The sequence below is a fragment of the Corythoichthys intestinalis genome, chromosome 16 (assembly GCF_030265065.1).
Source record: "Corythoichthys intestinalis isolate RoL2023-P3 chromosome 16, ASM3026506v1, whole genome shotgun sequence".
NCBI classification, from domain to species: domain Eukaryota; kingdom Metazoa; phylum Chordata; class Actinopteri; order Syngnathiformes; family Syngnathidae; genus Corythoichthys; species Corythoichthys intestinalis.
In genome coordinates, this window is record NC_080410.1 from 37,111,529 (window position 1) to 37,233,424 (window position 121,896).

At 38.9% G+C, this 121,896-nt stretch overlaps 2 protein-coding genes across 4 annotated transcripts; one reads left to right on the forward strand and one right to left on the reverse strand.

Moving 5' to 3' along the window:
* The first annotated feature begins 11,086 nt into the window (after positions 1-11,086).
* Positions 11,087-110,299, forward strand: pitpnc1a (phosphatidylinositol transfer protein cytoplasmic 1a). Its single transcript, XM_057861338.1, has 9 exons — positions 11,087-11,454; positions 76,940-77,088; positions 90,487-90,575; positions 90,716-90,723; positions 95,877-95,948; positions 97,772-97,867; positions 100,110-100,265; positions 100,360-100,423; positions 106,984-110,299. Exons 1-9 carry the CDS (start codon positions 11,407-11,409, stop codon positions 107,295-107,297), a joined length of 996 nt encoding a protein of 331 aa, XP_057717321.1. The 5' UTR covers positions 11,087-11,406; the 3' UTR covers positions 107,298-110,299.
* Positions 103,190-120,401, reverse strand: slc25a19 (solute carrier family 25 member 19). Of its 3 annotated transcripts, none has more exons than XR_009067341.1 (8): positions 120,281-120,401; positions 118,461-118,607; positions 115,484-115,639; positions 115,207-115,377; positions 114,960-115,140; positions 114,738-114,868; positions 114,361-114,457; positions 111,577-111,702 (listed from the first exon to the last, which is right to left on the reverse strand). XR_009067341.1 is itself a non-coding variant. In XM_057861337.1 (8 exons), the coding sequence occupies exons 2-7, from the start codon at positions 118,590-118,592 to the stop codon at positions 114,437-114,439; spliced, it is 792 nt and encodes a 263-aa protein (XP_057717320.1). In that variant the 5' UTR covers positions 118,593-118,607; positions 120,281-120,401; the 3' UTR covers positions 111,628-111,702; positions 114,400-114,436. The 3 variants fall into 3 exon arrangements, 2 of the variants coding, with proteins under 2 accessions (XP_057717319.1, XP_057717320.1); XM_057861337.1 differs by having other exon boundaries at positions 111,628-111,702; positions 114,400-114,457; XM_057861336.1 differs by lacking the exon at positions 114,361-114,457 and having other exon boundaries at positions 103,190-111,702.
* Positions 120,402-121,896: the final 1,495 nt, after the last annotated feature.

Consider the following 121,896-nt stretch of genomic DNA (forward strand, 5'->3'; position numbering starts at 1 on the left):
ATGTTTCCTGACTGTAGCCGACAGCCTACAATCTAAACCTAGATATCAAATGTTTATAGAACTACATGCGAAATGATAGACGGCGGCGTTAATAAACAGCACATTTTAAAGCAGTAGACTTCTCAGAAAGGCTCTGTTGTAGTGAACCTTTCTAGCGAATTTAAGTAATGTTTTATCTAAAATACTCCTAAATCCACAAAATCTTGACTTAAATCTATCTTTAAATGATGAAACAGTTTTAAAATTTTAACATGTCGAAAGTAGACAGAAGGGAATTAATGCAAAAACGGTAGCAATTTTAACAACTTTAACAGTTGATTCACAACATTAAATGATTTCCAAACATAGCAAAGGTTACTTTGATTTTTTTTCTTTTTTTAAATGAAAAAAAAAAACATGAAAGGCAACACCAGTTACTTTGCCAACTAAGTAATTACTCTTACCTTCAGGCAGGGCCGGAGTGGGACTCATTTTCGGCCCTGGAATTTCATGCCTCAGACCGGCCCACTCATTTAAAATTATGTCATTATGCATACACGTGTTCAGTGTTCTCTAAAGCCGTGTACTGTAATTCTGTGTATTCCAATTCAGTGCAGGTAATGGTTGTTTAACAAGGTGGCTTTATTTTAACAAGTGCAACACAACATATTTTGAACAAATTTAAAAATGGATTTTAAAAAAAACTATATTAAATGATACATTTGAAAAATAAATTAGGGCTGTCAAACGATTAAAATTTTTGATCGAGTTAATTACAGCTTAAAAATTAATCGTAATTAGTCGCAATTCAAATCATCTATAAAATATGCCATATTTTTCTGTAAATTATTGTTGGAATGGAAAGATAAGACACAAGATGGATACATACATCCAACATACGGTACATAAGGACTGTATTTGTTTATTATAACAATAAATCAACAAGATGGCATTAACATTATTAACATTCTGTTAAAGCGCTCCATGGATAGAAAGACTTGTAGTTCTTCAAAGATAAATGTTAGTACCGCTTATAGAAATTTTATATTAAAACCCCTTTGAATGTTTTCGTTTTAATAAAATTTGTAAAATTTTCAATCAAAAAATAAACTATTAGCCCGCCATTGTTGATGTCAATAATTACTTACACAATGCTCATGGCTGCTGAAGCCTATAAAATCAGTCGCACCCAAGCGCCAGCGGAGGGCGGCAAAACTCCATAAAACACAATAAGTGGGCATGTCATTGTACTGTCATTTAAATCTGTCTGAGCAGGGCATGTGCGTTAATTGCGTCAAATATTTTAACGTGATTCATTAAAAAAATTAATTACCGCCCTAAAATAAATGAATAAATAAGACCTTTTCTGCAACATCAACTATTAACAAAATGAGTGCTTACAGATAAAACAAACATAGCAACATAACAATATGAAAAATAAAGAATACGTATTGCACATTGTAACAACTTCTAATGATACTATTATCCATTTTCCATTTCCACTTTAAAAACGCCACGTAATTGATTATATTAATTCTAATGTTCACTCGCTGAACGACATGGCAATCCTACCTTCCAGCTCTGCACCTGTGGTGTGTTCATTATGGCTAATGCTTGCTGCTACATATCCCTTGTGAGGTGCTACAAGAAGCCAAAGTTTCCACAATTACATATTGTCGTATCACACGGTGCAAGTTGCATTTTATTCGCCATCTGGCCTTACCACTTTCGTTGTAATCCTCTGTAGTTTGAGGCAGCAAGGTCGTTGCATGAAAAAAATTAGCTATTTTCGCGCATTTTGCCGATTCTTTCACGAGTGCTTTTCTCTTTTTAATTCTTATTTTTCAGCGCCACCCTTGCTCTTTTTATCCATCCGAGCACCGAGATAGCAGCTAATTTGGCTCAATACAGACTACAATTAGGGGGCGGAGCTGCATGCTGTATTTTTCGTCTGCACACGTGAGGATGAGTCTGGAAAAAAATAATACTGTTTTTTTTTTTAAGACGGCCCACAGGGACAGCGGTAACAGAATGTAAGTTATACTCAGTGACACTGTCATAAATAAATACCAAACAAAAAATTATTACAGTGTAATTTTTTTTTTTTTTTTTAATAAAACCCGGACCGGCCCTTCTGGCCGGCCGGCCCTTCTGGAATCGTCCAGAAGCTCCCGATTAGTCACTCCGGGCCTGCCTTCAGGTAACTGAGTTACTAACTCAATTACTTTTTGGGAGAAGTAATTTTTAACTAATCAATTACTTTTTTATGGAGGAAGATCAACAACACTGGTCATAAAGATGAAGTATGTAGAATGAAAAGTGACGAAAGCGGAGATTTCATACTGCCAATTTGTTGCCGAACACAATTTGCCCCCAACTATTGCTGATCACTTCTCAGAATTAGCAAAAGAAATGTTCCCTGACTCAAAGATTGCATCGGTAAGTTAATTTTATCAATTGACCTTTTTAATTTATAAGTGGACACACTTATGAACTACCTTCAAGTCAAACTGAATTGCGAGCTGAAGTGCCATGAAGTGCAGCCATCAAGACATGATTCAGTTCAAATCAATTCAATTTTATTTGTATAGCCCTAAATCACAACAAGGTTGTCTCAAAGGGCTTTGCAGAGGCAATATGATACACAATCAGAAACAGCAAATGAAGCAACAAAGATGAATAAATAACGTCCAAGTCCTGGGCATCCCCCATCCTTAGACCCTCCATGCCGGCAAGGAAAAACTCCAGAGTCTTTGGGAGAAAATGAGAAACCTTGGGGAGTACCACAGTCAGGAGAGATCCACTCCCAGGACGGATAGACAGGAAGCACCAGGACTGCTAATGGGAATTAGCAGGCGAAGTTACAGTTCGTAAAGATGCAGTGGAGTAAAGGAACAAGAAGAGGTCCATCTAGCCAGATGAGACGGGGGTAGCAACGAGGACGTTCATCCAGCCAGGGGTCCGGACAGTCAGGAGGCTGCAGCTGAAAAATAGCCCCTCCCCAGAGGGGAGGGGGGAAAGGGGACACCGGGTGACTAGTGATGAAGAGACTAGACAACTAGATATTAACATTGGAAAATAGAAATAAAGTAAGACAAGTGGTAGGTAGAGTGAGAAAAAAGAGATAGAACTCAATGGCTGTACTTCCCCCAGCATTATAGCTTCTAGTGCAGCTTAGACTAAACTGTGAGTCTACTCCGACTTCAACTAGCCTGACCATAAACTTTGTCGAATAGGAACGTTTTTAATCTAATCTTAAATGTGCAGACTGTCTCGGCTTCTTTAATATTAGCTGGAAGCTGATTCCATAAAACAGGGGCTTGGTGGCTAAAGGCTCTAGCTCCGACAGTACTTTTAGAAACCCTGGGAACTACCAGTAGACCTGCATTCTGAGAGCGGAGTGTTCTGTTGGGGCGGTATGGAACCAGAGCATCGGTGAGATAAGATGGCCCCAACCCATTAATGGTCTTAAATGTTAGAAGGAGGATTTTAAATTTAATTCTAAACTCGACTGGAAGCCAGGGAAGGGACTGGAGCACAGGGGTGATGTGCTCTCTTCTATTGGTTCCTGTTAAAAGTCTTGCTGCTGTGTTTTGGACTAGCTGAAGACCTTTTAAAGAACTTTTAGGACAAGCTGCAAGTAGGGAGTTTCAGTAATCCAATCTCGATGTAACGAACGCGTGAATTAATTTTTCTGCATCGTTTTTAGATAAAATATTTCTAATTTTGGCTATGTTGCGCAGGTGAAAGAAGGCCGTTCTGCAGGTTTGTTTAATGTGAGCTTTAAACAATAAGTCACGGTCGAATAGAACTCCTAGGTTTTTAACTGCGGTGCTGGAGGCTACACTTACATTGTCCAGAGTGACTATCTGGGCAGCTAAAGAGTCTCTCACAGTTTTCGGGCCTATTCTAAGGACTTCTGTCTTTCTGTCTTGATAGAAATTGCCAAAAGTGCTACATACAATTATAACAAAAGTCACTGTTAAATTTTTGTAATCATGATGTAGCTGAAGATATTGATTGTTCTTTAATTGCTCCAGGTTATATGTTACAATATTACCAATAAATTCATATTTTTTTTTAAAATTGAGTTTTATTTTTGTTTTATATTGCACGCTATATACAATGTTGTAATATTAGTCACCAATTTTTAAGGGCATACGTCACTATTTGTAAGATTGCCAATGGCCTCGGGTTGACAGGTATGTTTTCGTTTGTCATATAGATTTTGCGATGAACTACCACTTGTGACTAGTGACAGAAAATATTTCCGTGCAAAGATGTTGTAATGTACGGGTAATAACGCCTCTGTTCAGGCTAAATTTACGTTGAAGAAATGTAATGCCCCGCTGTAATTTCTTTTTGCAGCCGGGTCTGTTATGGTGGAAGATTTTGGTAACAACTTGTTGGTTAATTTTTATTAATTTTTTTAGACATTGATACCTTTTTAAAACGTTATCTCGATTCTTGGCAGGAGCATATTGATAACCTTTTGGGATACAAAGTATCATGATACTGTATATCACCATTTCAATATTTTGTCACATCCCTAGTGCCCACTGTTTTGAACATGAATAGAAAAAGAGGCGCTTCTCGCCCAGTAACAGAGCAGAGCGACGGCCGCTAAAGGCCAGCTAATGATGTGGAGAGGCGAGGAAGCCGCGTCTCTTAGCAACAGCTTCCACGTTGGAACACACATTATTTGTTTGCGAGAGCCGATGGGAATCCGGCCGCCAAAGTGTGGCAGGTATCGCAGGTACCACAAGTGAGAGAGGGAAGGCAGAAAACAGAGAAATCCAATTAGAGATGTTGTATTGTGCTATGCAGTGCAACATTTCTATTTGTCACACTTTGATTTGCCAACAATGTAGGAGGCAAATGATCAAGAGGAGCAATTAAAGCTACTCTAGCGATAACCTTAATTGGGTTTTAGGCAACAAATGCTCACACAGCTGCACGCTAATTCTTAAAGTGGGATTCAGGTGGCTTTTTGGGGGAAATGCACGATAGACGTCCAATCCATTTGACCTGGTTCGATATTTTGTAATTGTATTTATTTATTTATTTTTTATTGTGTTTATAACAAATAGTTGATGTGAGCTTTGCAAGGCAAAGCCTATCTAATGAAATTCCTCAACTTTATAGGAAATCACATTTCTTGTTATAATAATACTCTAAATTTGTCACTGCCACTGACATGTAATCCACATGAACTGATTTAATATTTGAATATTAACTGTTTTGATTTTGTTATTAACATAGTCATTAGAAATATTATATTGAGAAAAACATGAGATAAAGCAGCAAGAATATAAACCTAAACAGTGCAGACGTATGTAGACACATAATATAACAATGCACATGATCATATAATTTTCATGCTCCATAAAAAAATACATATTACTACAATTTATTGAGTCACTTAGCGTAGTTGGTCAACATACATATCGGACGTCATAATTGTGTTACACTGCCTCTTGGTGGCCAATTGTCATTCTCCTGGAGCAACTGCGATTTGTCATTCTTCCAATTTTTGATGATTATTTACATTCTTTTTTTATTCCGTTTTAATGGATGATGCGTTTTAATGTGATGTGATTAAGTATTGACTGTTTTCCCGTTCATTTGAATGAGGAAGGAAAATTTGAGCGTGAAATTATTTCTAAGTATTTTTCTCTACTTCTGATAATTCAGTACAGGAGACATTGTCTTAAAAACAACTAAAAATGTTATGTCAGTCTGCAAATACTTCATAATATTTACAAACCGTCCATTAGTAACAGTAGAACATTTGCTGTATAGTGGTGCCCTCTTGTGTTCAAAATTAGTTCATCGTAGTTGGTAGGAATTTTAGAATAAATAAAAAAAAAAATTAAAAAAAAGAATACAAATCTGGGGGGAGGGGGGGAGGTTATCACGAGAACTGTAAAACAAAACAAAACAAATCACATTAGGTGAGACTGAAGTCATCGCCATTATGTGAGCAAATCTGCGACAACCCCCAAATTACAACTGAAGTCCAAATTCCATTTCGAAAAAAATTAATAAATAAAATGAAGTCCAATTGTATTAAATACGTTTAACAAATTTGTAGCCTGGCGGGCCTCCAGATTTTTTTGCTGAATAACCTCCCCCCCCCCAATAACATTAATAGTTATATTTTCACAATTCCTGTCACCCAAAAAAAAAAAAAAAAAATCAATGAATAAAATACTAAAAGAATAAACTTGATGAGTCGCCTTTTGGCTTCTCTGCTACCAGACTTTAAATATTTCAGAGGTACTGTACTTCTCTTACGTGCCACTAGATGGAGCTCAACTACCACTGTCCACACTTAGACAATTATTGTTTCCGGTACATAGAAAGCTTGCTCACGGAACAAATTTAACTCGTAAGTCAAAGCAGAACTGTATTTTCATTCTACTTTCATCTTGCTAATTAAAATATGGACATAAATACATACAGTCGTGTGAAAAAATTAGAAAACACACAGGCTTCCATAGAGTGTCCTAACAAATTTGGTCTTATGGATATTTAATATCAAGTTTAACAATCTTGAGAGATTCAAGTAATAGAACTAAACAATTAAAACTGAAAAAAATAATTTTTTTTGTATAACTTTCTGTAAAATGACATTTTAAATAAATGCAATTTATGTTGAGGAATAAGTTAGGACACCCCCACATTCAATCCCACTGAAAATGGCTAAAATCACACACAGTTCTATCACATCAGGTGCACATGATTAGAACATCATTACCCAGTGTTTTGAAGGAGGCTTGCTCTATTTAAACGTCACATTTAGTTTGGTGTGCCCCTGACTGTTAAAGTGAGAGAAAACACCATGGTGAGATCAATGGAGCTGTCTGAGGCCTTCAAAAAGAATATTGTAGATGCTTATGACTCTGGTAAGGGATTTCAAAAGATTCAAAAGAATATAAAATCAGCCATTCCACTGTTCGGAAAATAGTCTACAAGTGGAGGACATTCAAAAAAACTGCCAGCATGCCCAGGTCTGGCCATCCGAGCAGACCGCAAGATGCTAAAAGAAGTCTCCAAAAACCCTCAAATGTAATCACAGGACCTACAGCAGGCTCTTGCAACTGTTTATGTGAAAGTGCATGCCTCTACAATCAGAAAGAGACTTCACAAGTTTAACTTTCATGGGAGGTGTGCAAGGAGGAAACCTTTGCTCTCCAAGAAGAACATGAAGGCCAGACTGAAGTTTGCCAGAGTGAACGTAGACAAAGACCATGCAGGACTTCTGAAACAATGTTATTTGGACAGATGAATTTAAAATTGAATTATTTGGACACCAGAACAGAGGACATATTTGGCGAAAACCCAGTACAGCACTCAAGGAAAAGAACCTCATACCAACTGTGAATGATGGAGATGAAAGTGTCATTTTTTGGGGATGCTTTGCTGCAGCAACACCTGGCCAGCTCACCATCATCGAATCCACAATGAATTCAATCGTGTATCAGAGGGTGCTTGAGGAACATGTGAAATCATCTGTGAAAAAATTAAAGCTGAAGCGAAACTGGACCCAGCAACATGACAATGACCCAAAAATACCAGTAAATCCACCAAGGACTGACTGAAAAGGAAGAAATGGAGAGTCCTGGAATGGAGTCAAAACCCGTAACTTGAAACGGGCTGTACATGCAAAAAAAAAACCTCAAACATCTCACAGCTGAAAGTATTCTGCGTTGAAGAGTGGGGTGATGTCAAAGACTGGTAGATGGCTGCAAAAAGCGTCTCACTGAAGTTATTTCAGCCGAACGGGTAACACCAGCTATCAGGTGGTAGGGTTTCTCAACATTTTCCTCAGTTAGAATATGCATTTTTGTTGATATACTTGGTTTAATGAGTCAAACAATGTTAATTTTTGTTGTTTACCTGCAATTAAATCACTTTCTTTTCCAGAGATACAGATAAACGAGATCAGACATTGATATGTGAATATTTCTTAATAGAGAACTGAATATTTAATGGAGTGTCCTACTTTTTTCACATGACTGTATATATTTGTATTACTTTATTTTGTGGTGTTTACGGTACACTGATTATTTTGAGACCAGTAGAACTGCATACGTGCAGAATTGCATATGGCGGAAAACACTCAGGTGTCTTGAATTCCCCCTCTGAGACCCCCAATTTGGCCAAATTTCCAAATTGTCCTATATGCATTTGTGATACATCATTGGAAAGCTTAAATTCTCAATTTCCTGGGGGAAGAAAAATTTTGAACAGGAGGGCATTTTAAAACAAACAAAACAATTTTAAACAGCAAAACCCTAATTGGAGGTGGGAGCACGCGAGAGCACAGTTAAAGGCGCCATGTTTTTAGCAAGATATTATCGCGGACTTACCTCTTTTCGATCCAAAACCCCATGTAGCATGTATCACCGAGTGTCAAGACACAGCTGTGAATGGCCACAGCCGGCTTTTTGGGGGATTTTATGGGTGAAACATGGTAATATAACAAGGGTCACGATGCAGAAATCGAGGACATCAGGGAGTGGTCGAGATTTTCTTTTTAACATATTTACCCTTTTAAACGTTTTTTTTTTTTTTTTTTTTTTTTTTTTTTTTTTTTAATTTTTCTTTGTTTGGATCAGTTATTTATCATCTAAAACAGGGGTCCCCAAACTACAGCCCGCACCTCCACATTTGGTCCGGCCCCCTGAACAATTTATTTATTTATTTTTTTTTTTCAATAGTGTTATTTATTTCCTGGCTTTTTTCTGGGAAGAACCCGGAGAGGGTTATTTGGTTATTATCTATTATATGATATGATATGATATGATATGATATGATATGATATGATATGATATGATATGATATGATATGATATGATATGATATGATTGATATGATATGATATGATATGATATGATATGATATGATATGATATGATATGATATGATATTATATTTAGCGCCGTCGAAATTATCGCATTAACGGGCGGTAATTTATTTTTTAAATTAATCACGTTAAAATATTTGACGCAATTAACGCACATGCCTCGCTCAGATTAAAATGACAGCAGTGTAATGTCCGCTTGTTACTTGTTACCTGTTTTTTGGCGCCCTCTGCTGGCGCTTGGGTCCAAATAATTTTATGGGTTTGGGGAGTGAGCATGGTGTAATGACATCACCAATGGCGAGCTAGTAGTTTATTTTTTGATTGAAAATTTTACAAATTCTAATAAAACGAAAACATTGAGGGGTTTTATTTTTTTTTTAAATCTATAACTTGTACTAACATTTATCTTTTAAGAAGTTTTTCTATCCATGGATCGCTTTAAGAGGATGTTAATAATGTTAATGGCATCTTGTTGATTTATTGTTGTAGTAAACAAATACAGTACTTATGTACCATATGTTGAATGTATATATCCGTCTTGTGTCTTATCTTTTCATTCTAACAATAATTTACAGAAAAATATGGCATATTTTATAGATGTTTTGAATTGCGATTAATTACGATTAATTAATTTTTAAGCTGTAATTAACTTGATTAAAAAATTTTATCGTTTGACAGCCCTAATTATATTATATTATATTATATTATATTATATTATATTATATTATATTATATTATATTATATTATATTATATTATATTATTTATTTTTGTTCTGTGAAGAATCCAGAAAGGTTTATTTGATTGTGGCTTTGTGAAAAACAATACATTTTTACATTTAGGTACTCCTGCAAACGTCACACTTTTTCTGTTACAAACTGACCCGGCCCCTCATCAGAGAAGGGAAAAGTTATGTGGCCCTCACAGGAAAAAGTTTGGGGACCCCTGTTCTAAAATATTGGGTAAAGTGCGACACTAACGAAAAAAAAATACAATTAAGCGATAGTTATGAGGTGACTTATTTACAGACGCTAATTTTTTCATTGTGACGTAATTTATTTTATTTAAAAGTTTAAAATATGCGAGTGAATAATTTTTTAAAGTTTTTATTTTTCCAAACGAAATATGAGACATCAATTAATGATTCTAAGATAAAAATGACAGACATTTCAAATAATAAATACAATTACTTACCTTCTTTTAATGGCTAGGTTGAAACAAAAGTGGTTGCACAACGTCTGTAAACGGGGGTTTCCCGGGTAAAACGGACAAATTAAAAATAGTTTGGGGGCTTAATGCGCCATGAATCTGCTATGGCAGCATATAGACTTACTGTCCAATCAAACACAACAGTTCTTTTGGCTTAAAATACAGCAGTTTATTTTAAACAAAGTTATTTATTTATTTACTCATTTACCAAACTATTATGAGTATGAATTAGCATTCAAATCTAATTCTTGCTACAAACGATATTTTTGACCTTCAGTGTAAGAGCTAAGGAAGATGTAGAATTGGATTACTATTTAAAAGGAAGTGAAACCTTGAAGGTCATTGCAGTCTAGGTTCATACTTCAATGGACGACATAGATATGAGCAGTTAATTTTAAGATTCAGTCCTACTTGTGTTTCGTAATAAAACTAATTAGGAGGACATTTCAGGACCAAGGTCAGCTCTTTCTTTGGATTCATTTATACCGGCGACGGCAGACCCAGTGAGAATGAAAGGAGTTGTTATATTGTACATGAGTTCGTCGGTGTTAACATTTTCAAATCCAGCCCAAAAAGTACCATAAATGATGAAACATCAACGTCCTGTCTTTGTGTAATCTTACATTCAAGTTTCAGCTGTTGTGGAATATGATGTATATTTCGTCAAAGTGTCTAATATGTCATTTATTGCGGTTTCACTTTTGAATGACTGAGGTCATGAAGCCCCATCCGACTGTTCCTGATATAATGCAAGGAGTGTCAGAACGTCCTTTTTATACTTTCAAAGTAAAAGCAGAATGATCGCTTCACGCAACCACCCTTACATTCCAAACAAGGATCTACAAACGCCCGCAGGTTAAATATTCTCATTTGAAACGAAATTTTTCCCTACAATGAGGTACATTTTTTTCAAATGACGTTTAACAGCACAATGACGATTTTATAGCGAAGCCCTGATTTTTTCGCTTTCCAGTCTGACGCCGCATTAGCTCTAACTTGACTGCATAGCTTTTACTCAGATCTCCTTGTTCTTCTTTCCCTGCTCGTAGCTGCAAGGACTCAATTGACGAGTGGAGTTTGCAGATCCCGCTTGGGTTCTACGACTCTACTCTTCTTTTTTGGAACCTATTAGCCTGACTTTGAAACTTCCCACTCGGTGATTGTGAAGCGAAAGGACAAATCGGTTGAGAGTCTGTAGGTGGCAACTTTGCAGCATCTCGCAGTGCAGGTGCGGAGGAGGCGATTCGATGGCTGGCGTTTCGCTCAATGAATGACTTGAACGGAAAGACTCACCTGAACATAGAAAGTGTGTTTTGAAACGAGAAGAATAGCATTCGTGGGGCGAGAATATGTTAATGAAGGAGTACCGCATCTGCATGCCTCTCACCGTGGAGGAGGTAAGTCGGATTTTGCTTGTTTATTATAATTATTATTATCAGCCTGTCACAAACGGTTATTCGGATTAATCACTGAGCCGATTAATCGTCTATTATATGAATCACGTGATTTATTGTGATACAACTGGGAATCACGTAAATGTGCATTGGAACTAAAAACGATGCATTTAAAAAAGTTGGACGAGGAATATTATGGAACTTTATGGGTGTTTTCTAAGGCAAGACCAGATGTTTGCAAATATCTCATGACAAAGATAATCATGTTTTCATTGAGGACCTCAGAAATCAGATTTTCTGTATTTTTCCTTTGTGTTAAAAAATATAATATAAAAATATATATATCTTTTTTGTAGGGCTGTCAAACGATTAAAAATTTTTTATCGAGTTAATCACAGCTTAGAATTAATTAATCGTAATTAATCGCAATTAGAACCATCTCCAAAATATGCCATATTTTTTGTAAATTATTGTTGGAATGGAAAGACAAGACACAAGACGGATATATACTTGGGCTGTCAAACGATTACAATTTTTAATCGTTAATCACAGCTTAAAAATTAATTAATCGTAATTAATCACAATTCAAACCACCTCTAAAATATGCCATATTTTTCTGTAAATTATTGTTGGAATGGAACGATAATACAAGACGAATATATACATTCAACATACAGTGCATAAGTACTGTATTTGTTTATTCTGACAATAAATCCACAAGATGGCATTTACATTATTAACATTCTTTCTGTGAGAGGGATCCACGGATAGAAAGACTTGTGACTTTGTATATTGTGACTAACAATTGCCATCTAGTGTATTTATTGAGCTTTCAGTAAATGATACTGTAGCAATTTAACTATTCTGCCCAAATGTATGATGGGAAGTGCAACCATGACTGTGCGTGGTGGCACCAATTGATATCTCTTCTCTGTGTTGGGAGTAACATAAGGTGTTAAATAAAAGATCAACTACTGCCATTCTTCTGCACGTTGCTTTCCCGCAACATTTATAATTGTTGTGAACTTGTGGGAGGAATTTTAAAGTTTTAGCCATTTCCAAGCATGGCTCCAAAGACTAATAGGATCCACTCATTAGATGCTGCCATTTAGGTCTGTATATAGGTTAAGCGGCACCATTATAGGTTAAATGCGACAATGCGTCTGTGGTTCGTGCTGCGCATGCTTTAATTTAAACGTGATTAATTAAAAGAAATAATTACCGCCCGTTAACGTGATAAATTTGACAGCCCTACTTTTTTTTTTTTTTTTAAAGAAAATGGAACGAAATAAGTATTTAAAAAGAATGTTTACATCAAGGGCTTTACTGGGGGGGAGGGCACTGGATGCAGTACTAACAGCAGTCTGGGCACTGCGTATGGTATCCCATTCATATAGTACTGGTGTGTTCTAAGTTTTAACCTTTGCTTTGTTACCTCCTCTTTCACCTTATTAGTTTCTTTTTTAATGAAATGAACTGTTGGTTTTGTCCCTAGGGGGCGCTACACACATTTACGCATATTTATTTATTTATTTTTTACAATTTATCAAAGTTTTCACCAGTGTTCACCTGGCTGATGAGTTTGGTGAGTTTTGAAGCATTCTGAAGGGGTCAAAGTAGGGCGCAAAGCGTCAGCGGGACAAAGAATGACTGCTAGGGGGCGCTACATAGTGTATTTGGAATTTGTCTTTACACGGTATCAAAGATTGCATCTATTTTGACTTGCCAGCCGATTTTGGTGCATTTTGAAGCATTCTAAGCGGGTCAAATTGAGCTCAAATCGGCTGCGGAACAAAGAATAACTATAATAATAATAATAATAATAATAATAATAATAAAACCAAAGAACCGCAATAGGTTTCCTAAAAAACATTGTCACCTGCATGTCCATACTGTTCAGTTATGGATGTGTTCTAAGTCAAATAAAAGCAAATAAACTTTTATTTGTTTAGACCAAATCACAACAACAGTTATCTCAAGGAGAAAAAAAAACATGTTTTAAGGTGCAGTAGCCCTACGCTGCCTTGACCCCCCCCCCCCAGGTAAGACTAATGCCCAAACACACCTGGCATCCTGGTAACACCACTGGTTTACATTTTTTTCCCCATTTTTTTTGTTGGTTTTTTTTTCCCATTTGCTTTCATCGGGGATTAGAGAAATAAGACAGCCTTTACTCGGTTTCAAGGTATACCGTAGTATAAAAACGTCAAGGTTTCAAAGCCGCAAAAATTTTCCGTCAACTGCGAGTCACGAAATGTTTGCGGAAGTGCAAGTGCAGTCACGTGTTTGGAAGAAGCAGACGCTAAGCTCAACGCACAATTCTCGCGAGCAAACGGCTACAGACTAATTCGGTGCATTGTCTTGTTGCCGAAACGATGAGAAAATCCGAATGGAGAAAAAAAAAATATAATGCACGACAAACGTACAGATTTTAAAAGTACGGCGTACACATTTGAAAAAGAGTGCTCACTTGTACAAATTACGCAGAAACCGTACAACTTCACAGGTATGCAATACCGCCAATATCATTTCGCATTTAGACAAAATTAAAGGTTAATAAACACTATGGTTAACATTTTCCTCCAACTCCAGCGTGTTTAGTGTGTCTAGCAGTAGTAAAACATGTTTTTTTTTCCCTCTGGCAACTGGCTGTATTGTGAAAGAGAGTGTGTGTATAATATAAGCATGATACGAATCGTACACACGTTCTTTTTATGGAAAATAATTCAATTCTTTTTGTTTGGATGGTAATAATGTTGAGCTGTGGCTGAGGGTTTAGGCTCACCTAAAGGACTGCATTTATTTTAATTTTATTTAATTTTTTATTTTATTTTATTTTAACTTAACATTATACTTATGTTCGAATTTGCTAATATGTTTTGAAAAAACAAAACCCTGTTCAATGGATTGTTTTTTTAAACCCAGATACCTCAAAGTAAAAGTTTATGTAATTGCCGTGAAATCGTAATATTTTGTCCTAAGGCTATCATACCATCAGAATATCATACATACCGGTACATGCTCACTAGATTTATTTTTTCCAATTTGATTAAAAATGTGAAAATAATAAATAAATACATTTGCTTGAATCGGCTTCACAGCCTTGAGTTTGACGTCATTACTTAAAATAGTTGCCAAAGTTATTATTTTATTTAACAAAAAAAAACAATTTAAATTGTTAGAAAATATAAAAAATTCAACAGCAAAAACATTTTTTCATTCATAACTCATTCACAGCGAGGGTGTTTTTAACGCATTTTCATAAATCTTTCAAGAGCCACTGAATATTGATCGGCGTAGACTGTCTTCTTTCATTAGACACAAAATGCAGGTTTCTATTTTTTTCCCGTTCTTTTGTAATCAGCAATGAAACACAACTTTTCTTCCCCCCCAAAAAGAAAAAATGAGCTTTTTACAAAATCCTTATGTAGTGATTAAGAACTCCCCATTACCTCTACAAGTGTTTTATTGAGTGCAGTACTGGCCTCAAGGTTTGAACGTTTTATGGTGCGAGTCGACCTTCCACCTTACGGGATCATTCCATCTATAAAAGCCTGTGTTGCCATAGTGGCTCATAGAGAGCTCAGCTTCAAATGCCATCGTTGCCGTGCTATTTGAGGCTGTGGAAGACGTGTTTCAGTGCCATTGACGGCGAAAGATGTCCATCGAACAATCGCTTACGGCCCTTACCAATCCAAATGAATTGGGCGTCTATCACCATCACTGGCAGCAAATTAACTATTAAAACAGTCATTGCCTACTAGTGTAAATGTATTGTTTTCACAGAGTATGTGTTGTGGTTAGGGCTGTCAAACGATTAAGATTTTTAATCTAGTTAATTACAGCTTAAGAATGAATTAATCGTGATTAATTGCAATTCAAACCATCTATAAATTATGCCATATTTTTCTGTAAATTATTGTTGGAATGAAAAGATAAGACACAAGACGGATATACAGTATACATTCAACATACTGTACATAAGTACTGTATTTGTTTATTATAACAATAAATCAACAAGATGGCAGTAACATTATTAACATTCTGTTAAAGATCCATGGATAGAAAGACTTGTTGTTCTTAAAAGATAAATTTTAGTCCAAGTTATAGAAATTTTATATTGAAACCCCTCTTAATGTTTTCGTTTTGATGAAATTTGTAAAATTTTAAATAAAAAAATAAACTAGTAGCTCGTCATTGTTGTCAATAATTACACAATGCTCATGCTGCTGAAACCTATAAAATCAGTCGCACCCAAGCGCCAGCAGAGGGCGACAAAACACCAAAAAACACAAGTAACAAGTGGACATTACACTGTGCTGTCATTTTAATCTGTTTGAGCGGGGCATGTGCGTTAAATGCGCCAAATATATTAACGTGATTAATTTTAAAAAATATTTACTGCTCGTTAACGCGATAATTTTGACAGCCCTAGTTGTGGTAGATAGTAAAAAAGGAAGAAAATATGTTAATAAGATGAGCGAACAGGGGCGTACTGGGGGGGCAGGAGTGCCCACCCACGAACACGCTCTGCCCACCCAAATAAAACTGGATGAAGCACTAACGGTAGCCTGGGCACCGCGTATGGTATCCCAATTATATAGTACGGATGTGTTCTAAGTTTTAACCTTTGCGTTGTTACCTCCTCTTTCACCTTAAAAAAAAAAACAAATGAAATGAAATGTTGGTTTTGTTCCTAGGGGCCGCTATTTTGATTGATAAAATGTAAAAAAAAAACAAAAAGTTTTCACCAGTGTTCACCTGGCTGTTGAGTTTGGTGAGTTTTGTAGCATTCTGAGGGGGTCAAAGTAGGGCTCAAAGTGTCAGCGGGACAAAGAGAGAATGACTGCTAGGGGACGCTACATTGTGTATTTGAAATTTGTCTTGACACGGTATCAAAGACTGCACCTGTCTTGACGTGCCTGCCGATTTTGGTGCATTCTGAAGCATTCTAAGGGGGTCAAATTGAGCTCAAAGGGGCTGCGGAACCAAGAATAACTATAATAACAATAATAAAACCGAGGAACCACAATAGGTTACCTAAAAAAACATTGTCACCTGCATGTCCATACTGTTCAGTTATGGATGTGTATTAAGTCAAATAAAATCAAATAAACTTTTATTTGTTTAGACCAAATCACAACAACAGTTATCTCAAGGAGAAAACAAAACATGTTTTAAGGTGCAGTAGCCCTACGCTGGATTTCGACCTACTTGAACATTGCAGTTTTTTGTTTTTTTTGCCCCCCCCTCCCCCCAGGTAAGACTAATGCCCACCCACACGTGGCATCCTGTATTGTATGTGATAATCCATCAGTTTGATTAATTTAACACTATCAAAAGTTAGTCTAATCAACATAAAATACATTTTCGATGTTCTTGTACGCTTTTCCTGAAAATTTGTTTAAAAACTTACAACTTCTTTTGGTGTTACAGTCATGATATGGTTCATGTTATGGTAAATGGTGTTATACTTGTATTGTGCTTTTGCATCTTTTAAGGCCCTCAAAGTGCTTTACTTTACATCACATCACCATCCACCTAGCAGCACCGGGATTCAGTAGCTTGCTCAAGGATACTTAGACGAGTTTATCAAGGCAGAGTATCGAACTCACAGTTCTCACTCTTTCTACCACTGAGCCACGCCACCCCAGTGATATTATGGATAGTTTGTATCCCAAAAGTTATTGATATGCTCCTATTGTTTAAAAAAAGGAACCAACAAGTTGCTACCAAAATAGGAAAAAAAAAGTAGAATGGTGTCCGTGTTAACTCGATGTCTGCCATTGACGGCACTAGACGACCAATCCAATCCATTTAGCTATCGATAGCAACTGCTGTTCAAACTCATTTGAACTGAGAGGGCTGGGAGTAAATACTTATGTTTCAGTGCAATTGACGGCAATAGACGTCCACTCAAGTTTTGAATTCATTTTCCCATTAATGATTGCAAGTTGTCCAGGCCCTGAGGTAGCGAAACAGCCCCAACTCATGATACTCTCACCACCATGCTTCACGGAGCGGATGGCATTATGTGTTACTCCCAAACAATTCAAATTTGGTTTCATCAGTCCACAAAATATTTTGTCAAAGCGTCTGTGGAGTGTCCAAGTGCTTTTATGGAACATTAAACGAGCAACTATGTTTTTTTTAGACAGCAGTGGCTTCCTCTATGGAGTCCTCCCATGAACAGCATGTGCACAGAGATATTGGACTGTGCCAGTGATTTCTGTCAGTCTTTTGCAGATACTCTAGGGTTCTTTTTTACCTCTCTGAGTATTCTGCGCTGAACTCTTGGCGTCATCTTTGGTGGACAGCCACTCCTTTGGAGAGAAGCAACAGTGCCAAACTCTCTCCATTTGTAGACAACTTCTCTGACTGCCGATTGATGAGCATTCAGACTTTTAGAGATGGTTTTGTATCCTTTCCCAGCTTTATACGAATCAACAATCCTTGATCGCAGGTCTTCAGACAAACCTTTAGACCAAGCCAAGATGCACATCAGACAATGCTTCTCATCAAGACAATTCTTACCAGGTGTGTATTTTATAGTGGGGAGGGCAGCTTTAAACCCCTCATCAGTGATTAGGCACACACCTGACTTGAATTGTTTGGTAAAAATTGGTTTCAATTGCTCTTTAAGTCTCCTTAGGCAGACGATTCACTTACTTATTTTTCCCCCTTCTGTCATTGTATGCATGCTATCATCATTAAAATATGAAAACCTATAAACGTTTGGTTGGTTCTAGTTAAAGCAGACACTGTTCATACATTTGTGGTATTTTGACAAAGATCAGATCACATTTGATGGCGATTTTATGCAGAAATGTGAGAAATTCCAAAAGGTTCAGATACTTTTTCATACCACTGTACAATAAAGTACAGTTTAAAAACACGACTGGAGGCAAAATGGTGGACGAGTACGTCGTAACCCGGGGACTACCTGTAATTGGCTGCTATTGACTGCTATGACCTCCAATCCATTTTAAGTGGGAGGGATTCGTCCTAGTTCAAATGAATTGAATGTCTACTAGTAATAAACTCAATTAAATTCACAGCAGAAGGATGTTTACTAATATTACACAGTGGGGCAAATAAGTATTTACTCAACCACCAATTGTGCAAGTTTTCTTACTTGAAAAGATTAGAGAGGCCTGTAATTGTCAACATGGGTAAACCTCAACCATGAGAGACAGAATGTGGGGAAAAAAAACAGAAAATCACATTGTTTGATTTTTGAAGAATTTATTTTCAAATTAGAGTGGAAAATAAGTATTTGGTCACCTACAAACAAACAAGATTTCTGGCTGGCAAAGAGGTCTAACTTCTTCTAACGAGGTCTAACGAGGCTCCACTCGTTACCTGTATTAATGGCACCTGTTTTAAGTCATTATCGGTATAAAAGACACCTGTCCACAACTTCAGTCAGTCACACTCCAAACTCCACTATGGTCAAGACCAAAGAGCTGTCGAAGGACACCAGAGACAAAATTGTAGACCTGCACCAGGCTGGGAAGACTGAATCTGCAGTAGGTAAAACGCTTGGTGTAAAGAAATCAACTGTTGGAGCAATTCTTAGAAAATGGAAGACATACAAGACCACTGATAATCTCCCTCGATCTGGGGCTCGATGCAAGATCTCACCCCGTAGCGTCAGAATGATAACAAGAACGGTGAGCAAAAATCCCAGAACCCCACGGGGGGACCTCGTGAATGACCTACAGAGAGCTGGGACCACAGTATCAAAGGCCACTATCAGTAACACAATGCACCGCCAGGGACTCAAATCCTGCACTGCCAGACATATCCCCCTGCTGAAGAAAGTACACGTCCAGGCCGTCTGCGGTTCGCTAGAGAGCATTTGGATGATCCAGAAGAGGACTGGGGGAATGTGTGATGGTCAGATGAAACCAAAATAGAGGTTTTTGGTAGAAACACAGGTTCTAGTGTTTGGAGGAGAAAGAATACTGAATTGCATCCGAAGAACACCATACCCACTGTGAAGCATGGGGGTGGAAACAGCACGCTTTGGGGCTGTTTTTCTGCAAAGGGACCAGGACGACTGATCTGTGTAAAGGAAAGAATGAATGGGGCCATGTATCGAGAAATTTTGAGTGAAAATGTCCTTCCATCAGCAAGGGCATTGAAGATGAGACGTGGCTGGGTCTTTCAGCATGACAATGATCCCAAACACACAGCCAGGGCAACAAACGACATGCTTCGTAAGAAGCATTTCAAGGTGCTGGAGTGGCCTAGCCAGTCATCTTAACACCATAGAAAATCTGTGGAGGGAGTTGAAAAGTCCGTGTTGCCCAACGACAGCCCCAAAACATCACTGCTCTAGAGGAGATCTGCATGGAGGAATGGGCCAAAATACCAGCAACAGTGTGTGAAAAGCTTGTGAAGAGTTACAGAAAATGTTTGGCCTCCGTTATTGCCAACAAAGGGTACATAACAAAGAATTGAGATGAACTTTTGGTATTGACCAAATACTTATTTTCCACCATGATTTGCAAATAAACTCTTTAAAAATCGAACAATGTGATTTTCTGTTTTTTTTTTTTTTCTCCACAATGGTTGAGGTTTACCTGTCAAGGAAAACGCGGGTAGGCAGGTGGTGTGGACCCAATTGCAGGGAAACAAAATGCAGCAAGGCAGGTGGCGGTGAACTCAAAACACGTTTTAATAACAACTAACCAAAAGCACAAAGTACAACCAAAAGGACTGGGAATCAAAAAGGCAATGTTCAAACCAAAACTTACTTAAACGGAGGGACTGGTACATGAGGGCTTGGACAGGACTTGAAAGTGACGTTGACATAGACAATGACGCAACAAGAAGTGAAAAGAAACTGGGAGTTTATATACACACACACAGACAAGGGGTAACGACACAACAAGGAACAGGTGAGCACAGGAGTATGCAAGTTGGAGGATACACTAGGAGGTACAACAGGTGAAATCAATGGGCAATCACAGGGACAAGTCACACTAGAAGAAAACCAACACAAAATCTAACATTACCCATGTTGACAATTACAGGCCTCTCTAATATTTTCATGTGGGAGAACTTGCACAATTAGTGGTTGACTAAATACTTATTACCCCACTGTAGTAAAATATTATAGAATTATAGTATTTCCTGACCGATGGATGAATAACTTATATCACCAGCCACTGTGAGATAATCATTATCGTGAGCCATGTATCGCAAATCGTATCATATCGTATACCTCTATACTTGTTCTGATTGACATTGTGTAACAGCAGGTGACATCATTTTGTTGCTTAAGATCCGTTTTGTTTCAATTTATGTTGCATGTGTATATCCATATGTAGATGTTCCATGTCTGGGCTGCGACCCAAAAGATTGCTTTACTGCTTCCCGCTGCTTTTGGCTCCGAGGTCTGACTAATGGGAGTTGTACTCTCTCATTCTCCCCGTAGGGGGTCGCGTCGCTCGCTCGCACTCACTCACACACATGAATTGGTCACACGCAGCAGATGGAAACACAGTTGATGGGCCAGATGTCACAGAATGAGAAGATAGGCGCGTGTCAGTAAGGTGCTGGAAGATTCAGGTGACTCAAGTCGGCACAAAATTTCCACTCTCGTTTGAGCATCAAGGCGTTTTCAAACACCCTGGAGCTTCCTGTGTAATTAAGTGGGAATGCTTGTGTGATTCTCGCTTGTGAAAAGAGGAGCAAATGAGCTGTTTTTATTTAAGACTGTAAAATTGCAGTTCAATAAATAACAAAACAATCCAGAAAGATATTATTCATCATTTAACAGGTTTGACACATTTTTAGGTTATATCGTGATTATTAAAACAGACACAACCATGTTGTAAAGCCATTTTTTTTTTTTTTTTGCTAATAGAATTGACTACCATTTTTTAGTGGCTGAGCCTAAGAGTTAACCAAATGTTTCCTGAAAATAACATTTAACAAGAATAAATAACAGCAAACGAGTACAGTGATCCCTCGTTTTTAGCGGTTAATGGGGACAAGAACCCGCCACGATAAGTGAAAAACCGCGAAGAAGCGCCCCCCACCCTTACACGTCCTTCTTACTAAAGTTGTTTTTTACAACAGAAAAGGTAACAACAGTGGAAGTCAGATACCATTTTAATTTTTTTTAAGGTCATTCATTGTCAGGCAGAAGCAGCACGGCAAAACGCCATGCTGAAAAATACGTAAAAATATCAAAATGGCATACCTGTTCGTCCTCTCTAGGACCATTGCCCCCGAAAAAATGTTTACTGCATATGAAGGTAAATGGCTTCACTTTGCTGGCGTTAGACTGATCTTTTGACGTCCGCACAAGTTGATTCATTCTTCACAATTTTTCCTCCGAGTTTTTGGCTTAGGGAAACATACGAAGAAAACATCCTTCATATGTCGTATATGTCTAGAGTCGTTTCTACAAGTTCCATAGCAGCAGTGTTTACTCGGCATGTTCTTTTTTGAAAGATTACCGGCAGAAAAAAGGAGTAATAACATGAGTTGAATGAGATGGCTGGATGGATGGATTGATGGACAGACAGACGGATGGGGATGGACGGATGGGGATGGATGGATGGATGGATGGATGGATGGATGGATGGATGGATGGATGGATGGATGGATGGATGGATGGATGGATGGATGGATGATGGATGGATGGATGGATGGATGGATGGATGGATGGATGGATGGATGGATGGATGGATGGATGGATTTCATCTCCTATGATCTCTAACTGGAGCACGTCCGAGCCAACTAGTCACAAGTAGAATCTTCTACACTTTCATTATTATTACCGTATTGGCCCGAATATAAGACAGTGTTTTTTCCATTGAAATAAGACGTCTTATATTCGGGGTCTAGACATTATACCCATTCACGACGCTAGATGGCGCCAGATATCATTGAAGCGAATGTTGAACTTGAGGAGCAATGTTTTGTCATGACAGATCTCAGCTACTTTCAAGTTTGACCAGTTTGCATTATTTTATTGCAATTTTTTCCTTATTCAGATTTGTTTCAAGACTATAGTTAGTTTGACCTCACTTTGACTGTTAATGCAGTTATTGCAATTTTGTTGTTTTATCACAATGGATTGGTTTATTTACATGTTGAAGGGAAAAGGTACCGTTCTCGCACACATGATATTATTGTTTGCATTAGTCTAACACATTCATCTAACTATAGTTTAGGCAGACTTCACTCAGTGCCCTTGACACAGTAAAGTTAATCACCCCTTGACACAGTAAAGGTAGTCACCTTATCGGGGCTCCTGAGGGGGAAAAGGAAAAATTGTACCATTTCTCTTAGGCACCGTCCAACTGTTTGCATTACTCGAACACACGTAATATAATTAACCAGGGAATAGTATCATTTCTCATATTTACTGTAGGACTGCACCTAATATAAAATAAATAGCACACCATAGTTTAATGAAAAGCAGCATAGATACACGACGACATATTATCATAGAAGCCCAACATATGCGTCACGAGCAAGATTGACGCACCAAAACTTGCAAATCAGTTCTGCAAGGACAAAGCGCTCTTTGTCCTAAAACAAGTAGAGCCAGCCCGGATAACAAAGTTGATAGCGGGCGCTTGTGACGTCAAGACCAGCGTCGGTCGCTGTGGCAACCACATCCCATCCACGCACGAACCTAAACAGCCCGAAACTGGCCAGAGAGGGATGATCCCAAAGCAACGCCCGGACACACCTTCGGCCGGCCCACGGACTTAAAAAACACTGGACACTGAGATAAGACAGATTTGCTGCCTGGAAACATTTTCTATGTAGCCTTGCTTTGGATCCAGAATGGTCCCTCCGTCGTCTGTTTTTGCGTTGTTTTTGACCATTGTCAACAAATAAATTGTCAACCTGTTTTCGGTGAGTCTTCTTCAAACTTTTGAAACATGGAGTCAGTACAAAGGGTTAAAATAAAAAGAGAACGCACGAAGTTCCGCCTTCCCGGTTGGCGCGCGCGGAGGCAGCATCGGCAGAGCGGCACTTTGTTCAGCTGTCGCTGTTTCCGTGCGGCTTGTCTTGGGAGGCGAATTTCAACAATTTCAAAAACCAGAAGCCATTCATTTAGAAATGTAATTGCACTTTAGTTTACATATTTAAATGTTCAGATATTAAGATTTGAATGAGGCAAAATAACATGCTTTTTCTCTCAAACATATTGTTATAATCATTTGTTTCAGATGTACTGTAATTATTTTCATTATAAAAATTAATTTGGTGTTCAAAAAGTCTTTTTTCAAACTTGAGTCTTGAAAAAGAGGGGGGTCGTCTTATAATCAGGGCCATCTTATATTCGGGCCAATAGGGTAATTGTTGTGATGTTAAATTAATATTCCCTTGCACATATTTATTGTTGTGCACTTTCAACCGGTTTGATAGCGTTAATAAATGTAACATTCTTAACAAATACTGTGTTTTGGTTGTGCTGAGTACACTTCATAAGCAGTAATTTGTGGGTCAACCATTGCTGGTTTTTGGCGATGGGCTCACTTTAAAAAATTTTTTTTATTTTTCATTTTTTGGGGGGGCAAAGGGTCTTTTTGCCCAGGGCATTATTTAGGCTAGGTATGTTACTGCTACCTACTAAATGTCATTCTGATCCATCAATGAGTAAAGGAGGAGTAGCAATTTCAGTTAGTATACTCCCCAAGACGAAGTACAAGTACAAAGTGAGTCTTTGAGATTTCCCCCCGTGCGGTCTAAATGTATCACCGTTACTGGGAACCAATATATTTACGGCGCACACATTTGTGATTTTACCCTCTGTATTGAAGCCCACCAGTGGTTCCTGCCAAAAGCAATCAGTCGGTTTTAAACATTACATAATTTGACTCCCATCTATTTTTCATGGGCTTTGATCAAAATGTGTTTTTCTTCCTCGCGCTCACATAAATCAGAACACTTTTCATTTCTCCTCATTGAAAATCAGCTGTTCTGGCATCACTTTAATCCCCGAATTAAATGGCGGGCAGCGGCTCACTTCTTTTTTGGAGGAACAACAAGTGATTTATACGGGACAATTTGTCTCCCGGCGCTGGAATGATTCATTTTAATGCTGTTTTTGTGTTATTGGACACTCCCTTTTTCACTCTCTCGGATCGTTGCATTATTACATATGCATTTTTTTTCAAATAAGGGCATCTATCCTGCATTTACTTTCTGTGTTAATATAGTTAAAATTCCTGGAAAAACAACATTACACAATTCATGTTTTCCTCACCTGTTGTTGTGAATAATTGCAGATTGAAAAGAAATAATTCAAGATACCACGATGAATTATCAGCTTGCGAGAATGGGTGTTAGCTGACTGGCTACCATTGACACTAATAAATGTACCAGAGTTACTTTAAAAATGAACAAACATGAAGAAATGCCATTGGAAATGAATGGGAAGTTTGGACGTCCATGAACGTCAATGGCATCACCCTCCATAAGCGGCAATGCAATCAGGGACATTTGGGGGACACGTCCTAATGATATCTAGTAATTTTCTGTTGATTTGGGAAAAAAACAAAAATCCCATTGAAAATGAATGGGAAAAATTTTGGACGTCCATGGACGTCAATGGTATCAACTTACATAAGCGTCAATGGAATCCAAGTACATTGGCATCAATAGAATGAACAAACACGAAGAAATGGCTTTGGAAATGATTGGGAAGTTTGGACGTCCATGGACGTCAATGGCATCACCCCCCATAAGCGGAAATGCAATCGGGGACATTTGGGGGACAAGTCCTAATGATATCTAGTCATTTTCTGTTGATTTGGGGAAAAAAAAAAAATTCCCATTGAAAATGAATGGGAAAAATTTTGGACGTCCATGGACGTCAATGGTATCAATTTACATAAGCGTCAATGGAATCCAAGTACATTGGCATCAATAAAATGAACAAACATGAAGAAATGCCATTGGAAATGAATGGGAAGTTTGGACGTCCCTGGACGTCAATGGCATCACCCTCCATAAGCAGCAATGCAATCGGGGACATTTGGGGGCCACGTCCTATTGATATCTAGTCATTTTCTGTTGATTTGGGGAAAAAAAAAAATTTCCCATTGAAAATGAATGGGAAAAATTTTGGACGTCCATGGACGTCAATGGCAGCACCCCCCATAAGCGTCAATGGAGTTGGAGACGTTTGGGGTATACGTCCTATTGATATCTGGTCATTTTCTGTTGATTTGGAGAAATTTAGTTTTTTCCCCATTGAAAATGATTGGGAAAAATTTTGGACGTCCATGGAAGTCAATGGCGGCACCCTTCATAAGCGTCAATGGAATTGGGGAAGTTTGGGGGACACGTCCTATTGATATCTGGTCATTTTCTGTTGATTTGGGGAAATTTTGTTTTTTCCCCATTGAAAATGAATGGGAAAAATTTTGGACGTCCATGGCAGTCAATGGCATCGACATCCATATAGTCAATAGAATCCAAGTACATTGGCATCAATAGATTTGACATGCATGGCCGTCAATGGCATCAATGCAATGTAAATTCCATTGAAATCCCATTGTAAGTGAATGGGAACTTTTCCCATTAGAAATGAATGGGAGAGTTTTTGGCCAATTTCCGGGGAACCGTAAAGTTTTGCCAAATTCTGTATACAACTTTTATGCCCCTCACCGTCCCGGAATTTTTGATACCCAAATTATGTGATTTGGTCAAAAATTGTAGGACTAGATACATTTTGAAACTTTTTTTTTTTTCCGGAAAATTGCCGTTTACGGGCGAAGGGAAAATTTTTCGGGTCCGTTTGAAAAATTCCCATCGTTGCGTGAAAATTCCGGTCGTGCCGATATTTGAACGGTGCCGATCGGTCAAACGGTTCGGGCTGTGCAGCGTGCGTTTTTTTTTCATTCAAAATGAATAGGAAAGTTTTTGGCAAATTTCCGGGGAACCGTAAATTTTTGCCAAATTCTGTATACAACTTTTATGCCCCTCATCGTCCCGGAATTTTTGATACCCAAATTATGTGATTTGGTCAAAAATTGTAGGACTAGATACATTTTGAAAAAAAAAAAAAATTCTGGAAAATTGCCGTTTGCGGGAAAACGGAAAATTTTTCGGGGCCGTTTTTAAAAAAGCCATCGTCGCGCAAAAATTCCGGACGTTTCGATATTTGAACGGTGCCGATCGGTGCAGCGGTTCGGGCTGTGCGGCGCGCCGAAAAAACGCGGAGAATAAGATGAATAATAATAATAAAAACTAGAAACTGCAATTTCGGGAGAAATTACACACCTTGGTCTTTCCTCTGTGGAGATACAAATCTTAGCCCCACTCAGGTCTATCAATAGAATGGACCATAATGCCAGTCATTGGCACTAAACAAAGTTAAAGCCATTAGAAAAGATTGGGAGAATTGGACGTCCATGAACGTCAATGGCATCACCCTCCATAAGCGGCAATGCAATCGGGGACATTTGGGGGACACGTCCTAATGATATCTAGTCATTTTCTGTTGATTTGGGAAAAAAAAAAAAAAATCCCATTGAAAATGAATGGGAAAAATTTTGGACGTCCATGGACGTCAATGGTATCAACTTACATAAGCGTCAATGGAATCCAAGTACATTGGCATCAATAGAATGAACAAACATGAAGAAATGCCTTTGGAAATGAATGGGAAGTTTGGACGTCCGTGGACGTCAATGGCATCACCCTCCATAAGCAGCAATGCAATCGGGCACATTTGGGGGAAACGTCCTATTGATATCTAGTCATTTTCTGTTGATTTGGGGGGAAAAAAAAAAAATTCCCATTGAAAATGAATGGGAAAAATTTTGGACGTCCATGGACGTCAATGGTATCAACTTACATAAGCGTCAATGGAATCCAAGTACATTGGCATCAAAAGAATGAACAAACATGAAGAAATGCCATTGGAAATGAATGGGAAGTTTGGACGTCCCTGGACGTCAATGGCATCACCCTCCATAAGCAGCAATGCAATCGGAGACATTTGGGGGACAGGTCCTATTGATATCTAGTCATTTTCTGTTGATTTGGGGGAAAAAAAAAAATTCCCATTGAAAATGAATGGGTAAAATTTTGGACGTCCATGGACGTCAATGGCAGCACCCCCCATAAGCGTCAATGGAATTGGGGACGTTTGGGATATACGTCCTATTGATATCTGGTCATTTTCTGTTGATTTGGAGAAATTTAGTTTTTTCCCCATTGAAAATGAATGGGAAAAATTTTGGACGTCCATGGACGTCAGTGGCAGCACCCTCTATAAGCGTCAATTGAGTTGGGGACGTTTGGGGGACACGTCCTATTGATATCTGGTCATTTTCTGTTTATTTGGGGAAATGTAGTTTTTTCCCCATTGAAAATGAATGGGAAAAATTTTGGACGTCCATGGCAGTCAATGGCATCGACATCCATATAGTCAATTGAATCCAAGTACATTGGCATCAATAGATTCGACATGCATGGCCGTCAATGGCATCAATGCAATGTAAATTCCATTGAAATCCCATTGTAAGTGAATGGGAACTTTTCCCATTAGAAATGAATGGGAGAGTTTTTTGCAAATTTCCAGGGAACCGTAAATTTTTTCCAAATTCTGTATACAACTTTTATGCCCCTCACCGTCCCGGAATTTTTGATACCCAAATTATGTGATTTGGTCAAAAATTGTAGGACTAGATACATTTTGAAAAAAAAAAAAAAAATCTGGAAAATTGCCGTTTGCGGGAAAACGGAAAATTTTTCGGGGCCCTTTTTAAAAAAGCCATCGTCGCGCAAAAATTCCGGACGTTTCGATATCCGAACGGTGCCGATCGGTGCAGCGGTTCGGGCTGTGCGGCGCGCCGAAAAAACGCGGAGAATAAGATGAATAATAATAATAATAACTAGAAACTGCAATTTCGGGAGAAATTACACCTTGGTCTTTCCTCTGTGGAGATACAAATCTTAGCCCCACTCAGGTCTATCAATAGAATGGACCATAATGCCAGTCAATGGCACTAAACAAAGTAAAAGCCATTAGAAAAGATTGGGAGAATTGGACGTCCATGGCCGTCAATGGCGGCACCCTTCATAAGCGTCAATGGAATTGGAGAAGTTTGGGGGACACGTCCTATTGATATCTGGTCATTTTTTGTTGATTTGGGGAAAAAAAAAAAATTCCCATTGAAAATGAATGGGAAAAATTTTGGACGTCCATGGACGTCAATGGTATCAACTTACATAAGCGTCAATGGAATCCAAGTACATTGGCATCAATAGAATGAACAAACATGAAGAAATGCCATTGGAAATGAATGGGAAGTTTGGACGTCCATGGACGTCAATGGCATCACCCTCCATAAGCGCCAATCCAATCGGGGACATTTGGGGGACACGTCCTATTGATATCTGGTCATTTTTTGTTGATTTGGGGAAAAAAAAAAAATTCCCATTGAAAATGAATGGGAAAAATTTTGGACGTCCATGGACGTCAAAGGTATCAACTTACATAAGCGTCAATGGAATCCAAGTACATTGGCATCAATAGAATGAACAAACATGAAGAAATGCCATTGGAAATGAATGGGAAGTTTGGACGTCCATGAACGTCAATGGCATCACCCTCCATAAGCAGCAATGCAATCGGGGACATTTGGGGGACACGTCCTAATGATGTCTAGTCATTTTCTGTTGATTTGGGGAAAAAAAAAAATTTCCCATTGAAAATGAATGGGAAAAATTTTGGACGTCCATGGACGTCAATGGCAGCACCCCCCATAAGCGTCAATGGAGTTGGGGACGTTTGGGGTATACGTCCTATTAATATCTGGTCATTTTCTGTTGATTTGGGGAAATGTAGTTTTTTCCCCATTGAAAATGAATGGGAAAAATTTTGGACGTCCATGGCCGTCAATGGCATCGACATCCATATAGTCAAATGAATCCAAGTACATTGGCATCAATAGATTCGACATGCATGGCCGTCAATGGCATCAATGCAATGTAAAGTCCATTGGAAATACTATTGAAAGTGAATGGGAACTTTTCCCATTGGAAATGAATGGGATAGTTTTTGGCAAATATCCGGAGAACCGTAAATTTTTTCCAAATTCTGTATACAATCTTTATGCCCCCCACCGTCCCGGAATTTTTGATGTCCAAATTATGTGATTTGGTCAAAAATTGTAGGACAAGTAGCGTTTTGAAAAAGTTGTAAAAAATCGGAAAATCGCCGTTTACGGGCGAACGAAAAATTTTTCGGGGTCGTTTGAAAAATTCCCATCGTCGCGCGAAAATTCCGGTCGTGTCGATACTTGAACGGTGCCGATCGGTGGTACGGTTCGGGCTGCGCGGCGCGCCGAAAAAACGCGGAGAAACCATTGCATAATAATAATAATAAAGTTGTAGAATAACATAACCTTGTTCTTTCTTTCAGAACCTGTGTTTCTACCAAAAAGTTCTATTTTGGTTTCATCTGACCATAACACATTCTCCCAGTCCTCTTCTGGATCATCCAAATGCTCTCTAGCAAACCGCAGACGGGCCTGGACATGTACTTTCTTCAGCAGGGGGACACGTCTGGCAGTGCAGGATTTGAGTCCCTGGCAGCACATTGTGTTACTGTGGTCCCAGCTCTCTGTAGGTCATTCACTAGGTCCCCCCGTGTGGTTCTAGGATTTTTGCTCACCGTTCTTATTATCATTTTGACACCACGTGGTGAGATCTTGCATGGAGCACCAGATCGAGGGAGATTATCAGTGGTGTTGTATGTCTTCCATTTTCTAATAATTGCTCCCACAGTTAAATTTCTTTCCACCAAGCGTTTTACCTATTGCAGATTCAGTCTACCGAGCCTGGTGTAGGTCTACAATTTTGTCTCTGGTGTCCTTCGACAGCTCTTTGGTCTTGGCCATAGTGGAGTTTGGAGTGTGACTGACTGAGGTTGTGGACAGGTGTCTTTTATACCGATAATGAATTAAAGCAGGTGCCATTAATACAGGTAATGTGTGGAGCCTCGTTAGACCTCGTTAGAAGAAGTTAGACCTCTTTGACAGCCAGAAATCTTGCTTGTTTGTAGGTGACCAAATACTTATTTTCCACTCTAATTTGGAAATAAAATTCTTTAAAAATCAAACAATTTTATTTTCTGTTTTTTTTTTTTTTCCCCCACGTTCTGTCTCTCACGATTGAGGTTTACCCATGTTGACAATTGCAGGCCTCTCTAATCTTTTCAAGTAGGAGAACTTGCACAATTGGTGATTGACTAAATACTTATTTGCCCCACTGTATATTTAAATCTCTTGGAAAAACAACATTACATAATTCATGTTTTCCTCACCTGTTAATAATTGTAGAATAATTGTTGAATAGTTGTAGATTGAAAAGAAATAATTCAACATACTATGAATTATCAAGCTAGCGAGAATGGGAGTTAGCTCACTGGCTACCATTGACGGTAATAAATGAACCAGTTACTGTAAAAATGAACTGTATTTACATTATGTACACAGTAACCTTGTGGTATATTACCACATACAGGGTGACCCCAAAAAAAAGTTTACACTGCCATAATACAACTCAAATGCCATGTTTATTCATCTTAGAATTAGAATTGAACCACAAATTATACATTATTGTAAAGAACATGTACAGTACACTATTTTTCAATGTGTCCTCCCTTAAGTGTCACAACAGCCTCCGGGCGCCTGCGGAACGCTTCTTTATGTAGGATGCTGTCATCTTTTCCCAAGATCTAACAATGGACCTCTCCAAGGCTGCCACAGAAGTTTGTGGCTTCTTACAGGCACTGTCCTCCACAGTTGCCCATATGCTATAATCCAGGGAATTGAGATCTGGACTCTGGGGTGGCCACATATCACCTTGTCAATCAACTTTTTGGTCCGCACAGATCTTCACTTCCAGACCCAGGTTTTCGTGAGGCTGTTCCAGTATCTTTCAGCTTCTTTTTAACTTTGTAGACTGCACATCTGGATATTCTCAGATTTGCTGCAATCTCAGTAGGTGTCAGACCGGCACGCAGCAACTCAGGTACAGCTAAAGTTTTCTTCATTTTCAGCAGAAGCACAGGAATTGTAGAGACGAGAGATTACCAGCTGCATTGAGTGACCTTAATGTATCACTTAAGCATGACAACCTATTTAGATATGTTTCAATGGCTTTTAAACAAGCAGTCAACTGAGTGTAAACTTTTTTTTGGGTCACCCTGTACAACACGCAAACTAATGAAATGTCAACGAATGAGTCAAAGGATTACAACATTATGACTTCACAATGTTATTTTTGTAGCCCGTCTATAATGTTTTGCAGTCTTTGTTAACATTAAAGTAAATTTATAAAGAGCTATATGCATGTTTTCAATTGCTATTGGTGTTTTACGTTAACAGTAGTTTGACAGTAATCTTCAACTAGGAAGTTAATTGTTGGAGCAAAGACTTGAGTGCTACAATAGTATTGTGAATGTCGGGGCGAACGCAAAGGGTCAAGCATCTTCTATTAATAGCCGTATGCTAAATTTAAAGCGGGGACATTCGGTCAACTGACCCAAACAAAAACGGCTGAGTCACCGTGACACATGCAAAGCATTTTAACAAGTACACTCTTGAACAATCACGTGAACTCCCGTGTGTGTGCGTGTAGATTTCTGTTATTGGTCAGTTTCATTTGGTGTTTCAAGGAAGATGTCAGTAGCAATTGGTCAGTTAACGTGTGTGCTTGATCCAGAAATATATGTTTTAAAGTTAAAAAATGAATACAAAATGCCGCAAAAAAATAAAACAATGTTGACTTAAAAGTTGTCAAAATTCTTTCTCAGCCTCCTGGTTGTTATGTGTTTTGTTTTTTGAAATTTCAAATTAAAATAACACCAATCAAGATAAAATAGTAAATATTTTATTTATTTAAAAATATATCTTTAATTAACTCATTCACTCTCAGCCATTTTCACCGATGCAACCTTCTTTGCTCCGGTCGTTTTACTGGATTTTGACTGATTTTGCAAGGCCCACAGAAAATTCTGTTCTATTGCTATATAAACATGGAACCCACCAAAAGAAAGATTAGACTCTCTTCTTTCAGCAGGAAAAAAAGTTAGTTCATATCTTTTTCCATTCTTTAGAAATCAGCATTAGAAAATAGCTTAGTTTGAGCAATTTATTTACACATAACTAAACTATTGAACTGAGAGATGATGCTGTTGTGGCCGCGACAACCGGGGTAAACTTTTCCCTCATCGCTGCCTGTCTCATCAAGATGGATTTTTTTGAGTCTTTCTTTTGTGGTGACCACTGCCTCGTGGCAGAGTTCGCCTGGGGAACTTGTGTGGGGCATTTTGTGTTCCTGGGGGGGAAATGGTTTGGCCGTGTGCGTTTCCGGCTAAGTCGCGAGACACTGGAGGGTCGTGGGGGACGCGAGTGGCCGAGCACGGCGGCGCGGGCTCTGCTCGGCGAGCAGCACGGACTCAACGGCATCATCCGCTGCAGTGGTGGTCCCAGTCATTCTGTTCGGTCGTCCAGCGCCTGGCATCCCGGGCATCCTCCCGGTTGTTCTGCTCGGTTGTCCGCTGCCTGGCATCCTGGATGTCCTCCTGGTCGTCACACTTGGTTGTTCGTCGCCTAGCGTCCCGGACGTCCTCCCGGTCGTCCTGCTCGGACTTCCAGTGCCTGGCGTCCTTGACGTCCTCCTGATCGTCCAGTCGGTCGTCTTCTGCCAATGCCCCGGCCGTGCGGCCCGGCCTTTCGTTCCGTTGAATCGGGTTGTGGGTCTTACCAAATGTCTTACTGCCCTCCAGTGGCCAGTTTTATTGCTTTAAAATGCATTTTCAGCATTGTGCTTTGGTGCGAAGTTATATCAGAACCTAGAGATGTCTCTTGTGAAAAAAAACGTAAAAGACGTATAAATACGTTTTTGGGACACTGAAACAATTAAAAATAGAACGTATTTATACATTTTTGGGAGCAAGGTTTAAGATACATTTAAAGAAACACTAGGTAACTTTTCAACCTTTAGAAAATGTTTTCATAACATTTGTTATGATATGTTGAATGACACCTCTTTTATATCTTGAGAGGGCCTGTATCAATTTCACTGGCACTAATTAACTTTGAGGAGGTTGGCAGGAACCCTGCCACACAAAAAAACTACAAATGTGCTGACTGCTTTGCGGCATACATCACTCCCCCTTTCCCCATTCATTATAAAGGCGAAAGTCGATGCGAACGCTTTCGTGCGAAATCTGCAAAGATGGCAGAGCAACAAAAGAGACAAAAAGTTTTATCTGAGGAGGAAAAAAAAGGATAAAAGGACATTCGAAAATAAACATTGGCCCGATTTTCACTCGCTGACGTGACACTTTGCTAAGCGTCATATGCTATTGTTTAGCCACAACTGGATTCATTTCCTCATTACTATTCATCCTTCACACAGCACCTGAAAACAGAAATGTCATTTAATCCATCTGGAGGCAACTGGTAGATTAGGATTTTACGACACTGTTAGAACGTGCTTCAAGTTACTTGGCTTGGTTGTTTTACAACACACAGTAAGATTTGTTTTCTTGGCAAGAGAGAATATGCAATATTGCTTTCGCCTTTAAAGGTCCTGTGCTGAGTGATCATCACACAAATCACGGCGTTAGCATAGCACTCAGGATAGCGATTAGCATTTAACAAGGCGTGCGTCGTCTTAAATTCTCGGACAACTTTTTTTTCTTACATACGGTTTGTGGCGTCAATTTGGGTTTAATTAATTGAAAATAGAAGTGGGAACCTCTTGGTACCTCACGATACGATTTGTGTTACAGAGCTCATGATAACGATGATCTGATGATATGGCGATACAAGGATTATCAATACATTGGTCAGGAAATCATTCTAGGATATTCTAAAAATAACTAATTAACAGAAAAACAAGCTTCTAGTGTGAATTGGAATTAGTTTATCACTAATAGACGTCCAATCCATTTGAACTGGGAGGGTGGCAGCGAATGAACATTCGTTCATTCGCTGCCATCCCTCCCACTTCAAACGGATTGAACGTCTATGGCTGTCAGTGGCAATCAATGCTAGGCAATTAGGTAATTTGGGGCCATTTAAGGTCTCACTGCAACAGCACCAAACAAAAGTTTCAGCATCATCACCTTGTCCAATGCGATTTTTGACTCTTGACACCTTGTCCAATGCAGATTCTTGACTCTTGACAAGGTGATGATGTTGGAACTTTTGTTTGGTGCCGTTCCAGTGAGATTTACAGATGATTACAAGATGATTGCCTGAAGAAGACATCAAAATTCCCCCAGTCCTTGATGATATGGGGCTGCATGTCAGGCAAAGGCACTGGGGAGAGGGTTGTGGTTATATCTTCAATAAATGCACAAGTTTACATTGAAATTTTAGACAGCTTTCTTATGCCTTCAATTGAAAATATGTTTGTCATTTTCCAAGTTGACAATGCATTATGCCACAGAGCTAAAACTGTTAAAGCATTCCTTGGAGAAGGACTCATCCAGTCAATGTCATGGCCTGCAAATAGTCCAGATCTCAACCCTATTGGAAACCTGTGGTGGAAATTGAAAAAAATGGTCTACAGCAAGGCTGCGACCTGCAAGGATGATTGGCAACTGCAATCAAAGAGGGTTGGCACCAAATTGATGAAGAATACTCATCAAGTCCATGCCTCAGAGACTGCAAGCTGTCATAAAAGCCAGAGGTGGTGCTACTAAATACTAGAGATGTGTTTTGATTGTTATTTCTTTGTTTGTTTCTCATGAGTCCATATTTTTTTCCTCAACATGGAGTGATTCCATAAAGATTTCCCTGCACTTGCTCTATAAAAATAACATTTACTGACCACCACAATGTTTTGTATTCATTTCTTTTAGTGTTTCTGAATGCTAAAGAGTTGCACTTTTAAACCAATTCATTATTTTTTCAAGGTTTTTATCTGAGTTTGTTCTACGTGATAAAATGTCTGAGTGAGTGCTCATCCGAGACTGGTGATTGCATACTTTTTGCTAGGGGTTGTATTATGGTGGAAGATTTTGACAACAACTGGTTGGTTCCTTTTTGTTTTTTTAAATTATTATTATTATTTTTTTAACATTGACACCTTTTTAAAACAATATCTCGATTCTTGGCAGGAGCATATCGATAACCTTTTGGGATACAAAGTATCACAATATATCACCATTTCGATATTTTGTCACACCCCTAATTGAAAATAATGTACTGTTTCCCTGCTGAGTGTGTATTATCATCACAGAGTTGCTGTTGTCCTTGTAGACGCTATAATATATGCTCGTCTGTCAATGTTCATTCGAAATTATTGGAAATATTAACTTATTTATTTCTGGACTAAAACTTTTGAATTTTACAGACAAAACCATTTGTAGTTTTCGTCAACTAGAATTATACGAAGATGAACACATTTTGAAATGACTAAAATATAACAAAGACGAGAAAGTATTTTCGTCCAAAAGACTAAGACGAAAATTTAAAATAAAAAAAAAAAACTTAACACTGATTCATTTAACAAATATTTTAAAGAAAATAAGGATTAAAAAATTTATAGTCCAACTTTTTTACGGTTCAAATGAACATTTACAGCTAAATTGTTCATCCTGGGTAATTCACTGTACGCATAAACAAACAATTTATGATTTATAGGTGAACCAACGCGCGGCAAAAGTACCGAAAATAATCATTTGTTGTAGCCGTAGAGTTCACGTCCTTGGCTAGTCAAAAATTGTAAGCTTCAATCAAGCTTTCAATCTACTTCAATTATCTGGTACAATTGATTAGAACATTAAGATGGATTTGGGAAGTTCAAGCCAGTCAGACATATTGAGTGGAGGCAGGATGTAATTTAGGGGTATAAAAAGAAACGTAACATCAATTTCATCAAATTTTCTGCTTGAAATTATTTTTGTTGTTGAGGACAATGACTAACAAGACTTTTAACAAGATTGGCCAATTCAGCCTTATTGTTCTCAAATGGTGTGTTCAACCGCTGTGTTCAGCATTTGGTAGACAGCTTGGCTATTTTTCCATGCAAATGATTTATTTATTTATTTATTTTTTAAATTTTTTTTTTGCATTTTCAAATGCATTCACGCTTTGATTCATTTCCCCGCGGCGGGTGCAATCAGGATTGATATTCCATTTAACACATTAAAAGCAACCCTCGCTGCCAACGTGTCTAAGCAAGTTGGACACCTGTTGGGTTGTCACTCGTGGTTGCCTTTATAACTCATTGCCTGCTGTTGATGGCGATAGACTATAGATGGGAACCTCTGGGTACCTCACGATACAAGATCTTTTCATCCTGCTGTGAACTGAATTGAGTTTTTTACTAGTAGACGTCCAGGTCATTTGAACTGGGAGGGTGGCCGTCACCCGCTCTCATCTCTGGTTCTCACCTGTCCGCCAAGGTTCGCCATTTTCGGATTGGGAGCGTCATGACACGCACCCTCACCTCCGGTTCTCACCTGGCCGCCGACAATAGGCTGTTTTTCTGGCTGGGAATGTTCGTTCGCCGTCATCCCTCCCACTTCAAATTAAGCCTGAACGATATATCGTTTAAACATCGCCATAGCGATGTGCGCATGCGCGATAGTCCCATCGCAAGGACGTCTGATAGTTGTTTTTTTTTCCAATCCACAAACCTTTGTTCTGTTTTATTCGCTTGCACAGCCTCTCTCACCCCTTTCCCCAGCTCTCAGTCACTGCGGCACTTGCTTATTAATGTTAACGATGGCTTTGATCTGGCCAAAGAAGCCGGGCAGCAATCTGTCAATCATCGTTTAACTTGTTAAACATTTTCTGCAAGGAAGCGCGGGCTGGAATGAATGTGTGTGTCTGTGGGGGGAGAATGTGGAGACGTTCGAGACATAGAAAATAAACGCCAGAAGTGATTATGAGGAGTTTGTAATTTCTACATGTCACTCCAAGAGTCACAGCCATGTTAGGTAAACAGAAGCATTTAATAAAGCCAAGCATTTTTCTACTACAGTACTTTATTCTTGTTTAAAAATGATTCAGTGGGACAGTTATGTTTAAAACTGATCATAATTATTACATTTGAAGTGCTTAAAAAGCATTTATTAAAATATATATACAGTGGGGAGAACAAGTATTTGATACATTGCCAATCGGTTTTCCCATTGGCAGTGTATCAAATACTTGTTCTCCCCACTGTATTAGGGTTGTTCCGATCATGTTTTTTTGCTCCCGATCCGATCCCGATCGTTTTAGTTTGAGTATCTGCCGATCCCGATATTTCCCGATCCGATTGCTTTTTTTTTGCTCCCGATTCAATTTCAATCATTCCCGATAATTTTTCCCGATCGTATACATTTTGGCAATGCATTAAGAAAAAAATGAATAAAACTCGGACGATTATATACATTCAACATACAGTACATAAGTACTGTATTTGTTTATTATGACAATAAATCCTCAAGATGGCATTTACATTATTAACATTCTTTCTGTGAGAGGGATCCACGAATAGAAAGACTTGTAATTCTTCAAGGATAAATGTGACTTTGTATATTGTGACTAAATAGTGCAACCATCACTGTGCGTAGTGGCACAATTGATATATCTTCTCTGCGTTGGGAAATAACATAGGGTGTTAAGAAAAAGATCAACTACTACCTTTCTTCCCCACATTGCTTCCCACGATGTTTCTAATTGTTGAGAGAGGGATTGTAAGGCTTTAGCCAATCAAAAAAAGGCTCCAAAGACTGTCAAAATTCACTCTACTCAGTTTACGCTGCCTTGTAGCTCTATATATAGGTAAAACGCGATATATATAGATTGAACGCGACAATGCGTGAGTGGGTCGTGCAGCGCTTGCGTTAAATATTTTAACATGATTAATTTTTTAAAAAATTAATTTCAGCCGTTAACGTGATAAATTTGATAGTCCTACTTTAAGCCAAAACTAAAGACGCTGGATGAGCGTAAGACATTTTGTCTGATATTTTTTTGCGATACTTTGAAAATGACGTGATCGGACCCGCTCGATCGGGATCTTTAATATATATATATATTTATATACTAGAGCTGTCCCGACTAGTCGACATAGTCGACGTCATCGATGATGCAAATCGAGCACAACATCCTGTCAACGGTTAATGAAGGGTTAAAAAAATATATGTGTGGAAAGTCCAGAATGTTGGATGCTCTGTATGCAAGCGGGGAAAGCGGCACAAAGCCAAAAAAAGCGCACCAGAGTGTCCAAAACATTGACCTATTTCAAAGAAACAAAGGAGGGTACACTCTTCTGTCCTGTCTTTTCAATGCCAAGCTTGGCTGCACGTCGGCCGTGAATAAACACAAAGCGCCGTAACCCCGTTTGTAATTTTTTTTTTGTACACCCGAGAGTGCTGTCGCCTTACTAAATAATGATGTTTCATTGACAATGGGCCTATAAGTGCTATTAGTATTGTTCTTAATGCTAATTGAAAGGTTTATTTCATGTTATGGTTTACTTTATGGTATAGAAAATTGTATAAGGTTAAAAGGTCATAAATATATACAGTATATACAGTGATTGCCCTCAAGGGAGAGATTGTCAATGATAAGGTAATAATTTCAAAGTCAAAGTCAAAGTTTGCTTTATTGTCAATTCTACCACATGTGCTAGGACAGACAGAGAATTGAAATTGCGTGACTCTCTAACCTCAGTGGCAGTAAAGATGAAATAAAAGAAATAAATATATATAAAAATAGACAACTGTCTTATTAATTTAAGGTAAAGGCAATTCATATAGGCAATTCATTGATATATAAATAAGGTTTCAAAGGAAAAAGGTGAAAAGTTTTTGTTAATTTTTAATTGTGTTGTTTTATTTGTGTGCACCGTAGCTCTTACAGTGTGTTTACATCAAGGATGGAATAAAAGTTGTAAACCATCAGTTTAAGAGACCATCCTTCCAACGGGATGCTACACTAGTTAATTCTATCAGCATTTGAACTCATTGTTTATTTGTGATTTATTATTGTTATTTACGTGTTTATTTGTACTTTAATAAATAATTTAAGTGTTCCAATATATTTTTTGTGAATTGATAAGCGTCAACAAAAATTTCATTGCTAACTTGGTAAAAAAAATTATTATTATTTTTCAAACCGATTGGACGTCTAAGGCGGTCAATGGCAACCAATAAGTTTAATTTGCGGACATTTCACATCATTTTCTGAGTGATTTTCAGTCACTTCCTGTTGATTTTGGGTTACAAAATAGGAAGCGACGCTGGAATCTCCCCAAATGAATAGGCAGCGACTCAAAACTCAACAGAAAGTGACCTGTAAATGCCCTCTTCCCAGTCGAAATGGATTGGGGTTCTAGTAGGCCTGTCACGATAACAAGTTTTAGTAGGCAATATATTGTCTCATAAATTATTGCTGATATGTAATATTGTACATTTTTTAAAACCAATTCAACCACGAATGTAGTGACAATTGAAGGTGTGTGAAATTTCCGATTCTTAGCTTATTCGCGATTCGGCCGCTGAAGATTCGAGAACGATTCACAAACAATAATATTCCGATAATTTAAATATGTATATAAGTAAAGCAGAACTAAAACACAGTCTGCGCAGTCTTCGGGACGCAATGAGGAACGGACCGAGAGTAAACATCATGCTCAACTTATGCCGCGGGATAAAAAACCAATAATACCTGACTGCGGCCGATAGCCGCTATAAACTACGCCCGTATAATGCTACGGTAGATATCACATGTATATAGAACTAGATGCAAAATGACAGACTCGCTGGCGTTAGTAAACAGCCGCTATCTTAAAGCAGTAGACTTTTCAGGAAGGCTCTGTTGTTGCGAAACTTCAGAGCGAACTTAATTAATTTTTTATATAAAATACTCTTTAATGGGCAAAAACTTGACTTGAATCTATCTATAAATAATGAAACAGTTTTAAAACTTTCACATGTCGAAAGTAGACGGAAGGGAATTTTTAATTTTAATCTATTTTAATAACTAACGGTTGATGCACAACATTAAATTAATTGAATGTCGTTTCAAGCTGCTGATAGAGAATGGGGACTTGAGTATTTTGTTTACTGTTTTGAACTGTTAACTATATACTGAAATAGTAGTTTATTTAAGCCTGAAGGAATCTGACCTTCCACCCAGACCGCCGGAATCACATCGGCCAAACTGCCGGACCCGCGCTGGCGGAGATCCAATGAGCCGGGCCGGCGGGAACCCTGCAATCTGGCCAGAAGGCCAAACTCCGCGCGTTCACCTTAGTCTTAACACTTTGTACTGACTCCATTTTGATAGCTTCAAAGAAGGCTTACCGAGAACAAGTTGACAATTTATTCGGGTATCAAACAGAAAGGCGAAACATACACAGACTCAGGCGAGGAGGCAAACTCGTTCCAAGGTCACCAAATCACACGTCAACAAAAGGTTCCCGAGAAAAATGACAACGCTTAGTTAAACATTCTGTCTTTTGAAAGCTCTCGCGTGGCGGGCCGTGGGCAGGAATAAGGGTGTGTTTTGTACTATTTTTTTAGCTAATGTACGAAACATTAAAAGCAGCTAAAACGGGATGCGCATCAATAATCGATTCATAATGGAATCATAGCATCTGAATCGTAATCGAATCGTGAGGTGCCCCAAGATTCCCACCTATAGTGACAATACAAAACATACAATAATGAATCACCTATTCAAATGCAAATTGTTATTCTTCAATAAAACACAAACTATATTTAAAATGGTAAATATTTTTAAAAACACACACACACAATGCATAATGAGTCATTTTAAAGCTAGTTAAGTGCAGAATATGAAATAGGTGAGAAACCCAATGTCACTTTTATGTCTGTCAATTAGAGCCAATTAAAAGTGTTGATTTGATTCAAAATTACTGTCATCTTGTCCTGCAAAGTGTGCATGTTCAAAGCCAAATTGTTATCATTTATTACATCATATTATCATGGCCAAACAGACTTTTCATAACGGGCATCATTTTAAATCTATTTTTAGTGTGGAATCTGAGGTATGTGAGATTACCTTCAGAAATCCTAACATGACATGCTTTTATTTTGAAATGTTCACCGGAGGTACGTTTGCTAAGCTGCTATCTGTAAGCGTTACACTCTGTAAAAAAGGAAAAACAAAGTGCTTTTCGCTTTTCGTCATACATGTTTTTTCAGTAGTAGTAATACATTTTTTTTCCTTTTGTTCGCATCTTTTGCAAAAGCTGTAATCCAGCGAGTTTTCAGGTTTAAAGTGTCACTTTTTAACCGCAATTTTGCATTGTTGAGAAGACTGCCAGTGTTTTATAGCAGGCTAATGTGGTTAGTACATTCTTTTTTCCATTAGCCACAATGTAGCAATGCTAACGTTTTACAATGTTCAATATAGATGTGTTTCCATATTTTGTGTGTCTGAATTTTAATTCTACGGTGTATTGATGGCCAATAAACATCCGTGAAAGGAACTGGAGTCTCATATGCAATCAACACACACGTGTGCCGAGTGCACGCAACACACGCACGTGCAAATGTATGCACGAACGCATGCACGCGGCAATAAATCGCAGCCGGGAAAATTACCGCGCTCATTTTTATTTATTGTGCGATAATTTGACTTATTGCATATCGCGACAGGCTTAGCACTGTCAATGGCAGCCAATGAGTTAACAGAGACACTATTCTAGTGGAAAATTTTGGTAGCAACCTGTTGGTTCGTTTTTTTTTTTTTTTTTTTCAAAACGATGTATTGATTCTTGGCAGGAGCATATCGATAACCTTATGGGACACAAAGAATCATGATAAATCGCCATTTCGATATTTTGTCACACTCCTACGATAGACATTATTTTTTTGTAACATGGACTTACATCTTGCCAGTTCAACCTGAAATTTTATAAAATGTGTACTGTTTGGGTATTACACATTAGAGGAGCTCCAAAAAATCGATTATTACATGCATCGCGATTTGACGCGTAACGATTAGATTACGATTCATAAATGTTCAAAAACAATTATTTTTCCCATATAACTTTATGACAGCCGCTCGTAGCGGAACGACATTCAAGACACGTCTGCCGCCCGGACACCTTTATCGGACGCATGCTCAACGTTATAATGGATGCTGCGAGTAACTGAGTAAGAGATTTACTCCTTTTCTAAAGACTGGAAAATAAATTTGTGTATGAGACAGGCAGGTCTCACTTCTGTACGACCGCAGTTATTTTTTTAGAGCGAGAAGGGAAGAGAAGATAGTTCGTTGCTCATTGTCTTTCAGATGTCCAGCTGTAGTTTCAAGTCATGTCAATTGAAAAATGTCTTGAGTGTGTTGCTAAGACCCATGTGTGTCTATAAGAGGTGAGTACACGAACCCTCTTGTACTGTTTAGCCTTTATTGTTGTTTTTGAGGTATTAATCGTTAGCGCTGAGCGCTAAGCTCATTACCTCATTCGTGACCGTGTATTTCATATGCAGAACGTGTAAAACCATGATTAAGTACAGCGGTAACACTAAAAACATGCAAAATAGTACAGAAATGTGTGAAAACAAAGTATATTGGTTAAAAGAAGTCTTATTTCTAAGACACTTTGTTTCTGGAAAATGTGGAATTCATTCCACCTGTGTAAATGTTAATGTATTGTTGAGAGAAATAAGTGCTCCCTTTAAAATGGTTAATGTTTTTGCACTTTGTTGTAAAAATAAATTAATAAAAAAGCAGCTTAACTCATTCACTCCCAGCCATTTTCACCGGTGCAACCCCCTTCGCTCCCGGCCATTTTACTGGATTTTCACTGATTTTGCGAGGCCCACAGAAAATTCTGTTGTATTGCTATTGAAACATGGAACCCACCAAAACAAAGATTAGACTCTCTTCTTTCAGCAGGAAAAAAAAGTAAGTTCATATCTTTTTCCATTCTTTAGAAATCAGCTTTAGAAAATAGCTTAGTTTAAGCAATTTTCCAATTTCTGATGAAAAAAACAGAGAAATTGAGCTTTTTGTGAAATCATACATTTCAAACATAAGTTTGACTTTAACACAGCTATTTTTTTGCTTTAGTTACATTCCAAACATCTGAATAATGTTTTCCTTTTACAAAATAACATAAACAACAGGACAAACAGAGCTTTTGATTGCAAAGTAACAATTTATTTACACATAACTAACTGAGAGATGACGCTGTTGTGGCCACGACAGCCGGGTAAACTTTTCCCTCATCGCCGCCTGTCTCATAAAGATGGATTTTTTTTAGTCTCTGTGGGGTCTGTTCGACGAGCTGCACAGACTTAATGGCATTGTCTGCTCCACTGGTGGTCCCGGTCGTTCTGCTTGGTCGTCCAGCGCCTGGCATCCCGGACATCCTCTAGGTTGTTCTGCTCGGTCGTCCGCCTCCTTGACGTCCATTTGGTCATCTTCCGCCGGTGCCCCGGCCGTGCGGCCCGGCCTTCCGTTGCCTTTGAATCGGGTTGCGGATCTTACCAAATGCACTACCGCCCTTCAGTGGCCAGTTTTATTGCTTTAAAATGGATTTTCAGCTTTGTGCTTTGGAGCTAAATTAAATCAGAACCCAGAGATTGTTAAAAAAAAAAAAAAAAAAACGTAAAAGACATATAAATACTAGGGCTGTCAAAATGATCGCGTTAACGGGCGTTAATTAATTTTTAAAAAATTAATCACGTTAAAATATTTAACGCATTTAACGCACATGCATGCAACAGATTAAAACAGTTCTTCTCAAACAGTGGGGCACGCCCCCCCAGGGGGGCGCAGAGCGATGCCAGGGGTGGCGCCTGTGACCTCGGGGAACATGCTTTTCTTTTTTTTGCCGTACTAGAATAAAGTGTACTTGCACATCCACTCAGTGAGTGGCAGTGGCGCTCTCATTTTCAAAGTGCGCGCAGTATTTTTGAAGTAAGCAAGAGCACACAGAAGAGATATATGAAGAGCTGTGCGCCGTTTTCGATAGCCGTTTTCCGGCCGGACTCACGCAGCGACCCACTGTCTTCTCCGGTTCTCACGTGTCCGCCCGATAAGTGCCATTTTTGGCTTGGGATCGTCATGACGACCGCCCTCACCTACGGTTCTCCCTCGGCCGCCGAGAATGCGCTTTTTTCGGGCCGTTTGCCTTTTGGCTTTGACATTTAATACGGTGGTAGATGAGGAAAGACCACTGTTTACTGTGTCTAAGGGGCCAATTACATGGTGACTCTCCGAGAATACGAAAAATTTCAAATTTGCATTTGCATTTGCATCTCCATTTGAACACTGTCGTAATTCCGCAAGAAAACGATGTAGTATTCATGCCAGGCCCCAGCGGGCAGTGCAGATTTACAGGGCGACAGAAAATGATGCACTTTGACCCCACCAAGCTCCCTCAGCCCGGAAAAAAACATGCCCGCCCACTCGAAGCAATATCATTTTTCTTTTGTTCAAAAAGGCACAAAAATGTAAACATTCAACATGTTTAATTTAAAAAATATTATTAAAACAGTAAATTAAAGCCGACATTCCGCCATTTGCTGTTTTTAATGTTTAGTAGCACCGCTGCGCACGCCCAATGTGACGTGTACGAGTGCTGACGTTAACGGCGCGGTCTCGCGCCGCAGGAGCCTTTGATATGCATGCCGAGAAAGCCCCCCTCAACCCCCCGCAATCGGATTCTTCCACTTTGGAGGCAGGATTCAGAATTTTTCGTCTTCGCCTTCTGTCTTGAGTCCGCTACTCAGTCATTGCGTCTTTTTGTCGCAGAGTCGCCATGTAAACTGCCCCTAAAAATGATTATAGCGGACAGCCGGAAGCCAAATCAATTAAGACGCCACTTAAAGACATTAGACTCCAATCTCATTGATAAGTTATTTTTCAACGAAAATGTGCCGAATATTGCCAACAATCGTCCTGCTTTGTGAGTGTTACTGTATATCAGTAAACCAGTGAGCACTCAGTGCAAAATAACCCCACACCATTGCAAACTGGAGGTGATACTGTGAGCAGCGAGCAGCAAAAATAAAAACTGTCCTTCCGTCCAAAGACACTTTTTTTTTCTTTCTTCTATTCAGTTTTGTTTTTTCGGTCAAATTTTTTGGTATATTGTCCTCATGAGTTAATGTTTCTAATCAATTTGAATTTGTTATTATTTACTGATTTAATTTTTCAGTACCAAATGGTCAAAAATGTACCTTGAGTGTATTTTCACAGTTTGGATGTGACCTTCTTTTTTTTTTTAATTCAGGCAAATTGATGCGCGTTAAGTCTTTTTTGTTACAAACAAAACAATGTTAATAAAGTGATACTTTATAAGTTGATCTCTGTTATTTTCTCTAATAGAAAAAAAGGACACAATGTGAGGCAGAGGCGTACTTATATTAGTAATATTATAGACAAATTATAACTATTTACAGTGGCGGCAGAGTTTGGGGGGGGGGGCGCGAAACATTTACGTCTTCCTTGGGGGGGTATAACAGAAAATAATTGAGGACCACTGGATTAAAATGACAGCAAAGTGTCATTGCTTGTGTTTTTTGGTGTTTTGCCGCCCTCTGCTGGCGCTTGGGTGCGACTGATTTTATGGGTCTCAGCACCATAATTATTATTGACATCAACAATGGTGAGCTACTAGTGTATTTTTTGATTGAAAATTTTACAAACTTTATTAAAATGAAAACATTAAGAGGGGTTTTAATATAAAATTTCTATAACTTGTACTATCATTTTATCTTTTAAGAACTACAAGTCTTTCTTTCTATGGATCGCTTTCACAGAATGTTAATAATGTTAATGCCATCTTTTTGATTTATTGTTTAAATAAACAAATACAGTACTTATGTACAGTATGTTGAATGTATATATCCGTCTTGTGTCTTATCTTTCCATTCCAATAATAATTTACAGAAAAATATGGCATATTTAATAGATGGTTTCAATTGCGATTAAGTACAATTAATTAAATTTTAAGCTGTGATCAACTCGATTAAAAATTTTAATCATTTGACAGCCCTAAAATACGTCTTTGGGACACGGAAACAATTAAAATTAGAACGTATTTATACGTTTTTGGGAGCAAATGAGTTAAGGGCAGCTTTTTGTTGTATGGGCATTTTTCCATCGTTCCTGTTGAATCATTAGGATATTTTAAATGAATAACGGACAAAAATTTGTACGTCGACTTTATTAATTAGTAATGTACGATGCATCGATAATCATGATAATCGTGATAGCCGTATCGTCAATACCGTGATCATCGTTGAAGAATCGAATTGTAGCCCCCTGAATCGTAATCGAATCGAATCTTGGGGTGCCTAAAATGGCACACCCCTATTGCACTTACGGGATTTACTTTTGTACAAGATTAATTTGACGTGTATCGTCTTCAATGGAAGCCAATGTCTTCCATGAAACCAATGTGTCAAATTCGAGAGTCTTTGATATCAAGTCAGATTAGATAATGGAGGTGAGCTTTAGTTTTAGCGGATCATTACATGCTGTAGCACAGCTCCCTAAAGAACCTCATCTTTATTTCTTGTGTTCACACGTCTCGCTCGGAAAAGCTTCCAAGCAAGATAAGAGACGACGAACATTTCAATCGATAGCAAATGTGCGGGTTAAGAAAAGAGCAACACGTCTGATTTTGAGTGAATCCTGAAATCTCCGCGATCAGAGCCGGAATGATTTATTCATGATTCACCCGAGTGGGATTGATTTCCAGCGTGAGAAGGATGAATGCAGCGTTGTCTTCACAGCTGCACGCTCACAAAAACAGTCCGTGAGAAAGCATGCCGGTACAGCCGAGGTGAATATGAGAACGGAGAAACATTTTTGTAGGCAATAATAGCTCAGGCAGGCCAGGTCAAAGCAATAACAAGTACCATGTCATTTTAATGGTAATTGAAACTACATATCATCAGGAACTTTAAAGGCGCTCCGCTTTATTCGAGATAAGCAGCCTGCCATCTTATTGATCCATGTTTTTAATTCAAGAGAGACAAACATGCTGGATTTTATTAAAGTCGTTCTTCTAAATCAACGGTTGAATTCGAAATAGATGAACACTATTAAAAAGAGATTGGAAAGATGCATTCCACCACGTTGAAAGATTGTTTAACTGGTTGACGGTAATGTTTTAAAAATTAACTCATTGGCTGCCAACAAAGGTGGGGAGAGTAGCTGAAAATTTGACTCAAGTAAGACTAGCGTTAAGGCTGGTTTATACTTCTGGGGCGGACCGACGCCGCCAACGGAGACCTGATTTACAACACTTCGCTCTAGCCTGACTTGCACCTCCACAATATCCTGACTACGTGTCATGTCAACGTGTGGTGACGTGACGCAAATGGAGTTTGATTGGTTAGCTCAGACTAGTGTTTTCCAGTTCAGCGCGAAATCACCACCATTTACAGGCATTCTTTCGCTACACTCAAAAATGGCCCAAGCCGACGAGAGGATCATTGAAGAGGTGTGCAAGTACGACTACCTGTACAATGTTTTGTCAAGGCATTATAAAAATTGCCAAATGGCAAGCAATTTGTGGAAGGAGATTGCGGAAAATGCGGGGCTGAGGGTCAGCGAATGCATAAACAAATGGAAGAACCTTCGAGACAAGTATGTGTGTGTTCGGAAGCGAATGGCTACACAAAGTGGTGACCCAGCCGGCCAAAAACTGCCAGCTTTTTATCACTTTATGTCGTATTTTTGGTTGGTGCACGTTATTATTTATTTTGTACATATGTTTGCTGTGAGTATGTGACTTATTTACATTTTAAACTCGAAGCACAGTGGGGCAAATAAGTATCTAGTCAACCACCAATTTTGCAAGTTCTCCTACTTGAAAACATTAGAGAGGCCTGTAATTGTCAACATGAGTAAACCTCAACCATGAGAGACAGAATGTGGAAAAAAAACAGAAAATCACATTGTTTGATTTTTAAAGAATTTATTTCCAAATTAGAGTGGAAAATAAGTATTTGGTCACCTACAAACAAGCAAGATTTCTGGCTGTCAAAGAGGTCTAACTTCTTCTAACGAGGTCTAACGATGCTCCACTCGTTACCTGCATTAATGGCACCTGTTTTAACTCATTATCGGTATAAAAGACACCTGTCCACAACCTCGATCAGTCACACTCCAAACTCCACAAAAGCCAAGACCAAAGAGCTGTCGAAGGACACCAGAGACAAAATTGTACACCTGCACCAGGCTGGGAAGACTGAATCTGCAATAGGTAAAACGCTTGGTGTAAAGAAATCAACTGTGGGAGCAATTGTTAGAAAATGGAAGACATACAAGACCACTGATAATCTCCCTCAATCCGGGGCTCCATGCAAGCTCCATGCATATCACCCCGTGGCGTCAAAATGATAACAAGAATGGTGAGAAAAAAATCCCAGAACCACAGGGGGGACCTAGTGAATGACCTACAGAGAGCTGGGACCACAGTAACAAAGGCTTGTAAAAGTAACACAATGCGCCGCCAGGGACTCACATCCTGCACTGCCAGATGTGTCCCCCTGCTGAAGAAAGTACACGTCCAGGCCCGTCTGCGGTTCGCTAGAGAGCATTTGGATGATCCAGAAGAGGACTGGGAGAATGTGTTATGGTCAGATGAAACCAAAATAGAACTTTTTGGTAGAAACAAGGGTTCTCGTGTTTGGTAGAGAAAGAATACTGAATTGGAGCCGAAGAACACCATACCCACTGTGAAGCATGGGGGTGGAAACATCATGCTTTGGGGCTGTTTTTCTGCAAAGGGACCAGGACGACTGATCTGTGTAAAGGAAAGAATGAATGGGGCCATGTATCGAGAGATTTTGCGTGAAAATGTCCTTCCATCAGCAAGGTTATTGAAGATGAGACGAGGCTGGGTCTTTCAGCATGACAATGATCCCAAACACACAGCCAGGGCAACAAAGAGTGGCTTCATAAGAAGCATTTGAAGGTCCTGGAGTGGCCTGGCCAGTCTCCAGATCTCAACCCCATATAAAATCTGTGGAGGGAGTTGAAAGTCAGTGTTGCTCAACGACAGTCCCAAAACATCACTGCTCAAAAGGAGATCTGCATAGAGGAATGGGCCAAAATAACAGCAACAGTGTGTAAAAATCTTGTGAAGAGTTACAGAAAACGTTTGGCCTCCGTTATTGTCCACAAAGGGTACATAACAAAGTATTGAGATGAACTTTTGGTACTGACCAAATACTTATTTTCCACCATGATTTGCAAATAAATTCTTTAAAAATCAAACAACGTGATTTTCTGTTGTTGTTGTTGTTGTTTTTTTCTTCACATTCTGTCTCTCATGGTTGAGGTTTACCCATGTTGACAATTACAGGCCTCTCTAATATTTTCAAGTGTGAGAACTTGCACAATTAGTGGTTGACAAAATACTTATTTGCCCCACTGTATATGACGAATAAAGCACAGGTTTGGTGTCAAAGGAGTTGTTTTGATGTTTAATTTTCAACAACAGACAGTTCACACACTTGATACATCATCACTGATTGAGAGTGCCTCGGTGTTTTTATGATAACATGTTTACCATCAAGGCTTCCAACGAAGTTTGGGACGTTCTATAGCCGAAATCTGCTATGGCTTCCCACTGGCTGGTTGTAGGACACGGCAAAGAATTCGGATAAAATGCTGGACAATTCAGCTTGCTGGCTTCCATCCGATGCTCGTAATGTGACTGCCAGTCTTCGTGCGGCATCAACAGTCGGACAGACCACTTCCGCAACCGTATTCTGTGTCGCCTGCGCCTCAACATTTTTATGATCAACATTTGTTGTTCAATGTTGATGAGCTGAAGATCCACATTCAAGTGTTCCATCTCCATTGCCATTGTTGTCTAACTGGAAAAAAAAACGAAAAAAAAAAATGACATTTACCATCGAAATGAAGAAGCAAACGATAGAAAAATATGAGCTTGGTATGCGTGTGAGTGAACTGGCTCAACAATATGGCCGGTTTTGTCCATTTACCAGTCTCTATAAATTAAGGTGACAATAAAAACTGTTTTTATTTCCGATTTATTATTATTGTTATTATAACATTGGCATGGAAGTCACCAACTTCGTCAGGTTGTTAATCATTTATTTCAGAACTTGTGCAACACAACACAGTTACTGTCCGCCGTTGCAGACAACAACAAACTTCCCGCTCTACGGCACCTCTCTCTCTCTCTCTCTCTCGCCATCACATGGTGAGTTCAGGAACAGCATGCAAAACACAACAGCCACATTACAACCGGTTTCGTTACATTACTCAAGTAAATTTAATGGAGTAAATTACAGATGTCCCGTTCGATCGGCATCCTGATTGATCGGGTCCGATCACGACATTTTCAAAGTATCGGAATCGGCAATAAAATATCGGCCATGCCTTGTTTTTAATATACTGTATTTATACAGTATATTTTTTAATTAAATCGTTTTCTAATTGTATTTAACGTTACAGACATAATATGTTACACTCATCCAGAGTCTTTAGTTTAGGCTTAAGGTAGGGTTATCAAGTTTCTCCCGATAACGGCAGTAATTTTTTAAAAAATGTATCACGTTAAAATATTTAACGCGATTAATGCATGCGCTGCACGACCCACTCACGCATTGTCGCGCTCAATCCGTAATGGCGCCGTTCTATCTATATAGAGAGCTTTAAGGCAGCGTAAAATGAGTAGAGTGAATTTTGGCAGCCTTTGAAGCCTTTTTTTAATTGGCTAAAGCCTTACAATCCCTCTCCCTACGAATAGAAATATCATGGGAAGCAATGTGGGGAAGCAAGGTAGCAGGTGATCTTTTTCTTAACACCTTATGTTATTTCCCAACGCAGAGAAGATATATCAATTGGTAGCACGACGCACAGTCATGGTTCCACTTCCCATCATGCATTTGGGCATGGCTACAGTATCATTTACTGAAAGCTCAACAAATACACTAGATGGCAATATTTTGTCACAAGTCTTTCTATCCGTGGATCCCTCTCACAGAAAGAATGTTAATAATGTAAATGCCATCTTGAGGATTTATTGTCATAATAAACAAATACAGTACTTATGTACTGTATGTTGAATGTATATATTCGTCCGAGTTTTATTCATTTTTTTCTTAATGCATTGCCGAAATGTATATGATCGGGAAAAATTATCGGGAATGATTGGAATTGAATCGGGAGCAAAAAAAAAAAGCAATCGGATCGGGAAATATCGGGATCGGCAGATACTCAAACTAAAACGATCGGGATCGGATCGGGAGCAAAAAAACATGATCGAAACAACCCTAGAGTAAATGTAACATGGTACTACCCACCTCTGGCTGCCAATCCATTTTGACTGAGAAGTCAAATTGGATTGGATTTCTGTCGCCGTTCAACGGCTTCGAAACATCATCATGTCAGCCATCCCAGTTGAAATTGATTTGATGTCCATCACTGTCAGTGGCTGTGAGTTTAAAGTGAAGATAATTTGAAAATGGGATTCGTATATTTTCAGAAAAATCAAAGATGGCACCCCGAAGCAGTAAAATTGCTATTAAATAACTGCTTTTTAGGTTTACATAGCTTATCATTGTGTAAATTTAGGTCGTTAAAAGCAAAACTACAATGTCTCCGAAGCATCATACTGACTTTGCTTCAAACATTTTGGTGAACAGAAGGGAGGATTCTGGCACTGAAGCCTGTAAAGATGACAACTAACGAGATGGAAGAGTCGCAGGTGGCTAAACAAAGCCCGAAACAGGAAGTCACTCGGATGACACTCGGCAGGAAACTCTTAATAATCTATCGTCGCCCTCAGTGTCAACACGTTGGCCAAACAAGACGCGGTAACGGCCGCTGAGAATAGAAGCGAGGTGGCTAGAGTTATGGGACAGGTGGCAGCGTGAGGGGGCGGGATGAGAGCAGCTGGCCATGCTGCGCCGCTCCAATGACAATGCATCAGGACGCGTTGTGTGCGCTGATAAGTGATGCGCTGTAGAAGCAAACGCACTCATAAATGTGTTGCGAAGTGGTGTCCGTCGCTTCTCGTCTCTTTGGACATGTCATTCAAAGTTTATTTTTACTCCAGGACGCCAACAGCGGCGCTAACTTGCATTTATGCTACTGATGGCAATACAAATCAACAACAGTGTTGTTTTTTAGAAGAAGACAATAGGACAATTGGAAATAATACCGGCAAAGCTTACTTTTAGTGGTCCCCAACTGTCGACCAATCACATGCATTCCTTTCCCTAACACTAACCTTTCAAAATAGGGACCCCTAAAAATCAGCTTTACAATAATACCCACACATTTAGACCAATTGCAATGTTATACCTGATGCACTTAATGTGGTTGTCACTACTCGATCGTGACGGGCTACCGGATCGTGATGAATTGAACGAGAGATATAGGGCGGAAAACACAGACAAGGCTGAGAAAGCAGTTTCTGCTCTTGCAACCCACCCTAAAATGAACTGCTGTATTTTAAGCCAAAAGAACTGTTGCGTTTGATAGAACAATATGTCTATATGCTGCCATAGCAGATTCATTACGCATTAAGTCCCCGAACTATTTTTGATTTGTCTGCTTTACCCTGGAAACCCCCGTTTACAGACGGCGCGCAAGCGCTTTTGTTTCAACTTAGCCATAAAAAGAAGGTAAGTAATTGTATTTATTATTCGAAATGTCTGTCATTTTTAGCTTAAAATCATTAATTGATGTATATTATATAGTTTAAAAAAATATATGTATATATTTAATTATTCACTGGCATATTTTAAACTTGTAAACAAATTACGTGACAATGAAAAAATTGGCGTATGTAAAAATGTCATGGATATGTACCTCATAACTATCGCTTAATTGTATTTTTTTCGTAACTGTCTAATTTTCCCCAATATTTGAGATAAAAAATTATCGATCCGAACAAAGAAAAATGGAAAAAAAAAAAAAGTTTAAAAGGGTAAATACAGTGGGGCAAATAAGTATTTTGTCCACCACTAATTGTGCAAGTTCTCACACTAGAAAATATTAGAGAGGCCTGTAATTGTCAACATGGGTAAACCTCAACCATGAGAGACAGAATGTGAAAAAAAACCCCACAGAAAATCACATCTTTGATTTTAAAGAATTTATTTGCAAATCATGGTGGAAAATAAGTATTTGGTCAGTACCAAAAGTTCATCTCAATACTTTGTTATGTACCCTTTGTTGACAATAACGGAGGCCAAACGTTTTCTGTAACTCTTCACAAGATTTTCACACACTGTTGCTTTTATTTTTGGCCCGTTCCTCTATGCAGATCTCCTATTGAGCAGTGATGTTTTGGGGCTGTCATTGAGCAACACTGACTTTCAACTCCCTCCACAGATTTTATACGGGGTTGAGATCTGGAGACTGGCCAGGCCACTCCAGGACCTTCAAATGCTTCTTACGAAGCCACTCCTTTGTTGCCCTGGCTGTGTGTTCGGGATCATTGTCATGCTGAAAGACCCAGTCACGTCTCATCTTCAATGCCCTTGCTGATGGAAGGACATTTTCACTCAAAATCTCTCGATACATGGCCCCATTCATTCTTTCCTTTACACAGATCAGTCGTCCTGGTCCCTTTGCAGAAAAACAGCCCCAAAGCATGATGTTTCCACCCCCGTGCTTCACAGTGGGTATGGTGTTCTTCGGCTCCAATTCAGTATTCTTTCTCCACCAAACAAGAGAACCCTTGTTTCTACCAAAAAGTTCTATTTTGGTTTCATCTGACCATAACACATTCTCCCAGTCCTCTTCTGGATCATCCAAATGCTCTCTAGCGAACCGCAGACGGGCCTGGACGTGTACTTTCTTCAGCAGGGGGACACATCTGGCAGTGCAGGATTTGAGTTCCTGGCGGCACATTGTGTTACTGATATAAGCCTTTGTTACTTCGGTCCCAGCTCTCTGTAGGTCATTCACTAGGTCCCCCCGTGTGGTTCTGGGATTTTTGCTCACCGTTCTTGTTATCATTTTGATGCCACGGGGTGAGATCTTGCATGGAGCCACAGATCGAGGGAGATTATCAGTTTATCAGTGGTCTTGGATTTCTTCCATTTTCTAATATTTGCTCCCACAGTTGATTTCTTTACACCAAGCGTTTTACCTGTTGCAGATTCAGTCTTCCCAGCCTGGTGCAGGTATACAATTTTGTCTCTGGTGTCCTTCGACAGCTCTTTGGTCTTGGCCATAGTGGAGTTTGGCGTATGACTGACTGAGGTTGTGGAAAGGTGTCTTTTGTACCGATAATGAGTTAAAACAGGTGAAATGCAGAAAAACAGAAAATAGCTAATACCGTACTACAGTATGACAGAAAATTTTAGTGGTTTTGAAACTGTGACGTTTACATACCATCGTAAACCTTGAAACCAGTAACCGTCACATGCCTAATATGGTCTTGGGCATTTTACCAATCGCAAATGCACTCAAAGTGGCAACATCAGGAAGCGTAATGCTAGCTAGCCAGCTACTAATCATTGTACAGTGGTACCTCTACATACAAAATGAATTCGTTCCAAGACCTTGTTTGTAAGTCGAAATGGTTGTATGTCGAGCAGGATTTTCTCATAAGAATACACAATAATTGCATTAAATCGTTCCACAGCCCAAAACCTACACTAAATCTGTTAACAATGCCAGGTTGTTTGCATGTTACGTGTTTTGGATCTCCCTGGTAGCGAGTTGCAATTTGTTATTTTTCTGATCAGGCGTATTTTAGCCACCTAAAGAGACGTACGTTCTCATAGAAAGAAAATAAAAAGGCACCGCGTTGATGAAGAGAAAGTTTTGGTGTGATTGATTCGGGATGGGCATCATTATTGTTCTAACCGGACTATCTCTAGTGGTATCCATTCTTCTAGTCAGACCAGCTCAGTGCTTTTTTACAAAATCCTTAATAACTACTAGGGTTGTTCCGATCATGTTTTTTTGCTCCCGATCCGATCCCGGTCGTTTTAGTTTGAGTATCTGCCAAACCTGATATTTCCCGATCCGATTACTTTTTTTTGCTCCCGATTCAATTCCAATCATTCCCGATAATTTTTCCCGATCATATACATTTTGGCAATGCATTAAGAAAAAAATGAATAAAACTCCGACGAATATATACATTCAACATACAGTACATAAGTACTGTATTTGTTTATTATGATAATAAATCCTCAAGATGGCATTTACATTATTAACATTCTTTCTGTGAGAGGGATCCACGGATAGAAAGACTTGTAAATCTTAAAGGATGAATGTGACTTTGTATATTGTGACTAAATATTGCCATCTAGTGTATTTGTTGAGCTTTCAGTAAATGATACTGCAGCCATTTAACTTCTGCCCAAATGCATGATGGGAAGTGCAACCATGACTGTGCGTGGTGCTACCAATTGATATATCTTCTCTGCGTTGGGAAAATAACATAAGGTGTTAAGAAAAAGATCAATTGCTACCTTGCTTCCCCACATTGCTTTCCATGACATTTCTAATCGTAGGGAGAGTAAATGTAAGGCTTTAGCCAATTAAAAAAAGGCTTCAAGGGCTGCCAAAATTCACTCTACTCATTTTACGCTGCCTTTTATCTCTTTATATAGGTAAAACTGTGCCATTACAGATTGAGCGCGACAATGCGTGAGTGGGACGTGCAGCGCATGCATTAATTGCATTAAATATTTTAACGTGATACATTTTTTAAAAAATTAATTACTGCCGTTATCGGGATAAATTTGATAACCCTACCTTAAGCCTAAACTAAAGACTCTGGATGAGTGTAACATATTATGTCTGTAACGTTAAAAACAATTAGAAAACGATTTAATTAAAAATTATATATATATTACGGCTGTCAAACAATTAAAAATTTTAATCGAGTTAATTACAGCTTAAAAATTAATTAATCGTAATTAATCGCAATTAATCGCAATTCAAACCACCTATAAAATATGCCATATTTTTCTGTAAATTATATATACATTCTGTAAAATAAATTGTTGGAATGGAAGGATAAGACACAAGATGGATATATACATTCAACATACGGTACATAAGGACTGTAGTGGGCATTTCACGCTACTGTCATTTAAATCTGTCTATGCTGTCCTCACTCCGAAGCGTCTACTTTTTCCAAAGCTAGACAGCTAGTGAACGACCCCTTAATAATTAGACTTCTTCCTTTTTCATCTGATTTATTGATAAAATGGCCTCAAACCACTGTCCTCTTTAGACCGTCGTAAAACTACAAAATGAAAGTACACAAGCATTGCATTAGCAACAACGTTAGCTTAGCACGCTATACAGGTTCACTAAACATAAACAAAAAGCGTCTCATACAAAAAATATAACATTTCGCTTACTAACATAATATGTACATTCTTTACAACAACCATACTTACGGACAAATCTTGTCCAAGGATCATATAAGCACAACATTATCAGCCCGAGACGTCGTGCAGCCATAATGAAGAAAGAAAAGAAGAAAATAATAAACCATGTCGCAAAGCGACCACAAGAGTTCGCTGCTGGACAGCGCAAAAAGCCTTGCTGTAAAACTTACCAAAAGGCAGAATACTTTCTGAGCGGGACATGTGCGTTAATTGCGTCAAATATTTTAACGTGATTAATTTAAAAAATTAATTACCGCGCGTTAACGCGATAATTTTGACAGCCCTAATATATATATTTAAAAAAAAAGGCATGGCCGATATTTTTTGGTCGATTCCGATACTTTGAAAATGACGTGATCGGACCCGATGGATCGGCATCCCGATCGATCGGGACATCTTTAGTTGTTACTACTGCAAAAAGCAATTACAAGAGCAAAACAAATACATTATGTATTTTGCGTAGTGTACCTGAATGCACCACGGGGCTGACGGCAGAGTGAGAGAGTGCAGTCGACTTTCTCTTTTCACGTCCTGTTGTTGCTATCAGTTGGCGACGCGTGTTGTGTTCCACAAGTTCTGAAATAAATGATTAAAAACCTGACGAAGTTGGTGATCTCTTTGGCGATGGTACCAGAATAATAACTGTCACCTTAACATATAAAGATTGGCGAACAGAGGTCGAAGGTGTTTTGTAAAGCAGTTCATGGAAGTGCACCACACGCTCATATTTTTCTATCATTTCATCTTTATTTCATTGGTAAGCCTCACCTTTTTTTCTTTTTTTCATCACCTGCTTTAACATTCTTGGAACTCACGTTGATTTCTCTCACAAGAAAATCCGCCGTGCGTCAGTCTTGCTGTCACGAATCGTCGTATTTCGAGCATTTCGTCGGATGTAGAAGCAAGTAGCGTGTTAAATTTTGCGTCGGATGTCGAAAAGATCGTAGGTTGAGGTACCACTGTACATGTAGTACATGTCTTTAGCAGTGAGTTAATGGCATGACCAGTCAAGGTCAAGCAAGTGCTACACTGGACATACTTTAATGTACGCATAAAAACGAAAAAAAAAAAAAAACATTTTTTAATATGAAATATCTAAGCCAGGGAGGGTTACTAGAGGAGAAATACTCGCGAGGAGGTCAATGGCCTTCCATTTTACATGCACAGGTGCACACTACACGCTTACTGAAGACCACTTCATCTTCAAGGAGATCTCTTAATCAGTTGTGGTTTGTTCCCATGGCAACCACGGGCACTGCAGTCAAAACGCGGGCCGACTGTACGTCCACGCGGTGCCCTATGTGAGCGTGAAATGGTCAGTTTACAAACATTGGAGTCATTTCAACTGTGACAAGAAAATTGTGTTTTCAATTTGCAGCGTTGAAGTGGCGGGGCTTTAAAGTCCCTGGCGGCAGCTGTAGTAACGGCGCATTTACACAAATGTGTTTTTTTTCTGCATGCCATGATGTGAATGGGGTTCATTACCCTTTCAATGCCATGAGGCTCTTGTGCCTCATTGACTTCACAAGTCAAATCTAGCGCTTTGAAATTCAAAAGAAAACATTTCCATTGGTTGCATATACATTTTAGAAAAGCCGGTGAAATATTCCAAACTTCAGGATATTTAAACTCATTGATTGCCATTGAGCATGATAAATGAACAAAAAATGAACTATTTTTACATTAACACAGTAGGTTAAAACACTCAAACTAACAAATGACAACAACCTTTCTACTCTTCTAGCAGCTTTAACGTTCATAAATTACGTAGCTCTTTGGCTGTGCTCGTTGGGGAGAGACGAGTTGTTTTTGACTGTAAAAAATGAATTAATTGAATTTTATTTTGGGGATTATTTTTGTTAACGTGGATGCGTAGGTTAGATGGAGACCACCGATTCGCTGTGGTGGCCCCTGAAGGGAAAAGCCAAAAGGAATGTAAGATTTTTGTTATTAACATCCAGTGTTGTTAATCTCACTTTAAATAAGCAATTAATTACAGTTACAAATTACCTCTCCCAAAAAGTAATTGCGTTAGTAACTCAGGTACCTGAATGCAAGGGGGTAGGTTTGGTCTCAATATTGGTAGGGACAAAATAACAGCATAACCTGTATGTACACTTTTTGGTGGCAATGGAACATGAATAAGACCAAACAGGTTGGGTGAACGGGGCTCAGGGCCACATTTCTCACTAATATGAATCTAATTAAGGCTAAATTATCAATGCAAAATAAATCTGTATTGATTTTATACTAACTTTCCCACTGCAAATTTATAATGTCTTAATCTGATCATTTTTCTTAAATCTAGTCGAATAATTTTCTCCATCTTGTTTTGAATGTTAAGATAAAAATGAAAATTGGGGAAAAGGGGGTAAACCTTGATTCACTACATTTCTTACAGTTTAACATTAACACTAGAAAACACATAAAGGAGGATATTTCTATCAAAGCAGCTTCCTCCTAGAGTTTGAGAAATTCATATATAGTAGATTCATGTTATGCTAACTCTGATGCAGGTCGTACTTTCAGTAGCAAAATTAGTGGTGTGTTTCCCACATTCACAACATTGACGTCTTTATACAATACTTGGAGTGGCAGTAGAAAAAAACTTGCGGCATGTTGTATTTATGTCGAGGCTGTGATTGCATGTGTGTGTGTGTGAGGGGGGGTCAAGTCAACAGCCAATCAAACGTGTTTGAAGAGAAAAAACATGGACTGGCACATTCAGCAAGTGAAAGGGTCAATTTAAGTCTGAACTAAATGAAATGAACTTAATAATGGTAGAGTCAATTCTATCCTTACAACATATGGGAAGACGATCTAAATTACCTATGTACCTGAATTCATGATATAATGCAAATAAGTTGCTTAAAAGTTGGTGGGAACAATTTGAGAATCTTGAAAAGTTGCTAGTGTTGTGTCCCTACCGTCCCTATGCATACCTACGCCCTTGCCTGAATGTAAAAGTAATTAGTTACTTGACAAAGTAACTGGTGATAATTTTCATGCCCCCCCCCAAAAAAAAAAAAAAAAAAAAAAAATTCTTTACCCTAAACCTAACTAGACACAGGGGTATTGCGGATATTGCGATAACTAGATAATAACCTTTGCTATGTGTGGAAGTCATTTAATGTTGTGAATCAACTGTTAAAGATGTTAAAATTGCTCCTGTTATTGCATTAGTTCCCTCCCGTCTATTTTCGACATGTGTAAGTTTTAAAACTGTTTCACCATTTAAAGATAGATTTAAGTTAAATTTTGCCGATTTAGGAGCATTTTAGATAAAAAGTGACTTAGGTTCGCTAGGAAGGTTCTCTACAACAGAGCCTTCATGAGAAGTCTACTGCTGTAAGATGGCGGCTGTTTACTAACGCATCTAGTTCTTTATTATATATGTTGCTAATGTCTCCGTGTCTGTCATTTGGAGAAGAAGTATTTGCACCCCTTGTGATTTTGCAAATTCACCCACTTAGAAAATAGGTAGAGGTCTGAAATATCAATCATAGATGCATTTCCACTTATACGTAATCTATAAAAGAAATAAATCTGGAACTCACATTGTATGATTTTTCATAGACTTCATAATTATATTGACGGGACAGATTCCCCAAACACTAAGGCATGCCATTTCATAGGGGGCCGTCACACACTCCGCTTCAGTTATTCGCAGTCAGTCTTAGTTCTTCTCAAACCAACGCCGGATTTAGGTTGAAAAAGTACGAAAGCTGTACCGTATACAAACAGGAAGGATTGTCTCAGGAGTGATTTGTTCGAGGACTCAGGGTAATTATTATATGTTTCGTACCATGCATGCATTTTGAAACGTTTTTTAAAAATTAATGGGAGAAATTAGCCACTGCAGCATTGGCGTTATGATTTGCAATATTTACGTAAAATAAATGCAAACTGCCTGTTTTTTTTGTTGCTTTTAACCAAAAATCGAGACTGTTTTACGTCCATATCTATAAAGACTTCAGGGATTTAAGCATTTATTCACAAGAATTTTCAACGTAAAAAGCTCTTTGTCTGTGTTTCCACTCTTTCAACTTTGATGGAGATAGGTCCCCTATGAATTGGCCCCACACTCCGTGTCCTGTCAATACATTATGAAGTCTATGGATTTTTCAATAGCTTTTTTGTAATTTACTTGGGTTCATAAGTATTTGTACCTCTGAGAAAATCATTGCTAATATTTATTGCAGAAGCCTTTGTTTTAAATTACAGAGGTCAGACTCTTTCTGTAGTTCTTGACCAGGTTTTCACATACAGAAACAGGGATTTTGGCCCATTCCTTAACACAAATCTTCTTTAGATCTGTCAGGTTTCGGGGCTGTCGTTGAGAAACACAAAGTTCCAGCTCCATCCAAAGATTTTCTACTGGATTGAGGTCTGGAGACTGGCAAGTCCATTCCAGAACCTTGATATGCTTTTTACGCAGCCACTTCTTGGTTAGCTTGGCTGTGTGCTTGGGATCATTGTCATGTTCGAAGATCCAGCCACGACACATCTTCAAGTCTCTGACTGAGGGAATGGGGTTGTGGCTTAAAATCTGATGATACATTTCACCATTCATCCTCTGCTTTATACAGTACAGTCATCTTGTCCCCTTTGCCGACCAGCCACCCCAAAGCATGAGGTTTCCACCCCCATACTATGGTGTTCTTGGGATTGTACTCATCTTTCTTTTTCCTCCACACACGATGAGTAAAGTTTGCACCAAAAATTTCTACTTTGGTCTCATGTTACCACATGACTTTATCCCATGACTGCTCTGCATCATTGGGATGGTCCCTGGCAAGCTTCAGATGGACCTTCACATGTACTGGCTTCAACAGGGGAACCTTCTGAGCAATGCATGATTTTTAACCATTGCACCGTAGTGTTCTACTAACAGTAGTCTTTGAAACTATGCATCTAGTTCTCTTTAGGTCATTGACCAGCTCCTGCCATGTAGTTCTAGGCTGAGCCCTCACTTTTCTCATCATGAGTGATGCCCCACGAGGTCAGATTTTACATGGAGCCCCAGTCCGAGGTAGATTATCAGTCATGTTTAGCCTTTTCCATTTTATAGCAATTGCTGTAACTGTTGATTTATTCTCACCAAGCTGCTTTCCAATTGTCCCATAACCTTTTCCAGCTTTGCGGAGCTCAACAATTTTTTCTGTGGTGTTTTTCGAAAGCTCTCTGGTCTTGCCCATGGTAGCAGTAAAATTATTACTGACTTCGGGGTGCACAGGTGACAATAATGAGCTGAAACGGGCGGTGTGTGGGTGGTTACTCATGGCGTAAAGGTGGACTTTTTTAAGGTAGACAACTCTTTGAGTGTCATAATTATTGCTGATTTCTGGATTGAATCTATTTGGACGGATTGGACGTCTATCGCAGTCGATAGCACAAAAACCTGATCAGTCACTCTTTGAGTTGCTTATTTTTAAACAATGCTTGCCTTGTATTGATAAAAAAAAATCTTTTGCGTTTGATGAGAGTGAAAACGCACAGTTGGGCCTACTCTCGTCCATTTTTCTGTTTTTCCTCCTCGCCATCTGTCTCCATCTGAACGGCAGTCTCAAGAAGTACACTTTGTGCTCCATATGCATAATAAATCAGATGGAGTCCCCCAAGCGGACTGAAATTGTACCAAAACACCCCGGAGTGGAACCGAGGGGCGACGCGAGGGCTTACGTAACTGGCTGAGAGTCTTGTTTATCAAGCCGCTCAATGAGCCTTGTGAAGATGGAGTCAACCTGTTTCTACCTTCAGGCTTCTTCAAATGAAAGGAATAAGAAAGCATAAATGTAAAGCTACTCTTACAGTGGGTGTGAATGGAAACGTGCATTCATACTTGGACTACCGGGATGAATCGACTTATCAATGACCAAATGAATCAAAGACTAGTTGGATAGTTGGATCATGTATCTATTGTTTTGGAATTTGGAGCTGTCTAATAGTAAATATTCTCATATACTGTTCCTTCTAAAAAATGTGCATATTGTGATAAAGTTCATTATTTATTGTAATGTACTGATAAACATTGGACTTTCATATATTTTAGATTCATTACACACAACTGAAGTACCGTAATTTCTGGACTATAAGGCGCACCTGACTATAAGCCGCCACCCACCAAATTTGACACGAAAACAGCATTTGTTCATAGATAAGCCGCACTGGACAATAAGCCGCAGTTGACCTCACTGTATTATGGGACATTTACACCAAAATATATATATTAACCGGTAACACTTTATTTGACAGCAGCATCATCACTTTGATTAAATAATAAACGCAAGAAAAAAAATAAAATGCAGTTAATCGTGTGAATTAGGGCTGCAGTTATCAATTATTTCAGTTGTCGATTAATCGATGCACTACCTAGTACGAATAGTCGAGTAATCAGATAAGGAACATTTAACATTTAACAATTTAAATAACTGAGCCGAGCCTCAAACGGTATAAAAAATAAAAAATAAATGAGGATCTAAGTATAACAAAATAACAATTGGCTAGCTTAAATTGCAAAAAGTATGCTAGCTTAAATGCTATAAAATGCTAACTTTTTTTTTTTTTTTTTTTTACAATTCTCCTAACAAATGGTTCAAACACATATTCCCACAAAAATAAAGGCTTATTATACCTATAAACTAAATTACGAATGTATTGAAAAAAACATTAGCTCAAACAAAAACTTATGTTGGTCTTAACAGGGAGCAGCTCGATTCAGCCATGTAAAATGAGTTATATCATATTCACTGTTGCCACTAGAGGGCAGTGTATCCACCCAAATCAATAAAACTAAACGCAAACACTTTCAAAACAAAACATTACAACGCCACTTTAAACGAACAGTCAAAGCAGCAAAAAAATCTTTTTTTTAATCGAATTACTCGAGTTAATCGATTAATCGTCTCAGCGCTCGTGTGAATCACCAATTTCATGACGATGGGAAACAAAACAAAAAAAAAACACTACAATACTATCGCTGTTAAAGTTAAAACCACCTTAGACAGTGATAGACAGCTAATCTATTGGTGTCAATGTTGCCGCTATTATGCAACCTTGACTGTTAAAAATTGGAAAGGACATTGAAGAAAAAAAGTGTCTTTTGTTACAGTGAAATGAAAAAAAAAAGTCCAATCCTCTTACATAACGCTTCCAATCTGCTTGTTCTGTCTGCAGCGCTTTACCTTTCTCCATACTCACAGTCCCTCTGATCTTCTGTACCTCCAACCCTCCCAATCTGGTTTGCCCCCACCATTTTGAGTTGAAAAAAAAAAAGTGAGTGATCTTGACGTTATGCAATGGCTGGTTCAGTGACCTCAGACACTGCAGAGATGCGGGTGAAGGAAGATAGCAAGAAAGCTGCGCTATCGTACACGTCGGAAATGATTGTTTTTCTATAAAAAACTGATGCGGTCACTACACTGCAGATTTTCAGTTGATTATTTGAACAGACATACTTTTTTGACTAGCAGGATCACATTTTTGTTTTAGAGTTTTTAATTCATCTATCAACACCGTTGAATATTGATGAGAAAATATTTGTGCGTAGGGCTGTCATGATTCATTGACTGAATCGATTGTCAAATGAATTGATATCTATGTTTATAGTCGATGAATCGAGACACTGTTGACTGTAAGTGGTTGAAATCCTCATTTTTGAGCCTCTTAACACAGTCCCTGACAAAAGTCTTGTCCCTTATCCATTTTGTAGAAACAATTGCTAATAACCAGCCTTTAATTATTCAATTGATTTCAGAAATGGCTAATATGGAAGCTAAGACCCTCCCAAATGATGTTGAATGTACAAAAAAATATTTGTTTCACGGAAAAAAGATTTATCATTTAATGAAGACATAAAGGTCAAATCTTTGCAAGACAAAAGTTTTGTCACCTGCAGAAAGTAGTGTGCAAATTGAACAAAAAATGTACTTCAAATACAGAAATATGTTACACGCGAATTAAGTAATAGTGCTGTAAGATCCAAATTTAATATTTTGTATGACTTCCGTGGGCTTGAAGAACTGTATCCATGCGGTTCGGCAAGGATTCATACAATTTATTGATGAAGTCATCAGGAACATCAAAAAAAGCAGTCTTGCATGCCTCCCAGAGTTCATCAACATTCTTGGGTTTCGTCTTCCATGCTTCCGCTTCCACCCTACCCCAGACATGCTCAACGATGTTCATGTCTGGTGACTGGGTTGGCCAGTCCTGGAGGATCTTGATCTTCTTTGCCTTGAGGAACTTTGAGTAGAGATTGAAGTATGCGATGGAGCACCATCCTGCTGCAGAATTGGTCCCTTTTTATGGTTAGGAATGTAAGAGGCAGCTTAGATTTGTTGATATTTCAGACTATTTATGTTGCCTTCCACCCTGCAGATCTCTCACACACCCCTATACCGGATATACAGAATGTGGAAAAAAACTGAAAATCACATTGTTTGATTTTTAAATAATTTATTTGCAAATCATGGTGGAAAATAAGTATTTGGTCAATACCAAAAGTTCATCTCAATACTTTGTTATGTACCCTTTGTTGGCAATAACGGATGCCAAACGTTTTCTGTAACTCTTCACTCTTCGCTTGGTGTAAAGAAATCAACTGTGGGAACAATTATTAGAAAATGGAAGACATACAAGACATACATGCATGATATCACCCCGTGGCGTAAAATGATTACAAGAACGGTGAGCAAAAATCCCAGAACCACACGGGTGGACCTAGTGAATGACCTACAGAGAGCTGGGACCACAGTTACAAAGGCTACTATCAGTAACACAATGCACTGCCAGGGACTCAAATCCTGCATGGCCAGACGTGTCCCCCTGCTGAAGCCACTACACGTCCAGGCCCGTCTGCGGTTCGCTAGAGAGCATTTGGATGATCCAGAAGAGGACTGGGAGAATGTGTTATGGTCAGATGAAACCAAAATAGAACTTTTTGGTAGAAACACAGGTTGTTTGGAGGAGAAAGAATACTGAATTGCATCCGAAGAACACATACCCACTGTGAAGCACGGGGGTGGAAACATCATGCTTTGGGGCTGTTTTTTGGCAAAGAGACCAGGACTACTGATCTGTGTAAAGGAAAGAATGACTGGGGCCTTGTATCGAGAGATTTTGAGTGAAAATCTCCTTCCATCAGCAAGGGTATTGAAGATAAGACGTGGCTGGGTCTTTCAGCATGACAATGATCCCAAACACACAGCCAGGGCAACAAAGGAGTGGCTTCGTAAGAAGCATTTCAAGGTCCTGGAGTGGCCTAGCCAGTCTCCAGATCTCAACCCCATAGAAAATCTGTGGAGGGAGTTGAAAGTCTGTGTTGCCCAACGACAGCCCCAAAACATCACTGCTCTAGAGGAGATCTGCATGGAGGAATGGGCCAAAATACCAGCAACAGTGTGTGAAAAGCTTGTTAAGCGTTACAGAAAACGTTTGGCCTCCGTTATTGCCAATAAAGGGGTACATGACAAAGTATTGAGATGAACTTTTGGTATTGATCAAATACCTATTTTCCACCATGATTTGCAATTAAATTCTTTAATAATCAAACAATGTGATCTTCTAGTTTTTTTCCACATTCTGTCTCTCTTGGTTGAGGTTTACCCATGTTGACAATTACAGGCCTCTCTCATACTTTCAAGTGGGAGAACTTGCACAATTAGTGGTTGACTAAATACTTATTTGCCCCACTGTACCTTAAATTTCCAAGGAAGTGACGCAACGTGAACTCATTGCCTATCATTGACAACGATAGATGTGCAATTCACTTAAACTAGGGAATACCGGCTGTGGATGCTCAACTTTCAGTGCCGTTGACGGCGCTAGACGTAGCACCGTCAATGGCAGCCAGGGTGTTAACGTTTGACACCCCTGTTCTAAACCATCAAAACCACATTCTTCCAGATTTGATCAAAAAAATGTCACCGCTGACATATTCCCTTCTTGGTGGCCTTTCTGCTTGTAATTGTGGAAAAAATGAAAAGGTTGTGCTGAATGAAATTGGCTGTTACAAATTTTGCCTGTCCCATAGAAGCAGTCTTCCCTCCTCCTCCAAAGCAGCATCAGTGTGTGTCCTTTGCTGTTTCAGCACAAGCTCAAGCGCAGTTGCATTCGAGAGCCTGCGCACGGCCGACTGAATTTGGAGCAGTCAGCAAAAAAACAGTCAGCTCTCTTTAATAGTTAGATCCAATCTGAACGGGCAGCATGTGGAGGGAGGAGGGCAGGTCTCCGTTCAAGCAGCCTTTTTTCTCATTTGACCGCCTCCCTCACTCACTCATGCACTCGATTGCAAGATAAATCCGAGAGTAATAAAGCTGTCAACGCAAATGCAATGCCGTTTGCTTCAGGAGGAAACGGGAAGCTCTGACAGCTATAGGGCGCTTTTTTAATTACCTCTTTCTTCTCGCTTTCAGTGAGGACTATGAGAATTTTTCTTAGACCCCCTGACCCTTTTTAACAATAATAAAAACTTCATATTAAATAACAGTATTCATAACAGGATTTTTCCCTAGAACTGCAGAACTCATATTACTTACTGGTTTTCTTGTTTCAGTTTTTTTTAATTTTTTAATTTAACCTCTCCACCACCACCATTTTTTTTCAACAAATATTCAAAATAATTTAAAAAAAAAAAAATTATTATTGTTTTGAAATTTTAAAAAATCAGTTTCTTTTTTTTATTTATTAAGAATTATAAGAATATTTACTTTTTCCATTTTTGTATGTTTGTAAAATTTAAAAAAAAAAATCCGCCTCTTTTTCAAAATTTAAAATAAAATAAAAATACATGTATTAACTTTTGTAAATTGAAAATATTTTCACATTTTCTCCCCAAAACTGCCAAATTTAGACTATTTACTGGTCTTCAGTTTTTTTCCCCATTTTTTTTTTAAATATTTAAAATAGAAATATATATTTTTTGTTTTGTTTTTGAATTTCAGAAATTAGATTTGACTGTTCTTTGTTATTTGAAACATTTAAAATGATCAGAGTATTTTCAGTTTTTTTTAGTTTGAATAAAAAAAAATAATTTTTTTTTAGTTAAAAATGTTTTTTTTACTTTTGAATTTCAAACACTTAAAATGATCCGGATATTTACCCCCCCCCCCCCCTTTTTTTTTTTTTTTTTTTTTTAATTTGAAAAAAAGGAATGAAAATTAAAAAGGCAAGAAAAGAAATTATTAGGTAAACCAAAAGATCGGAACTTTTTAACAATCCAGTAAAACCAAGAGTGATGGATGAAAAATATTTTATTCATAGTAATTGAAACCTTAAAACATGAAATTTACGAAACAATCATGGAATTTAAAAAAAAAAAAATAAGATTCACATCCTCCCGTACAAATGCATTCTTCAACTTTATTGAGATTCCTCATTGAGTGCAGGACCATCTCAGTTGGGATACTGGGAATTCTATCCTGAATTCACCCTGTATTTTTTTTTCTTTTAATCTATAAGATTTGTTTTAAATTCAGTGCAATTCACAAAAGACTACAGAAAAAAATAATGTTTACTATTTTGTTTGTTTTTTAATTTTAAAAAATACATTGAAACCTTAAAAAAAATAGGATTTTTAAAAAGTCTTTTAATTGTATAATTTAAAAAAGTATATTATTTGTGTAAACAAAAATTTCTTGCTTTCTTAAGAACTCCCAAAATCAAAACGTTTTTGTATGTAATAAACAATTTTCTTTTTTTTTAATTAAAAAAAAAAAAAAGTTAAAAAATACAAATGTAAAAATATATGAATTAGAGAATACAATGGTACCTCTACTATAGACTTCATAATGTATTGACATGACACACTCCCCATTCACCGTGTCACGCCTTCCCGAAGGGGGCTGTCCAACACTCCGCTTCATTTAATAGCAGTCGGTCACATGCAGTGATCTAACGCCAGATTTAGGTTGAAAAAGTTCGAAAGCTGTACTGCATACAAACAGGAAGGATTATTCAGGCAGGCATGCAAACTGGTTAGCGGTGAAAAAAGGTGACAAAGTTACATGGACACACGGCATGCGCGGAAAAGTGCATTTCATAGTGCAACCAGAGACATCTCGAATTAAACACAGTACATAATAATTTAACATATACAAGTCTAAATCTCTCATCCTGAAATCAGAACATATAAGATGTATTAAGTATCAAATTATACAAAATATGTATATATGTATATTAGGGCTGTCAAACGATTTAAATTTCGAATCGAGTTAATTAGAGCTTAAAAATTAATTAATCGTAATTAATCGCAATTAATCGCAATTCAAACCATCTATAAAATATGCCATATTTTTCTGTAAATTATTGTTGGAATGGAAAGATAAGACACAAGATGGATATATACATTCAACATACGTTACATAAGGACTGTATTTGTTTATTATATCAATAAATCAACAAGATAGCATTAACATTATTAACATTCTGTTCAAGCGACCCATGGATAGAAAGACTTGTAGTTTTTAAAAGATAAATGTTAGTACAAGTTATAGAAATTTTTAGATTAAAACCCCTTTTAATGTTTTCGTTTTAATAACATTTGTAAAATGTTCAATCAAAAAATAAGCTAGTAGCCCGCCATTGTTGATGTCAATAATTACTTACACAATGCTCATGGGTGCTGAAGCCTATAAAATCAGTCACACCCAGCGGCAAAACTCCATAAAACACAATTAACAAGTGGGCATTTCACTGTCCTGTCATTTAAATCTGTCTGAGCGGGGCATGTGCGTTAATTGCGTCTAATATTTTAACGTGATTAATTTAAAAAATTAATTACCGCCCGTTAACGCGATAATTTTGACAGCCCTAATATTAATATATATATTATATATACTGTATATATGTATCTCTCTCTCTCTCTCTCTCTCTCTCTCTCTCTCTATATATATATATATATATATATATATATATATATACATATGTTTTTTAAGCATTTCTAATGTAATAAGTATGATAACTTTTAAACATGTTACAGTCCCACCGAAAATTTTTTAAACAAGAATAAAGTAGTAGAAAAATGCTTGGTTTTTTTCAATGCTTCATTGAGTGAGCCCACTCAAATCTGTTTAAGCTGCTTACTGACACACAATGAGTTGCCACAGCAACTGTTTACCAAGTTAAACGATGATTGATGCATGCGGCGCTTTTGAAGTTTGTGTCTCTGGCAAGACCAAACACAAACATTTGTGGATCATTGTTAACTATAATAAGCAACTCCACTGCACGTGCACTGCCTGACGAAGAAAGAGCAGGGAGAGGGAAGGAGGGAGCGAGAGTGAGACTACTAGCTAGGGACAGCTCATCAGTTTTTTTTTGTTTTTTTTTATTAATTTGAAAAGAAAATATGTGATGGACTGAGGGCGAAACGCGCAGTAGCGAGGGATCACCGTATTCTCCGCTTTTAACTAGAGATGTCCGTTCACGTCATTTTCAAAGTATCGGAATCGGCAAAAAAATAACGGACATGCATTTTTTAATATATATATATATATTTTAATTAAATCGTTTTCTAATTTTATTCAACGTTACAGAATTAATATGTTACACTCATCCAGAGTCTTTAGTTTTGGCTTAAGGTAGGGTTATCAAATTTATCCCGATAATGGTGGTAATTAATTTTTCAAAAAATGTATCACGTTAAAATATTTAACGCAATTAATGCATGCACTGCACGACCCACTCACGCATTGTCGCGCTCAATCTGTAATGGCGCTGTTTTACCTATATAGAGAGCTAAAAGGCCGTGTAAAATGAGTAGAGTGAAATTTGGAAGCCTTTGGAGCCTTTTTTGAATTGGCTAAAGCCTTACAATCCCTCTCCCTACGATTAGAAATATCGTGGGAAGCAATGTGGGGAAGCAAGGTAGTAATTGATCTTTTTCTTAACACGCTATCTTATTTCCCAACGCAGAGAAGATATATCAATTGGTAGCACTACGCACAGTCATGGTTCCACTTCCCATCATGCATTTGGGCATGGCTACAGTATCATTTACTGAAAGCTCAACAAATACACTAGATGGCAATATTTAGTCACAATATACAAAGTCACATTTGTCCTTTAAGAATTACAAGTCTTTCTATCCGTGGATCCCTCTCACAGAAAGAATGTTAATAATGTAAATGCCATCCTGAGGATTTATTGTCATAATAAACAAATACAGTACTTATGTACTGTATGTTGAATGTATATATTCGTCCGAGTTTTATTCATTTTTTTCTTAATGCATTGCCAAAATGTATATGATCGGGAAAAATTATCGGGAATGATTGGAATTGAATCGGGAGCTAAAAAAAAAGCAATCGCATCGGGAAATATCGGGATCGGCAGATACTCAAACTAAAACGATCGGGATCGGATCGGGAGCAAAAAAACATGATCGGAACAACCCTAGTATTTACCATCGGAGCTTCCAATGCAGTTTGGGAAGTAGAACACGGCAAAGATATCGGACAAAACGCTGGACAACGCAGCTTGCTGGCTGCTACCGCAACAGTCTTCTTCGTCGCCTGCGCCTCAACATTTGTATTGTAATAGCCCCGGATGGGGGGAAGAAGGAGAGTAGTCGATGATGGCTTCCCCCCCTTTATTGTGGCAACAATAAAATAAAAAAATAACATAATAATAGCGGGCTGCCGCAACATGTGACCGCTAACTTTCTCCCGTTCTTTCCATTTGCTTCTCGCTATGTCACCGCTCTCCAGTCTGATCGCCTCTTAACTCATTCACTCCCAGCCATTTTTACCTGAGCAAGGCCCTTCGCTCCCGGCCATTTTACTGGATTTTGACTGATTTTGCAAGGCCCACAGAAAATTCTGTTCTATTGCTATATAAACATGGAACCCACCAAACTAAGTTCATATCTTTTTCCATTCTTTAGAAATCAGCATTAGAAAATAGCTTAGTTCGAGCAATTTTCCAATTTCTGATGAAAAAAACGGAGAAAATGGGCTTTTTGTAAACGCATACATTTCAAGTATAACTTTGACTTTAACACGGCTATTTTTTGCATTAGTTACATCCCAAACATCTGAATAATGTTTTCCTTTTACAAAATATCATAAAAAACAAGACAAATAGAGCTTTTGATAACAAAGTAATAATTTATTTACACGTGACTACTGAGAGATGACGCCGTTGTTGCTACGTCAGCCATGTAAACTTTTCCCCCATCGTTGTCTGTCTCACAAAGATGGATTATTTTTGAGTCTCTGCGGGGTCTGCTCAGTGAGCCCGCTGCACTAGCGGTCCCAGTTGTTTTGCTCTGTCGTCCAGGCTTGACATCCCAGGCGTCTCTCGGTACTTTTGCTCGGTCGTCCGCCGCCTGGCATCAAGCTGCCAGCGCTCCGACCGTGCTGCCCGGCCGTTTACTGCTGTTGAATCGGGTTGCGTGTCTTACAAAATGTGCTACTGCCCTCCAGTGGCCAGTTTTATTGCATTAAAATTCGTTTTAAGCTTTGTTCTTTGTTTGTCAGATAGATTGGAAGCTATAGATGCTTCTTGTAAAAAAAAAAAAAAAAAAAAAAACGCAAATACCTTTTTGGGACAATGAGGCATTTAAAAAATAGAGCAAATGAGTTAAAGGACCCGCGCTTAGTTACGTACATTACAGTATGATCAACATTTGTTGTTCAATGTTGATGAGCTAAAGATCCACATTCAAGAGTTCCATCTCCGTTGGCGTTGCTGTGTAACCGGAAAAAAACTAGAGGAAGTTGACAAGAAACTACAAACTCATCGCCACACCCCTCTAGTGGCTTGGCGGTGAATTACAGAGCAACACTTTCACTTGCCACAGAACTATCGAATGTTCATTGACGCCATAGTCGCCACGCCGTCAACCCAACGCAAAAGCATAACTCAGGCTTTAGATGTCCATTCCGTTTGGACGAGTGCCATTTTCCACGATTTTTTTATCCTCATTTTCCAAGATGGACAGTGGTAACAGCAATGAAAAGCCATGCGGTTATGCAGCTGTCTACAGTGTAACGCCAAAACCCCCGATCCTGAATTAGCACACAATAGTAAACCTCCTCTGGGTTTTCACTCATCACTCAATGACCCACTTGGCCTCATGACAACCTCATGACAGTCCGGAATGCTGAAAATTTTCCATACATTTGCGGGCTTCCCGGCAACTCATCCGACTATTTCCAGGTCCGAGTAATGGATACTGCCATCCGCGTGACTGATACGACTCGGCGGGAATGCCGAACCGAGGATAGCCGCGTAAAGCTAACGGAAAAACGACAAGAACAAGTCAGGAATACACAGAGCACAAATGTCATGGCAGTTGCTAAATAAGAATTTTCCATCTGACGGTTCGATGAGGAAAGTGAGGACATGTTGATATTTCCCATTTCAACTTAAAAAGCGGTCGCCATTGCCAGTGATAGACGTCCAATCCATTTGAACTGGCAGCAAATCCTCGCGATGCAAATGAGAGCCATAAACAAACGTTGTGACAATGTGATAATTAAAACGATTGGACGGTGTGATGGTCGCTATGGTAACGGTCAAATTTAGCGCTCGGCGAGAGCACTCGTGTTTTTCAATTAAAACGCGACACGACCCGCAGCAGGAACATCAAACAGAAGCGTCTTCGCGAAGAGGTTTTAGAAACAAAGACGACGAGATTTTTTTTTTTGCTCAAAGTAGATTCTTTTTTTTTTTGCTGCTCTGTTCTCTCACAACAGCAGGTTGGTGGTGTGGGTGTGTAGGGGTTGTGGTCATTGTGCTACAGCCAAGGAGTGTGTTAGTGTCACGCACACACTTACTGTACAGTGCTAACGTGTCATTAAAATTCAGCCACTGACAATTTAATTACAGCTCTGAGCTTGTACTCTCGGTTGAGATAACTTTGTTCTCACTCTCTTTAGTCTTTGTTTACATATGACCGCGAAAGACTGGCTCCCGCACAGTCCTAATGGATTGGACGCCTATTGCTGTTAACTGGTGTTTTTAATACAAATAATGTTTATTTCTTCTTTTACTAAATACAGTACTATAACCCATGTTTCTGGAATACTAATGCCTACACATGGGCGCCCACTCGAAGCAATGGCATTTTTCTTTTGTTCAAAAAGGCACAAAAATGGAAATGGTCAACATATTTAATTTAAAAATATTATTAAAACAGTAAATTAAAGCTGACATTCCGCCATATTTGCTGTTTTTAATGTTTAGTAGCACCGCTGCGCACGCCCAATGTGACATGTACAAGTGCTGACGTTATCGGCGCGGTCTCGTGCCGCGGGAGCCTTTGATATGCATGCCGAGGAAGCCACCCTCAAACCCCCATAATCGGATTCTTCCACTTTGGAGGCAGGATTCAGAATTTTTCGTCTTCGCCGACACCATATGCACGCGAGGCCACTCCGCAAAGCAGTCATTGCGTCTTCGTGTCGCCATGTAAACTACCCCTTAGAGCAGGGGTCATGGATTAAAAATCCTCTGGGTCCGAAATTTAAAAATTACAACAATCTTGGGTCCGGAAATATTTTTAATGCTTCTTTTTTTCCATAAAATACAAACGTATCTTTACGTGGCCATGCTGATAATTACAACATTCAAAAATGTAAATAAAATATAAAAAATAAATTTATAGTAAATAATAAATAATATTTATTAATAATTAATTCGTAATAAATAATAAAGCGATATATTGAGCCCTTAATTCCGCTATTTTTTTTTAGAACAGATGGCAGAGTTCATAGGGAAACATTGCGAAAAAGCTGTGTGCTTTGTTTCATAGTGCCTTTTCAAATGGCTGCTTTTTGCAAGCGCTTCCGTTCTTCGGCCATTCCTTACTACGTGGCAAAACGTCTACACAACGCTCAGCGCGCTTGCGCAAGCATCCACACGCACATCGGTTAGAAGCGGCAAGTACTCACTATTTTTGTTTTTATTTAGATTTTTAGAGCCTTTTCATTGCCTAAAAAATACTTTTTGCATGTATTACCCTCTCATACTTTTAACCATTGTGGTTTTTTGTGTGAGCTTTGAAGCAGTTGACCACATTAGTCACGTAGCGTATTTAAACCGTCCTTATTTGGTATAACTGCATTTAAGTATTTTCTTGAGGCATTTTTTAGTACGTTCTGCCTGAATGCATCCAAACAAAACAAGTTTAGCGCGCACGGTATTACTTTGTGTGTCAAACTCGACTAATGTACGTTGACGTTTCGCCGATGTAGCAGATTTTGGCAGAACATCGTCTCTGAACAGATGAGGCATAGTGGTCTTGTGCTGCCGCCAGGTAAAATGAACAAAAATGTGTTGGTCTAATCCTCCTTAAACACTGTTTTCTGCATCAGTTTGGAGCACGCCATTTGGCGTACCTTTTCGCCTCTTCCCCCAACTTCATTCAGCTCAGTTTTTAGCTGTCACTCCGCGGAGTCTGGAAAGTGAGTGTGAGACATGCTGTTCTAAAAATAACTTTCAAATGCTTCACTCCCATTGTCTGGCTCACGCGCGTCACTGCTAAGGTTTTTGTTTGTTGCCCACCTCCGCTCTGCAAACCCGCAGAAAAATTTTTTGTTGTTGCAACGTGTATTAGTCCGGACAGCTTGAGATCCGGTCCAGACGGCTTGGGGGTCCGGAACCGGACCGAGGTCCGCGGTTCCGTGACCTCTGCCTTAGAGAATCAACTACATAATTTCCTGCATTCTGGTGAATCTTTACACACTAATTTGTGCATTTTCTGCATTAATTTAAGATGAAAAGATATTTATGTAAACATACAGCGTATAGAGCAATAATGAATAGACTGATATCATCTATAAGAAATGTACTGAAGGGTTTGCTAAGGGTTTGCCTGCTGTACTGAGTAAATGTAAGCTAAAAGTGGAGCAAACACTAGCTAGCAAAAGATTACAGTATTTCATTATGGAGTAGGCTTAGCCCCATCTGGAAACTCGCCATCTCGACTATAGGTTACAGCTCCGAAGCGAGGTCCCTTGTTAACAAACTAAATTCAACTGATGACAAAGTAAATTCAATAAATTCTTGACAAACTGGATTTTAAAAAAGACAATTTTCACACCAACTTTCAACATCTATAGGATACCAAAAAATGCCGTCATTATTTGGAATTCATGTTTTTGAATAGGGGAATGTCGCTCATTGAGGCCGGAAAAATCCTGTATTTCTTACGGAGTCAGCAGGGACCTTGCTTCTGAGGTTTGTAATAAACATCGCGAGATTCCAGATGGGGCTGGAGTGGGCTAAGATAACAGGTTAATTTTCAGCACTACACTGAAACAAGACACCGACCTTCCTCTGTGAAGTAGTTTGTTACATCCTGTTGGCCTTTTCTACCCCTCACTTGTTTTGCTTTCTTTTCTTTCCTCTTTTGATAACCCGATTTTTGTTTCAAAAACATTTCTGCAGTACCGCGCACTCCGAGTCAATGACTGGTGTAATTGCGCACCGCTGCTCCCGGTCTGATCGAAGGAAAGGCGGACCAAACCATTTATTGAAAATACGGGAGTTGTAGGGTGAGGGGGTGGCTTGCAATACATACGCTCTCTGGGTGTTTACTTTTTGCCAAAAACAAAACAAGAAAAAGAAACCCTTCGTTTTATTCCTCTTAAAATTATAATGATTAATATTTAAATTTGCAAACGATTACCTAATGTTCTAATTTTCTTTGTGGGCCCCATCAGGGCATGGGCCCTTAGAATCAATATCACTTTTAGCCCCTTATATGGTGCCCCTGCACACACATACTTACTTGTCTCGGTGGTTCTCCCATTTTTTTATGCAATCGCTGACCTTGGCAATCTTTATAATGTCTTGACGTGACTTGCTCTTCAATGATACCCCCGGTCGGCTCGGTCCATTTTTGTGTGTGGCAAAACAATGTTTGAAAGTGGCAGTGATTTCGCGCTGAACCGGACACAGCAGTCTGAGTGGACCAATCACAGTCCATTTGTGTCACGTCACCATGCGCTACGCACAAATCAAGATTTTCTTGAAGTGCACGACAGGCTACGGCAGAGGGTCGTAAATCGGGTCTGCTTTCACGGCGCAGGTCTGCTGCAGAAGCATAACACGGCCTTAATGCCTTCAATGGCACTGAAAGGAACTTTCATCTGATTGTTTGCCTGCGTTGTGTTTCAGTACCGGATCGGGCAGCTGTACATGATCAGCAAGCACAGCAATGAGCAAAGCGAACGCGGCGAGGGAGTGGAGGTGGTGCAGAATGAGCCCTATCAAGACCCTGAGCACGGATCGGGACAGTTTACCGAGAAACGCATCTACCTCAACAAGTCAGTCACTCACTGTGAAATTGACTCAAGTGATAAGAATGATGTGCAGTGTCTGTCAAAAGAAATGTTTTGTTGTTTGAAAATACCTTTTGTTGACTTGTGTCATGAGGTGAAACCTACGGTGGCCGAGAGGTGTCAGGCAAAGTCCAAACACTTTGCAAAAGAAAAAAGTACGTAAGCCAATTGCAAAAGTTTTGCAATAGAAAAAAAGCACGGATGCAAGCTGGCACAACACGACTGCAAGTTGGAAAAAGCATGAAACGCATTTGCCACAACACAAATGCAAGAAGCACTGCAAGAGGGCGACCCGACAGTTAAAAAACAACAACAACAAAAAAGGACGACTCTTTGTATATCCCATTTTGTGCTTTGTGACCATCTTAATTTTTTTATGTTAATAATACTTTCATAGACTTCATAAGACTTTTATTCTCGTTGTAATAGCACAAGAAAAAAAAACAATGGCTGCGAGAATTCATGTTGAATTAATTGGATGAGAATAAAAGATATTATTACTTAGAGCTAATGTAGCTGAATAAGCAGCCATGCAAAGCACGTCGCGCGTTACTGCCAATGTTAAAATCATCTTGTGTTTTAGAATTGGTTTTACAAATAGGGAAATCCTTAATATGTTGCCTCATCTACATCATATTAAAATCAACAGAATGATTTATACTAATGCGTCATTGCAGCTCACAGTTAAGGTACATGTATGTAAAATGCGTAGTGGCTTACAGCTACATTATCCTTACATAATAATACGACTGCTTTTCCTCGTCGGAATAGTACGACTCACATCTCTTTAGTTTTTCTTTATTTGGCGCTAATAATCACCACAACCATAGACTTCATGATGTATTGACGGGACACGGGACCCGAGCCGATTCATAGGGGACCCATCTCCGTCAAAGCTGACCGAGAGCTTTTTCCGTTGAAAATTCTTGTGAATAAATGCTTAAATCCCTGAATTCTTTATAGATATGGACGTAAAAACAGTCTCGATTTTTGGTCAAAAGCAAAAAAACGTGCAGGTAGCATTTTGTTTTACGTAAATACTGCGAACTATGAGGCTAGTCAGTAAGGAAACTAGCGGCCGTCCTATGTAAACAAAGAGCTTTTTCCGTTTAAAATTCTTGTGAAGAGATGCTTAAATCCCTGAATTCTTTATAGATATGGACGTAAAAACAGTCTCGATTCTTGGTCACAACCAAAAAAACCTGCAGGTAGCATTTTGTTTTACGTAAATACTGCGAACTATGAGGCTAGTTGGTAAGGAAATTAGCGGCCGCCATATGTAAAACAGACCTGTTTTGCGTTGAAAATGCTTGTGAATAAATGCTTAAATCCCTGAATTCTTTATAGATATAGGCGTAAAAACAGTCTCGATTTTTGGTCAAAAGCAAAAAAACGTGCAGGTAGCATTTTGTTTTACGTAAATACTGCGAACTATGAGGCTAGTCAGTAAGGAAACTAGCGGCCGTCCTATGTAAACAAAGAGCTTTTTCTGTTTAAAATTCTTGTGAAGAGATGCTTAAATCCCTGAATTCTTTATAGATATGGACGTAAAAACAGTCTCGATTCTTGGTCACAACCAAAAAAACCTGCAGGTAGCACTTATTTTACATAAATACTGCAAACTATGAGGCTAGTCAGTAAGGATATTAGCGGCCGCCATAGGTAAACCGAGCTTTTTTCCGTTGAAAATTCTTGTGAATGAATGCTTAAATCCCTGAATTCTTTATTCAGTGGGGAGAACCAGTATTTGATACACTGCCAATAGCATTTATTTGACGTAAATACTGCAAACTATGAGGCTAGTCAGTAAGGAAATTAGCGGCCGCCATATGTAAACAGAGCTTTTTTCCGTTGAAAATTCTTGTGAATGAATGCTTAAATCCCTGAATTCTTTACTCAGTGGGGAGAACAAGTATTTGATACACTGCCAATAGCATTTATTTTACGTAAATACTGCAAACTATGAGGCTAGTCAGTAAGGAAATTAGCGGCCGCCCTATGTAAACAAAGAGCTTTTTCCGTTGAAAATTCTCGTGAATAAATGCTTAAATCCCTAAATTCTTTATAGATATGGGCGTAAAAAAGTCTCAATTCTTGGTCGAAACCAAAAAAAACGTGCAGGTAGCATTTGTTTTACGTAAATACTGCGAACTATGAGGCTAGTCAGAAAGGATATTAGCTGCCGCCATATATAAAACAGACCTGTTTTACGTTGACCCTAACCCTAAAAGGTACAGGTAGCATTTATTTTACGTAAATATTGTAAACTATTGGGCTTGTCAGTAAGGAAATTAGCGGCAGCCATACGTAAACAAAGATCTTTTTCGGTCGAAAATTCTGGTGAATAAATACTTAAGTCTGAATGCTTTATAGATATGGACGTAAAACAGTCTCGATTCTTGGTTAAAAGCCAAAAAATGTGCAGGTAGCATTTATTTTACGTAAATATTGCGAAGTATAGTGTCAATGCTGTAGCAGCTAATTTCTCCCATTGATTTTTTTCACGTTTCAAAATGCATGCATGGTACGAAAAATTTAATAATTACCTCGAATCCTCGAACAAATCACTCCTGCAACAATCCTCCCTGTTTGTATGTAGTACAGCTTTCGTACTTTTTCAACCTAAATCCGGCATTAGATCGCTGCATGTGACCGACTGCTAATAAACGAAGCGATGTGTTGGACGGCCCCCTTCGGGGAAGGTGTGACGCAGTTTATGGGGAATGTGTCATGTCAATACATTATGAAGTCTATGCCACAACAATAACAGTCCTTCTGTTAATGGACCGTCATCCGTTGACAACTTTTATCTTTCCAAAATTCTTTAAAATACTCATCTGAAATTATAACCAGTGACGTCAGCAACGAACAAATGCGATGTTAGGACGCGACGATTCGGCTCAAAGACATACCATAAAGAACTTAACCGTTACGTCAACAGAATTACATTCATTAACTTGAACTACCGTTCTGTGGATTTTTCTCCCGATTTCCAACTCCGCGCCGACGTAGTCAGGCACAAGCTTACAACAGGAGAACTGATGTGATTTTCAAAATGAAGCATGTAAGGGAACAATTCGTATCTCATTTGCAGGACGTGGCGACTTTTATTTTGCTGTGGCGGTGTGCCACAAGCTTTTATGTGTACGGGAAACTCTCGCTTCTGAGAATAAGTCACAAGCTTAGCTGTAGTAGGGGAAAAAAGTGCAATTCATAGTCCGGAAAATACGATAATAAGAGAACACAATATTGTATACGTGAGTTGATTTCCCAAACAGACTGGAGAAATGTCTATGCATACCAATGCAACTTCTTCAAGTGTTGCTATGCTTATAGTCAGTCCATTTACAACGTCATTTGCAAGATTACATTTCAGCCACGAACAAGCTGAGTGGATAGTACTTTTGAACAAAGATTAAATTGTCCATTACTTAAAGAGAGACTTGACTTCATTTCTCTTGCTATACACACACACGCACACAGTCTGTCTAAGGCACTTCACTTCAAATTTCCCAGAGGTCTATTTACTTGTCGTCCAAGCTCACCAAATCTCGCCACGTTTGTCTCCCGTACAGCTATCTGTTCATCTCTGTCTAAAAAGTTTTAGGGGGAGAAATGATTGCTGAGCTGTCTGTAAAAGGGTTTGATTCCCCATATCAATTTAAAAAACTTATTCAAAAACCACAAGCCAAAAGTGGTTGTGTGTACCGTATTTTTCGGACTATAAGTCGCAGTTTTTTTTCCATAGTTTGGCAGAGGGTGCGTCTTATACTCTGGAGCGACTTATGTGTGATTATTTACGGTCGGGTCGGGCCGACTTCTCTCTCACTAACTTTTTAAAAAATAAATACACACATACATTCATATATTTATACTAGGGCTGTCAAACGATTACAATTTTTAATCGAGTTAATTACAGCTTAAAAATTAATCGTAATTAATCCCAATTCAAACCATCTATAAAATATGCCATATTTTTCTGTAAATTGTTGGAATGGAAAGACGGATATATACCTTCAACATACGGTACATAAGTACTGTATTTGTTTATTATAACAATAAATCAACAAGATGGCATTAACATTATTAACATTCTGTTAAAGCGATCCATGGATAGAAAGACTTGTAGTTCTTAAAAGATAAATGTTAGTACAAGTTATAGAAATTTTATATTAAAAACCCCTCTTAATGTTTTCGTTTTAATAAAATTTGTAAAATTTTCAATCAAAAAATAAACTCGCCATTGATGATGTCAATAATTACACAATGCTCATGGTGCTGAAACCCATAACATCAGTCGCACCCAAGCGCCAGCAGAGGGCAACAAAACACCAAAAAAAACAAGGAACAAGTGGACATTACACTGTGCTGTCATTTTAATCTGTTTGAGCGGGCCATGTGCGTTAAATGCATCAAATATTTTAATGTGATTAATTTTTTTTTTTTTAATTACCGCTCGTTAACGCGATAATTTTGACAGCCCTAATTTATACTAAAACGATGTATGGATGTTAAATAAAATAAATAATTTGGATAAAACAGAGAAGGCGCTGTGCAAGCCTGCGCACGTAAACGCAGTGGCCCCGCTCTCTTTTCAATCTTCCCCTTTGCGAGCATCCTGGTATTTTCTTTTCGATATGGAGCAGCTATAGGAGTGAAAAACAAACTAAAGACAGAAGAATTGAAAAGCAAACAACTGCGGTAGGAGTGGGATATGGAAAGCATTCAAATTGATTGTTGAAGATACGGAAACCTGTGTCGGCTTCAGTGAATTTAAACAAATGTGGCGCTTTGGTCTCATACGAGAAATATATTTAACAAACTTTTCCAGCGTTATTTCGTTGTGTAAATGCATTTATAATGATCATAGATATACCGTAATTGCCCAAATATAAGGCTCACCCGTGTATAACGCGCACCCCAAATTACTTGTAAAATCTAGGGAAAATTATTGTACCCATGTATAATGCGCACCCTAATTTTAGCACCAATAAATAGAAGAATACAAGAAAACATAGCTCGTGTACAGATACAGAAATGTCATTTTACTGACTGGTGAAACACCGCACAAGCATAGCACATTGGTAGTTCAAAACATTATCGTAAACTGACAATATGCACGGTAATAATATGATCTGACAACTTCTCCAACTTACCAAAATCCAGGAAAAAACAAAACAGATGTGACTTTTCTATTAAAGGCTGTTGTATAACTTGATCGTTTCATCATGATGAATAAATGTTTCTTCCATGGATTGATATGGTAAAATAAAAGTGAGGACCAAAGTCGGAAATCGGAACGATCGCATCGCTACTGCAACAAGAGGAACTATTGTTATTTGGGTTCGTGTTTCCCGAGGGACAGATATAGTTGACGAAATCATTCGACCAATCGGAGTTAAGTATTACCGAAACAAAATGGTGACGTCATGTACCGCAATGGATCGCCGCATACGTTTTCTTCAACAAAACATGGCCGTGTACCCGTGTATAATGCGCACCATTATTTTACAAGTTGATTTTGGGGGAAAAAACTGCGCGTTATATACGGGAAATTATGGTATGTAGACTATTTAAACATTGAGAAAACTTTTTTTTTTTAACTCGAGGTGTTTCAAATAAATGTCAAATCCACTATCCGCCTGTCAGAACAGACATGCAAATATAAAAGATATAAATGTTTATTGAATATCCATCTTACAGTCTTGTTTAACTGGGAGAATTCGTTACAAAAGACAGGCTTTAATTTGTTATCTGGGGGTGTGGCAGAATATCGAAATGGTGATATATCGTGATACTTTGTATCCCAAAAGATTATTGATATGCTACTGCCAAGAATCGAGATATCGTTTTAAAAAGGTGTCAATATCTAAAAAAAATAATAAAAAGGAACCAACAAGTTGCTACCAAAATCTTCCACCATAATAGTGTCTCAGTTAACTCTAAGGCTGCATTGACAGTGCACGACGCCCAATCCATTTAGACTAGAAACGTTCGTTCATTCGAAATCAGAACAGTCACAGTCATTCTGTCAGATTTTCAGGGCATTTACAGGTCACTTGCAGTTCATTTTAGGGCATTTACAGGTCATTTCCTGTTGAGTTTGAGTCACTGCCTAGTCATTTGGGTGATTCCCAGGTGACTTCCTGTACTGTAAGTCAAAATAAACAGGAAATGACCCATAAAATACCCCAAAATCAACAGGAAGTAACTGAAAATCAACAGGTAAATGACCTTAAACGGCCCAAAATTACCTCATTGCCTGGCATTGGCTGCTACTGACGGCTATAGACGTTCAATCCGTTTGAAGTGGGAGGATTGGACATCAAATGGATTGGGTGTCTACTTGTGATAAACTCATTCCAATTCACAGCAGAAGCTTGTTTTTTATGTTCATTAGTTGTAGGTAGAATATCTTACAATGATTTCCTCACCAATGTATCGATAATCGTTGTATCGCCATATCGTCAGATCATCGTCATCGTAAGCTTTATATCGCAAATCGATCGTATCGTGAGGTACCAAGAGGTTCCCACTCCTATTGCTATCATTATATGCACCTGCATCGTCACAAACGTGATCACACAAAACGCAACCACTCATCGCATCCCCGCATTTCCTCCTTCTCCTGAGTCCTCACAAATAAAACATAAAATTCCCTTTTTTTTTTTTTTTTTTTTTTAAATTTTTTATTTTTTGTTTTTCTTTCCGGGCTCGTGCCTAAAAATAAAACATAAAATTTCGGGTTTTTTCGGGCTCGGGCAAGCAAATCAATTTAATTGATCGGGCTCGGGCCGCGTTGGGCTTTAATACCCGCGGGCCGGACTAGATTTTTTTTTAGGCCTGATCTAACTTCTAGCGTCATGTAATGTTAGCATACCGTACACCTATTCAGCCTGTTGTTCTCTATTGTATTTTAAATTGCCTTTCAAGATGACATGTCTGTTCTTGGTGCTGGATTCTATCAAATAAATTTCCCCCCAAAAATGCGACTTATACTCCGGTGCGAATCATATGTTTTTTTCGTTTTCATTGCGCATTTTTTGGCTGGTGCGACATATAGTCCGAAAAATACGGTAATATGGACGGATCACTGGAATGAACGATTTAGATGAGAGTCTAGAAAATAATTTCTGCCAACTGCTGCGCACTTCATTTTGGCCATTTTGAAAGAATTCTATGGAAATCGATAAATCTAGGACAGGCAGTTTCGTTTTTCAGACCCGAGAGGAGCTGTGGTGGCTGATTTTTTTGTGTCTGAAAGGCAAGTTCAAAGCAAGGTCTGGGTAGCGAGGGGAAAATTAGACTTAACAAGGGTCATTAATCTTTTTGGCACGTAATATCTTTTGTAATGCCAGAAAAACGGTTGAAAAGTGTATTTGCTTTGTTCAGTCTGCCAGAAGCTCTGTCTTCGCGATCATCCTGAGAACACCAAACTAAATGCCTAAAAAAAGTTGAAACGCCAGAAAAAAGTTGAAATTCCTGAAATTGAAGTAAAATTGACAGAAACAATGGTTGTACAAAGCAAAACAAAATAGCATATAGATTATATTTAATCATTTTCATTTATTGATCTTGTATGCCTGAAGACCAAGATGTAGGCTTCAGTGGTGCTTATGGCAAATATAACTTCGTAATTATGGAAGGTTCTAAATCGTCTTTGAAGATATAAAGGGGGCGCTAATGCGGAAAAGGCAAAGCCGCTACAGCTAAGCTAAGCTAAGATAATTATCCATTAAACGATTACCATGCTCAACTGGGTAAAAGGCAGGGGTGAAAGTGGGCCGGAACGAGCCGGATCGGCGTTCCGCCATGAACTACAGAGGAGGACTGCCGTTCTGGCATACGGTGCTTTGATCCCGAAAATATGACGGCAACTGTCAAAATCCCATATTTAAAAAAAAAAAAAGCCTGCTACGCTGCCACACACAGATCTCCAATGAGAACAATCTGCTAACGTAAGATTTACATACACAAGTGTTAAAAACAAGCCTAATAAAGAGCTTGTGTAGCGTCACCCGTTTCCACTGATATCATTATTAATTTATTGTACGTAGTTCTTCCCAGCGTCTCTCTGTATCTGACAAGTCGCGTCGCCCCGCACACACACCTCTGGGCACACAGAATTTTTTTTTTTTTACTGCTGTCTGTTCAAATGGCTGACATAGTGACATGTGATCAGCATGAATAGTTAGCTGTGATTGGTTCAAATGCACTTTTTTGGGAACAACAAATAGACGGGGGATGGGGGGGCTTGTTGAATTAAAGGGGCAATGCAACGGAAAATTGATAAGATCTTTAAGAGAAAAGAAAGAGTTGATGAGGTTTATTTTATTTGGGTGGTTCAGAACATCTTCCATGTTAATGTGCACTTTATACTTAGGCAACTTATTTATTTCCTTATAATTAAAAAAAGTCTATGCTTGCTTTGTCTTCAAAATATATTCAATTTAACTGCATAATGTCAGTCATTTTTAATTTTTTTTTTTTTTTTTTTGAATTGTTACTAGGGCTGTCAAACGATTAAAATTTTTAATCGAGTTAATTACAGCTTAAAAATTAATTAATCGTAATTAATCGCAATTAATCGCAATTCAAACCATCTATAAAATATGCCATATTTTTCTGTAAATTATATATTCTGTAAAATAAATTGTTGGAATGGAAAGATAAGACACAAGATGGATATATACATTCAACATACGGTACATAAGGACTGTAGTGGGCATTTCACTCTGTCATTTAAATCTGTCTATGCTGTCTTCACTCCAAAGCGTCTACTTTTTCCCAAAGCTAGACAGCTAGTGAACGACGCCTTAATAATCAGACTTCTTCCTTTTTCATCTGATTTATTAATAAAATGGCCTCAAACCATTGTCCTCTTTAGACCATTGTAAAACTACAAAAAAAAAGTACACAAGCATTGCATTAGCAACAACGTTAGCTTAGCACGCTATACAGGTTCACTAAACATATACAAAAAGCGTCTCATACAAAAAATAGAACATTTCGCTTACTAACATAATATGTACATTCTTTACAACAACCATACTTACGGACAAATCTTGTCCAAGGATCATATAAGCACAACATTACAACGTAGGCGTCAGCCCGAGACGTCGTGCAGCCATATTGAACTGGCAAGAAGACAATAAACCATGTCGCAAAGTGACCACAAGAGTTCGCTGTTAGACAGCACAAAAAGCCTTGCTGTAAAACTTACCAAAAGGCAGAATACTGTCTGAGCAGGACATGTGCGTTAATTTCGTCAAATATTTCAACGTGATTAATTAATAAAATTAATTACCGCGCGTTAACGCGATAATTTTGGCAGCCCTAATTGTTACATATGTTTATTATTTTTAAAAAAGTGTTCATAATATCTTCAATTTTAAAGTACATCTTATGTTGTAGAGTAGTTAAAATTGAGGTTTTGCTTTTAGATTTGAGAAAATATAAAAATTAGATGGCGTTTCAGATGGAATTTTGTAAATACAAAATAAAACAATTTTGAAAGAAAATCAGTTTCTCATTTATGCCTTGTTCCAGTGTAATGCATCAGCCTAATGAATGTATGAAACCTGCATCGATTAATCGATTAACTCGAGTATTCGATGAGAAAAAAAAAAAAAAATCCAATTTTGCTGCTTCGAGTATTCGTTTAGTTAAAGTGCCGTTGTAATTAGGGCTGTCAAAATTATCGCGTTAATGGGCGGTTATTAATTTTTTTAATCAATCACGTTAAAATATTTGACGCAATTAACGCACATGCCCCGCTCAAACAGATTAAAATGACAGCACAGTGCAATGTCCACTTGTTACTTGTGTTTTTTGGAGTTTTGTCGTCCTCTGCTGGCGCTTGGGTGCGACTGATTTTATGGGCTTCAGCACCCATGAGCATTGTGTAATTACTGACATCAACAAAGGCGGGGTACTAGTTTATTTTTTGATTGAAATTTTTACAAATTTTATTAAAACGAAAACATTAAGAGGGGTTTTAATACGAATGCGAAGCTCTCGATTTACCGGTCGATCTACGTTCCTACCCTCACCTATGGTCACGAGCTGTGGGTCGTGACCGAAAGAACAAGATCCCGGATACAAGCGGCCGAAATGAGTTTCCTCCGCAGGGTGTCCGGGCTCTCCCTTAGAGATAGGGTGAGAAGCTCGGTCATCCAGGAGGGGCTTGGTGTCGAGCCGCTACTCCTCCGCGTTGAGAGGAGCCAGTTGAGGTGGCTCGGGCATCTGGTTCGGATGCCTCCTGGACGCCTCCCTGGAGAGGTGTTCCGGGCATGTCCCACCGGCGGGAGGCCCCGGGGTCGACCCAGGACACGCTGGAGAGACTATGTCGCTCGGCTGGCCTGGGAACGCCTTGGAATCCCGCTGGAGGAGCTGGCTGAAGTGGCTGGGGAGAGGGAAGTCTGGGCTTCCCTGCTAAAGCTGCTGCCCCCGCGACCTGACCCCGGACTAAGCGGAAGATAATGGATGGATGGATGGATGGGTTTTAATACAAAATTTCTATAACTTGTCCTAACATTTATCTTTTAAGAACTACAAGTCTTTCTATCCATGGATCGCTTTAACAGAAGGTTAATAATTTTAATGCCATCTTGATTTATTGTTATGATAAACAAATACAGTACTTATGTACCGTATGTTGAATGTATATATCCATCTTGTCTTTCTCCATTCCAACAATAATTTACAGAAAAATATGACATATTTTATAGATGGTTTGAATTGCGATTAATTATGATTAATTAATTTTTAAGCTGTAATTAACTCGATGAAAATTTTGTATAGGTTTATAGGTATATTTGGCCGTTTTTTAATTAATTTATTTATTTTTTAATTTGTAGAAATACGTGTCTGGACCATTTGTTAAGAGCATTGTTAAAAAAAAAAAAAACGTTAGCATATTATAGCATTTAAGCTAGCGTACTTTAGCCAATTGATCTATGTACAACAAAAGAACCTAATTTATTTATTTTTTTATACTGTTTGAGGCTCAGCTCAGGTATTTTGATTTTATATGTTCCTTATCCGATTACTCGATTATTTGAACTAACTACTTCATCAATTAATCGACTACTAAAATAATCAATAGCTGCAGCCCTAGTGAATCCTATTAATTCATTCATTCATTTTCTGAGCCGCTTATCCTCACGAAGGTCACGGGGGCGCTGGAGCCAATCCCATCGAACTATGGGCAGTATACGGGGTACACCCTGAATCGGTTGCCAGCCAATCGCAGGGCATAAAGAGGCGCACACAGTCATACCTAGGGACAATTTAGAGTGTTTGATCAGCCTACATGCATGTTTTTGGAACGGGGGTAAATGGGAGTACCAGGAGCAGGCATGGTGAGAACATGCAAACAGCACACTGGAAGGCCCTTTATCTCAGAACGTGCTAACCACTGTGTGCGTGTGTGTGAAACCGGTTGTGTTTTATTGTGTTATATTTATAACTGTGCAAAAAGCAGTTTTAGGTTTTAGTTTTTTTAGTTTCGGTGATTTTGGCAAAAAAGTCAAGAAAAACCTAAATTTCCCTATCTCAAAAAAATAGCATATCATGAAAAGGTACTCTAAAGAAGCTACAAACTTTATCAACTGAATCAATGAATTAACTCAAAACCCCTGCGAAAGATTCCTGAGGCTTTTAAAAACTCCCAGCCTGGTCATTACTCAAAACGGCAATCATGGGCAAGACTGCCGACCTGACTCAGAGGGAAGTCTGTGGGAAGGAAAAAGTGTGGCAGGAAACGCTGCACATCCAGAAGAGGTGACAGCACCCTGAGAAAGATTGTGGAGAAGGGCCGATTCTAGACCTTGGGGGACCTGCAGAAACAGTACACTGAGTCTGGAGTAGAAACATCCAGACATGTGTGTGCTGGAAATGGGCGACAGGTGCCGCATTCCCCAGGTCAAGCCACTTTTGAACCTGAAACATCGGCAGAAGCGCCTGACCTGGGCTACAGAGAAGCAGCACTGGACTGTTGCTCAGTGGTCCAAAGTACTTTTTTCAGATGAAAGCAAATTTTGTATATCATTCGGAAATCAAGGTGCCAGAGTTTGGAGGAAGACTGGGGAGAAGGAAATGCCAAAATGCCTGAAGTCCAGTGTCAAGTACCCACAGTCAGTGATGGTCTGGGGTACCATGTCGGCTGCTAGTGTTAGTCTACTGTGTTTTATCAATGGTAGGGTCAATGCAGCTAGCTATCAGGAGATTTTGGAGCACTTCATGATTTCATCAGCTGAAAAGCTTTATGGAGATGAAGATTTCAATTTTCAGCACGACCTGGCATCTGCTCACAGTGCCAAAACCATTGGTAAATGGTTTACTGACCATGGCATTACTGTGCTCAATTGGCCTGCCAACTCTCCTGACCTGAACCCCATAGAGAATCTGTGGGATATTGTGAAGAGGAAGTTGAGAGACACCAGACCCAATACTGTGGATGAGTTGAAGGCCGCTATCGAAGCATCCTGGGCCTCCGTAACACCTCAGCGGTGCCACAGGCTGATTGCCTCCATGCCACGCCGCATTGAAGCAGTCATTTCTGCAAAAGGATTCCCGACCAAGTATTGAGTGCATAGCTGATATAGTTGAAGGTTGACTTCTTTTGCATTGAAAAACACGTTTTTGTATTGGTCGGATGAAATATGCTAATTTTTTTAGATAGGGATTTTTGGTTTTTCTTGACTTTTTTGCCAAAATCATCAATATTAAAACAATAAAAGGCTTGAACTATTTCAGTTGTGTGGAATGAATCCACAATATATGAAAGTCTAATGTTAATCAGTACATTACAGAAAATAATGAACTTTTATCACAATATGCTAATTTTTGGAGAAGGATTAGTACATAAAAGTTTTTTTTTTTTTTTTAAATTATACTTTGGGGGAAAACATGTCTTATATGCATCTCTTTCCAATGCTAAATCTGAATAAATACATTGAACACACACAAAAAATGCGCTACTTTGCGGTTTTTCACTTATCGCGGCGGGTTCTGGACCCCATTAATCACGCAAATCGAGGGATCACTTTAGTCCATAAAATACAGTATTCATACCAAAAATCTACCCTTCTTTCTCCAGAAAAAAAATGTTGCTTTTCTTTTGCATTCATCAGTAAAACATGGGTTGTTTATAACAAATGACAGACATTTCTACTAGGTAAGAAATGGTGTTTTGCTGCCACCATCTGGTGATTCATTCACTTACTACCATTGGCAATCGAATGATCGCTGCCACCCCCCAGTCCAAATGGATTGGACGCCTGTCGCTGTCACTGAAACATGATCAAATAGTCAGTGGGAGCTCATTTCGATTGTTCTGATAGACTCGACATCCAACTCATTCTGTTTTGTGATTTACAGCAAGCTGCCAAGTTGGGCCCGAGCTGTGGTGCCCAAGATTTTCTATGTGACGGAGAAGGCATGGAACTATTACCCCTACACCATCACTGGTAGTTTTTATTCTTTCATTTTATCATTTAGCATTATTATTTTTAAATGCTGTTTTTCTCTTTTTTTATTCACTCATTTATCCCTTCCTCTTATTTATGCTGTCCACTACATTGACGACCACCTCCATTTATTTGCCCAGAGTACACGGTGAGTACTTTCAATATACAGTTGTGGTCAAAAGTTTACATACACTTGTGAAGGACATAATGTCATGGCGCTCTTAAGCTTCCAGTTATTTCTACAACTCTGATTTTTCTCCGATAGAGTGATTGGAACAGATACTTCTTTGTCACAAAAAACATTCATGAAGTTTGGTTCTTTTATGACTTTATTATGGGTTAACAGAAAAAGTGATCAAATCTGCTGGGTCAAAAATATACATACATGGATCTGAAAAAGCGAATCATTGACTTGAACAAGTCAGGAAAGTCACTTGGAGCCATTTCAAAGCAGCTGCAGGTCCCAAGAGCAACAGTGCAAACAATTGTTTGTAAGTATAAAGTGCATGGCACTGTTTTGTCCCTGCCACGATCAGGAAGAAAACGCAAGCTATCACCTGCTGCTAAGAGAAAATTGGTCAGGAGGGTGAAGATTCAACCGAGAATCACCAAAAAGCAGATCTGCCAAGAATTAGAAGCTGCTGGAACACAGGTGTCAGTGTCCACAGTCAAGCGTGTTTTTCATCTCCATGGACTGAGAGGCTGCCGTGCAAGAAGGAAGCCCTTGCTCCAAAAGCGGCACCTTAAGGCTCGACTGAAGTTTGCTGCTGATCACATGGACAAAGATAAGACCTTCTGGAGGAAAGTTCTGTGGTCAGACGAAACAAAAATCGAGCTGTTTGGCCACAATGCCTAGCAATATGTTTGGAGGAGAAAAGGTGAGGCCTTTAACCCCAAGTACACCATGCCTACCGTCAAGCACGGTGGTGGTAGTATTATTATGCTGTGGGGCTGTTTTGCTTCCAATGGAACTGGTGCTTTACAGAGAGTAAATGGGATAATGAAGAAGGAGGATTACCTTCAAATTCTTCAAGATAACCTAACGTCATCAGCCCGAAGATTGGGTCTTGGGCGCAGTTGGGTGTTCCAACAGGACAATGACCCTAAACACACATCAAAAGTGGTAATGGAATGGCTGAATCAGGCTAGAATTAAGGTTTTTGAATGGCCTTCCCAAAGTCCTGACTTAAACCCCATTGAGAACTTGTGGACAATGCTGAAGAAACAAGTCCATGTCAGAAAGCCAACAAATTTAACTGAACTGCACCAATTCTGTCAAGAGGAGTGGTCAAAGATTCAACCAGAAGCGAGTGGATGGCTACCAAAAGCGCCTAATTGAAGTGAAAATGGCCAAGGGACATGTTACCAAATATTAGCGCATGTATATTTTTTGACCCAGCAGATTTGATCACTTTTTTCTGTTCACCCATAATAAAGTCATAAAAGAATCAAACTTCATGAATGTTTTTTGTGACAAAGAAGTATCTGTTCCAATCACTCTATCAGAGAAAAATCAGAGTTGTAGAAATAACTGGAAACTCAAGAGAGCCATGACATTATGTTCTTCACAAGTGTATGTAAACTTTTGACCACAACTGTATGCTAGGGATATGTAAGGTCCTCTTCTTGTCATTATGTCTGTTTACAGACCTAATTTTTACAGACGAGCAGGTGGAGAAGTTACTTTGACAAATATGTTTGTCGGTGGCAGCGAAACGACCATGTCAAACAAATCATCTTACGAAATCTTCATTTTGGGGGGTTGGACAGCTCCGAGTGAATTTCCCAGTGAAAACATTCCAGCTACCTGCTCGTCTCAGCCGTAAAACATGTTAATTGATTGGAGCTGAGGAACTAATGATTTTGCTCTTAGACTGAAGATGGAGGAGTCTGTCCACTGAAGGCAGCTAGAAAAGATCAATAGGGGATTGGAGTGGGGAGAAAAAAACAGGTTGATACTCCCACTTCAGGCCTTCTGTTTAACACAAAAAAATATATATATCAGAATGATGTTTATATTTATATGGTGCAGATTCAAAGCAAAAAGCAATCTTGTTGTTATAGTTGGCCTTGGCAGAGGTCTGAGGCTTTCCGTATAGTGCTGCTTGTGTTTCAGTAGAGTGTTTTTGGCCTTGTCGGCACTTGAGTGGCTTTTACCCTCTCGGCTTTGGAAATCAAAGCACATTAAATAACGGAGAAAGATTTTATATTTCTTAAGATTCTATTTCTTCATCTATTTTATTCAATAATTAAAAAATATAGAGTGCAGGCAAAAAGTTTGGACACACCTTCTCATTGGTATGTTTTTTTATTTTCATGTCTATTTACATTTGCAAATTATCACTAAAGGTAATAAAACTATGAATGAACACGTGTGGAATTATGTACTCGGCAAAAAAGGTGAACTAACTAAAAGCAGTATATTCTAGTATCTTTAAAGTGCGTACGACAGGATAAAAAAAGCCTTAAATAGAATTATTATGTGAATTAGAATCATATTTGGAGACGATTCGACTATATACAACAAATTGGCAAAGTGCAGATGACAAGAAATTAGTCTTTTAATCTGCGGTTTAGCCACACCTACCATTATAGGGCTCTAGAGACCCCAACAGGAGGATGACGTCGGCAGGAGAATGGTTTCATCTGATTTAGACTTCAGCCCATTGAGGGGAAGTTATTCATAACGAGGAAAATGCGATGAAGAGAGCAGCAAAATGTCATTCTTTCAATCTCTCTATTCCAATATTTTTACAGGATATTCTTTTTATCAAAGCGTTTTTCCCCAATTGCTAAATAAATGGTATGGTCATGACAAATAATAGTCTTGTGCTAAATGGAATATGAAATATTAAAAATGCATTTATTCAGTACATGGCAAAATTACTCCATAATGGTCAAAACTGTCCACTTCTTGCACTCCCCGAACTATATTTTATGCCACCGGCTTTTGCCATTTCCCTGCCTGCTCCGGCTTCTGAGATGGAGGAAAGAGCGTAAACAACAGCGGACTGGCAGTGCTCGTCGCCGGGAATAAACGCAGAAAATAGCCCATTCTCGGTGGGAAAAAAAAAAACTGTCGACATCGGAGCACAGAGCTGCGCGTGGCCAAGCCGAAAGCGCATTCTCGGCGGTAACGCAAGGAGGACCGTTCAGGCTGGGTCAGCCAACCCGTCGTTGTACTGGGGCCACGGCGGGCTGCCAGAGCTCGTCATCAACCCGAGAAAAGCGCATTCTCGGTGGGCACACAAAGAGGACCGGGGGTGGGGTGGCGACAAGCCGCCGATCGCCGGCCACAAAATGCAAGCCACTTCCTTATTATAACGTGTTCCATGATCCCAGTATTTGACATAATGCAAAACACAATGTTTACTCACTTCCTCGTAAGTCCAATGGTCCCACAGCAGTCAGAATTGTTTACGCCAATCTCGGGGTGAACCAGAACTTTTTGAAACCCAAAAAGGCTCATACGCCTCTTGCCGGTGCAGCAAAATTTTTCTCCAGCACATTTGGCTGGCGTAATGCGAAAAATAAACAAATTAATCCGCAAAATCAACTGAATCCGCAGTCGTTCTGCATACTGTAGTATTGGATATATACTGAAGATGACTATCCCGCTGACGTCACATTCTGAATCCTTGTCAATACAGGAAGTCACTCATTTTAATGGCGCGGGATTAAAAAAAACTGAATAAATATATCGATCGCCACACACATCCAAGCGGTCCATTTCATTCAGGAGCATAAAATACTGTGGAAAATATGAAATAAACATGGTTTTTGCTGTCATATGCACTTTAAAGTAGCCACCCTGTGCTCTGATTCCTTTTTTGCACTCTTGCCATTCTCTTGATGAGCTTCGAGAGGGAGTGACTCAAAAAGGTTTTTGACTTCATAGGTATGCCTTTTCAGGGTTGATTAGCAGAATTTATTGCTTTATGAATGGGGTTGGGACCTTCATTTGTGTTGCATTGAATGAGGTGTGTCCAAACATTTGGCCTATACTGTATATATTTTGTAATTAAATAAAATGAAATATTTTTTAAATGCTAATTTACATTTTCATTATTTTTTCATCATTTTTAGAAAATATATTTTTTTTAAATGATGAGTGACCCTTTTCAAATTTTGGGTCATGTAGGCCACAATAATAACATTGCTTCATCAAACTCTGCCACGGACAACGATAGATGGCCAATTCTTTTAACAAGGCGGACTGGCTGTGAATGCACATCTTTTGGTGCCATTGTTGGTGCTCGACGTCCAATCCATTTGCTGCCAGCCTCTACCACTTAAAAGGGAATAGTTTCAAATGCAGTAAATGAGTGCCCGATAAAGAGTTATCAAATAAAATCCAACTACTGTAATTTTACTATAAGTCGCTACCCACCAAATTTGGCATGAAAACAGCATTTGTTCATACATAAGCCGCACTGGTCTATAAGCCGCAGCTGTCCTCACTGTATTATGGGATATTTATCCCAAAAATATATTGACCGGTAACACTTTATTTGACAGCGGTATCATACGACTGTCATAAAACCAAATGAACCACCATTAAGCTTTGAACCAATTGGCTGAAAGCTTCATTGCTTCAAGAGGCTTCATTTGGCCATCACTGCTCCCTTCGGGGAGAAGGTCAACCTCTGCTGCCACCTGCTGTCAACACCGTTGCTGTCCAGCATGCCTCCTAGCATGCATTGCTGCACTACAGATAACAATAACTATAAAATTAATATAAAATTCATGTTCTGTGCTAAGTATTTCTTCAGTTACTGTTCCAGTTGTTTCATTAATTGCTAGTTAAGGTATTTGGTAACACTTTATTTGACAGTGGCGCCATAAGACTGTCATTAAACAATCATAATTATGACATGACACTGTCACAAGCATTAATGAATTCTTATAACAGATGCCATTTAGTGTTATACAGCAAATTAGCCCACTTTTGGATGGATGTAAAAAATCCGAGCTCGACGTAATTTGGGGTTCGTGACATAATTTGCTAGATGACACTTAATGACATCTGTCATATGCATTCAGTAATTCCCATGATAGTGTCATAATTATGACAGTCTTATGACGCCGCTGTCAAATAAAGTTTTACCTATAAACCCAAATAAATCAACAAACATTACACTGGACTATAAGCTGTAGGATTCATAATGAAGGAAAAAAGTAGCGGCTTATAGTCCGAAAATTACGGTATTTCTTTTTAAATTAAAAAATGTGTTATTTTATTATTGTTGTTTTACTGTTTGAACGCATAGTGATGTTTGTTGTGCTTGCGTGTGTCGTCAGTGCTCGTTCCTTCCCAAGTTCTCCATCCACATAGAGAGCAAATACGAGGACAACAAAGGTAGCAACGATAACGTGAGTCACACCTTTCACATTCTCTGCAATGTTTTCTTTAAATCTGTCATATGCCCTATTGGCACAGGATTTGAAATAAAGTGACGGCCTCAAATGTGAGTGAGTAAAGTGTAAATTTGATGTGAAAAGGAGAGTGGCAGTATTAATTAAATCATGAACCAGGATTTTAGAAGAGAGGAGCAAAGTGAATCCGCCAACTTCCAATGATTTTTGTTCGTGATGAAGACAGGATTACTTCTTAAGGATTCACCCGCTCAGCAAGGGAGAAGAGCAAAATTGGATTGAAGGTGGTTGGCAATGAAATTGTAGTTTGGGGGGGTTTCTAGACTAGTACAAGATACTTGAGTGTCCTGTTGCAGTGGGGAAAGGGGATTTTTTTTTTGTAATTGAAGGAAGATTTTCTGTTTTGTTGTCTGAAAAAATTTAGGGCTGTCAAAATTATCGCGTTAACGGGCGGTAATTAATTTTTTAAATTAATCACGTTAAAATATTTGACGCAATTAACGCACATGCCCCGCTCAGACAGATTTAAATGACAGTACAGTGAAATGCCCACTTGTTAATTGTGTTTTATGGAGTTTTGCCGCCCTCTGCTGGCGCTTGGGTGCGACTGATTTTATAGGCTTCAGCACCCATGAGCATTGTGTAAGTAATTATTGACATCAACAATGGCGGGCTACTAATTTTTTGATTGAAAATTTTACAACTTTTATTAAAACGAAAATATTAAGAGGGGTTTTAATATAAAATTTCCACCGGCGGGAGGCCCCGGGGTCGACCCAGGACACACTGGAGAGACTAGGTCGCTCGGCTGGCCTGGGAACGCCTTGGAATCCCGCTGGAGGAGCTGGCTGAAGTGGCTGGGGAGAGGGAAGTTTGGGCTTCCCTGCTAAAGCTGCTGCACCCGCGACCCGACCCCGGACTAAGCGGAAGATAATGGATGGATGGATGGGTTTTAATACAAAATTTCTATAACTTGTCCTAACATTTATCTTTTAAAAACTACAAGTCTTTCTATCCATGGATCGCTTTAACAGAATGTTAATAATGTTAATACCATCTTGTTGATTTATTGTTATATTAAACAAATACAGACTTATGTACCGTATGTTGAATGTATGTATCCATCTTATCTTTCCATTCCAACAATAATTTACAGAAAAATATGGCATATTTTATATGGTATGGTTTGAATTGCGATTAATTGCGATTAGTTAATTTTTAAGCTGTAATTAACTCGATTAAAATTTTTAAGCGTTTGACAGCCCTAAAAAAATTATGTGTATTTGTCAATTTTTACTTGGATTATTTAAGGAAAATGTCTAATATGCATCTTTTATTTAACCTGAAAATCATTTTTTTTATTTGTTTATTTTTAATTATATTGAGATGTCCTTAATTTCCGTTATTTTATACAAAAAGAGAACACTGTTATTATAATTATTCAAAAAAGAAAAACTATTCTCATATTGTTCATTTCTTTGTATTATTACTGATACTTGAGTAAACATATTGATCACACACACACACAAAAAGCAATACAAATACATGCTGCACAGAACCCCAGCAATTAAGAGACCACAGCGCCATATACAGGCCAACAAGGGGCATTGCACCCCAGTTGTTCTGGTCACATGTCCACATTTTGGGATTCCCCCCCCCAACAAGACGGCAATAGACGTCCAATCCATTCTGACAACACTGCAAGTGTGTGCAACTAGGGAAATCAAAGCACGTCTGCGCACACTATATCAATAGACGAAATAGCGTTATTGATCGGGTTGACTTCCGTTATTTGAGAGTTGTGCTTTTCCACTCTGCAGATATTTAGCAGCGAGCCCCGAGACGAGGAAACCGAGGTGTGTTTTGTGGACATCGCCTACGACGAAGTCCCTGAACGGCATTATAAGGATTCGGAGGTAGGGGGCGCCTTTATAGGGCACTGAATGAACATATTGGCTGCCATTTACGGCACTAGATGTTCAATCCATTTCGACTTGAATGGATTGCACATCTACTACCGTCAATTGCACTGAAACATGAATGAATCAACTTTCGTGTTATTTGGTTATATAACCAGTTTATTTCTGTATATTCATTTAATTTTATTAATGTAGTCATGAATGTACTTATTTACCACGCCACAAGGGTGAGAGGGACATTTTTGTTACAATTAATACTATTTCTATCTTTTAAATATAATTTCAAATATTTGTCGTTTTTTAATTACCAAAAAATAGTCACTTGCCCTGTAAAGGATTAGAATTTTATTATTTTTTTGTTTTTTCCTAGCTAGTAGAGGAGTGAGTAGGGACATCGGCGGATCTACTATTCAGGCGAAGTAGGCGATCGCCTTAGGCCCCCAACCAGTAGGGGGCCCCCAACCAGCTGCCCTTGCTCGTTGCCCTTGCCCCAACGAGCAAGAGCTTGGGCCACCGGAGCCAGCAGCACTCCCAACTTTTCGTCATGTATGATTATGTCAGCATACCAAACAAACAAATAACAAAACAAAAAAGAAAGCCATTTGAATGCTGCATTTATATTACCCCCCCACACACACACACACACGCACTACAATAGACTGTTTTACGACGACAGATTGAGTATCAGTCGCTTAGCTTCATTTAGCTCCGTTTAGCTTCGCTTAGCTCCGTTTAGCATCGCTTAGCTGTTCGTTAGCTTCACTTGGCTTTCCCGTGTTTTTCACACCACTAAGCTCGCTATTTCTACAGCTCACTTGCTACTTTGCACGGCGGCTATCGTTTATTTCGGACACATGAGCGAACGTGCTCTCTATGAGAGCCAAAGTGCAGTGAGGATGAAGTTGAGAACAGGCCGCTAATACCTCTTTTAACGTTTTTCTTCACACCGAACATAAAATACACGACAGCACACCCTGTGGCGAAACAATGCTGTACAGTTCCAATCAGTCATAGAATAACACTCAATGGCTGGTTAACACCATTTGCTAACGAAAAAAATTTAAATCTGTTAGTGACACCACAAGCAATAACGAAGAATGTGTTTTTACGGAGTGTAAAGCTTTCGGTTAGCGGTGACCATTTCAAAATAAAATGTTCGTCATATACTGTAAATAATTAATTAGTTAATAGTTAATCCAACATACTTCAGAATTAATATTATTAAATGTTGAGTAATTACTACAGAAGACAGATTTTACATTAAGAATAGCTTTCATATGACACTCTTTATGACAAATATGATTGGCAATGAATAATTATTATGATTATACCATTATAAATAGTAGTATACTATAATAATAAAGCTACAATTTTTTTAAAGAATTGTTTTGAATAATGTTGGAAAGGCAAAGTCAGTGTTCTGAATCTGTTTACTTTCCATTCTTTTGCACTAGTAAATGCAATCAGCATTTAACCTCATTTTTTATTTGTGATTAATTATAATTTACATGATTATTTGTACTTTAATAAAGAATGTAAGTGTTCCAAAATAGTTTTGTGAATTAATAAGCATCAACAAAAATTTCATTGCTAAATTAGTAAAAAAAAGAAAATTATTAGATTAGTCAACTAATCGTAAAACTAGTCAGCTGACTAATCAGGAGAAAATTTGTCGTTTAGGACAGCCCTAGTGTACTAGAGCATATTTCCTCTACAGCCCTCTCACCTTTTTAACCCCTGAACCATGAAGAGGGCCCCTGGATATGTTCGCCTTACGCCCCAAAACTGCCGAGTCGCCACTGAGTAGGGACTTAAACAAGTCAATGCTAAAGCACCCATTAATTGGCATTCACGACAATAGGCGTCCAAACCATTTAAACTGGATCGTTTGATTTCTGTCAGCCCTCCCAATTCAAATGGATTAGACAAGCAACTGTTATCATACGGGGATTTGACGCCATCTTGTGTCATTCCAGTAAAAGCACAAAAACAGGAACAATTTGCCATTTGCTACATTTGTTCACTTTTTGGAAGATTCATTACCATTTAAAATATATGGTCACCTCTTTAAACTTGCATCATAAAAGCAAATGCGTTTTATTTGTTTTTTAAAGGGCAGGTTTACCACCTCCTCAGATGCATTTTTTGTAACGCTATGTAGTGGCAGAGATTTGGCGCCATCTTGTGGCAACTTTGTTTTTTTCACCGTCTAGTTTTGTGATTTGAATTTTTGTGTCAGGATTTGCGCTATTTCAAGTCCAAGAAGACGGAGCGTGGCCTCTTGCAGGAAGGCTGGATCGACAATCAGGATCCCATCATGTGCTCCTACAAGCTAGTCAGCGTCAAGTTTGAAGTGTGGGGCCTTCAGACGCGCGTGGAGCAATTCGTACACAAGGTCAGAACTGACCACAACCTTTATAAGTAGAATTTTGAACTCAGTATTGGACTTTTGAGTCAACGTTCCCCTCTTTTGTGTGAATTGTGTTCAGGTGATACGAGAAGTTCTGCTGTTGGGACATAAGCAGGCCTTTGCTTGGGTAGATGAATGGATCGGTAAGTGTTTAATTTACTAGCAGTTTTCAGTAGGGTTGTTCCGATCATGTTTTTTTGCTCCCGATCCGATCTCGATTGTTTTAGTTTGAGTATCTGCCGATCCCGATATTTCCCGATCCGATTGCTTTTTTTTTTTGCTCCCGATTCAATTCCAATCATTCCCGATAATTTTTCCCGATCATATACATTTTGGCAATGCATTATGAAAAAATGAATAAAACCCGGACGAATATATACATTCAACATACAGTCCATAAGTACTGTATTTGTTTATTATGACAATAAATCCTCAAGATGGCATTTACATTGTTAACATTCTTTCTGTGAGATGGATCCACGGATAGAAAGACTTGTGACTTTGTAAACTGTGATAAATATTGCCATCTAGTGTATTTGTTGAGCTTTCAGTAAATGATACTGTAGCCATGCCTAAATGCATGATGGGAAGTGGAACCATGACTGTGCGTAGTGCTACCAATTGATATATCTTCTCTGCGTTGGGAAATAACATAAGGTGTTGAGGAAAAGATCAATTGCTACCTTGCTTCCCCACATTGCTTCCCATGATATTTCTAATCGTAGGGAGAGGGATTGTAAGGCTCTGGCCAATTAAAAAAAAGGCTTCAATGGCTTCCAAAATTCACTCTACTCCTTTTATGCTGCCTTTTATCTCTCTATATAGGTAAAACGGCGCCATTACAGATTGAGCGCGACAATGCGTGAGTGGGTCGTGCAGCACATGCATTAATTGCGTTAAATATTTTAACGTAATACATTTTTTAAAAAAATTAATTACCGCCGTTATCGGGATAAGTTTGATAACCCTGCCTTAAGCCTAAACTAAAGACTCTGGATGAGTGTAACATATTATGTCTGTAAGGTTAAATACAATTAGAAAACGATTTAATTAAAAAATATATACATATTAAAAAAAGGCATGGCCGATATTTTTTTGCCGATTCCGATACTTTGAAAATGACGTAATCGGACCCGATCAATCGGGATGCCGATCGACCAGGACATCTCTAGTTTTCAGCATAGGCGAAGTTTGACTTTTGGGGCAGGGAGGGGCACAACATGTTGAATACCCCGAAACACAGTGTCAGCAATAAAATTAACTTACAAGAATATCTATAATAAGTTGAAGATGAGCGTTTTTTGTTTCCCATCATTCTTGAGGGTAATTCTAAATCAGGCTGCTTAGGATAGCTACATTTTTCACCAAGATCGTTATCCATTGAATATGGTACGCCCGCCGGTGTCGTGCCAATGTAGTTACCCCCGTCAAAAATTGTATCCCCTGGGCGGAGCCACTGCGCTACACTGATTTATTTGATTTCCGTGTTTTGGTGATGTAGTTATCTACGAGGTTCTAAAACATGGCTTTCCCAAAAACTTTTTTTTTTCCTGCCGTATAACGTAACATACATACTGAACGTTAAAAAAAAGGCAATGTTTTACTGTTTTACTTGTAGGATGACCTATAACTGTCACTGACATCATATTGAGTTTCTCCAGTTGAATAAACGTCGATGTCCAAATATATAGCTGTGGTTCTTTTCTGGCTTCAAATAATTGTTTAAGTCAACATAACTCATAACTAATGTATGTGTGTGCGCGCTCCCGCGGCCTTGGGATACAATTTTTGATGGGGGTAACTAGATTGCCAAGACACCTGTGGTGGCTCTGGTGTACAATTAGCGTCTTTAGTGAGGCAAATTGAAACTACGCTTAAGCCTGTCGCAATATGCAATAATTCCATTTATCGCACGATAAATAAAAGTGAAGGCGGTAATTTTTCCGCTTCGATTTATCGCCTCACGTGCACATGCGTGCTTGCGTGCGGCAGATGTGCAATTAAAAGTTCGGATTCCTTGTTACCAACTGCGCAAAATGCTTCGTTCCAGGTCCGGCAAAAAATAGCGCCGGAGCCAATCGTTCCCATTATATCCTATTGTTCAACGTATACCGGCGGCGTCAGTGCTCCGGATTGACTACGGACCATCCCCGGCGTGCCGGTGTTGTTGACGTGTGGCCGCTCCCGTCAGGGGTGACATTTCACGCGGGGCGGCTATTTTTCGGCACAACACCTGATATTTACAACGAAGTCCGCCAAAACATTGCTACCGACTTGGCTGCTACGGACAACCTCGCTTTGACAACGGACATGATGAACATTGAGTGGCAACTTAAAAGCGCTATCCTTCAAACTCGTCCTGTTTATGAAAGTCGATTGTCATATGGTGGTGTTGTGCAGTAATGAAATGAGCAGACGTGACTTCTGTGGCGTTTGCTAACTTTTTTAATGCGCGCGCACACTAGATATCATTAAATAGCAAACTACATGTGCTACGTCCCATGCCATTGGCTACGTGAGCCCAGAGTGATTATGGGATAAACCGCCATGACTGAATGGAAGTTAAGAAGGCCAAATGAATCCATACCAGTTACTATAGATAATGCTGCAAATTTTGTTAATTCAGTACGTGACACAGAGGGATTCGGACCACAAATAGGATGTCTTGCGCATGTAGTAAACCTAGCTGCTAAGAGAGCTGTAGCAATCAACAGTGTGCCCCGCCTCACTTTACAAACAGTAAAGATTGTTCTCAACACTTTTATACAAAATTATGATACAATTATTTATATTTATTTATTTATAATTATTATACAAATATTATGCACTAAAATGCATGTTTATATGATGGCAATTTAATGTTTGCTCTTTAGCAAAAAAAAAAAAAAAAAAAAAAAAAAGGTTATTTTTTCCCCCCAGAGCATTAAATGTATTGAATCGGATCGAAAATTATGTCCCCCGTATCGAAAATTGGTACCGAACCGTGACTTAAATGTATCGTTGCATCCCTATGGAACACCACTGCAGAAGCTATGTGAGGAAAAGTTTCCATTTGCCTAAATGCTTAAGTTATTAAGTGCAATTTTATTTTTTTCTTGAAAAACACATTTTATTTATTCTGTGTTTCCGTGCCGTATTAATAATGTTGTCTTTTACTTAAGAGGCATGGTCTATTGTTTTTAGTTGTGATTCCTTAAAAAGTATTTTTGAATTTAGGAGTAAATATTTATCGCGTTTATATGGGTGTACTTGATCTATTAATAATATATACTGTATTCTAATTTCTCACTGTCTTATTGTAAATTGTTTTTTTTTTTTTTTTTTTAAATGGGGGGGGCGCAATAATTTATGAGATAAATTATCGCACATTAAAATTTTATATCGCGACAGGCCTAACTACGCTCACCATTTTGGCAGTGCTCTCTGGCGTTTCATGGTCCACATTTTCAATCCTTGGTTCTTGCTCTGTAGTTATTGTCGCTTTTGAAAGCTAGGTTTGAAAATAATTACGTACATCCATCTTGCCTCTTCGGTCCTCAGGTGGTTCTTTTCGTTTTTTGTTCATTTCATTCACTTTGTTGTTTTATTGCTTCACAACTTTTATAGACAATATTTTACCGGAAAACTCATTTTAAAATCATATGTAGGAAAGTTGATTACATGCAATGACACTTTTCAGCCACTAGGCCACCCCCCTTAAACCCTTCGCATGGTTTTCAAATAGTTTATCTCAGACCTTACAAAATTTGAATTGATAGTGTCAGTCAGCTATGTGGTGGGACAAGTCGTAGTTTTGATTTCCATCGGAGGATGATTAGGTTTGCTAACAAGGTCTACCACAATTAAGTGACTAATCGACTACTAGGTTGATAGTTGATGAACATTAGATTTTGTTGACCCAAAAAATGTCTACATCCTCTTTTTTGAGCCTCTTCCTGGCAAAAACAAAAGTGCAAAAAATGTATATATTTTCTATTTTTTTAGGTATTTGATTCTTTTTTTTTTTTTACATTTTTAGTAAATACACAAAATGGGAAAACTTTCTTTTTAAATATATATTTTTTAATGGTTTATTTTTGAAGGGGGAAAAGTTTATTAAAAAAAGAAAAAAAACAGCACTTTTTAAATTATTATTATCTTTTAATTCATTTTGAATTAAAAATGAAAATAGTCCTGGATCTTTTCTTAATAAAAATTTTATTTTCGCGAGAAACAATATTTCTATGATCATCAATTTTGATTAATGTTTTTTTTTTTTTTTTTTACTTGTTTACATTTTTAAATAAAAAAGGGGGTAGACAGCAACTATTGTTTTTTATTTTTTAAATATTTTTAATGAATACAGGGTTACTACAGGTATCGCCAAATCTCTTTTAACGCTTTTTAATGCCACTTTAAACTAATTTTAATGCCCTTGCCCAACTGCAGATAGCTTCATAAACACAAATTGTGAGTTGTGCGATGAGTTTTTTTTTTTCCAGTGAGTGATATCCCGATATTGTCCAACTCCAAAAATCCGCTACCGATGTATGCAATTTTTTTAACATATATTATGACTAATTGTATTGTGATGCCCCACTGAATACTTTAATAATGATAAATGTAACAACAACCAGGTTTTCCCATAAACATTCTGAGAAAAAAAACTTCAACTGAAGCTGTATTTCTTGTGGAAATCAAAATAGTGCAAACATCAGTTTTTTTGGATCAAGTGCCCAATAAGGCACTGCCATATCACACATGGCTCACACGGTGCTTCTTGCTCAAAATAACAAAGGTACAGTTTCAGAACAGTGAATGACGTGTTTATAATTCCTTATTTTTCAATAATTTATCGTTCATTTAATTTTTCCACCATGAATGCAAACGGTCTGCTCACATAACAAATCCCATGCATCCTAGTCTGGAGACCTCTATTTGTCAATAAGCATAAATGCTGTGCTAAGCTGTGACCAGCCCTTATGCATTCGCTTTGACGGCAACACGCATACTATTATATTATATTATATATTACCTAAACCAATGTCATTATTGTGTGACATCATTTTAAATACTTGTGCTTAGAGATGCCGATCGATCGGCATCCCGGTCAATCGGGTCCGATCACGTCATTATCAAAGTATCGGAATCGGCAAAAAAATATCGGCCATGCCTTTTTTTAAATATATATATTTTTTTTTATTAAATTGTTTTCTAATTGTATTTAACGTTACAGACATAATATGTTACACTCATCCAGAGTCTTTAGATTAGGCTTAAGGTAGGGTTATCAAATTTATCCCGATAACGGCGGTAATTAATTTTTTAAAAATGTATCACGTTAAAATATTTAACGCCATTAATGCATGCGCTGCACGACCCACTCACGCATTGTCGCGCTCTATCTGTAATGGCGCCGTTTTACCTAGAGAGATAAAAAGCAGCGTAAAATGAGTAGAGTGAATTTGGCAGCCTTTGGAGCCTTTTTTTAATTGGCTAAAGCCTTACAATACCTCTTCCCACGATTAGAAATATCATGGGAAGCAATGTGGGGAAGCAAGGTAGCAATTGATCTTTTTCTTAACACCTTATGTTATTTCCCAACGCAGAGAAGATATATAAATTCGTAGCACTACACACAGTCATGGTTCCACTTCCCATCATGCATTTGGGCATGGCTACAGTATAATTTACTGAAAGCTCAACAAATACATTAGATGGCAATATTTAGTCACAATATACAAAGTCACAAGTCTTTCTATCCGTGAATCCCTCTCACAGAAAGAATGTTAATAATGTAAATGCAATCTTGAGGATTTATTGTCATTATAAACAAATACAGTACTTATGTACTGTATGTTGAATGTATATATTCGTCCGAGTTTTATTCATTTTTTTCTTAATGCATTGCCAAAATGTATATGATCGGGAAAAATTATCGGGAATGATTGGAATTGAATCGGGAGCAAAAAAAAAAGCAGTCGGATCGGGAAATATCGGGATCGGCAGATACCCAAACTAGAATGATCGGGATCGGGAGCAAAAAAACATGATCGGAACAACCCTACTTGTGTTCAATGCGTGCATCTTTATCGGCCAATATTATCGGGTAGCCGATAATTATAGGGGAGAGTCGATTCTATCTTGTGTTCTCTTAACCCGGTTAACATAATTTTTAAAGCCTTGAACATTTAGTTTAATGCCTTTTAAGGCCTGAATTTCGACATAAAACTAACCCATTTAATGACTTGTAATGCTTTTTAATGATCCGCATAAACCCTGAAATGAATAAAAAATTACAATATATAAAACATACATACAAATAAAAATTCTCATTTCATTCATGAAAAAAAAAACTATAAACATTGTCTGATTTCTCTTATCGACCCTTCCTTGAGAACTAGAGAAAATGTATTTAAATGTTTTTTTTAGCAAAAAATGGAGCACAATATTTTTGAGGGGATGGGGGGTTACTTGGGCTGGTTTGACTGCTGCAATAATTATGGTGGTACTTTGTATTTTTAGAAAAAGTGTTTCAGGAAATGTTTAAGAACTACAGTACTACTGGAAAATTTCTTTTAAAGTGTCAGTGCCGTTGACCGCGATAGACGTGTCAAATCCATTTGGACTGGGAGGATGCTGGCAGCGATTATCCAATTTTCTTCCAGTCCAAATGGATTGGATATCTATCGTCGTCAACGATGTGTTGTGTATTTGCCGTCAGACATGAGCATGGAGGAGGTGCGCGAGTATGAGCGCGCTACGCAGGAGGCCACCAACCTGAAGCTGGGCACTTTCCCGCCGACCATCAGCATCAGCGAGACGGCGCTGGTGTCCGGCGCCCGCGGCGGACCGAACAGTGCCCCGTCCACGCCCCTGTCCACCGAGGCCCCAGAGTTCCTCAGCGTGCCCAAGGACCGCCCCCGCAAGAAGTCCGCCCCCGAGACCCTGACGCTGCCCGACCCGCAGGGTCGGCGTGATTCCATTTTCAAACTGCCCAGCTTTTTCTCGTGGAACTCCAGCCCGCAGCCCGAATGAAATTTTCGGCGAGACGGTGGTCTTAACTCGCCGCGGCCCAAAGGGATCGAGTCCCGAAAAATGAGTCGCGGGCCTCAAAAAGACGGAAGCGCCGGTCGGCGTGCTTGCTGGATTACGTGTAGCATACATTCCTAAGATTAATACGTCAATAAAAAGCCCACAGAGACTAACTGGGGTTGCTCACGTGTGGTGATGGAGTCGCGTAACGCACGTACGTTTTGTTTGATGAGCTGGCGTCGGGATTTCACGCGTATCTGAACGTCTCACTTGGCTGCTGTGGATGTGGGGGGGAAAAATGGTGTAAATATTGATTTATATGTGCACATATTCGTGGATTCACCAGTTCGCCTAAATTTTTTTTGATATCTTATGACTTCAGCCAGTAGGTCAAACTTACTGAAGGCAGAGGTTAAATTACTCGGCTGCTTATGTCTTTAACTCAAGGAAGAATAAAGGGATTCCCATCAAACTCGCAGGATACGTTTACAATATGAAACAGAAGAGGTCATGAGGTCAAAGGTCACACAGGGCAGAAATTTGTGACAATTTAAAAAAGAATTAGCATATTTAACTCATTTTTGCAGTCAGTGAGATGATGCAAATGGGTTAAAGACAAAGCCATGCTTTGACTGTGGCTGCTTTTCTGCTGTTTATTTTTTCTTGGGGGACCCAACATGTGAAACCGCTTATTGGTTTGTCATCTGCACTAATTTCAAAATTTTTCATATTCAAAAAATTGTAATTTATTGGTCCTTTGTGGATTTGTTTCTTTTTAGCAGTGGGGCTTGCTTCATTAATCTAAAAGCAATTGACAAAACTTCATTAATGGTTTGTGGCTATCACTCAACGCAAAAAGATGGCGGCACAACACTATTTCACTCCCACTATATCGGAGAGTTTCTTAGTACTTTCAGAACTTGGTGGCAAAACATTACTTTTGCCTAAAGGGAGCAATGCAACTCACTTTCTCAGCGCCAAATCACTATTTTAATCCAAATGAAGTTCAACTCACACTAGCATAGTTTCTTGTCACATACACATTTCAACTTAATCAGAGTCAGTGTAAATTCATTTAAGCACTCATTAAAAACAGAACATGTATACAGTGGGGCAAATAAGTATTTAGTCAACCACTAATTGTGCAAGTTCTCCCACTTGAAAATATTACAGAGGCCTGTAACTGTCAACATGGGTAAACCTCAACCATGAGAGACAATGTGGAAAAAAAAACAGAAAATCACTTTGTTTGATTTTTAAAGAATTTATTTGCAAATCATGGTGGAAAATAAGTATTTGGTCAATACCAAAACTTCATCAATACTTTGTTATGTACCCTTTGTTGGCAATAACAGAGGCCAAACGTTTTCTGTAACTCCTCACAAGCTTTTCACACACTGTTGCTGGTATTTTGGCCCATTTCTCCATGCAGATCTCCTCTAGAGCAGTGATGTTTTGGGGCTGTCGTTGGGCAACACAGACTTTCAACTCCCGCCGCAGATTTTCTATGGGGTTGAGATCTGGAGACTGGCTAGGCCACTCCAGGACCTTGAAATGCTTCTTACGAAGCCACTCCTTTGTTGCCCTGGCTGTGTGTTTGGGATCATTGTCATGCTGAAAGACCCAGCCACGTCTCATCATCAATGCCCTTGCTGATGGAAGGAGATTTTCACTCAAAATCTCTCAATACATGGCCCCATTCATTCTTTACTTTACACAGATCAGTCGTCCTGGTCCCTTTGCAGAAAAACAGCCCCAAAGCATGATGTTTCCACCCCCATGCTTCACAGTGGGTATGGTGTTTTCAGATGCAATTCAGTATTCTTTCTCCTCCAAACCCGAGAACCTGTGTTTCTACCAAAAAGTTCTATTTTGGTTTCATCTGACCATAACACATTCTCTCAGTCCTCCTCTGGATCATCCAAATGCTCTCTAGCAGACGGGCCTGGACGTGTACTGGCTTCAGCAAGGGGACACGTCTGGCAGTGCAGGATTTGAGTCCCTGGCGGTGCATTGTGTTACAGATAGTAGCCTTTGTTACTGTGGTCCCAGCTCTCTGTAGGTCATTCACTAGGTCCCCCCGTGTGGTTCTGGGACTTTTGCTCACCCTTCTTATCATTTTGATGCCACGGGGTGAGATCTTGCATTGAGCCCCAGATCGAGGGAGATTATCATTGGTCTTGTATGTCTTCCATTTTCTAATAATTGCTCCCACAGTTGATTTCTTTACACCAAGCGCTTTACCTATTGCAGATTTAGTCTTCCCAGCCTGGTGCAGGTCTACAATTTTGTCTCTGGTGTCCCCCGACCGCTCTTTGGTCTTGGCCATAGTGGAGTTTGGAGTGTGACTGACTGAGGTTGTGAACAGGTGTCTTTTATACCGATAATGAGTTATAACAGGTGCCATTAATACAGGTAACCAGTGGAGCCTCGTTAGGCCTCGTTAGAGGAGGTTAGACCTCTTTGACAGCCAGAAATCTTGCTTGTTTGTAGGTGACCAAAAATTTTCCACTCTAATTTGGAAATAAATTCTTTAAAAATCAAACACATGGTTAAGGTTTACCCATGTTGACAATTACAGGCCTCTCTAATCTTTTCAAGCAGGAGAACTTGCACAATGGGTGGTTGACTAAATACTTATTTGCCCCACTGTAAATAAATACTGTATATATTCTAGTGTCCATCCAAGCATGGGCCTTACTGGGTGACCTTTAAAAAACAGAATTAACCAAACTTCATTCACTGAAATCATTGGATTGCTTCAAGGCCCTCAAAATCTAATGACATTTTGAAAAAAAATAATAATAATTGAACTTTGCTAATTGACTGTTGTGTATTTCAACATTACTACGTGATGTTCTTGCATGGTGTTGTTTGCTTATGTAATTTGAATGTTAAGTGTTTTACTGGTATTTGCAAATTTTCAATGTACTTTGACTTGACTTTGTTCATTTCAACTATTCCTATGCTGTAAATCCAACTCAATAAAATACTGTTGTCACCACTTTATCAACTCATAATTGACCCAACAACACTTTTCACTTGATAAATATCACATTTATTGTGCGTTCGAGTCCACTAGGCATTTATAACTGTATGAGTAGAGTGCCACCTTGACTTATGAGTTCAAGCTGTTTTCGTCAAGTTGGTTACTTGGCTCACATTAGCTTTTCCCAAGAAATGGAATGGAAATTCTGTAAACCCATAATAGTGTTCTTAAATCATTGGCTGCCTTGACGGTGCTAGAATTGCCCGATGAAGTGCTAAACTTTAAAGCCATTGACCATAATTATGGGACACTGCGGCTTATGGTCCAGATATTTTTTGCATGCTAATGAGCTTTGGTGTAAATATTCCACAATAGAATGTGGGGACACGTGAGTTATAGTCCAGTTCAGCTTCTCTAATGAACAATTCCAGTTTTTTTGTCGAATTGAGGGGATGTGGCGTACCATCAGGTGCGCTATTAAAGTTGAAAAATTGAGGTGTTTATATTTATTTAGGAAAAGATCACCATAACAATGTTTTTCGGAAAAATAAAGAATGGTCATGTATCACAGGATGGCAAGGTAAATTTTACACCTTTCTTTCTACAAAGACTTTAAAACTGTAATAGCTAATTGCTTATAACTAGGGCTGCCATGAGTGGTTGATTAAACTAATTGAGGATCAAATGTATTTCCAACTATCTGATCGTCAATGACTCGTTTCGTTGACCTGAAATTTGAACAAATCCTCTTTTTGAACCTCCTAATAGAGAACATTTTTAAATATAAAAGAACACATTTTTTTATTTTATTTAATATAATTTTAGATCTAAATAATATCTGTCATCCTTGACGATAGCACCCCGATATTTGTAATGAATCCAAATGGGATATTTCCAAACATCTGCTTTTTACTCACTATGATTTTCATAATCCAACTTTTAAATCATGAGTTCTATCTCGTGATTAATATATTACCCAATTAGTCGACCAATGGTAAAAATAAACAGTGATTAATCGACTATCAAAATAATTGCTTGTGGCATCCTTTCTGTAGGTAGGAGAACTCATAAGTCAAGGTACGCAAATGTAAAGCCGATGGTGAAAAAGTGCAAAATTCAGCTTCATATGAAAATAACTCCATGATGGTATTTGCTTAAAAACAAAATATGATAAATAAATGTAAATATTCCTACCACCGCACCCAGTTTTGTAAACAAGTGACGACATCTCGGCTACCTTTGCCGGTCTTTTTTGAGTTCTCGCAGCACGTCGAGGAACATTTCGTAGCAAAAGAAAGTGAAGCCGGTGGACAGTGCCGCCTTGAGCAGGCTGGGAGAGAGGCCTTTAAAAAAGCCTCGCACGCCCTCCTCTTTGGTCATCCGTGACACGCAATCTGCCAAGCCTCGGTAGTGCCGCACCTACGACTCAAGATTTCAGAAAATCAATGACAAGAAATGTATCTTGATACACAAAAATGGAACTTTTTTTTTTTTTTTTAAGTAAATAAGTAGTGTCCATAATTTAGAAAAGTACGAAATTTCAAAAGACTTCAAATAAATTATGAATTTCCAGAATTCTTTATTTCACATGTATGTGTTTTTTTCCCACTATTATTTTTTAATTATATTATGCATTTATTATATTATAATGAACTCATTTACTGCCATTGACGGCGATAGACGTGAAATCCATTTTAACTGGGAAGGCTGGCATTGAATGGTTATGTTTCAGTGCCATTGATGGCACTAGATGTCCAATCTATAGTGAGTATTCCTATACTATCTGTCTACATGTGGAACATCACCATTTGAGCTCAAGTAAAACTTAACTCAATGGCTGCCACTGACGGCAACTATGCCCGCCCACTCGAAGCAATGGCATTTTTCTTTTGGCCAAAAAAGGCACAAAAATAGAAACATTCAACACATTTAATTTAAAAATATTATTAAAAAAGGTAATTAAAGCCGACATTCCCGCATATTTGCTGTTTTTAATGTTTAGTAGCACCGCTGCGCTCGCCCAATGTGACGTGTACGAGTGCTGACATTATCGCGACCGCGGGAGCCTTTGATATGCATGCCGAGGAAGCCCCCTCTGAATCCCCCCCAATCGGATTCTTCCACATTGGAGGCAGGATTCAGAATTTTTCATCTTCGCCTTCCGTCTTCCCCGACACCACATGCACGCGAGGAGAGTCCACTACTCAGTCATTGCGTCTTTGTGTCGCAGAGTTGCCATGTACAGTAGGGAGAACAAGTATTTGATACACTGCCGATTTTGCTGGTTTTCCCACTTGCAAAGCATGTAGAGATCTGTAATTTGTATCATAAGTTCTCTTCAACTGTGAGGGACGGAATCTAATACAAAAAACCCCAGAAAATCACATTGTATGATTTTTAAATAATAAATTTGCATGTAATTGCATGAAATAAGTATTTGATACATCACAAAAATCGAACTTAATAAATGGGACAGAAACCTTTGTTTGCTATTACAGATACCAAACGTTTCCTGTAGTCCTTGACAAGGTTTGCACACACTGCAGCAGGGATTTTGGCCCACTCCATGCACATCTTCTCCAGAGCCTTCAGGTTTCGGGGCTGCTGCCGGGCAACACGGACTTTCAGCTCCCTCCATAGATTTTCTATCGGGTTCAGATCTGGTGACTGGCTAGGCCACTCCAGGACCTTAAGATGCTTCTTACGGAGCCACTCTTTAGTTGCCTTGGCTGTGTGCTTTGGGTCGTTGTCATGCTGGAAGACCCAGCCACGAACCATCTTCAGTTCTCTCACTGAAGGAAGGAGGTTGTCAGCCAAGATCTGGCGATACATAGCCCCATCCATCCTCCCCTCAATACGGTGCAGTCGTCCTGTACCCTTGGCTGAGAAGCAGCCCCAAAAAATGATGTTTCCTCCTCCATGTTTCACGGTTGGGATGGTGTTCTCGGGGTTGTACTCATCCTTCTTTTTCCTCCAAACACGACGAGCCAAGTTTAGACCAAAAAGTTCAATTTTGGTCTCATCCGACCACATGACCTTCTCCCATTGCTCCTCTGGATCATCCAGATGGTCAGTGGCAAAATTCAGACGTGTCTGGACATGCACTGGCTTCAGCTGCAGGACCTTGCGTGCGCTGTGGGATTTTAATCCATGACGGCGTAATGTGTTTCCGACAGTTTTCTTCGAGACTGTGGTTCCAGCTCTCTTCAGGTCATTGACCAGGTCCTGCCGTGTAGTTCTGGGCTGATCCCTCACCATCCTCATGATCAGTGATGCCCCACGAGTTGAGCTCTTGCATGGAGCCCCAGAACGAGGCAGATTGACTGTCAACTTGAATGTCTTCCATTTTCTAATAATCACTCCAACAGTTGTTACCTTCTCACCAAGCTGCTTGCTTATTTTCCTGTAGCCCATCCCAGCCTTGTGCAAGTGTATTATTTTATCACTGATGTCCTTAAACAGCTCTTTGGTCTTTGCCATTGTGGAGAGGTTGGAGTTTGTTTGTTTGAGCATGTGAACAGGTGTCTTTTATACAGGTAACAAGTTCAAACAGGTGCAGTTACTTCCGGTAATGAGTGGAGAACAGGAGGGGTTCTTAAAAAAGAACTAAGAGCCAAAATATTTACTAGTTGGTAATGTATCAAATACTTATTTCATGCAGTTAAATACTAATTTATCATTTAAAAATTATACAATGTTTTTTCTGGATTTTTGTATTACATTCCGTCCCTCACAGTTGAAGAGAACTTATGATACAAATTACAGACCTCTACATGGCTTGTAAGTGGGAAAACCAGCAAAATCGGCAGTGTATCAAATACTTGTTCTCCCCACTGTAAACTGGCCCTTAGACTGAGGGTTTCCAGGGCATTTACAGGTCACTTGCGGTTCATTTTAGGGCATTTACAGGTCATTTCCTGTTGAGTTTGAGTCACTGCCTATTCATTTGGGTGATTCCCAGGTCACTTCCTGTTCTGTAAATCAAAATCAACAGGAAGGGACCCATAAAATACCCCAAAATCAACAGGAAGTAACTAAACATCAACAGGTAAATGACCTTAAATGGCCCAAAATTACCTCATTGCCTAGCATTGGCTGCCACTGACATCCACTGACCTCTGAGGAATGCTTCCAGCACCTTGTTGAATCAATGTCACGAAGAATTGAGGCAGTTCTGAAGGCAAAAGGGGGTCCAACCCGTTATTAGCATGGCGTACCTAATAAAGTGGCCGGTGAGTGTATATTGCAATGCTAATTTTTTTTTTCCCCAATATCGCTCAGGCCTATCCCAAACAGAGCTATTCAAGTTATCTGGTGAAGAATCTTCTAGTTTTAATATCGCAATATATCACCAACCCCCCAAAAAGTCGCAATCATAGTTTTTTTTTCCCCAATATCGTTCAGGCCTTCTGTCAATGGCAGCCGACGAGTTAAGGAGTTGATAAGTCTGTCACCTGTCCAAAGTGAACTCTGGCCTCCTCAAAGCCTCCAACTTGCAGTCTCTTCTTGAAAACATCGAATGGGTATGTGATTGTTTTGCTGATCATTCCGGCGCCGCTTCCGCACAGGAGACTTTTCAGGTTTTCTGTAACACCCACCCAAAAAAAACCAAACAAACACGAACTTGTAAACAAGTAATCGGATCTCTTAACGTCGCACAGCCTGACTGCACCGACCTTCAGACTTGCCAGTGGCGAGATGAGACGCCAAAAGCCTTTTGAAGACATTGTAGAAGAAAAACTGCAGTCCCGCATATGGAAAAACTGCGATGAGCGTCGGAGAGAGGCCTCGGTAGAATGTCAGTGTACCCTCTGACCGCCACATGGCGCTCACGGCGTGTGGGAGGTTCCTGTACAGCTTTAAACACTTGCACTGTTAGTTTCCGTGAATTTGCTTTTCCATCTTTTCGTCGTCTTATCCCACCTTGGGCTCGCCCTGTGCGGCAAAACGCGTCCTGAGCGTGTCCAAAGGCTGACATGCCACCGTAGCTGAGCAGGCGGCCAAACCACCGCACAGGAAGTGAACGCCTGATGTCTGACTGTCCAAAATGGTCTTGTCATGGACCAACTTGGTGAGGCGCTCAAAAGTGGCAAACTAAAATTCCCAATGCCCCCCAGAAATTTACCTTTTAAGAAAACGTGTGTGACAATAGCCAGTCGGTGTTGGTCGAATGATGGCTGCCATTTCTGGTTGACTTCACCTGCACTGCTCCGTAGCAAATGGAAAGCAGCTGCGCAGGGACGTGACCCTTCCAAAAAGCGGCGAGGCCTTCTTCAGAGTGAATGCGGAGTGCTGCCTGAAGTATACCCCAGTACTTCCCACCCGGCGTCGTGGAGGACAGACTCTCAATTTGCAGCTAGAAGTGGAACACGTCGATTTAATGATTGTTAATCGAGGTGTAACGGTACACAAAAATCTCGGTTCGGTACGTACCTCGGTTTTGAGGTCACGGTTCGGTTAATTTTCGGCACAGTAAGAAAAGAAAATCCAAAATATAAATGTGCTAGTTGTTTATTACACACCTTTGTGCTTTTAACAATAGGAACATTAGCCTATACAATGCTAGAATTCTGCTCAAAAAGTAGCTCGTATTTAAAGATAATCCAACAACAATTTGCCTTTCAGACCCCGACTATTGGTCAATTTTCCTTCTGAAAGAAAGACGAAAAAAGTCCTGTGCTAAACAGAAAAGCAATCCCAATGACAAAGATTTTAACATTTGTTAACAGTTGTGGTCAAAAGTTTACATACACTTGTGAAGAACATAATGTCATGGCTCTCTTGAGTTTCCAGTTATTTCTACAACTCTCATTTTTCTCCGATAGAGTGATTGGAACAGATACTTCTTTGTCACAAAAAACATTCATGAACTTTGGTTCTTTTATGACTTTATTGTGGGTTAACAGAAAAAGTGATCAAATCTGCTGGGTCAAAAATATACATACAGCAACAAGAATTAGCAATTTCTTGTGAGTGATTATTGACTTGAACAATCATTGACTTGAACAAGTCAGGAAAGTCACTTGGAGCCATTTTAAAGCAGCTGCAGGTCCCAAGAGCAACAGTGCAAACAATTGTTTTTAAGTATAAAGTGCATGGCACTGTTTTGTCACTGCCACGATCAGGAAGAAAACGCAAGCTATCACCTGCTGCTGAAAGAAAATTGGTCAGGAGGGTGAGGATTCAACCGAGAATCACCAAGGAGCAGATCTGCCAAGAATTAGAAGCTGCTGGAACACAGGTGTCAATGTCCACAGTCAAGCGTGTTGTTCATCCCCATGGACTGAGAGGCTGCCGTGCAAGAAGGAAGTCCTTGCTCCAAAAGCGGCACCTTAAGGCTCGACTGAAGTTTGCTGCTGATCACATGCACAAAGATAAGACCTTCTGGAGGAAAGTTCTATGGTCAGACGAAACAAAAATCGAGCTGTTTGGCCACAATACCCAGCAATATGTTCGGAGGAGAAAAGGTGAGGCCTTTAACCCCAAGTACACCATGCCTACTGTCAAGCACGTTGGTGGTAGTATTATGCTGTGGGGCTGTTTTGCTGCCAATGGAACTGGTGCTTTACAGAGAGTAAATGGAATAATGAAGAAGGAGGATTACCTTCAAATTCTTCAAGATAACCTAACTTCATCAGCCCGACGACTGGGTCTTGGGCGCAGTTGGGTGTTCCAACAGGACAATGACCCCAAACACACATCAAAATTGGTAATGGAATGGCTAAATCAGGCTAGAATTAAGGTTTTCCAATGGCCTTCCCAAAGTCCTGACTTAAACCCCATTGAGAACTTGTGGACAATGCTGAAGAAACAAGTCCATGTCAGAAAGCCATCAAATTTAACTGAACTGCACCAATTCTGTCAAGAGGAGTTGTCAAAGATTCAACCAGAAGCTTGCCAGAAGCTTGTGGATGGCTACCAAAAGCGCCTAATTGAAGTGAAAATGGCCAAATATTAGCGCTGCTGTATGTATATTTTCGACCCAGCAGATTTGATCACTTTTTTCTGTTCACCCATAATAAAGTCATAACAGAACCAAACTTCATGAATGTTTTTTGTGACAAAGAAGTATCTGTTCCAATCACTATCGGAGAAAAATCAGAGTTGTAGAAATAACTGGAAACTCAAGAGAGCCATGACATTATGTTCTTCACAAGTGTATGTAAACTTTTGACCACAACTGTATTTTACATATGAAATGCCTCAATGAATCTTTTTTTTTCTTATGAACAGTTTTCAAAAGCTTTATTGGTGGATTTTCTCAAGTTAAAGCACCACACTGAAATTAATACATTTAATTGTGTAAGCAGGATCTGTGTATTATTCTTATTATTTAATTACTGGTGTTTTAGCCCATTCCAATTTATTGTATTTAAATGGGGTATTTTTTATTATTTGTTTATATTTTACAAATGTGATGTAGTATTCATTTATATTGTGTATGTTGTATAACTTTAGTTCCTATGTGAATATTAGTTCCTACTTGTTTTGTTATGGTAGGAGGGTTTTGTACTGAACACGGGGCCGTGTTGGTTATTATTATAGTAGAGAAGACTACAGTATATCAACAAAGACAAGTCCACTGTTCCCCCATCTACCACTCAAGAGATCTGATGGACTCAAAAAGTGGGTTACGATTGCATATTAGTTTGAAAATCGACCGGATCCACCGTATTTTTACACGAGTGACTTCAGGTCTGCCCGATTCCAGCTACTGGTAGTATTATTGATGCAGGACGGTCGCGTCTCGCGCCAAATAATAAACTCTGCCATTCTTTTCGCGTGGGTCGTGTTGAGCCGCTTCTGGGACACGTCTAACACGCGGCCGCATTGCGACTGGTGTGCAATGGCTGATTGACGGACTTTTACGCCCACGTTTCACTGCGTTCTTGTCGCACCGTTGATATTTCTGGGTTATACTGTCGTACCGTGTTGGTCCTCATTATAGTAGAAAAGACTAAATATAAAAGAGTAAATATAATCTACACTAAGAAACTGTAACCCAATCGACTCATAGCGTTACATTACATCAGAAACTCGTTCAGTACGCCTCCGTTCCGAACAGAGCACCACGTACCGAAACGGTTCAATTCAAATACATGTACCGTTACACCCTTAATTGTTAACCAATACAGTTAAATGGAGGGATATCATCAAGACACCACATCCCATTATACCTGAAATCGTATTTTGATGACGTCCAAGGGGCTGATGAGAGCTCGGGTGACCGTGCCAGCGGCCGACCCAGCCAAAGCTGCCTCATGGGCGCTTAGAGGGACCCCCTGTGCCCTGGGGTCAAAGCCCACCATGTCACCAAAACCAACCTGTTCAAATTGATAAATTAGAAATTAGCAAGACAAACATTTACACATCAGAATGAAAAGATGGGATATCTCTTCTATTACAATCCAAATGAATGAACTTGTACTGGGTCATTCAATGTATAAAAAATCGAGAATGTTCTCTTTTTACAGATGTTAACTCATTGGCTGCCATTGACGGTGAAAGAAACGAGAGTAATTTTTAAAATTAGCTGTTTTGTAGTGATGGGACGAAATGAGCCGAGGTTCCGAAGCTTGTGTCGAGTAATGGGAGGGGGGTTTCCACGAAGCTTGTAGCGAGGCGCGCTTCATTTCGGCAAAACCCGGAAATGATGACGTGGGAAGCCTCGCCGGCGGCCGATGGCCGGCTGAATCTCATGAGTGCTTCGGAAGTGATCCAACGTTTGGCGCACATTGCAAAAACAGGACAGACTACGGTATAAATTGGTTGCAAAACGCAATGGCGATCGCCTGTTATCTCACATTTTGTGGATTTCGGGCTCCTGTACTTGTTACATCTGTGCGCAACAGTGCAATCTTTTTTCGAGCCTTGTCCTTTGCTTGCGATGGAACCTGCGCGAAAAGAGCGATCCTCCCCATGGGAACATTTTGATTTGATTGCTTTCAATAAGGTAAGGGAGAAAAACTACTTTAATATAAATGTGAGTGTGTGTGTGTACCTATCTGAACCAAACATCAACAGAATGAACAATCCATTAGTGTACTGGGAGGCACAAAAGAATACCTACCCAAATTTATATAAACTGGCACTCACATTTCTCTGCACCCCAGCTTCATCTCTGCCTTGTGAAAGAATATTTTCTAAAGCTGGTGAAATATTTTCCCCAAAAAAAGAAACTGTTTAAAGCCAGCCACTGTGGGAAAGCTATTATTTCTAAATAAAAATGAATAACAAATTACCCTTAGCACTTGTTGTATTTTGTTCACATACTAAATTAGTACCACAAGCACATTCATATCTTTGTCTTAAGCAAATAGCCATTGAATTCTTAACAATGTTGACCTCTTGGGCTTCTAGACCACTTGATGGCGCCATAGGGTAAATGAAGCACCATGAAGCTTTGCTACATGTGCAAACCAATTGGCTGCAAAGCTTCATTGCTTCATGAGGCTTCATTTGGCCATCACTACTGTTTTTACATTGACTTTACTACACTAACTGCAACACTCGAACTAGGAAACCCATCAACAACCTTCCTATTGTTATATCGGTTTTAATGTTACTTGAGACAATTATCGACGAAAGACGTTCAATCCATTTGGATTAGGACGTCTAATGCCTTCACTGACGCAAAAACATGATCATTCAATGTCAACCATCCAACTTTTAATGGGTTCAGTGTATTCGCGGGCAATTGCAGTAAATGAGTTAAACCTGGAGCATTACTCAACTTCATTTCCAAAGACGTCAAAAATCTGAGAAAATCCTGGAATAATTTCACATGGAATCAACTTCCACTTCGTATTCAATTTAAAAGTAAAGTAAGACACTGCCTAACAAAGAACAATCGTTGACTAAATTCTGACGGTTGTGATGCGAGTTGGAGAACGCGACTAGAGGGCATGTGAGAGGACTTGGCTAAAAGATAAGCTAATAACGAGTACATTTCGCGAGGATTAAATTGGGACAATGGTACTATAGAACAAAAACTTACTTGGTTAAACTGTAGGAAAAATATTTCATAAATCCTTTAACGTACACTTAGAACCGCCAACAAGCTCATTGTGAGCGTCTTTTAACACTGACTGTGGCGAGTACTTCCGGTTGATGACGTCAACGCTCTTCTTGGATAATTGCAGTTGACAAACAACGAAAAGAAACAACAGCGCCACCAATACATGACAGAGACAACTACATCCCATGATGCAAAACAACAACAAAAACAAAAACAAAAAGCTCAATTAATTAAGAAAAAAAAAAACTGGTGCATGTTCTACAAACATAACTTTTCACCACACACACACATAATCTGAAATATACAGAGCCCCGCCTAAGGCGACATGGAAGAAGAAAAAAAAATTAAAAAACTGGAAAAAAACAAAAAACAATGCCCCTAAAGAGACATGGAAGATTTCTTTTCTGTCCCCCCAAAAAAAAAAAAAAAACAGGTCGAAGCAAAAAAAAAAAGACAATTGAAAGATAATAACCAGACGAACGTCTTTTTTTCTCAGGGCCCAAATACACCAGATGCACGATCGTTCCTGTTCCGGTCCGGCTCAGTGTTGACTGCGTGCCACGCAGTACGTCAAAAACAGGCAAATCATCCCGGCTGCGCACGGCTGCGGTCCGCCAACTCCGTTCCCTCGTGAGCGATCGCGTGATCGCGCGCTAAAATGTGCCATTTAAAACAACGAAAAACACACGGAGTCTATAGACCCTACTCACATGACGTCACAACCATGCCTCCGCGCCATATTGTCCGTCAGCTCGTCGTGTTTATGCATCACCGCTACGTAAATTCCTCCTATTATGGCGTGTTTTTCTGCTCGTTAACATTAATAATCAAAATGGTGAAGGCGTGTGTGGCGGTTAGTTGCAATAATAGAGAAGATAGACGGAGAGACTTGAAGTTCTACCGTATTCTGAGAGACCCGGAGAGGAGAGCGAGATGGATTGCTGCAATTCGACGAGAAAACTGTGCTCCAAACGATTACCACAGATTATGTAGTACTGTAGTCATTTTATATCTGGTAAGATACATTTAATATATATTTAGAGGGTTTTGGGCTGACAACCACAATTAAGATCATTGCGAGGCTAATCGCCAACAACATACAGTTTCAAATTTAAGATGCTTATTTCTTCCACCATCATTACATTTTGAATAATATTTAGCTGGTACCAAGTGAAAGAAGCTGGCCTTGTCTATGGATCATCAGTTAAACAGGTGTGCCCAAACCTTTTGCAAAGGGGGCCAGATTTGGTGTGGTAAAAATGCGGGGGGCTACCTTGGCTGATTTACATAGAACAATATATTTAAACAAATTTTAGCAAGCCCTTCTGTGTGTCACGTTTGCTTTATTATTTTTTTTAATTAATTTCAACAGTCTCGTCTTTGTGGCGTTCTCTTTCGACACTCGGGCTCTTGCGAAATACTGCTGCTGTGAAATTAAACTAGCTTCAAGTTGCTATAATTTCTCGACCGGAACCGCAACGATCATGCATCTGGTGTATTTGGGCCCTTACACAGAGCCCATGTTCTCTGCATTTGCTGTACATCCATCGGTAACCATGTAGCTGTCCGGGGTATCAATCAATCAATCAATCAAT

Coding starts and splice junctions, on each gene's coding strand:
- pitpnc1a (XM_057861338.1), top strand. CDS start 11,407: ATGTTAATGAAGGAGTACCGCATCTGCATGCCTCTCACCGTGGAGGAG. Junction 95,949..97,771: donor ACAAAGGTAGCAACGATAAC/GTGAGTCACACC, acceptor TCCACTCTGCAG/ATATTTAGCAGCGAGCCCCG. Junction 100,266..100,359: donor TGGAGCAATTCGTACACAAG/GTCAGAACTGAC, acceptor AATTGTGTTCAG/GTGATACGAGAAGTTCTGCT.
- slc25a19 (XM_057861336.1), bottom strand. CDS start 118,592: ATGGTGGGCTTTGACCCCAGGGCACAGGGGGTCCCTCTAAGCGCCCAT. Junction 115,378..115,483: donor TTTGCTACGGAGCAGTGCAG/GTGAAGTCAACC, acceptor TGGGAATTTTAG/TTTGCCACTTTTGAGCGCCT. Junction 115,141..115,206: donor CCGCACAGGGCGAGCCCAAG/GTGGGATAAGAC, acceptor AAGTGTTTAAAG/CTGTACAGGAACCTCCCACA.